This window comes from Procambarus clarkii, chromosome 5 (assembly GCF_040958095.1).
Source record: "Procambarus clarkii isolate CNS0578487 chromosome 5, FALCON_Pclarkii_2.0, whole genome shotgun sequence".
Classification (NCBI taxonomy): Eukaryota; Metazoa; Arthropoda; class Malacostraca; order Decapoda; family Cambaridae; genus Procambarus; species Procambarus clarkii.
Window position 1 is genome coordinate 18,188,209 of NC_091154.1, and position 144,179 is coordinate 18,332,387.

At 47.1% G+C, this 144,179-nt stretch overlaps 1 protein-coding gene across 4 annotated transcripts; it reads left to right on the forward strand.

Moving 5' to 3' along the window:
* Positions 1–9,398: 9,398 nt before the first annotated feature.
* Positions 9,399–108,827, forward strand: LOC123763967 (zinc finger protein 271). 4 transcript variants are annotated; one of them, XR_011231215.1, is made up of 3 exons: positions 9,399–9,987; positions 67,248–67,457; positions 108,228–108,827. XR_011231215.1 is itself a non-coding variant. In XM_069339837.1 (3 exons), the coding sequence occupies exon 3, from the start codon at positions 69,529–69,531 to the stop codon at positions 70,591–70,593; it is 1,065 nt and encodes a 354-aa protein (XP_069195938.1). In that variant the 5' UTR covers positions 9,399–9,987; positions 67,248–67,457; positions 69,283–69,528; the 3' UTR covers positions 70,594–70,968. The 4 variants fall into 4 exon arrangements, 2 of the variants coding, with proteins under 2 accessions (XP_069195938.1, XP_045607306.1); XR_006773507.2 differs by having other exon boundaries at positions 67,248–67,351; XM_069339837.1 differs by lacking the exon at positions 108,228–108,827 and adding an exon at positions 69,283–70,968.
* The last annotated feature ends 35,352 nt before the right edge of the window (positions 108,828–144,179 follow it).

The window sequence follows — 144,179 nt, forward strand, 5'->3', positions numbered from 1 at the left end:
CCTACAACAGTTCCTCGCGACGACTCGGAGCGACCCGTTAGGGGCGTCCTGCCCTTCTCAACATTTAAGGTAGTTTTTGTGTTTTGTTGGCGCGCGGGACCAGTGTTTGTGTTGGCGCGTCAGACCAGTGTTTGTCTCTTTGTTGGCGCGCGCGCCCTGAAGCACGCCTGTTGGTTCAGCGTTGGTGACCAAATGCAGGTGCAGTGGTCCTAGAGGGGAAGGTGACCCTCGGTGTTATGGGGCACTGGGTTTTTCTCCAGTAGGTGGCTGTTATTTGAACCACACTCGGGAGGAGGCCTGTCCACCCCTACCCTCTCCTTCCCCATCTGCTCAGCCCTGTCCTTAAGCTCCCCACCCAGTCGACGTGAGGTATGCTGTTGGGCGACTTCTGTTATGCCGTTATTTATTATTTACGTTCTTTATATGTCCTTCCTTACAGTCTGACTGTTAGTCAGGGTGTGTTTCCTCACGCTACAATATTTACTGTAATTTTACCTTTGCTTTCGCCCCTAGCTTTAATTTTCATGGATTTGTAATTTCATAAGTTCCTTAATTTATTAATGAATTTAATGGTGGCAAGCTGCCTGTTTCTTTTGCAGGCTTTTCATTCAGGTCTGTTTTAACTTTTGCTTATTGCCTATAAGTTATTAGGTAAAGTCAGCTAGGTTAGGCTAGCTGCCGAGTCACAGGCCTCTGGCCACCAGCTTTAAGTTTAATGGACTAGTTTTTCCATAAGTTCCCTTAACTTATTCCCGAATTTATTGCAGTGTCAAGCTCCCTGTTTCTTTTGCAGGTTGTACATTTAGTTTTATTTAACTTTAGCTTATTGCCTTTAAGTTATTAGGGAAAGTCAGCTAGGTTAGGCTAGCTGCTGTGTCACAGGCCTCTGGCCCCTAGCTTTGTTTTCATGGACCTGTTTTCCCACAAGTTTCCTTAATTTACTACTGAAATTTATGCAGTGTTAAGCTGCATGTTTCTTTAGCTGGATTTAAATTTAGGTTTGTTTTAACTTCTGGTCATTGCCTTTAAGTTAGTAGGTAAAGTTAGCTAGGTTAGGCAAGCTGCTGTGTCACAGGCCTCTGGCCCCTAGCTTTGTTTTTGTGGACTTGTTTTCCCACAAGTTTCCTTAATTTACTACTGAAATTTATGCAGTGTTAAGCTGCATGTTTCTTTAGCTGGATTTAAATTTAGGTTTGTTTTAACTTCTGGTCATTGCCTTTAAGTTAGTAGGTAAAGTTAGCTAGGTTAGGCTAGCTGCAGTGTCACAGGCCTCTGGCCCCTAGCTTCGTTTTCTGGATTTGTTTCCATAAGTTTCCTCATTTTATTATTGAATTTTATGCAGTGTCAAGCTGCGTGTTTCTTTAGCTGGTTTTACATTTAGGTTGTTTTAACTTTTGGTCATTGCCTATAAGTTATTAGGTAAAGTCAGCTAGGTTATGCTAGCTGCTGTGTCTCAGGCCTCCGGCCTCTAGCTTTAAATTTTCTTGGACTTGTGTTTTCCATAAGTTTCCTTAATTTATTATTGAATTTAATGCAGTGTCAAGCTGCATGTTTTCTTTCGCAGGTTTTACACTTAGGTTTGTGTAACTTTGCTTGCCTATAAGTTATTAGGTAAAGTCGGCTAGGTTAGGCTAGCTGCAGTGTCTCAGGCCTCTGGCTCCTAGCTTTGTTTCATGGACTTGTTTTCCATAACTTTCCTTTATTAATGAATTTTATGCAGTGTCAAGCTGCATGTTTTCTTTAGCTGGTTTTACATTTGTTTGTTTAACTTTTGCTATTGCCTTTAAGTTATTATGTAAAGTCAGCTAGGTTATGCTAGCTGCTGTGTTCACAGGCCTCTGGCCTCTAGCTTTAAGTTTTTATGGACTTGTTTTCCATAAGTTTCCTTAATTTATTAATGAATTTTATGCAGTGTCAAGCTGCTAGTTTCTTTGCTGGTTTTACATTCGTTTGTTTAACCTCTGCTTTGCCTTTAAGTTATTACGTAAAGTCAGCTAGGATGTGATAGTTGTCGGGATCGGGCCCCTTGCCTCTTGCTTTAAGTTTCTTCTGGCCCTGCATTTATGTTTAGTTTCCTCAGCAAATGTCCTGCATTTTACATTGCCCTTGCTGCATGTTTTTACTTTACTGGTTTACAATTGTTTAACTTATGCTTCACCTTTAAGTAAAGTCAGCTAGGTTGTCCTAGATGCTGTCTTCGGGCCTCATGCCTCTCCCTTTAAGTTTATCTCGGACTCGTATTGATTAGTTCCATCAGCAATTTATTACTAATTATGCATTGCCTAAGTGCAAGTCATTTTACTTACTGTTTTACCTTTATACTTGTTTCCTTGACTTTGTCAAAGTTATTAAGTACTGACGCTAGACAGTACCAGTTTCGTTTACCAGTACCAGTAAACGTTTTTACAGTCGTTTTGTCTGCCCGGTGTAGCCCAGAAGAATCTGCAGCCTCCCGGCTGCTGGCTTATCCAGACATGTGGCCTCCCAGGACGCTGGTTATCAGACGTATTGTCTGCTCGGTGTAGCCCGGAATATACTGCGGCCTCCCAGGCCGCTGGTTATCAGACGTATTGTCTGCTCAGTGTAGCCCGGAAGATACTGCTGCTTCCCAGGCCGCTGGTTTATTCAGACGTTTAGTCTGCCCAACGTAGCCAGGAAGGTTGACAGCCGCTGCCGTCTTAGCTGACTGCGTTCAGGGGCTGCTCCCCAGCCGACGTCCTTCCTGCGATGAGTTAAGCCGACGTCCTTCCTGCGATGAGTTAAGCCGACGTCCTTCCTGCGATGAGTTAAGCCGACGTCCTTCCTGCGATGAGTTAAGCTGACGTCCTTCCTGTGATGAGTTAAGCCGACGTCCTCCCTGCGATGAGTTAAGCCGACGTCCTTCCTGCGATGAGTTAAGCCGACGATGTTCTACAGGTATTATATTTATATTGGTCATATAAATACACGGCCTTTCTGGCCGCGGGTTTATCCAGACGTGTTGTCTGCCGGTGTAGCCCGGAATCTACTGCGGCCCCCCAGGCCGCTGGTTTCTCCAGACGTTTTGTCTGCCCAATGTAGCCACGAAGGTTGTCATAGCCGCTGCCGTCTTCGCTGTCTGCGCTCGGGGGTTCATGTCCAGCCGACGTTCTTCCTGTGGTGAGTTAAGCTGGCGATGTTATTCAGGTATCTTATTTACATTGGCCATATAAATATGTGGTCTTTCAGGCCGCTGGTTTATCCAGACGTGTTGTCTGCCTGGTAGCCCGGAAGTCACAGTGGGCCCCCCCCCCAGGCCGCTGGTTTATCCAGACGTTTCATCTGCCGGTGTAGCCCGGAACGTTTCCACAGCCACCGACTGTGGAAACTTACAAGTGTTAATCCCGTTTCTCTAACGAATTATAGTCCAGCTTTATTTTGAGCATACTTTGTTTTGCAATTTATAATTATTTGTTATAATTGTATTAATTGTAATTATGTTATAATAGCACAGTTTGCCTAGTTTCCTCAGTAGTTACAGTACTTTCGTTTGGCTCTTGCAGTTATTCACGTCGCTTATTTGGTTATATTTATGTTATGCATCTCCTCCGTTCCCTTAATGTAATATGGCTATATATCCACGCCGTTTGTATACCCTTATTTTGTACTTGCAGATACCACGTGCCATGCCTTGCCCTATTCATAATTATGTTCTACATCTCGGCACTAACATGCCTCCTGTTTCAGGTTACCTCGGACTTTCTTTCCCAATCAGCCTCCTTAATTTACTCCGACAGTTGATGCGTTGCTCATGTCGCATGTTTATTTTTGCGTTGCTGTGTCCAGTATGCTGCCCACTTTTACCCTGCCTTACGTCATCAAGTAAAGACAGCCAGGATGTGCTATTTGCAGAGTTACCAAGTAATTTATTAAGTAAAGTCAGACAGGCAGTGCTAGTTGCGGAGTTACTAAGTAAATTATTAAGTAAAGTCAGCCAGGATGTGCTATTTGTAGAGTTCCTAAGAATTATTAAGTCAGACAGGATGTGCTATTTGCAGTATTCGCGGGCCCTTATTTTAGCTTCACGTCTCCTGGCCCTGCATTTTTGCCTAGTTTCATCGGTAGTTACAGTAGTTTATGCTTAGCTTTGCAGTTTAGTTTCCTCAGTGGTTACAGTATTTACGCTTGGCTCTTGCAGTTTATTCACGTTACTTATCAGGTTATATTTGTTATGCTTTCCCTCCGTTCTCTTAATGTAAAAATGGTTATATATGCACGCCGATTGTATACCCTTATTTTGTACCTGCAGACTTCACGTGCCATGACTTGCCCTATTCAGGTGACCTGGACAGGGGGGTGGCCCCCACGTTGCCTGGGGCACGGTACACTCCAGCAGATGGCGGCGTCGAAGCGTCGTCGGGAACGTCGTATATTTAACGATATCCCGTTCTTTGCCTTCCTAAGACAATGTAAATTAAGATTTTATACGCTTATATGGAAGGTTTCTTATTTTGTACTGGCAGACATCTCGCGACATGCCTTGCCCTTCCTCTTAATTACGTTCTACATTTCAGCACTAACATGCCTCCTGCTTTCAGATTACCACGGATTCCTTTTCCCAAACAGCCTACCTTAATTTACTCCGACAGTTGATGCTTTGCTCATGTCGCATGTTTATTTTTGCGTTGCTGTGTTCAGTATGTTTGTTCATTTTCCTTGCCTTACGTCATTACGTAAGTAAATTATTAAGTAAAATCAGCCAGGATGTGCTATTTGCAGAGTTACTAAGTAAATTATTAAGTCAGCCAGGATGTGCTATTTGCAGAGTTACTAATTAATAATTACTAGTCTTTCACTGGGCTACCTTTATGCTTCTCCCCTTCCTGTCTAGGTATGTTTAGGTATGGCTAGCGGTGCGCGAGCCGCGGCTTATCGGTTCCTCCTACGTCTGCGTGTCAATTTTGTTATTGTTGGACTCGCAATTTGATTTGTATTTATTACGGAAAAAAATTTTCTCCCGCAATTTACTCTTTGTTTAAGTTTCACGTTCAATTTGTTATTAAGGGACTATCAATTAGGATTTGTATTAATCTATTGCTTTGCCTCTGTGCCTTTAAGTTATTTTCAGCTAAGGTACGCTAGTTGCAGTGCATTCGGGTGGCCCCCCCCCCCCCCACAAAAAAAATTTTCTTTTTCTCCTCCGGTTATTTCGTCCTATTACACTCGTTTCCCTCATTATATATTCTATTCTGAATTTTGTGCATTATATCTGACCACCCATTCTTCATCGTATCGACAGTACATTAAGTTTCATTTGGATGCTACCGAGAAGTTTAGCATGGCCTCGCGCACGGTGTCATGCAAAAAAAAAAAAAAAAAAAAAAAAAAAAAAAAAAAAAAAAAAAAAAAAAAAAAAAAACTGGCCATTCGGCCTTCCTTTCGGCAAGCTCAAGCCAGTCAGTTAGCATGACGTCGGCCAGCTTGTGGTTGGCCAGCGCAGCCAGCATGCTGTTGGCCATAGGTCGCTAACGTTCTTTGGCCATCCGGCCTTCTGGGCTATTTTACTCTTCTTGTTCCTTCGCCATTGTTGTTTCCTACTACGTAATAGTATTCTATTTAATTTTACCTCGTCTATTCATTAGGTTAGGGGCCCCCTTACCTCCAACCGCTATTCCTTCCACTGCGCTCTGCCTGCTTGGCGCTTAATGCCGGTTTCTTCTGTTCCCTTTATTCGCAGCCACGACAAGCCGGAACCCCCCCCCCCCCTTCACACCCTACTGCGGCGAGGAAGAGAACGCGAGCCGGATATTCCTCTGATCACCATAAACGCACGCAGCGGTGCCGGGATGCAGCCGCCCAGGACCTACGTTAATACTATTATCTTCTCTTTATTTGCTGGGCTATATGGCAGTATTAATATTACTCCGTACCGTTACTGTCATTCCAGTATTATTTTATTAAAATATAAATTGTTACTATGGTTTGGCGTTGTTTTCTTAATTTCTTCCATTCTGCGGCACTTGCCGTCATCTGTTATTTACGATATTACATTGTATTCTTCATTGTACGATTATTTACGACATTGTATTCTTATTATTATCCTTATTACAGTTACTGAATGGCAGCTCCCTGCCGTCGATTTCACTTTGCTCCTGTTCTAAAGATGTTGCCGAAGTTCACGGCGTACTAGCTGCGGCTCGCAGACGCTCATTGACAACACAAGACTACACTCAGCGGCCACTCAAGGCAGACTCCTTGGCTTCTACCCAGCCCAATCACCCGTCTGGAGGCAGAGATGGGATAGAGACCAAGGGTAATGTTCCCCGCTCACATTCTACATCCGATTAGGACACAAGCATGTTATAGATTTGGCTTTAAGAATTGGTTCTTATTCCATTTTATTGTTTATGTATATGTTGCTTAGTTGTTATACCCTTTCTTGGTATATGTATTGTTTATATTCAAGATTTATAGTGTTTCGTCTTACCCTGTTATAGTTGCTTTGTGCCTCCTTGCTGTTCTCCGGTTTTCTCCCACCTTTGCTCTTAGCAAAGGTACTTCCCCCTTCCGTTTGCTGGAAGATTCTTAGATTTGTTAGCCCCCCTTCATTGCTACAGTATAATTATTCAGATGCTCTTTATTCATCCAGGATTGTTAATTAAGGTTTCTCTTAATTCCTGCTGCCGGGCTCCCTCCCCCATTTTTCGCCTCCGTATTGATTCAGCTAGGGTTTCCCTCCCGTCTGTGCTCTTGCCTGTCACGATAACACTGCACGCCGCTTCTGCCCACCCTTACTGCCTTATATCTTTCAGCCCGGGGGAGGTGAGCTACGCGACAAAAAATCGACGCACGCTCCGACTGGACCAGGTATCGCTTACATGGTCAGGAATCAACACTCTTCGGATCCTACAAGCACAGATCCTACAAGCGCTCCTGTCACCAGGCGAGATTTCTCCAGGATCCTACGCGCTGCCCTCTCGGCGCTAGGCTTGACTTCAGATGACTACGCTCCGCACCCAGCTGTCTCGGGACGGGCTCGCCACATCAGAAATAATGGCAAACGGCAGGCGGAAGAGTAGTGCTCACATCCTACGTCAGACGGGACGTTGTTGCTCTGCTACATTGAGTGCCTCACGCGGCCAGCTGGCACTCGCCCTTCGGGGGGGGGTCCGGCTGCTGGCCTGCGGTGGGGGTGCAGCGCCGGTCCCCAAGTGTCCCGCTGTCCGCAGCTAATACTTTGCCCAGTCTAGGTGCTAGTAAGCCCTACTTGTAGTCACACCCCCTTCTCCTTATCCATTAGGTCTTTTACGGCCTCTTGGCCGGGTACATTACGTGTTATGTGGTCTCTCACTTATTAGTTATTCTTTGTGTCCTGCCTGTTATATCCTAGTGTTATATAATTACTACACATTTGCACTCGGCCTTAATTCTAGTACCAGTTAACCTTTAGGTTTCTGCAGAATTAGTTTCCATGTCACTATAGGCTAAGGTCTCATACTTACTACGGGTGTACCTTTTAAGTTAAATCTAGTCCTTGGAATTGTTACTGTTAATTCTTACTTTATATATTTACTTTATATTTACTTTATATATTTTAATATAAACGTTATATATTCCTTAAATTATATTTGAAACTTTGTATATTTACATGTTCAATATTAAGTTTTATATAATATCAACTTTGTTAAGCCTATAATATAAACCGTGTTTAATATAAACTTTATATAATTACTTACTTTATGTGAACTTTATATATTTACATGTTCTGCAGAATTTAATCTTCAATAAACTTTAACGCCCCATACTGCCAGTATCTTTCTCCCCCTGGCCAGAAAATGGTCACTGCTTGCAACACAAGCGGGGATGTTTCTGGCGGGGGAGAAAGAAACAATTGCGCAGCGCGTCCCGCGGCGTTGCGCGGGCAGTTTGGGGCCGCATAAATACGGGCGCACAACGGGGCTCCGCCTCACTCCGCCTGCCCTCGCCGCTGCCCTCGCAAAACCCCACCCTCCCTCCCTTTTGCAAGCGGCTGCTTTTGTACCTCCGTCATGCTTTGCACAGTTGTCCCGATTGTCTCCCCACTGCATGTGGGAAGGGGGGTGCAGCGCCGGTCCCCAAGTGTCCCGCTGTCCGCAGCTAATACTTTGCCCAGTCTAGGTGCTAGTAAGCCCTACTTGTAGTCACACCCCCTTCTCCTTATCCATTAGGTCTTTTACGGCCTCTTGGCCGGGTACATTACGTGTTATGTGGTCTCTCACTTATTAGTTATTCTTTGTGTCCTGCCTGTTATATCCTAGTGTTATATAATTACTACACATTTGCACTCGGCCTTAATTCTAGTACCAGTTAACCTTTAGGTTTCTGCAGAATTAGTTTCCATGTCACTATAGGCTAAGGTCTCATACTTACTACGGGTGTACCTTTTAAGTTAAATCTAGTCCTTGGAATTGTTACTGTTAATTCTTACTTTATATATTTACTTTATATTTACTTTATATATTTTAATATAAACGTTATATATTCCTTAAATTATATTTGAAACTTTGTATATTTACATGTTCAATATTAAGTTTTATATAATATCAACTTTGTTAAGCCTATAATATAAACCGTGTTTAATATAAACTTTATATAATTACTTACTTTATGTGAACTTTATATATTTACATGTTCTGCAGAATTTAATCTTCAATAAACTTTAACGCCCCATACTGCCAGTATCTTTCTCCCCCTGGCCAGAAAATACATTGTTTACATCATGTGCTGTAAAATATCTGCAGTTCAGATCATTAAAGTGATGATTGTCATAGATAGTGGATAAGAGGTTTAGTTCAGGGTCTGTTAGTGCTTTTTTGGAGTCTGAAGCCATATTGACAAGAGCTAAGCATATTGAGTTTGGCTAGATAAGAGTAAAGCTGTTTACAGATTAGTTTGTCAAATATTTTTAACAAGTATGGCAGAATTGATATAGGTCTGAAGTTGTTAACATCAGTGGGATCACCACATTTGTGGACAGGGGTTACTCTCGCTTTTTCTTAGAATATCTGTTTTTTTTAGCAGAATCTTTTTTTTTTAGCAAAAAGCAGAAAGCTTTTTTTTTAGAATATTCGAAAAGATACGTGAATTCAGAGAACACTCTATAACAAATGTTCAAGAGATATGTAAATATTTTATTAAAAATGATCTGCTGCCAGAAGTCTTTGCCAAATATCCCCAGTTTTATAACTGTAGGTAGTAACAAGTGATTCATTAATTGTAACCTATCCATCGCTGCCCACTGAATGGGGGCGGTGTGCATGAGAAACATATCAATTGCAACACTAGCCCTCCACATATGTCAGTTGCTTAAATTAGAAAGTGTACATGTGGTCGGTCTCGAGCGGAAGCCAACCAAAAAAGTAAGCCAAATCTAACCTTCTCACAGAACTCCAAACGACCGCTCTGGCCAAACATAGAAAACGAGCCACTGACTCCGGAGACCAGCGGCAACAATCAGCTGACGCCATCAACACATCCTCCAGCCCTCGGCGCCACACACGTCTAGTCCACCTACAAAACACGCCAAGTTCTGGCCTCATTTCTGACATAAGCTTCATATAAGGCGGAAACAACAGCAGCAGCAACATTAAGGACCTGTCACATTACTTAGCGTGACGCGTCGCCCAACACTTCTCGTGTAGTTTTGTCGAGGAGGAAACCTTTACACAAACTGCTCTTGATTTACCTGAGACTCGTGGCCTCGACGAGGACAGGAAGCCGGCGGCTTGTTGAAAGTTCCCTCCCAATTGTCCTGATGGTCTTTAAATATCATAAAGAAGATGAAGAAGGAAGACCCAACTTACAGATGCGTCACATTCCAATATGGTTTGGAGTGTGATTAAGAGCAGTGTGATGAGTCAGTGGTCGTGGGGCAGCGTAGGAGTGACGACCTTCACTACAGGTCGTGAGCAACACTGATGCAACATCAAAGGCAACACCATATAGTTGAGTGCCAATGTGAGGAAGCACACAGGGAGAGAGATGTTGCAGGTAACTCACCTTATGTCTTCATAAATTATTGATGGATTAGGTTTGCAACAGTCAGGAAGCCAGTTAGGGGTATCTAGACATCCCTAGATCTACTGATCTTGCCCAGGATGCAACCCACAACAGTTGTGTAACTCCCATGTAGTTCAGTTGGGTTCATTCTTGATTGCATCGGGAATCCCAGGTTTGATTCCTTGCCTTGACAAAAATTGTTGGGCATGTTTCGTTGCATCTAATGCCTCTGTTCATCCAACATTACATAGGTGCCCCGGGAATTAGTCAACTGTTGTGGGGTTTGTATCCTGAGAAGGGGCAGTAGTTCGTCCCTAGGAGGCCCTTGGTATAATCGTAATGTATGTATATACACAGGCTGCCTGTCTCCGACTAAACAAATTAGTTATTTACTGCTAGTTGAACTGGCGCATCAGGTGACAGGAAAGGTTGGCCAAACGGTTCTGTCACTCCCTGGGAATTGAACCCAGAACCTTTCAATTGTGATACAACTGCATTTACAACTTGCCTTCAAGCATGGGAGGGTTATCAAGGCTATAGTTCAGGATTAAAGTATACTTTCAATGTACAGTGGCACCTCGACTTATGATTGCTCCTACTTACGATAATTTCAAGTTACGATGTAAATTTGATAGAAAAATGCGACTCGACATCCGATGGTGTCGTCGACTTCCGATATTTGTTGGTACACGTTCAGGTTGACCGAGCGCGTGGTTCCCGGTCACGCGGTCCGACCTGCCTCAGTTTACTACAGCTGCCCGCTTAGTGACGATCGCGCCTATAAGAAATTCCGCGTTTGTGGTGATTTTTTGCATTTTGAACATTAACCCTTACACTGCTCAGGGGTCCTTGGGACATTTACACCCCTGTGCGCAAGAAAAAAAAAAATTCAAAAAATTTTTTTCGTCTTCTAAACATGTTAATTTGTGTCCCCTGAGCACGGAAAAAATAAAAAAAAAATCGTAGGTGACATATTTTGGGCGCAATTGACCGAGGAAGTCTGGCAAAAAGTGGGCGTTGACAGAGCGGTCGTCAGACCCGGTCAGCGTCACCCGCGCTGACAGGTGGGAGTTGCCACAAAGATATTATTACCTAATTGTTTCAATGTCTCCGATTGATTTTTTCTTAGTTTTTTTGTAGTAATATTATTCAATAGTGTGTATTGTAATATATTTATATAATAAAAGTGGTTAATAATCGCTATACACAAAAGTATGATGTGCATATTAGTGATTCAATTATTATGTTTATAAAACTATAAACAAATAGTTTTGCTGCTATTACACTCTATACACAGGTTATATATAAGTATTGGCATGTTTTGGTCACCATAACGAACCACTAAGTTGGTATTGAGAGTCGAAAAGCAACGAGGAGTTACCGCCACACACCAGCCAGCCACTCGCTGCCACTCCCTCAACACACGCACTAAACTTTCTCCCCCAACAATACCAGTTATGGTGTTATTACACTATATACAGACGTTATATATAAGTATGTGTATATTTTGTTCACCACAACTGTACAGCTAAGCTGATATAGTTAGTTCAGGCACTAAGAGTCGTCGCTATACACAGATGGCGGCTGGCGGCTCCCTCACTCTTTCAAGGTCACACGCACTAAACTTTCTCCCCCAACAATACCTTTTGCAGTATTATTACCCAATATACACATATTATATATAAATATCTACATGTTTTATGCACCGTAACTGTACACCTAAGCTTGTAGTGCGCCCAAAGAGCATAGTGGCCACCCTCTAAACAGCTAGACAAATCGTGCAGACGACGTCACCTCCGTCACCATATGGCTCCTCCCAGCATAATCCTTTTGCTGTTATTACACTAATACACACATTATATATAAGTATTACATTTGTGTTCACCATAGAGAACCACTGACCTGGTATGGTGAATGCAAACAATAACAGGTGGCCACACAGTCAGTAAACGATGCTGTCTCCCTCCGTCTCTCAGCATCACTCCTCCCACAGCGCTAATTATTACACCAATCCTGCTATTATCACAACCCTGGTTATTTATATCACAGTCATGGGTCATCTGTAATATTGTCATCGCTAAATAATAACAATTATATATTTATTTTGACATTTTTCGGCGATGCTGTGGTCACAAGCTGAACATCAATGCTGTTCGCTCATGCTGTGTGCGCCGGCCTTGGTTGCTCCAACAGTACTGTGCCTCTCACACCTGAGAATATTGCCCACAATTTTTTTTTAAAATGTCATCTGTTTACAAGAGCCCTGAGGAAGCTACTGTGAGCCCCGTGTAGCCGCGGGCCATTTGAATCAGGCCTGGCACCCTATGGCGTATATATACGCCATGCGCACCGTGGGACATGTTACTCAGGGCGTATATATACGCCATGCGCAGTTTAAGGGTTAAAGTAATTATTATATATCACCCCATGAGTCCCAGGAAAGTCAGTGGTAAGACTCAACATATGAAAACCCATTTAAGGATGACCATAGAGCAGAAACAAGGGTACAGAATGTCTGTTCCTCAACAATTAAGAAAATGTGTGCAGCATGGGAAGAATTGCAAACCTTTGCTGAAAGACTCGCCCAAATCAAGCTGCAGTAGGCCGTTGCCTTAACCTATTCAATGACACTGTGATGCATCATTACAGACAAATGTTAAAACGAAGGGAATAACAAATGTCTCTTGACAAATTTGTAGTGAGACAAACAAGCACTTAACCACAACCAGGTCCTAGTGGTATGCAGGCAAAACGTGCCAGGGAGTGCACACCAGAAAGGTCCTCACTGCCTGATGTTATAATGGAAGGGGACTCCTCTTCCAAACAGTAACAACTCTCCTTCTTCCCCCTTCATCACCATTTTCCATACGCCATCAAGAGCCCTCCATAAAGGTAAGATCAACTTAGGTACTGTATTGTAGTTAGAAAAAACATTGTATTTAGTATAAAATGTATTTGTATGTTAATATTTTGGAGGGTGAGGAACGGATTAATTCAATTCCCCTTATTTCTTATGGGAAAAATTGCTTCGACTTACGATATTTTGAGTTACGATCCGTCTCTGGGAATGGATTAGCATCGTAAGTCGAGGCCCCATTGTATATATACACAAAGAAGCTGTGTATACCTAAGTGTATTTATCCTATTGAATTCTTTGTTTACTCAGGGTTCATATATATAAATATTCAGTAACAGCTGCATAAGTCACCCCAGTAGTAGGGGCAGCAGTTCATTAACTCTTAAGAGTCTTAAGGTTAGGGTTCAAGATAATGATTATGGTTAAGCTGCATTATAAACCAACGTTATTGAACTTGACCCTTATGTTTAACTGTGCATTTCGGGTTAGGTTAAATTAGGTTAACCCCTGGGATGCTCATGTTATTATAGCCTGCAACATGCCCAGGCACAAGAAATAAAAAAAATCAATTTTATTTTGTTTTATAAAAGTGTTCTTTTGTGTTCCTAAACCATGGGGAAAATTAAAAAAAAAATCGTAGGTGACATATTTTGGCCGCAATAGGTGGAGGAAGTCTGGCAAAATTGAGGCGATGACAGAGTAATCGTCGGAGGCAGTCTGTTTCGCCCGAGCTGTCAGGTGGGAGTTTACCACAAAGATGATATTACCTATTTATTTCAGTTTCTGATTTTTTTTTAGTTTTTTGGCAGTAATATTATTCAATGGTGTGTAGTGTGATATATTTATATAATAAAATGTATGAATCATCGCAATACTAAAAATTATGGTGTGCATATTAGTAATTACCTAAGTGTAGTTACAGGATGAGAGCTACGCTCGTGGTGTCCCGTCATCCCAACACTCTTTGTCATATAATGCTTTGAAACTACTGATGGTCTTGGCCTCCACCACCTTCTCACCTAACTTGTTCCAACCGTCTACCACTCTGTTTGCAAAAGTGAATTTTCTTATATTTCTTTGGCATCTGTGTTTCGTTAGTTTAAATATATGACCTCTTGTTCTTGAAGTTCCAGGTCTCGGGAAATCTTCCCTATCAATTTTACCAATTCCTGTTACTATTTTGTACGTAGTGATCATATCACCTCTTTTCCTTCTGTCTTCTAGTTTTGGCATATTTAATGCCTCTAACCTCTCCTCGTAGCTCTTGTCCTTCAGTTCTGGGGGCCACTTAGTGGCATGTCGTTGCACCTTTTCCAGTTTGTTGATGTGCTTCTTAAGATATGGGCACCGTACAACCGCTGCATATTCCAGCTTTGGTCTAACAAAAGTTGTGAACAATTTCTTTAGTATTTCTCCATCCATATATATATATAAAAGCAATTCTGAAGTTAGAAAGTGTAGCATAGGCTCCTCGCACAATATTCTTAATGTGGTCCTCAGGTGACAGTTTTCTATCTAGAACCTCCCCTAGATCCCTTTCTTTGTCAGAATTCTTTAACCACCGTGCTGCACCAAGTTTATTGTGAAATTCCCCCTGTGCGCATGAAATAGTGTTCCAAAAAAAATCTTTTTTCTTCGTAAAATAATAAAATAATAAATTCCCTTCCCAGAACATGTCTATGTAGAAATAAATACCAAATTCCACTTACTTTGGCTGTAGGGACGTGGACAAGGTGCGATGACGTCATCAGGACCTGGTCGCCCGTGCGTGAATCGCCCAGACACGGTCGCCCGTGCGTGAATCGCCCAGACACGGTCGCCCGTGCGTGAATCGCCCAGACACGGTCGCCAGTGCGTGAATCGCCCAGACACGGTCGCCCGTGCGTGAATCGCCCAGACACGGTCGCCCGTGCGTGAATCGCCCAGACACGGTCGCCCGTGCGTGAATCGCCCAGACACGGTCGCCCGTGCGTGAATCGCCCAGACACGGTCGCCCGTGCGTGAATCGCCCAGACACGGTCGCCCGTGCGTGAATCGCCCAGACACGGTCGCCCGTGCGTGAATCGCCCAGACACGGTCGCCCGTGCGTGAATCGCCCAGACACGGTCGCCCGTGCGTGAATCGCCCAGACACGGTCGCCCGTGCGTGAATCGCCCAGACACGGTCGCCCGTGCGTGAATCGCCCAGACACGGTCGCCCGTGCGTGAATCGCCCAGACACGGTCGCCCGTGCGTGAATCGCCCAGACACGGTCGCCCGTGCGTGAATCGCCCAGACACGGTCGCCCGTGCGTGAATCGCCCAGACACGGTCGCCCGTGCGTGAATCGCCCAGACACGGTCGCCCGTGCGTGAATCGCCCAGACACGGTCGCCCGTGCGTGAATCGCCCAGACACGGTCGCCCGTGCGTGAATCGCCCAGACACGGTCGCCCGTGCGTGAATCGCCCAGACACGGTCGCCCGTGCGTGAATCGCCCAGACACGGTCGCCCGTGCGTGAATCGCCCAGACACGGTCGCCCGTGCGTGAATCGCCCAGACACGGTCGCCCGTGCGTGAATCGCCCAGACACGGTCGCGCGGGCCATTCAAGCACTGGGTGTTGCCACAAGTATATTTTCAATTATTTGTTTTATGTATTTCCAATGCGGTTTTATTTGTTTTTTTATCGTATATGATGCATATTTGTGTCCTTTACAATATGTATACAGTAGAACATTCATAATGTTCCATGGAACTGTGATACATGTCAATAATGTATCCACTATAAATGTTTATTGTGGTTCACACACTATTTACACAGTAACACACTGTATTACACACTCAGTACTTTGGAAGTGAGTAATAATCAAAGAAGTAGCCCATGGTACACAGTGCGACTTCACTCCCAGTGCACCAGGTACAGATAAATTTTCGCTTCCTGTTTCTTCATTCTGTGTGCTTGCAAATAACGCACTCACGTACACCCTTGGTTTTAGTACTTGTAGGCTGTATGTAGCCAAGCTTGTAAAGCATAAGGTAGTATTGAAAAGATTATAGGAAAGGATCAATTTGTAAGGTAGTCTTGAAAAGATCGCTTTGTATGGTCCCACACAGGAAGAGATTCAGCTTACCTCAAAGAGTGTCTGTCAGTTAGGAAGAGATTCAGGTATTCTTGAAAATATCTATGGGAAACACCACCATGGAAGCCGCTAGCACTGTTCATCTATGCTATTTGTATCAGATGCATCATCACTGAACGCAGAAAACGATTCATCTACAGTATGTATCATCTAAATAAATTGTAGATAGCATAGGTGCTTGCACCCATAGGTGCAAGGGTGACGCTCAGAGCTACAACTGGATACGCTTGCTGTATCGTCCTCATAGGTGCTGTATCACTTGCATCCGACCTTTGTGTTAGGTCCTTATTGCGCCTAGCTTCATCAATATTATGACCCTTATGTTCTTCAAACAATAAGGTTTTAATTTCACTGACAGTGTGTTATCTTTCAACACCGCGTCAGACAGGTGTTTGGGAGCCAGAGGCGTGTGCGCCATCCATGGTTGTTCATTCAATACTAACCCAGCCAGCAGGGTTAGGGAATTCCCTAGGGCATTCTGGGAATTTTTTCCAAGATGGTTGCCTCTGACTGGCGGTCCTATGAGTCCATTTCGTACACAACCAACGTCGTACACATTTAGAATTGGTACCGAAAAATCAGAGTTTTCTCGGTTGGCGCAGTTTCCCGCCGACCGAGAATACTCGGTTGGCACAGTTAAGTGGTTAAAAGGTTTCAAGTCAATTAGCCAATTTTTTGCAATTTGGTGCTTGTTTCACCACCATCTCGCATGCAGTAAACAGTTTCATACTGTATGCACACACATTTTGTATCAAGGCTATTTCAGCTTTACCAAATGGTTTTGCATTTTATGCTTCCTATTTGTTCACTACTAGCATATAATTTCAGCTTTGAAACTGAACCTTGATGCAGGTAGTTGCTTACAGTGTTTTATTTAGGTACTTTACTTGAATTTACCAGAAGGCCACCATCTCTCTAGTGGCTTTAACCCTTTAACTGCGTGGCCTATAAATATGACATCCCCCCAGTGCGCAGGAAATGAAACCTTGGGAAAAAATGAATTTTTCTTAGGAAAGTGTCAAAAACCCCTCCCTGTATATGGGTATAGCAACGCAAGTTCGAAATTGTACTTACTTTGGCTGCTATGGGGTCCGAAAGGTGGGCTGTGACGTCATAATTCACCGTGCGCCAGAGCAGTATGCACCTGGGGCCGGTGGGGCGCCCGGGGCGGGGCGCGCGAGTTGCCACGAATATATTTTTGCACATTTTTTGCGCACAGTTCCAAATACATTTTATTTGTTTTTACATGCTAATCCTATGTATAATGAACACGAACACTATATTATGGCAGTAAAACATCCGTACTGTCCGAAGACACTGTGTTACGTGCAAGACACTTGTGGACACATATGTTATCTTGAGGTTATCTTGAGATGATTTCGGGGCTTTTTAGTGTCCCCGCGGCCTGGTCCTCGACCAGGCCTCCACCCCCAGGAAGCAGCCCGTGACAGCTGACTAACACCCAGGTACCTATTTACTGCTAGGTAACAGGGGCATAGGGTGAAAGAAACTTTGCCCATTGTTTCTCACCGGCGCCTGGGATCGAACCCAGGACCACAGGATCACAAGTCCAGTGTGCTGTCCGCTCGGCCGACCGGCTCCCACATGTTGTGGGAGCAATACATGGTAAATATGTTGCACATATTTACCATGTATCATGCTAATTTATGTATATATACAATCTATTTACAGACTATACACTGTCACACACTATATACATTCACCATCAACACACTGAGAACACCGCGAGTGTGAGCAGCCACACCCAGCCAGCCCTCCCTCACTCCAACATCTTACTCGCCAACATTGCTCCTCCCACCATACTGTTATTGTATTTATTTCACAATTTACACATGTTATATATATACCTATCTACATGTTTTATTTACCAGAACTATGCAAGTAAGCCGGTATTGTGTCCAAACAGTACAGTGGCCACCATACACTGCATGACAAATCACACAGCAGACAGCAGACGACGCCACGATTACGACGTCACCTCCCTCACCAAAATAGCTCTTCACAACATACTCCTGGTGCTGTTATTACACTATTCCACACACGCTGTATATACCCATGTACATGTGTGTTCCCCATAGCGAACCACGAAGCTAGTATGGTGAGCAAAACAAGAGTTACTGCCACACAGTGAGGCTACCTCTATTCTCTCCCTTCCTCCCTCCCTCACCAAAATTCCTCCTTCCTACGCACAACACTCATTATAACCACAATCCTGGTCACTAATGCCTGTAAATGAATAATTGACCACAAGTTTATTTTGAAAAGGAACCTAAAAAGTCCTTTGAAGGTTCCTACATGGATGAAATAATGCTGTGGTGCTGTGGCTAGCGCTGTGAACATCGTGAACAGCATTGAATCACTGATATTTGAATATTGTACCCAGTCATTATCACACTCGGGCTCTTCTATAATACTATCATGGCTAAAAAAATCAGATTATATATATATTTTGACAATATTAGGCGATGCTGTGGTCACACGCTGAACAGCAGTGCTGTGCGCTCATGCTGCGAGCGCCAGCCTTTGTTGCTCACTCACTACTGAGGCTCTGGCACCCGGCAATGTGGACCATGATTTTTTTTAAAGATCGTGTCTGTTTACAAGAGCCCTGAGGAAGCTCATGTGAACCCCATGTAGCCGCGGGAGTTTTGAATGGAACGTGAAAAATAGACACACCCGGAGGCGCGTTGCGCACCTGAAGCCTGGGCCTGCAGGCGCGTTGCGCAGTTAAAGGGTTAACAAGGACAGGAAGCCGGTGGCTTGTCGTAGGTCCCTACATTTGTCCTGTACTGTAATGAGAGCAGTTGTCAAAAGTGCTTTTGTCAAACTAATTTTTAACTTTTAATGTTAATACAAAATTTTTAGGTGAAACAAAATCATCAACCATGGCAACCTTGAAAGTAATACTGTGCTGTTTTCGAATTATTTCCAAGTAATCTTTGGTGTTGTTTTCTGTGGGGAGCCCCTACAGCTTCCTGGAGCTATCCAGGCTGATATGCATATCCTTAGACTTTGGCATCCTTCAGTGTGGATGGAGTTTTAGGCCTACCAGAGACCACGAGCCAGAACCTGGCCCCCCTCCCTCCCTCAGAGCGGCACGAGGAGCAATGGCCTTTAGAAATGCACATGTATTTTGGAGCATTCTACATGTGCCATTGACTGGGCCAGGCACCCAGAAAAGTAAGCACCTCAAAACAAACCCCTATTCTGATTAAAATGAAGAAAATAGACACACGAGTGGACAGAACTCCCCAATGAAAACAAGCATGATGTCACACGAGCCGCACCGCATGTCTGCGCAGCTCCCCCTCCCCGGGAGGGGGAAGGGGGAGCCCCAGACCCACCCCGCCGGCAATTCAACCATCAGTTCTTCGGCTGATGTGATTGTGGCTCGGTCGGGTTGCTCCAGCTCCAGATTGAAACCTGAACCCGACCAATGCCAATACTTAAAATAACTCTTGAGTGCCTGAGCCTAACCTAACTTAATCTAACTTTGTCCAAGGTGCTGTCTCTGCCTTACCAGTTACCTAATGTTCTCTCATTCATATAATTTCCTAAGTAATCAGTCAAGTCTCCATGCACTTATGCAAGCATCTACCTCAGTATCATTGTAAAATTTTACTCTTAAATCTAATCTTACCCTATTCTTTTTAAATTTTAAATTTAATTGCCCTGAATTATGTCATTTATTGAAATTAATTATTGATCTCATTTTGTTATCTTAATTAAGTTCATACTAATTATAGGTTAAAAACTAAGTTAACTATAATTAATTATCTTTAAGATTATTTTACTTACAATCATCATTTGTCAAATTTTGTATATATTCATCTTGACAGTCTCTACTGATTTTCAGGGGGGAGCCCTGTCGGCTCCCAGGAGCTTATCCCAGGCTGATATGCTAATGTCAGACTTTGGCATCAGTCATGTGTATGGAGTTCTTAGGCCTACTGGGGACCACAGCCTGAACCTGGCCCCCTCAGAGAGGCAAGGGAAGCAATGGTCCTATAGAAGCCCCCGTGTGGTTGGAAGCATTCTATGTCTGCCATCGACCGGAACAGCTACCCAGAAAGGTAAGCGCCTCAAAACAAACCCCTATTCTGGTTAAAATTGCTACCAGAAGCCGAACTAGTGGATAGAACTCCCCAACAGAAAAACAAGCAAACTAGTGTGACGTCACACGTCGCCGCGCCGCTGTCTGCGCAGCTTCCCCCTCCCCGGGAGGGGGGAGGGGGAGCCCCAGACCCTCCACGCCGGCTACCCACACCTCAGTTCTTGAGGCTGATGCTATAGGCGATGGTCGTGTGCTCTGGCTCCGGTGTCGCTACTACACTGTGCTTTACGTGTGGTGTTTGATTTTGTGGGTGCGAGAGCCAGGAGTTATCTTCAGTACTCGGGCTGCATGCGCCTAGGGCTGCCTTCCCTAGGTGCCCTGTAAGTACTGCCCTTGGGGCTTGGGGCCACCTTCCACAGGCTCCTTGGGGTTTACCTCTGCTGGTTCGTTTTACCTTTTTGGTTTTTTGGCCACTTGTTGTGCTTTTGGGTGTTCTGTTCTCCCTTGTTCCCGGCAGGTAAGAGGCAGTTTGCACTGGTAGGGGCGCAGGGTGCTGCACAGCTTGTATTCCCGACATAGCGGCCGGCTCTGTTCCTTGGGGTTCGCTGTCCTCTTGCGGGGTTTTGTGTTTTTCTTTTTGTTTTTGCCTGGTATGGGGTTCTGCCCTCTTGTTCCACTAGTTTTTGCCCTTCCACGGTTCTCCTCGGTGGCACCCCCTGCTAGGTCCCCGTGAGTGTACACGTCCCTAGGGTACAGCTATAGAAGTTCGCTTGGTAGTTTTGGGTGCCGGTTAGCAGCGCCCTGCCTGGGACTACCTGAGCTTGAGTCCTCTTAACCCTTACACTGCTCAGGGGTCATATGGACATTTACACCCCTGTGCGCAAGAAAAAAAAAAAAATTCAAAAATTTTTTTTCGTCTTCTAAACATGTTAATTTGTGTCCCCTGAGCACGGAAAAAATAAAAAAAAAATCGTAGGTGACATATTTTGGGCGCAATTGACCGAGGAAGTCTGGCAAAAAGTGGGCGTTGACAGAGCGGTCGTCAGACCCGGTCAGCGTCACCCGCGTTGACAGATGGGAGTTGCCACAAAGATATTATTACCTAATTGTTTCAATGTCTCCGATTGATTTTTTCTTAGTTTTTTTGCAGTAATATTATTCAATAGTGTGTATTGTAATATATTTATATAATAAAAGTGGTTAATAATCGCTATACTCAAAAGTATGATGTGCATATTAGTGATTCAATTATTATGTTTATAAAACAATAAACAAATAGTTTTGCTGCTATTACACTCTATACACAGGTTATGTATAAGTATTGGCATGTTTTGGTCACCATAACGAACCACTAAGTTGGTATTGAGAGTCGAAAAGCAACGAAGAGTTACCGCCACACACCAGCCAGCCACTCGCTGCCACTCCCTCAACACACGCACTAAACTTTCTCCCCCAACAATACCAGTTGTGGTGTTATTACACTATATACAGACGTTATATATAAGTATGTGTATATTTTGTTCACCACAACTGTACAGCTAAGCTGATATAGTTAGTTCAGGCACTAAGAGTCGTCGCTATACACAGATGGCGGCTGGCGGCTCCCTCACTCTTTCAAGGTCACACGCACTAAACTTTCTCCCCCAACAATCCCTTTTGCAGTGTTATTACCCTATATACACATATTATATATAAATATCTACATGTTTTATGCACCGTAACTGTACACCTAAGCTTGTAGAGCGCCCAAAGAGCATAGTGGCCACCCTCTAAACAGCTAGAGAAATCGTGCAGACGATGTCACCTCCGTCACCCATATGGCTCCTCCCAGCATAATCCTTTTGCTGTTATTACACTAATACACACATTATATATAAGTATCTACATTTGTGTTCACCATAGAGAACCACTGACCTGGTATGGTGAACTGCAAACAATAACAGGTGGCCACACAGTCAGTAAACAATGCTGTCTCCCTCCGTCTCTCAGCATCACTCCTCACACAGCGCTAATTATTACAACAATCCTGCTATTATCACAACCCTGGTTATTTATATCACAGTCATTGGTCATCTGTAATATTGTCATCGCTAAATAATAACAATTATATATTTATTTTGACATTTTTCGGCGATGCTGTGGTCACAAGCTGAACATCAATGCTGTTCGCTCATGCTGCGTGCGCCAGCCTTGGTTGCTCCAACAGTACTGTGCCTCTCACACCTGAGAATATTGCCCACGATTTTTTTTTAAAATGGCATCTGTTTACAAGAGCCCTGAGGAAGCTACTGTGAACCCCGTGTAGCCGCGGGCCATTTGAATCAGGCCTGGCACCCTATGGCGTATATATACGCCATGCGCACCATGGGACATGTTTCTCAGGGCGTATATATACGCCATGCGCAGTTTAAGGGTTAAAGTAAACGCTCAGGACCCTGGGAATCCCCTAGGGGGCGTGTGGGTCCGATGGATGTGACCCCGGAGTCCCCACTCACTGTGTACGAGTTTGAGGGTTGCTCGGTCCCCTTGTCTCAGAGTGACCCTCATTGTTTTTGCCTCTGCCACGCTGCCTGTTGGGTCGGTGATACTTTCGACCCTGAGTCCTGTGAGTGTTGCTGCTTGCTTGGGACTCAATTTACCCAATCCTCTGAGTCTATTCGGGTACAGGCGGTGCGTGCGTTGCAGTCTAGGTTTCGTCTGTTGCAACGCACTCGGTTGCTCACCCAGATGCTCCGGGGCTGCCCCGCTTTGCTTTTCGAGACCCGGACTTGGGGGTGGGGGTCGCTTCGATCCTGGTTCAGTCCGCACCTCCTCGTCCTTCCCCTTCTGTTCATTCTGGTCCCCCCCCCTGCTTCCGGCCCCGAAGCGTCTGAGGGTTTCGGGGTCGGAGCAGGGGTTACTTGATCTCGAGACTCGGGCAGCTTCCGGGGGTGCCCCTTCCGGGGGGGCGGCAAAGGCATTCGAGTCTTGTCTCCCGGCCGAAGCTTTTGGGTCTGACCAGTGGGCCCCCTTTCTTCCGGCTTCTACGGCTGCTCCGTCCTTGTCTTGGTGGGGTCGGGGCTTGGGGAGAGGACTCGGCCCCGGGTCCTGCAGTGAAGGACCTCGAGGCTGGGGAGGGGCTGACTTGGGGGCCTTGGGCCCCCGCTGGACCCCGCCTGGGTTTTTCTTCCCTCTGAGCGGGGCTTATTGTTACAAGGAGTGGGGTTTTCTTTTCCCCCCTCTGCGTACGAGTTGGATTTGGTCTCGGCCCCTCCCCGGGTTCGGTTCCGTGTTCCCCGGGTACGTCGGTTCCGTCTTTCTGGAGGTTTTCGGCTTATCGCATCCAACCTGGTGTGGTGCGGGTGGCCTTTGCAGCTTATCTCCTGCGTGACCCTGATTATGCCTCGGAAATGGATCCATCCGAGTTCAGGTTTGGGACTTCGTTCCCTTTCTGGCTCCGTTACGAGGTTCCCGAGTCTTCCTGGCTAGCAGACTGCCCCTTGTTTGTTCTGGATTCCTGGCATTCCTTCTGTCGTTCCCGCACGCTGGAGTGGCGGGAAGCTTCCACGGTGCTTCAGGTTTTCCTGGGGGGCGATCTTTAGTACCTGAATGAGTGCTTGTTTGCCCCTGCCCTTCCCCGTGATGTGGGCGTTATTCAGCTCCATGTGCAGGTTCCCACTCTTTCGGCGGTGCTCATTGCGGAGGACTTACGCGCCCGGGGCCTTTTGGCTTCAGCCTTGCGGTTCTTTTCCCTCCTGGAGCTGTCCTCGGATTGGCTCGTGGAGCATGTGAGGACGCTTGGGTCCGTCCTGGGGTCCGGCGCCTTGTCCTCGGCAGCGCGTTCGTCGGCTGCCTTGTTGAAGCTTTTCACGCCGATTTTGCGGGATGCGGTTTCCCTGTTTTATGTTTCCCGTCTTGCGTGTTGGCAGACGGTGCTGGGTTCCTCCGTGGAATCTGCTTGGGCTCTGGCTCTTAGGCGTTCTTCACCTTTTTGTCCTCTTCTGTTTGAGGAGTCGGCTGTGGCGCAGTTTATTCAGGCTGTGTCTGTGGCTTGTTGTCTGATGTCGGACTTGTTGGTTTTCCGGGGGTCCCGGGGTGGGTCTTCCCGGAAGGGCCGTGCCAGGGCTCAGGGTTCCTGTTGTCAGGGTAGGCCTCTGGTGTCAGGTTCGGGGTTGGCTCCTCCTGCGGACCCTCCCTCGTCTGGTCGGCGCGGTGTTCGCGCTGTGCGGGGTTCTGGGTCTCGTAAGGGTCGCCGGCCCTTTCGCAGTTTGACCCCTTGACGGGGCGATGGGGGGGCGGCTTGCACTGTTCGCCCGCACCAGGTCCCACGATTCGTGAGCCTTTCGGGTCGTGTCTCGCGGCCTGCGGTGGCGTTGGGTGGCCCCTCCCCCCTTTGGGGGGTCGGGGCTGGCAGGGCAGGTTTCTTCCCCTGCGCTCTGTCGAGTCGTCTTGAAGTGGGTACGCTTGGGCGTCGTCGAAACGACGTCGTCCCTCAGATGGGTTTCCCGTCTGTTTCCGGTTCCGAAACGGGACTGTGCGGACCTGCGGTTCATTCTGGACTTGTCCCGTCTGAACCCCTGGGTTCATTGCCCCTCCTTTCGGATGACTACGCTGTCTCAGGTTCGGCTCCTCTTAGAGCCGGGAGCTTGGATGGTGTCCCTGGACCTCCGGGACGCTTATTGGCATGTCCCGATTCATCCACGGTTCAGGGATTGGCTCGGTTTTGTTGTGGGGCGTCTGAGTTACCGCTTTCGTTGTCTCCCGTTCGGGTTGAACCTAGCACCTCGTGTGTTCACGCGCCTTACACGGGTTGTGGTGGCTCGTTTGCGTCTCCTAGGTGTTCGGGTGTTGGCCTACCTCGACGACTGGCTGGTTTGGGCTCCCAGCCAGTCAGCTTGCTTGCTAGCCAGGGATTTGGTTCTTTCCCAGCTCGCCGAGTTCGGGTTCTTGGTGAACTGGAGGAAGTCCCATCTGGTTCCCTCTCAGGTTCGGACTTGGCTGGGTCTCGTTTGGGACTCTCGAACCGCCTCCTTGTCTCTCCCTCCGGAGTCTCTCCTGCGGCTGCGGTCCCGCCTTCATCTCTTTCTGGAGGGTCCTTGGGTCACCCGGCGGTTGCTCGAGGGGCTGTGCGGGAGCTTGAACTTCGCGATGGTGGTTTACCCGCTGGGTCGGATTTGGCTTCGACGGCTGTTCTGGTTCCTTCGGGGTTCCCCCTTCCGCCTCTCTCGCGATCGCAGAGTTCGATCCCCAGAGGCCTTGCATCGGTTGCTGTGTCACCGGCTTCCTCTTCGGGTTTTTCGGATTTCAGTGCCTTGGCGCCTACCCGAGCCCTCGCTCGATGTGTACACGGATGCGTCGTCTCTCGGCTGGGGTTTTGTGACCAGTGCTCACCAGGCCGGCCGGGGGCGTTGGGATCCGTCCTTCCGTCGAGCTCACAGCACGGTGCGGGAGTTCGCGGCAGTGTGGTTTGCTCTGGGGAGGATTCGGGTGGCCCGCGGATCGACGATTCGGCTCCATTCAGACTGCTCTCCAGTGGTTCATTGCCTGAACCGCGGGGGTTTGATGCGGTCCTTGTCTCTTTGGGGTTGGTCGCTTCGGGTGACTCGTCTGCTGAATTCTCGGGGTTTGGCTCTCCTGGCGGTTCACGTACGAGGCCGTGTCCAACGTCTTGGCCGATGCCCTGTCTCGCTTCGTTCCCCTCTCCACGGAGTGGACGGTCGACGACGAGTCCTTCCGTTGGCTTTCCCAGACGTTCAGGGTGCCCCGAAGTGGACCTCTTCGCGTCGGCGTGGTCGCGGCGTCTTCCCGTTTATGCGGCGCCCTTGCCCGATCGCGAAGACCGTCGGGGTCGATGCCTTTCGGCTAGACTGGTCGAGGTGGGGGTTCCTGTACCTCTTTCCCCCGGTTCGGCTGTTGCTCCAGGTCCTGACTCGCTTAGAGACTTACCAGGGAAGAGTTGTCCTTCTGGCCCCTTGGTGGCCGGCCCAGCCTTGGTTTCAGGCGCTGGTTGCTCGGTGTCCGAACCCGAGGGTTTTCCCGCGGCTCCGCCTCTTTCAGCAGATCGGGCCGGTACGTTACGTGGCTGGTTCGATCTTCTCCTCGAGTCTTCGCGTATGGTTTTTTTGAACTCGAGTCTATCATCATCTCTATGGTGATCAAGTGGCCTCCTTGTTGGTGTCCCACCTGAGGGCTTCTTCTCGGCGGCAGTATGAAGTTTCCTGGCGGTCCTTCCGTTTCTTTTTGCGTCTTCGTCGTGTTAGTTCCTTGTCTGTTCGGGTGGTCTTGTCCTTCCTCTCGTGGTTGTTTCAGGACTGTCATCTTATGCCTAACACTGTTCCCTCGTATTGTGCGGCGCTGGCGGAGCCGCTTCAGCTTGCTTTCGGTATCGATGTTACGTCTGCGCCGTTTCGCAAGCTGTCTCGTGCGTTGTTTCACCTCCGGCCTGCTCATGCGTCGCCTGAGCCGTCCTGTTCTTTGGACAGAGTGCTCGCTTTCCTTTCGTCTCCTCGTTTCGTTGTGGGCCATTCGGTCCAGGATTGTTTTTCCAAGGCACTTTTCTTGTTGGCTTTGGCCTCTGGGGATCGGGTAGGGGAGCTTCATGCTCTCCTCCGGCGCAGGGGTTTCTGCTCTTTTGGTCGTGATGATTATTTTGTTCGTTTGCAGCCGTCTCCTTCTTTTCTGGCGAAGAATGAGACTGCTGCGTTCCGGAGGGGTCCATGGGTGGTTGATGCTTGGTTGGTCAGGCAGGGGGTGCATCATGTTTTGTGTCCGGTTGCGGCGCTTCGCAGTTATTTGCGCGCCACGGCTTCTGTATCCGCGGACGCGCTGTGGGTTGATCCGGTTTCCCTTCTTCCCTGTTCGCGGGTTCGGGTCTCCCAGGTCGTCCGCAGGGTTTTTAAGTCCAGCCAGCCTGCGGTCTATCCCCGTGCTTATGACGTTCGTAAGTTCGCGGCTCTTGCTGCCGTCTTTGGGAATATGTCTTGGTCTGATATTCGGGCTCGGGGATTTTGGCGGTCGAACAGGGTCCTGGCTGCTCGTTACCTTGTGAATGTCCCTGGGCCTCGTCGGGCCTGTGTTGCTTTGGGTCGGCGGTTGCAGCCAGTTGTCTCGGCTTCGAGTTGAGGAGTGAGTGACGACCGCCTCCCGGGTAAGTCCCTCTTTTTCCGTCTGTGGGTAGTTAGCTCCGGGGAACCGACGGGGGACCTCCCAGAAAACCAGCAGTTGAATGTAATGAAACGCCATTTTCTGGGTGAGTCCCGGAGGCTCCCCGGCATCCCTCCCTCCCTCCGGTCGGCGGTTTTTAGCGTTTTTGACATCCAGCCTCAAGAACTGAGGTGTGGGTAGCCGGCGTGGGGGGTCTGGGGCTACCCCTTCCCCCTCCCGGGGAGGGGGGAGCTGCGCAGACAGCGGCGCAGCGGTGTGTTATGTCACACTAGTTTGCTTGTTTTCGGTTGGGGAGTTCTATCCACTAGTTCGACTTTTGGTAGCAATTTTAACCAGAATAGTTTTTGTTTTGGGGCGCTTACCTTTCTGGGTGCCTGTTCCAGTCGATGGCAGATATAGAATGCTTCCAACCTCACGGGGGCTTCTATAGGCCATTGCTCCTTTTACCTCTCTGAGGGGGCCTGGTTCTGGCTGTGGTCCCCGGGAGGCCTAAGAACTCCATACACATGACTGATGCCAAAGTCTGACATTAGCATATCAGCCTGGGATAGCTCCGGGGAGCCTCTGGGACTCACCCAGAATGTAATGGGTGAGTCCATTACATTCTGGACGTTTCAGCGTTTCATTACATTCAAGCCAGCGTTTCATTACATTCAACGCTGGTTTTTTTGTGTACCTATGTTTATTGTTGTGTTTTGCTATAATTAATTTCTATTTACAGCAAATTTAGTATTTAACCCTTTAACTGCGCAACGCGCCTGCAGGCCCAGGCTTCAGGTGCGCAACGCGCCTCCAGGTGTTTTTATTTTTCACGTTCCATTTTAAACTCCCGCGGCTACATGGGGTTCACATCAGCTTCTTCAGGGCTCTTGTAAACAGACGTCATCTTTAAAAAAAATCATGGTCCACATTGCCGGGTGCCAGAGCCTCAGTAGTGAGTGAGCAACAAAGGCTGGCGCTCGCAGCATGAGCGCACAGCACTGCTGTTCAGCGTGTGACCACAGCATCGCCTAATATTGTCAAAATATATATATAATCTGTTTTATTTAGCCATGATAGTATTACAGAAGAGCCCGAGTGTGATAATGACTGGGTACAATGTTCAAATATCAGTGATTCAATGCTGTTCACGATGTTCACAGCGCTAGCCACAGCACCACAGCATTATTTCATCCATGTAGGAACCTTCAAACAACTTTTTAGGTTCCTTTTCAAAATAAACTTAGTGGTCAATTATTCATTTACAGGTATTAGTGACCAGGATTGTGGTTATAATGAGCGTTGTGCGTAGGAAGTTGGAAGTTTGGTGAGGGAGGGAGGAAGGGAGAGAATAGAGGTAGCCTCACTGTGTGGCAGTAACTCTTGTTTTGCTCACCATACTAGCTTCGTGGTTTGCTATGGGGAACACACATGTACATGGGTATATACAGTGAGTGTGGAATAGTGTAATAACAGCACCAGGAGTATGTTGTGAAGAGCTATTTTGGTGAGGGAGGTGACGTCATAATCGTGGCGTCGTCTGTTGTCTGCTGTGTGATTTGTCATGCAGTGTATGGTGGCCACTGTACTGTTTGGACTACAATACCGGCTTACTTGCATAGTTCTGGTAAATAAAACATGTAGATAGGTATATATAATCATGTGTAAATTGTGTAATAAATACAATAACAGTATGGTGGGAGGAGCAATGTTGGCGAGTAAGATGTTGGAGTGAGGGAGGGCTGGCTGGGTGTGGCTGCTCACACTCGCGGTGTTCTCAGTGTGTTGATGGTGAATGTATATAGTGTGTGACAGTGTATAGTCTGTAAATAGATTGTATATATACATAAATTAGCATGATACATGGTAGATATGTGCAACATATGTGTACACAAGTGTCTTGCACGTAACACAGTGTCCTCAGACAGTACAGATGTTTTACTGCCATAATATAGTGTACGTGTTCATTATACATAGTATTAGCATATAAAAACAAATAAAATGTATTTGGAACTGTGCTGCAAAAAATGTGCAAAAATATATTCGCGGCAACTCGCAGCGCCCCGCCCCAGGTGCCCCACCGGCCCCGGGAGCATACTGCTCTGGCGCACAGGGAATTATGACGTCACGGACCACCTTTCGGACCCCATAGCAGCCAAAGTAAGTACAATTTTGAACTTGCGTTGCTATACCCATATACAGGGAGGGGTTTTTGACACTTTCCGAAGAAATAATAATTTTTTTCCAAAGGTTTCATTTCCTGCGCACTGAGATGTCATATTTATAGGCCGCGCAGTTAAAGGGTTAACTATTCCTGTAATTGCTCAGCACATTGATCATCATTATTGCAGGTATTACACAGCAAATCTTGCAAAAAACAAACTCCTAAATAGCACCTGCTTATCAGTTTACAACCGAAATGTTAGGTCACTTGGTAAACATTTTGATGATATAAATGCTCTACTCACAGCACTAGGTACTAAATTATCATTCAGTATTTTAACAGACACTTGGCTATGTAAAGACTATACCCAACTCTACAATTTAGCTGGTTATAAAGCCATTCATAACTGCAGGCCTAATAAAAAAGGAGGTGGCACAGCAATATATTACAAAGATACCTTCATCTGCAATAGTGTCATTAGTGATAGAGACGACTATTGTGAATATACCTTTGCCAAGTTCTCCAGTAAATCCCTTAAATCCTCCCTGACTATCGGTGCCATCTATAGATTTCCTAATACCAACATAGCTTCATTCTCAGACAATGTAAGGAATCTTATCATAAATAACAATCTCAACAAAAATCACATCATTCTGGGAGGTGATTTCAATATTGACCTGAGTCTTCAAAACAACCCTCAAGTTGACTATTTCCATAACAGCATGCACTCCTGTATGCTAATCCCCACAATCACCAAGCCCAACCGAGTCACTCAAACATCTGCCACTACCCTGGATCACTTATGGACTAATATGGACTAATCACTTATCACTTATGGACTAATTTGCAGTCTCCGTGGTGTAGTGGTAAGACACTCGCCTGGCGTTCAGCAAGCACTTTGTCATGGGTTCGTATCCTGGCCGGGGAGGATTTACTGGGCGCAAATCCTTGACTGTAGCTTCTGTTTAACTCAACTGTAAAATGTGTACTTGGTTGTAACAATGATTCTTCGCGGCGGGGATCGTATTCCAGGGACCTGCCCGAAACGCTACACGTAAGAGTGGGTGTACAAGAATGTAACAACTCTTGTATATATCTCAAAAAAAAAAAAAAAAAAAAAAAAAAAAAAAATAATAACAGCTCCCATTACATCTGGGGTAATCTATGACAGAACAACTGACCACTATCCTACCTTCCTCATAGCAAACATGGACACAACACCACCAGAAAGCAAGAAACTCATTCAGGCTACACAGTGAATCAGCTTTAGGCAATCTCTCTAATGCACTTAACAATATTAACTGGGAATCTGAATTTAATAATACACAGGATATAAACTCATTAACTAACCTCTTTCTCTCCAAAACTCTAAGCCTCTACAACACTCACTGTCCCCTCCTTACCAAACAAGTAACTGATAAAAGAAAAAATAACCCTTGGCTTACAAGTGGCATAATTAAATCAATCAACAAAAAACATGAATATGAAAAGAAATTTAGGATGGCCTAATTACAAAGGAAATAGTTAAGACATACTCATCAGTGCTTACCAGTATCATAAGAAAAGCTAAACTTTCATATTATGAGACTAGATTCAAAGAAACAAAAGGCAACATGAAAAGCACATGGAAAACCATCTCTAATATCCTAGGAACTAAACAACACTCCCACAACCAGATAACACTCTAAGGATGGCCTTACACCGTCATCTGATTTAGAAATGGCGAATGAATTTAATAGCTTCTTTTCATCGGTTGGTGCTAACCTTGCCAGTAAAATCCCACAGACTCAGACACATATCTCTCAGGCAGCTATCCAAACACTCTTCTCCTCTCACCAGTCAGCCCGACAGATGTTGTGTCCATCATACACTCGCCAAAAACCAAAGCTGGGAACATCGGTGAAATCCCATCCATTGTATACAAGAGCGCCTCCCACGTCCTTGCGCCACCTATAGCTCTGCTGTTCAACAAATCCCTTGAGTGTCATACCTTCCCTGATATCCTTGAAAAAGCAAGAGTATCGCCAGTTCATAAAGGAGGTAATCCGGCAGACATAAACAGTTATAGACCAATATCAAACCTACCCATACTATCAAAAATATTTGAAAAAATTGTCTACAAACAACTCTACTCCTATCTCGTAAAATTTGACATTCTTAGCCCATGTCAGTTTGGCTTCCACTCACAAAAACCAACGATGCAATTATTAGTCTCCTTGATATAATTTACTCAGCCCTTGACAAAAATGAATTTCCGACTGGACTCTTCATTGACTTGAGAAAGGCCTTTGATACTGTTAATCACAATTACCTCTTACGTAAACTCCATCATTATGGAATCCGAGGCCATACACTGAACTATATCCAATCCTATCTTAGTGATAGACACCAATGTGTAGCCATCAATAATATAACCTTTCCCACTCTACCAATAACTGTTGGAGTGCCACAGGGCAGCATTTTGGGACCTCTCCTATTTCTTATATACATCAATGATCTGCCTAATGTGTCTAACATTCTTAAACCTATTCTGTTTGCTGATGATACTACCCTCATCTACTCTAACCCCAACCCACATACACTAAATAATGTTGTTAATAATGAACTAAAAAAAAGTCCACTTATGGATGTCAACCAACAAACTAACACTTAACATAGAAAAGACCTACTACATCTTATTTGGAAGCAAATCTACAAATGCAATTCAGCTTCAGATAGACAATGTAAACATTAGCAATAAAAATGATGGAAAGTTTCTCGGCCTGTTTCTAGACAAGAGACTCAACTTCAGTACCCACATACAACACATAACTAAGAAAGTCTCTAAAACAGTTGGTATACTTTCCAAAATCAGATATTATGTTCCTAACTCTGCTCTCATCTCTCTATATTATGCACTAATCTATCCCTATCTTAATTATGGTATCTGTGCATGGGGTTCAACCACTGCAAACCACCTCAAGTCCATCATCACCTAGCAAAAATCTGCTATCAGAATAATAACAAATTCTGCTTTCAGACAACACTCAGCCCCCTTGTTTAACTCCCTAAACATGCTAAACATAATCTCACTCCACAAATTCTCTTGTGTCAACTACATTTACAAAACCCTGTTCTTAAATGCAAATCCTGCTCTGAAACTCTCCCTGGACAGATGTAATAGGACCCATTATCACCACACCAGAAATAAATATATCTTGGTATCCCCAGAGTCAAACTTAATCTGTGCAAACACTCTATGCAAATAAAGGGACCAAGTCTATGGAACTCACTCCCTATTGAATTGAAAAGCTGTCCAACTTTTGCGTCATTCAAAAACAATACTAAAAAGTACCTAATTTCATCTTCATAGTTTTTTACCTTTTGCTTTAAAATTGTACTGTATCTATTGCTACCCAATCTCCCAATCTTTATGTACCCAATCTGAACATCTTTATCATTGTGATCATTGCTGTCTTCTTATATGTGCTGTCAATCTGCTGTATGGTGTCTATTAATCTTGTTTAAATTACCAATGAAGCTGTCATTGTAATCAATCAGAGCTTTAATATACCAATGTGCTTTAATATACTTACTAATCTCTCTCATCTCATTTTTTTCTTGCAATGTATTTATCATTTTATTAATTCTGATAGAATTTACTTACTTAAAATTAACTGTTAGATTAACCCTTTAACTGCGCAACGCGCCTGCAGGCCCAGTCTTCGGGTGCGCAACGCGCCTCCGGGTGTTTTTATTTTTCACGTTCTATTCAAAACTCCCGCGGCTACATGGGGTTCACATCAGCTTCCTCAGGGCTCTTGTAAACAGACGCCATCTTAAAAAAAAATCATGGTCCACATTGCCGGGTGTCAGAGCCTCAGTAGTGAGTGAGCAACACAGGCTGGCGCTCGCAGCATGAGCGCACAGCACTGCTGTTCAGCGTGTGACCACAGCATCGCCTAATATTGTCAAAATATATATATATAATCTTTTATTTTGCCATGATAGTATTATAGAAGAGCCCGAGTGTGATAATGACTGGGTACAATGTTCAAATATCAGTGATTCAATGCTGTTTACAATGTTCACAGCGCTAGCCACAGCACCACAGCATTATTTCGTCCATCTAGGAATCTTCAAACGACTTTTTAGGTTCCTTTTCAAAATGAACTTGTGGTCAATTATTCATTTACAGGTATTAGTGACCAGGATTGTGGTTATAATGAGCGTTGTGCGTAGGAAGGAGGAATTTTGGTGAGGGAGGGAGGAAGGGAGAGAATTGAGGTAGCCTCACTGTGTGGCAGTAACTCTTGTTTTGCTCACCATACTAGATTCGTGGTTTGCTATGGGGAACACACGTGTACATGGGTATATACAGTGAGTGTGGAATAGTGTAATAACAGCACCAGGAGTATGTTGTGAGGAGCTATTTTGGTGAGGGAGGTGACGTCGTGATCGTGGCGTCGTCTGCTGTGTGATTTGTCATGCAGTGTATAGTGGCCACTGTACTGTTTGGACACCATACTGGCTTATTTGCATAGTTCTGGTAAATAAAACATGTAGATAGGTATATATACCATGTGTAAATCGTGTAATAAATACAATAACAGTATGGTGGGAGGAGCAATGTTGGCTAGTAAGATGTTGGAGGAGTGAGGGAGGGCTGGCTGGGTGTGGCTGCTCACACTCGCGGTGTTCTGAGTGTGTTGATGGTGAATATATATAGTGTGTGACAGTGTATAGTCTGTAAATAGATTGTATAAATACATAAATTAGCATTATACATGGTAAATATGTGCAACATATGTGTACACAAGGGTCATGCACGTAATACAGTGTCCTCAGACAGTACAGATGTTTTACTGCCATAATATAGTGTACGTGTTCATTATACATAGGATTAGCACGTAAAAACAAATAAAATGTATTTGGAACTGTGCGCAAAAAATGAACAAAAATATATTCGCGGCAACTCGCTTGCCCCGCCCCGGGCGCCCCACCGGCCCCGGAGCTTACTGCACGGACGAACGGGGAAATGATGACATCACGCGCCAACTTACGGACCCCATAGCAGCCAAAGTAAGTACAAGTTCGAAATTTTTTTGACATACCCATACTGGGGGAAGGGTTTTTGACACTTAAACCCTTAAATGGCGCATGGCTATATACCATTTGACACCCACAGGTGCATAAAAAAAAAAAATTCTTTTTTCTTCCTAACCTGTTAATTTGTGTTCACTGATCATGGGAAAAATAATAAAAAAATCGTAAGTGGCATATATTGCCCGCTATAGGGTGGGGAAGTCTGGCAAAAAACAGGTGCTGACTGAGCGTACGTCTCAGACGGTCTGTTGCTCCCCAGCTGTCAGGCTGGAGTTGCCATAAGGAGATACTTACCTAATTATTTCAATGTCTATGATTGATTTTTCGTAGTTTTTTTTTTTTTTGCTGTAATATTATTCAATAGTGTGTAGTGTGATATATTTATATATTAAAATGAGTGAATCATCGCTGTACTCAAAAATATGGTGTGCATATTGTTGATTCAATTATGTTCATCAAACAGTGAACAAATACTTTATTGGTTATTACACTATATACACAGGTTATATATAAGTATCTGCATGTTTTGTTCACCATAACGAACCACTAAGTTGCTATTATGAGTCAAAAAGTAACGAGGAGTGACCGCCGTGTACCAGCCAGCCACTCACTCCCTCCCTCAACACCTCACTCGCCCACATTCTCCTCCCACAATACTGTTTTTGCTTTTATGCACTATATACAGACGCTATATATAAGTATCTACATTCGTGTTCACCATAACGAACCACTAAGTTGGTATGCTGAGTGGTAGTGGCAGTGGCAACCCGCCACTGGCTGCCACTCCCTCCCTCCCTCACCTCACCTGACTTGCCACCATTCTCCTCCCACCATACTGTTTTTGCTTTTATATACAGATGTTATATATAAGTATTTATATGTTTTGTTCATCATAACTGTACATCTAAGCTTGTATGGTGAGTATAGGCACAAAGACGTAGCTACTCACACAGTCAGCTGATGGCTACCGACCTCAAGGCCAGATGCACTAATATTTCTCCTCCAACAATACTGTTTGTGGTGTTATTACGCTATATACACACATTATATATAAATACCTGTTTTATTCACCATACTTGTACAAGTAAACTGGTATGGTGCCCAAAGACCATCGTGGTCTACAGGTAGATATTTATATATAATGTGTGTATATAGCGTAATAACACCACAAATGTTGGAGGAGAAATATTAGTGCGTCTGGCCTTGAGGGCGGCAGCCATCAGCTGACTGTTTGAGGTCCTACGTCTTTGTGCCTTTACTCACCATACAAGCTTAGATGTACAGTTATGGTGAACAAAACATGTAAATACTTATATATAACGTCTGTATATAAAAGAAAAAACAGCATTGTGGGAGGAGAATGTGGGTGAGTCAGGTGACTTGAGGGAGGGCGTGAGTGGCTGGCTGGTACACGGTGGTCACTCCTCGTTACTTTTTGACTCATAATAGCAACTTAGTGGTTCGTTATGGTGAACAAAACATGCAGATACTTATATATAACCTGTGTATATAGTGTAATAACCGACAAAGTATTTGTTCACTGATTGATGAACATAATTGAATCAACAATATGTACACCATATTTATGAGTACAGCGATGATTCACTCATTTTATTATATAAATATATCAAACTACACACTATTGAATAATATTACAGCAAAAAAACTATGAAAAATCAGAGACATTGAAATAATTCGGTAATTATCTCTTTGTGGCAACTCTGGCCTGACAGCTTGCGAGCAACAGACCACCTGGGACGCACGCTGAGTCAGCGCCTATAATTTGCCAGACTTCCCCGCCCTATAGTGGGCAATATATGCCACTTACGATTTTTTTATTATTTTTCCCGTGATCAGTGAACACAAATTAACAGGTTAGAAAGAAAAAATAATTTTTTTTTTCAAAATGACATGCGCTTGTGGGGATGGCAGGATATTAAACCCCGTGCATGTTAAGGGTAAAAGGGTTAAGGACCTGCCCGAAACGCTGCGCGTACTAGTGGCTTTACAAGATTGTAAATACTGTACTATGCTTTGTATTCTCACAAACCCAATGTACCTTCTTGTATATAAATAAATAAATAAATAAATAAATAAATAAATAAATATTTTCAAGAATAGCTCAATCACTTCTTGACTGACGGATACTCTTTGAGGCTGGCTGAATTTCTTCCTGTGAGGGACCTTAAAAAGCGATCTTTTCACGACTACCTTACAAATTGATCTTTTCCTGTAATCTTTTCAAGACTACCTTAGGTTTTACAAGCTTGGCTACATACCACCTACAGGTACTAATGCCAAGGGTGTACATGAGTAAGTTATTTGCAAGCACACAGAACGAAGAAACAGGAAGTGAAAATCTATCTGTGCCTGGTGCAACGAGAGCGAAGTTACGCTGTTTACTATTTCGACTGACTACTTCGTTGATTATTACTCACTTCCGAAGTACTGAGTGTGTAATACAGTGTGTTTCTGTGTAAATAGTATGTGAAATTGTACATATTGTAATTTTAGGGAATTTTTAACATGTAATATTGCGACAATAAACATTTATTGTGGACACATTACCGACGCATGTATCACAGTTCCATGGAACATTATGAACGTTCTACTGTATACATATTGTAAAGGACACAAATATGCATCATATATGATAAAAAACTAATAAAACTGCATTGGAAATACATAGAACGAATAATTTAAAATATATTTGTAGCAACGTGGCTTGAATGGCCCGTGTGACCGTGTTTGGGCGAGTCACGCACGGGCGACGAGGCCCTGAGGATGTCACAGCGCACCTTGTCCATGGCCCCACAGCCAAAGTAAGTGGAATTTGGTATTTATTTTTACATTGACATGTTCAGGGAAGGGAATTTATCATTTTACGAAGAAAACAAATTTTTTTGGAACTCTTTATTTCATGCGCACAGGAGGAATTTCACACTAAACTCGGCGCAGCACGGTGGTTAAGCTGCTAAGGGCATTTTGTCCTGCAACACCGCCAGGCAGAAAAAAAAAATCCAATTTTTGTTTTCGTTGTATAAAGGGAAGGGACCCCCCCCCGTAAAGAGGAGCATCTGTGTTCCCTGAGCATGGGAAAAATTAAAAACAAATTTAGTTGTACAGGGGGTACCTCGGTTTACAAATTTAATCCGTTCCTGGAGACGGTTTGTAACCCAAAAATTCGTAAACCAAAACGAATTTTCCCACAAGAAATAATGGGAAATGAATTAATCCGTTCCCGACTCCCCAAAAAATTAACTTCAAAGTAAATTTTATACCTAATTCACAAAAATCTTCACTACAAAATTATATACAAGTTATTACTTACCTTTATCGACGACTCCTGTTGGCATATGGAAGACGGTGAGGAGGGGGTAAGGAGGAAGTTGGAAGGGAAGTCCCCTTCCATTATAACATCAGGCAGTGAAGACTTCTCTGGGGTGTACTCTCTGGCACGTTTTGCCTGCATACCACTAGGTCCTGGTTGTGGCTCACTGCATGATTTTCTCATTTTCTGGGAGGGAGCCCCTACGGCTCCCTGGAGCTTACCAGGCTGTTATGCTAATGTCAGACTTTGGCATCAGTCATGTGTACAGAGTTCTTATGGGCCTACCGGGGACCACGAGCCAGAACCTGGCCCCCTCAGAGAGGCAAGAGGAGCAATGGCCTATAGAAACTCCTGTGTGGTTAGAAGCATTCTATGTCTGCCATCGACTGGGTTAGGCACCCAGAAAGGTAGGCGTCTCAAAACAAACCCCTATTCTGGTGAAAATTGCAACCAAAAACCGAACGAGTGGCTAGAACTCCCCAAACAAAAACGAGCAAACTAGTATGATGTCACCCATCATCATGCCGCTGTCTGCGCAGCTCCCCCCTCCCCGGGAGGGGGAAGGGGTAGTCCCAGACCTACCACGCCGGCGATCCACACCCCAGTTCTTCGGCTGATGCTAATGGCACCGGTTGTGTGCTCCAGCTCCAGTGGTTGTTTCAGCACTGTACCTAAAGTGTGGTGTCTGTCTTCTAGGTGGTGCGTGAGCCGGGAGTGATTCTCCAGTACTCGGGCTGCATGCGCCTAGGGTTCCCTTCCCTAGGTGCCCTGTAAGTACTGCCCTTGGGGCTTGGGGCCACCTTCCACAAGTTCCTTGGGTCCTGCTTCTGCTAGGTCGTTTGCTGCTCGGTTTTCGGCCGCCCTTTGTGTGATAGGGGGTTCTGTCTCCCTTGTTCGCCTTAGGGTAAGAGGCAGTTTGCACTGGCGGGGCGCAGCATGCTGCGCAGCTTGTTTTCACCAATCATAGTGGCCGGCTCTGTTCCGCCTGGGTACGCTGTACTCTTGCGGGGTTTTCTTTTTCCTTTTGTTTGTCTACCTGATGGGGGCTCTGCCTTTGGTTCTTTCCCCCTTTGTGCCGAGTTCTCTTCCTTCTTCCGGTGGTTCCCCTTGCTAGGTCCCCGTGAGTGTACACGTCCCGGGGGTTCAGCTCTTAAAATGTTGTTTGGTAGCCATGGGCGCCGGTTAGCAGTACCCTGCCTGGGATCACCTGAGCACGAGCCCTCTTATGGTAAACGCTCGGGACCCTGGGAAACCCCTAGGGGGAGCGTGGGCCTGATAGATGTGGCCCCGGAGTCCCCCCCCCCCCCTTGCTTTGTGCAAGTTCGAGGGTTGCTCTGGCCCCTTGTCTCAGGGTGACTCACGGTTTTGGCTCCGTCTGCAGCCTGTGGGGTCGGTGACACCTTCGGCCCGTCCTGCAAGTTTTGTTGCTTGTTTGTGACTCGGTTACCCAGTCTTATGCTGACTATGTGGGTGCAGGCTGCACGGACGTTGCACATTGGGTTTCTGTAGCAACGCGCTAGTTGTTTGCTCCCCGGAAGCCCTGAGGCTGCCTCGTTTTGGTTGGTAGTCTTGTCGGGTCCCCCCCCTTCCTCCCTACATCCGGGTCTTTACCGTCTGTGGGTTCGGGGTCGGGGCAGGGCTTCCATGGTTTTGAGACTTGATTGGTCTCGGGGACTTCCCCCTTCCGGGATAGCGACGGGGGCATTCAAGCCTGTTTCCTTCAGCCGTGTTGTAAGAGTCTGCCAGTGGGCTCCCTTCCTTAGTGCTTTTCATGGCTGCCCCGGTTTTTCTTGAGGCTGGGGCTTTGGGGGGGGACAGCTCGGCTCTGGGGCCTGCTGGGTGGGTTCCCGGGGCTGACATGCGGGGGCCTCAGGCCCCGTTGGTCCCCGCCGGGGTTTTTCTACCCCTCTGGGCGGGGCTTGCGGTTTTGTGGAATGGGGTTTTTTCTTCCCCCCCCCCCCTCTCCACACGAGTATTTGGGCGTCGGCCCCTCCCCAGGCTCAGTTCCTTGTCCATTTTGCCCGTTGCTTCCGTTATGTCGGTGGGTGCTTTTCTACGTTCTTCGCCCCTTTTCCTGGGACGGGACTTCTCCGTCATGTCCCCCTCTTCTTGGGGTTCTGCATGACTTTTGGTCTTGGGTGCGACTGGGTTTTTCTGTGCCTTCGTCCTTTGTGTTTGCTTCTATGTGTTCTCGAAGGTTCGGGACGGTTTTGCTCCTTCCCGTTTTATTCGTACGTCTGTCGTCGTTCGGTGGGGCTTCCATCCGGTCCTTTCTATGGCTTGTGGGTCCTATTTCGGGCAGCTTCTGGGTTTTTGGCCTTCTCGTTCATTTGTTCATATCTCTTCTCTCCGCGCTGTGTCTTGGCACTGGTCGTTTTCCTTCCGTTGTGGTCCGGGATGCCGGATTGGGCAGCTTGTAGCCGGATTGGGCAGCTTGTAGCCGGATTGGGCTGTTTGTAGCCGGATTGGGCTGTTTGTAGCCAGATTGGGCTGCTTGTAGCCGGATTGGGCTGCTTGTAGCCGGATTGGGCTGCTTGTAGCCGGTTGGGTTGCTTGTAGCCGGTTGGGCTGCTTGTAGCCGGTTGGGCTGCTTGTAGCCGGTTGGGCTGCTTGTCGCCACCGCTTGGGCTCCGTTTCGGTTCATTGTTTTCCTTACATGGGCCGGCTAAGTTGGCTTCTGTTTCCATGAGTTGGCCTGTTTCTTCAACGAATCGCTCGGGATGCGACCCGTTGATCTACTTTTCTGCTCTGTTGTTGGATGGAGTAGGATGGACCTGTGTAGCCCAACCTGTTGGGCTACTTTTCTTTCATGTCCTGCGCATGCGCTGTGGGAGTTTGTTTTGGTTCAGGGCGATGTGCACACGTGCTGGTGTTCTGCGTCCATTTTCTCTCGGGGGCTTCGCCTCTTGCTCTTATCATTCTCCAGTCCGTGCCCAGTTGCTCTTGGGGGTGTTCTGGAGTGCCGCTGTGGGGAGGTCGCGGGGTTTTTCCCTGCGTTTCTGGGTGGGGGGAGCCTCCTTCACCGCTCCCCTCCTCTTCTCCGGCATGAGCGACTCTGGCCTGCCTTCCACGGGCGGTGCTCCCGGTTTTCTCGGCTACGGGTGCATGATTCCCTGGCTGCCTCTGGCGGCTCCGTTCTCATAGGCTTGCGTCCTGGCCCTTCAGCGCCTATGTTCTGCAGGTGAGTTGGTGCGGTCTGGCGTCTCCTTCGTCCTGACGCCGTTTTTGTTTTTGGGAGTAGGAATGGGTGTACATACGTACTTGAGAACGTAGAACATAAAAACCGAGATGCCTGCTGCAGGGCTATTGGCCCACACAAGGCGGCTCCTGCCTGTACTCATCCTGCCCCTCTCCTATGCTTGTCCAACCATGCTCAAGTTCGGGGTCCCGCCTCCACCTTGTTCCACGGTGCAACGGTGGAGGTGCCTGTTCAGTGGTACATTTTCCTGTAATTACCTAAGTGTAGTTACAGGATGAGAGCTACGCTCGTGGTGTCCCGTCTTCCCAGCACTCTTTGTCATATAACGCTTTGAAACTACTGATGGTCATGGCCTCCACCACCTTCTCATCTAACTTGTTCCAACCGTCTACCACTCTGTTTGCGAAAGTGAATTTTCTTGTATTTCTTCGGCATCTGTGTTTAGCTAGTTTAAATCTATGACCTCTTGTTCTTAAAGTTCCAAGTCTCAGGAAATCTTCCCTATCGATTTTATCAATTCCTATTACTATTTTGTGTGTAGTGATCATATCACCTCTTTTTCTTCTGTCTTCTAGTTTTGGCATATTTAATGCCTCTAACCTCTCCTTGTAGCTCTTGCCCTTCAGTTCTGGGAGCCACTTCGTAGCATGTCTTTGCACCTTTTCCAGTTTGTTGACGCGCTTCTTAACACTTTCGCGCTCTCGGCGCTCAAAAAAAAACAATACCCCAGATGCTTTCGGCACTTCGCGCGCCTACGCGGTAAGACCGAAAAGTGTACACTCTTTTGACTGTCCTGACAATAATTGAAGGCGCACGTATCTAAATTTGGTATCACTGTGTTCGCAATGAAATTGTCTATAAGAGCATACCTATAAAATGCCGCCCAAGCATAAGGAGTATCAACACCAAATAAAAAACTATGCAGATCACTCACCGAGAGCGCCAAACAGCAACAAAATGTTTCCACTCTTAATGGTTGCGAAGCCTACAGTTGTCCTACATCGCTAATTTTGGTATCTTTGGAATCGCAATAAAATTCTCTACGCGGACATATGCATATGAATGTTTAATATAGGTAATTGCCCACCCGCAAGAGTGTGTGAAGTGGAGAGTAGTTAGCCGCGAGCGCACTAGCGAAAACACAGGGGGGAAATCATGCTTGGAAAGTTTATACGTTTCCTGACCCTACTTTTCTATGTACGTATTTCTTTTTTATACCAATGTGTTCGCAATAAAATTTTCTATAAGATGAACTGTATAACATTTGTACAAAGCATGTGTAAGAGAAGCGCCAAATATAGAACCACGTCGCTCAGTATGCGTTCGCGGCAGAAACGAATGCATTGTTTTCGTTCGTTTGATGTTTGTCATGTTTATACTTGTTGAAACATTTTATAATTTGTATGACAGTGATTGCAGTAAAATTCCCTACACAGACATATACATAACACATACAAATATTTCCCACGTGTTGGATATATCAACGGCTAAAGGGAACCCACTGCCACACGCCCGCCACACCCAGAGCCACACGCTCGCCACACCCCCAAACATACTTTGTGTATTTTTTTTTTTACTCATAGAAGTTTATGTGATATAATATTCATTCTGGTACCAAAAAATTCGCAAATAAATTCTCTACAAAACAAAAGTATCCCCATCCATTTCGGTTAAAAAATGGAATTTATAGAAATATTTTTTCGATGTACAAGAAAAGTAGGCTGTTATGCGGAATCGTAAGAAAAAACGGCGACGAGTTATCTCTAATCTAAAGCGCGAAAGTGTTAAGATATGGGCACCACACAACCACTGCATATTCTAGCTTTGGCCTAACAAAAGTCGTGAACAATTTCTTTAGTATATCGTCATTTATGTATTTAAAAACAATTCTGAAGTTAGAAAGCGTGTCATAGGCTCCTCGCACAATATTCTTTATGTGGTCCTCAGGTGATAGTTTTCTATCTAGAACCACCCCTAGATCTCTTTCTTTATCAGAATTCTTTAAAGATTTCTCACATAATATATAGGGTGTGTGAGGTCTATGTTCTCCTATTCCACATTCCATAACATGGCATTTATTAACATTAAGTTCCATTTGCCAAGTGGTGCTCCAGATACTTATTTTGTCCAGGTCATCTTGAAGGGCATGACAATCATCTAAGTTTCTTATCCTTCCTATTATCTTAGCATCATCAGCAAACATGTTCATATAATTCTGTATACCAACTGGTAGATCATTTATGTAGACAATAAACATCACTGGTGCAAGAACTGAACCCTGTGGTACTCCACTTGTGACATTTCTCCAGTCTGATACATTGCCTCTGATCACTGCTCTCATTTTTCTATCAGTCAGAAAATTTTTCATCCATGTTAGAAGCTTACCTGTCACTCCTCCAATATTTTCCAGTTTCCAGAACAACCTCATATGTGGAACTATGTTGAAAGCTTTTCTGGGGGGAGCCCCGTCGGCTCCCCGGAGCTTTACCAGCTGATATGCTAATGTCAGACTTTGGCATCAGTCATGTGTATGGAGTTCTAGGGCCTACCGGGGACCACGAGCCAGAACCTGGCCCCCTCAGAGAGGCAAGGGGAGCAATGGCCTATAGAAACCCCCGTGTGGTTGGAAGCATTCTATGTCTGCCATCGACCGGGTCAAGCATCCAGAAAGGTAAGCATTCCAAAACAAACCCCTATTCTGGTGAAAATTGCTACCTAAGCCGAACTAGTGGATAGAACTCTTCAACAGAAAACAAGGAAACTAGTATGACGTCATACGTCACCGCGCCGCTGTCTGCGCAGCTCCCCCCTCCCCGGGAGGGGGAAGGGGGAGCCCCAGACCTCCCACGCCGGCTATCCACCCATCAGTTCTTCGGCTGATGCTATAGGCAATGGTTATGTGCTCCGGCACCAGTGGTTGTTTCAGCACTGTACCTAGAGTGTGGTGTCTGTTTTCTAGGTGGTGCGTGAGCCGGGAGTGATTCTCCAGTACTCGGGCTGCATGCGCCTAGGGTTCCCTTCCCTAGGTGCCCTGTAAGTACTGCCCTTGGGGCTTGGGGCCACCTTCCACAAGTTCCTTGGGTCCTGCCCCTGCTTGGCCGTTTACTGTTTGGTTTTCGGCCGCTCTTTGTGTGCTCGGGTGTTCTGTCTCCCTTGTTCGCCTTAGAGAAAGGGGCAGTGTTTGCACTGGTGGGGCGCGGGGTACTGTGCAGCTTGTCTTTACCAATCATAGCGACCGGCTCTGTTCCGCTTGGGTACGCTGTCCTCTTGCGGGGTTTTCTTTTTCTTTTGTTTATATACCTGGTGGGGGGTCTGCCTTCGTTCTTGCCCCTTGTGTCCCTTGTGTTCTGAGTATTTCTGGTGGTACCCCCTGCTAGGTCCCCGTGAGTGTACACGTCCCGGGGGTTCAGCTCTTAGAAAATTGTTTGGTAGCTTGGGTGCCGGTTAGCAGTACCCTGCCTGGGATTACCTGAGCGCGAGTCCTCTTAAAGTAAACGCTCGGGACCCTGGGAAACCCCTGGGGGCGCGCGGGTCCGATGGATGTGACCCCAGAGCCCCCCCCTCGCTTCCAGCGAGTTTGAGGGTTGCTCTCACCTTTTGTCTCTGGGTGACTCTCTGTTTTGCCTCCGTCTGCTGCCTGTGGGGTCGGTGACACCTTCGACCCGGTGTCCTGCGAGTTTGGTTGCTCGTTGTGGCTCGGTTACCCAGTTGTGCTAACAAAGCGGGTGCAGGCAGCAGGGGCGTTGCACTTGAGCCTTGGTGGTGGCAACGTTCTCGTGGTTTCCTCCCCGGGAGCCCCGGGGCTGCCCCGTTGTAGTTTGTTTTGGGACTTGGGGGTGTTCGTTGCTTCGGTTCCATCCACGCCCCCTTGTCTTTCCCCTGGTTCACCCTTCCTGCCTGCATCCGGTTCCTTACCGTCTGTAGGTTCAGGGCGGGGTGTTTGGTGGTGTTGAGACTCGGGCAGTCTCTGGGAATTCCCCTTCCGGGGTGGTGACGGGGGCATTTGGGCCTGTTCCTCCAGCCGTGTTGTATGAGTCTGCCAGTGGGCTCCCTTCCTTAGTGTTTTCACGGCTGCCCCGGTTTTCTGGTACGGCCGGGGCTTTGGGGGAACGGCTCGGCCCCGGGGCCTGTCGTGTAGGTTCCCGGGGCTGGGGAGGGGCTGACTTGGGGGGGGGCCTTGGCCCCGTTAGACCCCGTGGGGTTTTTTATCCCCCTCTAGGCGGGGCTTGTGGTTACGCGGAGTGGGGTCTTTCCTCCCCACTCGCCGTACGTGCTGTTGGACGTCAGCCCCTCCCCGGGCTCGGTTCCTTGGCCTTTGAGTCGGTTGGTTCCGTCCTGTGGGTGGATGTTTCCTTCCCCGCTTTTTTGGACGGTGTTTTTGTCATGTTTCCCCGTTCGATGGGGTTCTGCGTGACTTCTGATCTCGGGTGCGCCTGCGCCTTCGTGTGCCTTCGGGACTTGTGTTGGCTTCTGTGTTCTCGAGGGTACGGGAAGGTTTTTCGCTACTTCCCGCATTATTGGAACGTCTGTCGGCTCCTAGTACTTGTCGCCCTGTTGGGCTACTTGTCGCCCTGTTGGGCTACTTGTCGCCCTGTTGGGCTACTTGTCGCCCGGTTGGGCTACTTGTCGCCCGGTTGGGCTACTTGTCGCCCGGTTGGGCTACTTGTCGCCCGGTTGGGTTCCTTTTTTTTTTGGGCTCTTTGTTTCTTTGGCCGGTTTTCTTGTTCCTGCTTCCTCTTTTGGCTCCTTTTCTCGTGCAATAGTCCTGGCTGGCGCCTTCCCGCAGGGAGGGTGTGCGGTTCGGCCAGCGTGTTATGCGCATGCGCCGTGGAGTTTGTTTTGGTCTGGGCGGTGTTTCAGTGCTGGGGTTTTGCGCCCTTTTTTGCTACAGTGCTTCGCCTCTCGTTCTTCTCCCTGGCTGCGGTATGTGCCCCTTCGCGCCGGGGGTGTCCTGGTTCCCAGTTGTGGGGAGGACACCGCGGTTTTCCCTGTGTCATGGGTGTGGACCGCCTCCTTCGCCTCTCCCTATTCTCCTGCGGGTCCGGCAGGGTCTGGCTCTGGCGTCTTCACCTGCCGGTGCTCCCAAGTTCTTCTGGGCACGGTTGAGTCGTGTCAAGTTCGTGCCACCATTCGCCACGTGAGTTTCTGCGGTCTGGCGTCTTTTGGCCGGGCGCTGGATGTGGCGGTGTTTATATACCTGTCTTTATTTAGGTATATTTTTGTACGACTGAGACCGTTCGCACACCAGTGACTGTCCCTTTATCACCCCTTCCTGTCCCCCTCATGTGCATGTCCAACCCATGTTGGAGTCATTCAGGGGACTCTCCTTTTTTAATGTTGTGAGGTGTGGGGGTTGTAGGGTTGGTTCTGTACTCACCTGGTGAGGCTCCTGGCTGTGCTTGCAGGATTTGAGCTCTGGCTCTTGGGTCCCGCCTATCTGGTAGAACTTGCGGGATAGTACCAGTGGAGTGCAGTGGTGCTATTGGCACTTTTGGGGAACACTGTATTACCATCAGTGGTCTGTGCTTGTTACACGACCTACTTGCGAGCATAAGCCTTCTTGCTGGTTCGTCCGTGGACTTCCAGGGCGCACTGGCCTGTTTTCGTATGGCGGTTCCGGCCCGTCCTGGTTGTGGGGGTATGTGGGCCGGTGGACTGCTCCTAGCAGCTGCCTGGTGGGCCATCCTCTGGCCGGTCTGGCCTGACCTTGGGCCGGGCTTGAGGTGTAAAAGAGCTCCCAGTACCTCATCCAGCAGGTATCGAGCGGGGTTTCTCCGCCGTCGGTCGCCTGGTGCAGGTTTCTGGGCCTGCAGGGTTTTGTCGTTTCTCCGTTGGCCCTGTCTGGGGTCTGCCTGCTCCGTTCTCTGCCTTTGCAGAGGGGAGTTGCTATTTACATGTTGCATGTTGCAGTGGTGCCTGTTGCTGCTGCTGCACGTGTGCATTGGTACTGTGTTTCACGGTGGCGTGTCCTTGTTCCTGTGTCCGGTTGTGGAGTGGCACTTTGCTGCCGTTTTGTGCCTGGGGATTGCGTGGGGTTTTTGCCCCTGCCTGATTGTCCACCCCTGGTTGTTCTCCTGTTTTTTTTTTTTTTTTGTGCTTCTGCTCTTTCTTCCTGCCTCCTCTGCAGCAGGGATGTTTTGCGTGTGTTCTTAGGCGTTGGTCAGCCTGTGTCCTGTGATGTGCTTCTTTGTCTCGGTCTGTTGCAGTTATTCGTGCCCCTTGGTTCGGGTCCTGTTCTGGCGGCGACCCTTCCGCCTTCTTTGGTTTTCCTAGCTTGCCCTGCCGGTTGTTGTTGTTTTTTTTTTTTTTTGGGGGGGGTTCTTGCGATGTCTCGCGTCGGACCCGTCGTTTCTAAACTCCTGGCGGGCTTGCATGCTTCGGGGAGTTTTTCTGTTCGGCAGACGTTCCATCTCCTTGTGCCGCCTGGGTTTCGGTGGTCGTGCCCGAGATCTTCTCGCGGCTCCGCCTTTTTCCTGGGCTCGGGGGAGCCTTGTCGGGGCTGCTTATGTTCTGCCTCGTGGTCTCGCCTCTGGTTGGTGGTCGGGTGGCTTCGTGGTAGGTGTCCCACCTGCGTGCTTCTCTTGGCGGCAGTATGGGGTATTTTGGCGGTCCTTCCTTTTCCTGTCCCTTCTTAGGTGGTTCCTCTTGTTGGCTTGGTTTACTCTCGGCTTGGTTTTCTAGTGGGGGTTGGGGGCCGTCGTCTTGCCACATACTGTCGCCTCTTTTCGTGCGGCGCAGGCGGAGCCGCTTCAGCTTGCTTTCGGTCTTGGTGTTGCTTCTGCACCGTTAGTCAGCTGTCTTGTGCGTCATTTCACCTCCGGCCTGTTCGTGCGCCGCTTGCACCATCCTGGTCTCTGGTCAGCGTGCTCTGTCTTCTCCTCGGTTGGTAGTGCCCCTTCGGTTCCGGTGTGTTTTTTCGTCGGCTCTTTCCTTTGGGCCTTTGCCTCTGGGGGTCGGTTTGCTGAGTTTTCTTGCTCCTTCGGTTTTAGCGTTTTGGTTGTTTGATGGCAGCAGTCTCCATCTTTTCTGGCGCGGGGTGGGGCTGCTACATTCTGGAGGGGTCCAGGGTTTGTTGGTGCTTCGTTGGTCGGGCCGGGGGTGTGTCGTTTTTGTGTTCAGTGGCGGCCCTCCGCTGTTGTTTGCGTGCCACGGCGTTTGGGTCTGGAGCGCGTTTTGCGTTGATCCGGTTCTGTTCTTCCCGGTTCGCGGGGTGGTGGTGTCCCGGGTGGTCAGCCGTGTTCTTGCGGCTAAGCTGCCTGTGTTCTTCCCTCATGCCTGTGGCGTTCGTGGCTTCGCTGCTCTCGCTGCCGTCTGGGCGACGTGGCCTTGCAGTCTTTCGGGCATGGATTTTTGGTGTTCGTGCAGGGGCCTTGCTGCTCGTGGTTCTCGTGTTGTTCCCGGGATTTTCGGGGCTGTGGCGCCTTGGGTTGGCGTTTGCTGCCAGTTGTCTCGCCTCCTTGGGGGGTGCGTGGTGTCCGCCTCCCGGTTTTGTCCCTTTGACCTTCCTCTGTGGGTAGTTAGCTCCGGAGAGCCGACGGGGCTCCCCCCAGAAAACCAGCGTTGAATGTAATGAAACGCCATTTTCTGGGTGAGACCCGGAGGCTCCCCGGCAACCCTCCCTCCTTCCGGTCGGCGTTTTTCGCGTGTTTTGACATCCAGCCTCAGAACTGATGGGTGGATAGCCGGCGTGGGAGGTCTGGGGCTCCCCCTTCCCCCTCCCGGAGAGGGGGGAGCTGCGCAGACAGCGGCGCGGTGACGTATGACGTCATACTAGTTTCCTTGTTTTCTGTTGAAGAGTTCTATTCACTAGTTCGGCTTAGGTAGCAATTTTCACCAGAATAGGGGTTTGTTTTGGAATGCTTACCTTTCTGGATGCTTGACCCGGTCGATGGCAGACATAGAATGCTTCCAACCACACGGGGGTTTCTATAGGCCATTGCTCCCCTTGCCTCTCTGAGGGGGCCAGGTTCTGGCTCGTGGTCCCTGGTAGGCCCTAGAACTCCATACACATGACTGATGCCAAAGTCTGACATTAGCATATCAGCCGGTAAAGCTCCGGGGAGCCTCCGGGTCTCACCCAGAAAATGGTGTTTCATTACATTCAACGCTGTTTTTTTTGTGCCTTTATCATTTATTTCACAAAACTTGACATACATCTCATTCACTTCCTGCGCCTAGCAACAAATCTGTCCAATTATACTCACTAAAATTTTTTCTAAGGTTGCCATAATGTCCTCTCCTAAAGTCAAGTTTTTCAATTGCATCAACCTTCATATTTTCTTCCAGATTATAACGCATTGCATACTTTATTTCCAAAAAGACATGGTCACTTTTACCCAAGGGAGGAAGGAACTGAATGTCAAATATTTCTTCCTCCTTCCTGGTAAATATCAAATCTAGCATGGAGGGAACTTCCCCTTCCCTCATCCTCGTAGCTTGTTTAACATGTTGATACAAGAATGTTTCCAGGATGAGGTCTACAAATTTACAGGTCCAAAAATCTTCTGTTTTAGCTTCATATGCTTCCCAGTCCATGGATTTCAAGTTGAAGTCGACGACTATCAACAGTCGTGAACTATCGTTATCCGCTCTCGCTATGATCTCTCTCATTATTGTTATAAGACCCTCTCGTTTACTATCTAGCTCCTGCTTTGACCATGTGCTGCTTGGCGGTGGACTATATGCATTTATGATCATTAGTTTATCATCCTCATGGCAGATCTCTAGTGCTATTATGTCAACTTCTTGTGGATTGGCAGTCATTATTTCCTTCACCTTTAGGTGTTCTTTCACCAGCACAGCAACGCCACCGCCTTTCCTAATTTTTCTGTCCCGTCTCCAAATTGAGTAGCCCCTTGGGAATATGACCTGATTTAAAATAACATCTTCAAGTTTTGTCTCCGTGAGTGCAACAATGTCTGGTGTCTGCAGCTGTATTACATCACTTAACTCCAGTATCTTTGATCTTACTCCATCAATGTCTGTGTATGCAATCTTCAGGTACTTGTTCCCCCTATTCTTATTTTTCACTCCCCTTTTCTCTAATGATTTTGTTGGTTTGCCTTTATGTACCACTTTACTGGTCTGCCTACCCATATCACTTTGTAGAAAAAAAGAATTGATTTCTTCTTCATTCCTGCTCTCATTTAAACGTTTTGCCTCGGCGAGGTTCAGTTTCAGCTTCTCTCTATCTTCTTTTGAAAGATCTCGTCTTAACGACCACACTTTCCCATCCTCATCACTTTGTAATTTTCTAGCATTCCTTAGTACTTCTTCCATCTGTTTGGCACTATTTAGGGTGATCCTCAAAGGTCGATCTTTCCCTTTTACATATTTGTCTATTCTCCTGTAGTCGCACATATTCTCTATGGTTGTAAGACCTTCTACGAGGCCAACAATTTTATCTACTACTTTTGCTTCTTCTACAGCTCTTTCTGTCCTAGATGTTATCTCCTTTTCTTTGCAGCCAAAAATGATCAGGGACTTACTCCGATCAACTGTGTTTTGCACCAACTTCGGGTTAGATGCCAATTCTTTTCTCACTTCCACCCTAATGTTTGTTTTATCTTGATTGCTGCAGTGTTTGACTTCCTTTACTGCTTCTTAAATTTTTTCCTTCTCCTTGGCCACTTATGCATAGGTGAGTTGCATATCTTTCTTGTACTGTTCTATTCCCTGTATAACTTCCTCCATCTATGCTGACAAAAGCTGTTTCTCCTGTTGAATTTCCTTACCTAACCTATTGTAGTCATTTATGTTTAAATTTACTTTAACTTCTTCCAAAGCTATTTGTAAGAGTTTATTTTCTTCTTCCATGGCTTTGCAATTTGTTTCCAACTGATTCTTATTCTTGCACAAGTCTTTCACTAAACCCTCAAGGCATACAACTTTGCTATATAAATGGTCATTACTTTCTTTCAATTTACTAATTATTTCTACATGAGAGGTCACTATAGTATCTATTTTTACCAACTTGTTGTATAGACTGGTTATATCAATGCTTTCTTCACTGAATCCAGCAAAATCAAGCTCTGTTTTGTATATCCTCTTGCTGGCGGCCATCTTGAATGTTCTTCTCTGCACTAGAAACACTAGGGCAACTTTTTCTCATCCAATTTTTCACTTCCCTTAGCACATTCCTGTTATCTCACCTATTTTTCAAAATCACTATACCTTTATGTTCTCTGGAACACCACTCACTATCCTCATCCTGTACTACGATTGTTGAAATATGCTGAAGCTCCTCTTGTCTGCCTCTTGGGAAAGAACTTGGGATAAGCTTGAACACCCTGTGTCTAGGGTGTTATGTGCTCGCCTAGTTGTGCTTGCAGGGTTGGGCTCTGGCTCTTTGGTTCCGCCTCTCACCTGTCATTCGACTGATGTGCGGATCCTGTGCCTCCTGGGCTCTCTTGTCTCTACACTTGGAGCTGTGTATGAGGTCAGCCCAGGTATGGGCTGCCTAATGTGTTCCATCGGTTGCCTGTTACACTGCACACGTTACTTCTAACGTCCCTGTGTCCCCTTGTTGTTTGCCACTCGTGTTACAGTTAATCTTTATCTACCCTGTCACTTCCCCTGGGAGTGTAATTATCTAAGTGTAGTTACAGGATCAGAGCTACACTCGTGGTGTCCCGTCTCCCCAGCACTCTTTGTCATATAATGCTTTGAAATTGGTGACATTTTGCTGCGGTTTTGATACTGCGGCTGCATGTGGGGGTATGGTTGTGGCGTTTTGTTCGGCCCTTCTGTGCTCCTTCTGGCGCCTTCCTTGTTTGGGTTTTTTGTTCCCTTGATTTTTCTGGGGCCCTCCTTTCTTGCCGGTCTTGCTGTGCCGGGCCTGGTTTTTCCATGTTCCATGGATTCTCTGTCTTAACCCCGTTGTCTTTGCCTAGTTGTGCTGGCTGGGGATGAGTTTGGTCTCTTCTCTGCACTGGACAATGGGTGTGGGCTTCCTTCCTCATGCATTCCTCTCGTCTTCCTGCTTCACTCTTGTCCCTGGCCGCTGGTGCTGGGCCGTTTCTGCTGGTCTTTTTATCATTTCCTCCTTCACACTGTTGTGTGTTTTGTTTGTGTCTTTTGGCCTTCCTGTTGCCGTGTTTGGTTTCCTGTTTTCCTGGCTTGACCTGCTTGTTGGTTTTTTCAGAGTTTTGCAATGTCCCTTCTCTGGTGTCTCACGTCGAGCCCGTGGTTTCCGATCCCCTGGCGAGCTTGCTCGCGTTGGGGAGTTTCCTGTTTGGCAGACGTTCCATCTCCTTCTTGCCGGCTTGGGCTTCCGACTCTGCTTCCTTGATGGTCGCACCCGAGATCTTCCTGCGACTCCGCCTCTTCCTAGGCTCGGATGACCCTTGGCAGGGCTGGTTACATTCTGCCTCGGGTATCTCGTGTCCGTTGGTGGTCAGGTGGCTTCGTTGTTGGTGTCCCACCTGTGTGCTTCTTGGCGGCAGTATGGGGTGTTTTGGCGGTCCTTCCTTTTCCTTCTGTCCCTTTTTCGGTGGCTGCGTTTGTTGGCATCGGCTTGGCTTTTCTGCTGGGGGTTGGGGGCCGTCGACTTGCTGCATACTGTCACCTCGTTTTATGCGGCGCTGGCAGAGCCGCTTCGGCTTGCTTTCAGACTTTCATCTGCTCAGTTCGTAAGCTGTTTCGTGCTTGTTTCACCTCCGGCCTGTTCTTGCGCCGCTTGAGCCATCCTGGTCATTGGACAGAGTGCTCTTTTCTTTCTTCTCGTTTTCTTGTGGCCCCTTCGGTTCCGGTTTGTTTTTGGATGGCTCTATTCCGGTTGGCATTGGCCTATGGGGGTCGGGTAGGTGAGCTTCATTCTCTCCTCCTGCGCAGAGGTTTTCTGCTGGTTTGATTGGGGTGATTGGTTTGGTCGTCTGCTGCCTTCTCCTTCTTTTCTGGCGAAGAATGAGACTGCTGCTTTCTGGAGGGGTACTTGGGGGTTGTTGATGCTTGGTTGGTTGGGCCAGGGGTGCGTTTTGTTTTTGTCCGATTAAGGCTCTCCAGCCTGCGGTCTAACTCCGTGCCCATGACGTCCGCAAGTTTGCGGCTCTTGCTGCCGTCTTTGGTACTGTGTCCTGGGAGGACGTTCGGGCATGGGGAATTTGGCGGTCGAACAGGGTCCTTGGCTGTTCGTTACCTTGTACACGTTCCTGGGCCCAGTTGGGCCTGTGTCGCTTTGGGTTGGCGGATGCGGCCTGTTGTTGTCTCGACTTCGGGTGAGTAGTGTGCGGCGACTGCCTCCCGGGTCTGTCCCAATTCTTTTCCTCTGTGGGTAGTTAGCTCCGTGGAGCCATAGGGGCTCCTCCCAGAAAGCCAGCGTTGAATGTAATGAAACGCCATTTTCGGGGTGAGTCCCGGAGGGTCCCCAGATTCCCTCCCTCCCTCCCTCTGGTCGGCATTTTTTCACGTGTTTTGACATCCAGTCTCAGAACTGGGGTGTGGATTGCCGGCATGGTAGGTCTGGGTCTACCCCTTCCCCCTCTCGGGGAGGGGAGAGCTGCACAGACAGGGGTACGATGATGGGTGACGTCATACTAGTTTGTTCGTTTTTGTTTGGGGAGTTCTATCCACTCGTTCGGTTTTTGGTTGCAATTTTCACCAGAATAGGGTTTGTTTTCGGACGCCTACCTTTCTGGGTGCCTAACCCGGTCGATGGCAGACAAAGAATGCTTCCAAATACACGGGGGTTTCTATAGGCCAATGCTCCTCTTGCCTCTCTGAGGGGGCCAGGTTGTGGCTCGTGGTCCCCGGTAGGCCCATGAGAACTCCGTACACATGACTGATACCAAAGTCTGACATTAGCATATCAGCCTGGTAAGCTCTGGGAAGCCTCCAGGACTCACCCAGAAAATGGCGTTTCATTACATTCATCGCTGGTTTTTTCTTGAATATTGTTTTTCCTTTATTTGTAACACTTGTTTTTAGTGAGACATCACATTGCCATTAATAAGATAATGCAACGGCCTGCTAAAGCTTTATCTGGATGATTCTTTTCAGCAAAACTTTGCAGTTCTTCCCATACTGCACACATTTTCTTAATTAATGAGGAAGCGGCATTCTCTACTGCCTCCTGCTGCTCCTCCTCCCCTGAAGATTTGTTGTACTGCCTAGCTAGTTCAACAACACGTGTACCAGTTTCATGTTTACGAATGATCATTTGTTTTTCCTCTATGGTCATTCTCACATGTGTTTTCTTGCTTTGAACCTTACCACTGGCTTTCTTGGGACCCCATGGCGAGATATATAATAACAACTTTTTATGTTCAAATAGCCAAAAAGCCGAAAGAATTGTAAATCCTTGCAGAGAATTCAGACGGGATAGTCACTAGGTGGGAGGCACTGGGAAGCTGCAACCCATTCTCCGAATTGACAGTACGATTTAATACTAAGTGTAATAAGTACACTTTCTTACTGTCATAACCAGTGCATAATTGCACTTATGGGGCTGTTACATATACCCAACCCCCTCCCCCGATTTAATTCTCCTCGTTTTCTGTTAAGACACTCAGAATTTTAGGATGAAGTTGTCAATTTCAATTTGCTGTACACAAGTTTTAAATATCAGGAATTTCTTTTTTAGGTTTATTAAACAATATAGATTTTATACAAAATTTTAAATATCCTGAGTTACTTTACAATTTATTGATATATTTTAGCTTTGTTTTATTAGTTTTATAAAACTGTAATATCAATATAGCTATAGGTTAAGTACTAATTGTAATTAAGAAGCAATAAAATTATTATCTTCAAAAACTAAGACGGTTAGGTGTGGTTGTGGTTTTCTATTCAGTTTTTCAGGTAAACTCAAATATTCACAATATATTTGACAGTACGATTTAATACTATGTGAAAATAAGTACAATTCCTAACTGCTATGAATAGTACATAATTGCACTTATTTGTCTTCTTACATTTACCACCCCATTTTTGGAGGACGGACTGGAAACTGAGGTGCGATCACCATGCCACCATGTGCTAGGTCAGCACGTGGTGGGTGACCTATCAACAAACTCGTATCCCAGGGTAGAGTTTTTTACCCGATTCAAATTTTCCATAGAAATCAGGCTCGTAACCCGAAAAGTTCATAAAGAGGGGCATTCGTAAACCGAGGTACCACTGTACTTACCAATGACATAAATGAGCCGAGAACTTGGGTGATAACATTACAGATCTTCGTCGCTCGAGCGTGGTGCGTCCCGGGAAGGTCAGGCGCGATGTTGAAGCAGCCCGAGTTGCTGCAAATTTATTTTCGCGGCATTATTTACAGTATCTATGGTGTATTTTTAAACCATTTTTCTGGGGGGAGCCCTTACGGCTCCCCAGAGCTATCCAGGCTGATGTGGATATCCCTAACTTTGGCATCAGTCCAAAGTTCTTTGATGGACTTCTTGGTCCTACCGAAGACCACGAACCAGAACCTGACCCTGTCAGAGAGGCACGAGAAACAATGGCCTGTAGAATGCACTTGTGATTTTGGAGCATTCTATATCTGCCATTGACCGGGACAAGCACCCAGAAAGGTAAGCACCACAAAGCAAACCCCTATCTTGGTTAAAAATGATGAAAATAGACCAATTAGTGGACAGAACTCGCCAATTGAAAACGAGCAAACAAGCATGATGTCACACGAGCCGCGCTGCATGTCTGCGCAATTCCCCGCTCCCCGGGAGGTGAAAGGGGTTGCCTCGGAACCCCCGCACCAGCGATCTACCCTGCAGTTCTTCATCTGATGGGATATGGCTGGGTCATTGTGGTTCCAGCTCCAGACTCTTGTTGTTCTGTTCTCTGTTTCAGTACTGCTCTTACGGTGGTGTGCGAGCTGGGAATAATATTCAAAGGTACTTGGGCTGCATGTGCTTAGTCACCTTCCTTGAGTGCCCTGTAAGTACTGCCCTATTGGCTTGGGGTTCCCTTCCACAAGTCACCTTGGGTCTACCTCTGTTGGTCTTTTGCTGCTTGGCGATTGACCGCCCCGAGTGTTTTGGGGAGGTTCATCCCTAGTTGGCCTTGGGGTAAGTGGTAGATTTTGCACTGGTAGGGGCGCAGGGGTACTGTGTAGCTAGTTTTCACCTATAATAGCGACCGGCTCTGTTCCCTCTGGGTATGCTGTCCTCTTGCGAGGTTTATCTTTTCTTTTTATTTCTGGGGGAAGCCCCTTCGGCTCCCCGGAGCTTATCCAGGCTGATATGCTAATGTCAGACTTTGGCATCAGTCATGTGTATGGAGTTCTATGGGCCTACTGGGGACCACGAGCCAGAACCTGGCCCTCTCAGAGAGGCAAGGGGAGCAATGGCCTTTAGAAACCCCCGTGTGGTTGGAAGCATTCTATGTCTGCCATCGACCGGGTCAGGAACCCAGAAAGGTAAGTGTCCCAAAACAAACCCCTATTCTGGTGAAAATTGCTATCACAAGCCGATGGGTGGATAGAACTCCCCTAAAAGAAACGAGCAAACGATCATGACGTCACACGTTGCTGGGCCGCTGTCTGCGCAGCTCCCCCCTCCCCGGGAGGGGGCAGGGGGAGCCCCAGACCTACCGCGCCGGCTATCCACCATCAGTTCTTCGGCTGATGCTAAAGGCTGAGGTCATGTGCTCCGGCTCCGGTAGTTGTTTCAGTATTGTACCTAGAGTGTGGTGACTGTCTTCTAGGTGATGCGTGAGCTGGGAGTGATTCTCCAGTACTCAGGCTGCATGTGCTTAGGGTTTCCTTCCCTAGGTGCCCTGTAAGTACTGCCCTTGGGGCTTGGGGCCACCTTCCACAAGTTCCTTGAGCTCTGCCTCTGCTAGGCCGGTTACTGCTTGGTTTTCGGCCGCCCTTTGTGTGCTCGGGTGTTCTGTCTCCCTTGTTCACCTTAGGGTAAGGGCAGTTTTGGGGCACAGGTACTGGTGGGTGCGCAGGGTGCTTCGCAGCTTGTTTTCACCAATCATGTTGGCCGGCTCTGTTCCGCCTGGGTACGCTGTCCTCTTGCGGGGTTTTCTTTTTCATTTTGTTTATCTGCCTGGTGGAGGGGGGTCTGCCTTCATTCTTGTCCCTTGTCCCCTGTGTACTGAGTATTCTTTCTTCTTCAGGTGGTTCCTTCTACTAGGTCCACATGAGTGTACATGTCCCGGGGGTTCAGTTCTTAAAATGTTGTTTGGTAGTTTTGGGCGCCGGTTAGCAGTACCCTGCCTGGGATTACCTGAGCTGAGTCCTCTTATAGTAAACACTCAGGACCCTGGGAAACCCCTGGGGGGCGCAAGGGTCCGATGGATGTGATCCCGGAGTTCCCCCTCACTTTGTGCGAGTTTGAGGGGTTACTCTGTCCCCTTGTCTCAGGGTGACTCTCTCTGTCTTTGCCTCCGTCTGCTGCCTGTGAGGTCGGTGACACCTTTGGCCTAGAGTCCTGCGAGTTTTGTTGCGACTTGGTTGCCCAGTCCTTCTAATGGCTATGCGGGTGCAGACAGCACGGCACGTCGAGCTTCGTTGGTGGCAACGCTCTCGGTTGTTTGCTCCCCGGAAGCCCCGAGACTGCCCCGTTTTGGTTGGTGTTGGGGCTTGGGTGTGTTGGTTGCTTCGGTTCCTTCCACGCCCCCTTGTCTTTCCCCTGATGTGATCTAATCTGGTCCACCCTTCCTACCTGCATCCGGCTCCTTACCGTCTGTGGGTTCAAAGTTGGGGCGGGGTCGTTGGTTTTGAGACTCGGGCGATCTTGGGGAATTCCCCTTCTGGGGTAGCGACGGGAGCATTCGAGCCTATTCCTCCAGCCATGTTGTAAGAGTCTGCCAGTGAGCTCCCTTCTTTAGTTTTTTCTTGGCTGCCCCGGTTTTTTCTTGTGAGTCTGGCCCTGAAGAGTTTAGGACTCACAAGAGTTTAGGCCCTGACAGGCCCCGGGGCCACACGGCTCGGCCCCGGGGCCTGTCGTGTCGGTTTCCGGGGCTGGGGAGGGACTGACTGGGGGGGCCTAGGGCCCTATTGGACCCCGCGGGTTTTTTTCTACCCTCTAGGCGGGGCTTGCGGTTACACTGAGTGCGGTTTTTCCTCCCCCCTCGCCATATGAGTTTTTGGGCATCGGCCCCTCCCCGGGCTCGGTTCCTTGTCCCTCGAGTCGGTTGGTTTCGTTCTGCAGGTGGGTGCTCTCCTCCATTATTCCCCCCCCATTTTCTTGGGATGGGATGTCTCCATCATGTTCCCTTCTTCTTGGGGTTCTACATGACTTTTGGTCTCGGGTACGACTGTGCCTTGTGCTTGGTTCTGCGTTCTCGAGGGTTCGGGAAGGTTTTCGCTACTTCCCGTCGATTGGAACATCTGTTGTCTTTCGATGTGGCTTCCCTCCGGTCCTTTCTAGGGCTTGTTGGTCCTTTTCTGTGCTTATTCTTGGTTTTCGGTTCTGTCTCGTTCTTTTGTGCAGAGACGCTGCTCGTTTTCTTTGCATACTCCTAGTTCGGGACGCCGGATTGGGCTACTTGTAGCCCAATTGGGTTCCCAATTGCGTTCCTTGTCTTCCTTTCGTAAGCCGGCTATGTTGTCGCTGCTTACTCCTCTTTTGACTCCTGTCCCATGTGATGGGCGGCTTTACTTCGGCTTGGGATTTACGGCTTGCTTGCCAAGGCTTGCAGCTTGGGATTTACTTCTTCTCTTTAGTGGTTCATTCAGGTCGTGTACTGTTTAGCTACTTTTCTTGTAAAGTAGTCCTAATTGGCACCTTCCCGCAGAGCGGGTTGTGAGGTTCGGACAGCGTGTCCTGCGCATGCGCCGTGGGGGTTGTTTTGGTCTGGGCGGTATGCACCAGTGCTGGTGTTTTGCATTTTTTCTTGGGTGCTTCGCCTCTCGCTCTTCTCCATTCTCCGGTCCGTGCCCCATAGCTCCTGGGGTGTTCTGGATTGCAGCTATGGGGAGGACGCCGGGGTTTTCCCTGTGTAATGGGTGTGGGGCGTCTCTTTCACCTCTACCCTACTTTCCTGCGTGTGTGGCTCTGGCCTTCCCCTTGCGGTGCTCCCGGGATCTTCTTGGCAACATTGTGTCGTAACACGTTCGCGCCTACGTTTGACAGGCGAGTTTCTGCGGTCTGGCGTCTCTTTCTGCCAGTTGCTGGATACGTTTATATTTATATAAATGTATTTACATATACAGTATGTTTATATGAAATATACATGATATATTTTTGGATACGGATACAAGACCATCAGCACATAGGTGACTGTCTCTATTTCAACCTGTCCAGTCCCACTCTTATGCATGTCCAACCCATGCTCGAGTCAATCAGGGGACCCACCTCATCCATGCTACGAGGTACGATGGTTGAGGTGCAGGTTGTGTGCTCACCTAGTTGTGCTCACCTGGTTGTGCTGGTGGGGGTTGAGCTCTGGCTCTTTGGTCCCGCCTCTCTGCCGTCGGTCGCCTGGTGTGCAGGTTCCTGGGCCTGCTGGGCTCTATCGTATCTACGTTTGGCCCTGTCTGGAGTCAGCCTCCACCATTTCTCTGCCTTCACCGAGAGAAGTAGCTACATGTTGCATGTTGCGTGTGGTGCATATTGCTGGTGCAGGTGTGCATTGGTAACGTGTACTACGGTGACATATGGTTCTTGTTCCTGTGTCAGGATGTTGTGGGGTGACATTTTGCTGCAGTTTTGTGCCTGGGGTTGCATGTTGGGGATTGCTTGTGGCACTTTTCGTGGTCTTCTCTTGTGGTCCCTCTTTCCTTTCCCGTCAGAGTGCCTGGCTTGGCCCTTCCATGTACATTGGTTCTCTGTCCTCGCCTGGTTGTCCGCCCCTGGTTGTGCTTCCTGGGGTTGAGCTTGGGTTCTTTCGTCCTGCCTCTCCCCTGTCGCTTCCCTGACATCTGGGTTTTGTCATGTCTGCACTTGCAGCTGTGTGTGGGGTCGGCTCCCCAACTTCCCTTCCTCGTGCATTCCAATTGTTTACTGCTCTGCTGCTGGAATGTTTTCTTCTTGTGTTCATTTGGCTTTTTGGGTGCTCCTTCCGCATGTGTCGCATGGTGCGTGTGCACTTGCGTGCATTGGTCTGTCTTCATTGCTCATACCCCTTGATTCGGGTACTGGTCTGGTGGCAACCCTTTGCACCTTCTTCAGTTTGGTTTGTTGGGACAGGACCTGCGACTTTGTGATTGGTTCGTTCCCTTTTGTTCCTGTTTTGCTGCATGCCTTCTTCATTCCTCATCTTCTTGCTTCACTCTTGTCCCTGGCCGCTGGGGCTGTTCTTCTGGTCTTTATCGTTCTCTGCTACTCACTGTTGTGTGTTTTGTTTGTGCCTTATGGCCTTCCTGTTGCCAGGTTTGGGTTCCTGTTTTCCTGGCTTGCCCTGCCTGTTGGCATTTTCAAGGTCTCGCGATGTTCCTTCTCTGGAATCTTGCGTCGGACCTGTAGTTTCCGATCTCCTGGCGAGCTAGCTTGCATTGGGGAGTTTTTCTGTTCGGCAGACGTTCCATCTCCTTACTTGCTGGCTTGGGTTTCCGGCTCTGCTTCCTCGGTGGTCGTGCCCGAGATATTCTCGCGGCTCTGCCTTTTCCTAGGCTCGGGTGAACTTTGACGGGACTGGTTACGTTCTGCCTCCAATCTCTCACCTTCAGTTCATGGTCAGGTGACTTCTGTGTTGGTGTCCCACCTGCGTGCTTCTTCTTGGCGGTGGTATGGGGTATTTTGGCGGTCCTTCCTTTTCCTTCTGTCCCTTCTTAGGTAGCTGCTCTGTTGGCGTCGACTTGGCTTTTCTGGGGGGGGGGGGTTCAGGGCCGTCATCTTTCCACATACTGTTGCCTCGTTTCGTGCGGCGCTGGCGGAGCCGCTTCGGCTTGCTTTCGGTCTTGGTATTACATCTGCGCCGTTCGTAAGCTGTCTCATGCATTGTTTCACCTCTGGCCTACTCATGCGCCGCTTGAGCTGTCCTGGTCTCTGTACAGCGTGCTTTTTCTTCTCCTCGATTGTTTGTGACCCCTTCAGTTTGGGTTAGTTTCTTGAAAGCTCTTTTCCTGTTGGCATTTGCCTTTTGGGGTTGGGTCGCTGAGCTTCTTGCTCTCCTCCGGCGCAGGGGTTTCTGCTCCTTCGGTTGTGGCGATTGGTTTGTTCGGCTGCAGCCGTCTCCCTCTTTTCTGGCATGGGATGAGGCTGCTGCTTTCCGGAGAAGTCCTTGGTTTGTTGGTGCTTGATTGATCGGGCCGGGGGTGCATCGTGTTTTGTGTTCGGTTGCAGCCCTCCGCTGTTATTTGCGTGCCATGGCTTCTTTGTCCGGGACGCGCTTAGTGCTGATCCGGTTCCGTTCTTCCCTGTTAGTGTGTGAAGGTCTTTTGAGTTGGGGAGTGTGTGGCGACCGCCTCCTGGGTACATCCCTCTTTTTTCCTCTGTGGGTAGTTAGCTCCGGGGAGCCGAAGCGGCTCCCCCAAGAAAACCAGTGTTGAATGTAATGAAACACCATTTTCTGGGTGAGACCCGGAGGCTCCCTGGCATCCCTCCCTCCCCCCAGTCGGCGGTTTTTCGCATTTTTGACATCCAGCCTTAGAACTGATGGTGGATAGCCGGCGCGGTAGGTCTGGGGCTCCCCCTTACCCCTCCTGGGGAGGGGGGAGCTGCGTAGACAGCGGCGCAGCGACATGTGATGTCATGATTTACTCGTTTCTTTTAGGGGAGTTCTATCTACCAGTTTGGCTTGTAGAAGCAATTTTCACCAGAATAGGGGGTTTGTTTTGAGACGCTTACCTTTCTGGGTGCCTGACCCGGTCGATGGCAGACAGAATGCTTCCAACCACATGGGGGTTTCTATAGGCCATTTCTCCCCTTGCCTCTCTGAGGAGACCAGGTTCTGGCTCGTGGTCCCCGGTAGGCCCATAGAACTCCATACCAATGGAGACTGATGCCAAAGTCTGATATTAGCATATCAGCCTGGATAAGTTCCGGGGTGCCTTCGGGTCTCACCCAGAAAATGGCATTTCATTACATTCAACGCTAGTTTTTTTGCCTGGTGGGGGGTTCTGCTTTGGTGTTCCTCCCCCTTTATACTATGGTTGTTGTATTTGGTGGTACTCCCTGCTTCGCCCTCGTGAGTGGACACGTCCCGGGGGTTCAGCATTAGCAGTGTTGATTGGTAGCTTGGGCGCCGGTTAGCAGTACCCTGCCTGGGATTACTCTTAGCAGATCCAGTCTAGGGGCTCTGGGTAACCCTTGGGGGCACTCGGGTCCAATGGATGTGGCCCCTGAGTCCCCTCTCGCTTGTTGCGAGTTTGAGGCTTGCTCTGTCACCTTGTCTCAGGGCAACACTCATTGTTTTTGCCTTCATCATGCTGCCTGTTGGCCCGGAGTCCTGCGAACTTTGTTGCTTTCTTGTGACTCGGTTCACCCATTCTGCTTTTGACATTTCGGGTGCAGGCGGCTCGTGTGCTGCAGGATAGGTTTAGGTTGCAGCGCGCTAGGTTGTTTGTTTCCCCAGATGCCCCGAGGCTGCCCCATTTTGTTTATAGGGAACCATACTTGGGGGTGTTGGTTACTTCGGCCTTGGTTCCGCATGCACTCCCTCCTTCTTCCCCTGCTGTGGCTCATTCGGGTCTTACCCCGCCTGCTTCCGACTCCGAAGTGTTTGAGAGCTTCGGGGCCGGGGCAGGGTTCAGAGGTTTGTGAGACTCGGCCAGTTTTGGGGGTTACTCCTTCTGGGGTGGCGTCGGAGGCATTCGAGTCTGTTCCTCCAGCCATAGCTCCGGGGTCTGACCAGTGGGCCCATTCTCTTGCTGCTATTTTGGTCGCCGCAGCTTTTTCTTGTGTGGCCGGGGCTTGGGAGGACGACTTGCCCCAGGGGCCTGACATGGAGGTTCCCGGGATTGGAGAAGGGCTGGCTTGGAGGCCTTGGGGCCCCGTTGGACCCCGCCTGGGTTTTCCAACCCTCTGGGTGGGACTTTAGATTACAAGGAGTGGGGTTTTCATTCCCCCCTCTGAGTACAGTGGAACCCCGGGTTACGAGCACCCTTGTTTACGAGTTTTTCGGGTTACGAGCCCGATTTGGTCGGAAAATTTGCATCGGGTAATGAGTTTGTTGATACGTGTACAGGCCGACATAGCGCGTGGAGGCACGGGGATCACACCTCAGTTTACCAGTACTTCGCGCCCAGTGACTATCCCGCCTCAATTCTTCTCAAGGATTTAAAGTTCTTTGTTGGATATTTGGCCATTTGAGCATAAAAGTTGTTATATATCTCACAATGGGTCCCAAGAAAGCCAGTGGTAAGGTTCAAGGCAAGAAATCGCATGTGAGGATGACAATAGATGAAAAACAAGAGATCATTCGTAAGCAAGAAAATGGTACTCGTATTGTTGAACTAGCTAGGCAGTACAACAAATCTTCAAGGGAGGAAGAGGAATCAGTAGAGAATGTCCCTTCCTCATTAATTAAGAAAATGTGTGCAGTATGGGAAAGACTGCAAAGTTTTGCTGAAAAGAATCACCCAGACAAAGCTGTAGTAGGCCATTGCATTGATCTTTTTAATGACAATGTGATGCCTCACTACAGACAAGTGTTGTAAAGAAGGAAAAAAACAATCTTCAATGGAATGTTTCCTTGTGAGAAAAGTGAGAAAATCAAGCAGTGAGCCACAACCAGGACCTAGTGGTTTGCAGGCAAAACGTGCCAGAGAGTGCACTCCAGAGAAATCTTCATTGCTTGATGTTATAATGGAAGGGGACTTCCCTTCCAAACAGTAACACCTCTCCTCCGCCCTCCTCACCATCTTCCATACGCCAACAGCAGTCATCAGCAAGGGTAAGTAATAACTTGAACATACTTTTGTAGTGTAGATTTGGGTGAATTAGGTATAAAATATAGTTTGAAGTGAGGTTTTTGGGTAGTCAGGAACGGATTAATTCATTTCCCATTATTTCTTATGGGAAAATCAGCTTTGGTTTACAAATTTTCAGGTTACGAGCTGTCTCCAGGAATGGATTAAACTCATAAACCGAGGTACCCCTGTACGATTTAGTTTGGGCGTCGGCCCCTCCCCGGGTTCGGTTCTCTGTCCCTTCGGGTCCATCGGTTCTGTCCTTCCTGTGGGTGTTTTTACCACTTTCTCACCCTTCTTTTCTAGGACATGTATTCCTCTATGTCATGTCGTAATCGGGTTCTCATCGTCTCGGGATCCTGCATGGCCATTGGTCGTGGATGCCATTGGGCCCATGTGAGCCTCAGTGCTTTTGTGCTTGCGTATCAATGGTCTCGAAGGTTTGGGAAGATCTTGGTTTCTTCCAATATTATTGGAACGTCTGTCATCTGCCGGTGAGGCTTACCTCCAGTCCTTTCTAGGATCCATTGATCCTCTTCCTTACTACTTATCGTTTTTTGATATTATATCTCCTTATTTGATCATTACTTCTTATCTCTGAACTCTGTCTCGACATTACTAATCTTCTTTTAATACACCTTGTAGGCACCCTCCCCGAGGATTGGGTGTTGCAGCTCGGTCTTCAGGTGCACACTGAGGGTGTTTGTTTTGGTTTATGTGCGGTGTAAACATGTGTTGGTGACCGGCGTCCTTTATCGCAGGTTCTCCGCTGCTCTCGCTCGTCTTCTCTCCAGTCATAGCCCCCCTGGATACTGGGGAAGTTCTGGATTTTATATATGGTGAGAACACTTTGTTCTTTCTCTGCTTTTATGGGTGTGGGGTGGCTTGGAGTGGCGCCGACTCCACCTTTACACTACACCTCATCTTCTACGGTTCACGCATCTCTGGACATGATCCACTAACGTTGCTCCCGGAATATTACACGGCTCAGCTGTGTTGTTACACAATAGTGTGTACGCGTGGTGTGGTGTGGGGACACTGTTAGGTGTGGTGACACTGTTAGCCAGGTGCTGGTTCTTGGTTTTTGGATGAGTGTTGGGTGATGTTTGTGGCGTGTTGATTGGCCACTTTGCGTGCATCTTAACGTGGCCTTCCTATGTGCTTAAATCAATGCTCCTCAGCCCAAGGCTAAGGCCTGTGTGTGGGGAAGGGTTCCATGGAACATCAGAAGGACACTCATTCCTTGACTCATTCTTTGCTTATAGACACTCCTTCCTTGGCCATCGTTAAGTGCCTGGCTGCACTCTATGTATACATTGGAGTGTGTGTGTATTTTTACTTGATCGTGTACATTCTATTTTCATTGCATTTCCTACCTCTATGCTACACATTGTTGTGTGCCTTGGTATGTGCTTATTGGCTATACTAGTGTTGGTGCTAAGTTGGACTGTGTACATGTTCAGTTCCCTGCGATTGGACAGCCCCGCTCTTTAGTTGTAGAACTGACTTCTTTCATCTTCTTGTGTGTCCCTACCAGCTTCTGTGTTGCAATGTCTGCTGGTGGCTGTAGGTTCCAATCATCCGCTTCTGCTCCCTACTATTCCTCTTTGTTGGGACAGGGGGAGCTAGGATTATGGCCCTGGCTACGGCTTATTCCATATGTTCCTTTGCCGGATAGTACATTTTTGCCATGGTGCGGTACACGTCCTGGGTAGTTCTCTCATCTGTTCCTCTGCTTCGCATGCGTTGTTTTGCCTTGCTAGAGCTGGTTGCACTGCTCCTGCGGGTTGCGGTGTCGCTGTTTTTCGCTTCGTGTCTCACGTATTGGCTCGTAGTGCTCGCTTACTCGTTGGCTTCTGCCTAGGCCCTGGCTCTTTGGTTATCATCACTATTTTGTCCTTGCTGTTTGCAGAGTCTACAGTTTGGCTCTTTCGGCAAGCTGCTGCTTCTCGTTGTCATCCGTTATAGGCCTTGTTGGTCCTTTCAGGGTCCTGGTGGAGGGGGAGGTTCCTCCCAGATGGGGCAGATCTGCTCGCCCAGGTTAGTTCTTTCCGGGCTCGCCGGGTTTGGGTTCCTGGTTCCCTGGTGGATGTTCCTTCTGACTCCTTGCCAGCCTTGGTTTCGGTCGCTGCTTGCTCAGTGTCAGAACCCAGTGGTTTTAACCTAGCTCCGCCTCCTCTAATGATCGGTCTCCAGTCCATATCGGGGCTGATTTGGTCTTCTCGAGTCTTCCAGTCTGGTAATTTTGACTAGTCTCTCACCATCTTTGGTGATCGGGTGGCGGTATGGGGTTTTGCTGGCGGTCCTTACCTTTTTTTTGTCTCTTCAATAGGTATCCTGCGGTTTTTGTCGACGTGGTCTTGTCCTTCTCTCGTGAGGGTTTGGGACTGCTGTCTTGACACATACTGTCATCTTGTCTCGTGCGGCACTGGCGGAGCCGTAGCGGCTCCGCCAGTTTGCTTTCTCTTTTGATATTCCTTCTGCCCCATTGTGTGGGCTGTCTCGGGCGTTGTTGGCCTGTGCCGTCCTGGTTTTTGGATGGTGTGCTCTCATTTCTGTCTTCGCCTCGGTTTGTTGTAGTCCCTTCGGTTCAATTTTGTTTTTCCGAAGCTCTGTCTTGTTTGTTTGCGGCTGCCTCGTTCTTTTCTGGCGAGGTATGAGTCTGCTGCTTTCCAGAGAGGTCCTTGGATCACCTCCAGAAAGGTTCCCTCCAACCAATGCTTGGTTGGTCAGGCTGGGGGTGCATCCTATGTTGTGTACGGATGCGGCCTTTCGCCGTTATTTGCAGCGCCACACCTTCTGTGTCCGGGGACACGCTTTGGGTTGATCCGGTTTCCCTTCTTCTCTGTTCACGGGTACGGGTCTCTGAGGTCATCCACAGGGTTATTAAGTTATTTATTAAGTCTTGTCTTTCTTTTGGAGGTTCCATCTTCACTGCTGTGTCTTCTATAGTCCAAGGGAATTTGCTTCAGTACCTCCTACAGAATGCAGACTTTTTTTTTTTTTTTCCATGCTGGACCCTGCCTCTCTTGAGTATCAGTTTGTCTCTGCTTACTGGTTGCAGCATGAGGTCTTGGGTTCATCCTGGCTAGCTGACGACCCTTTCTTTTCCTTAGGGGCTTGGCAGGGGGGTCCTTTTGGATCAAATTGCTTGAATTGTGGTAGGTGAAATTCATCTTTCATCTATTTCCAAGCGAGGCTTTGTTGTCTTCGCTCATGAGCTTTCTGAGCTGTCTAGCATTCTGCTACTTTGTCAGATTGAGATTCGATACATCAAAATATAAGTTTCAATGGTAGTTTAATATCTGGAGGTATTTTCTAGCTCATTAAACGAACATTATTATTATATGTATTTATATGTGGTATTGCCAAAGTAATCAGACTCACACTTAAAAGAACTGTGGCTGAAAGCCTTATAGCAAAGGAATGAATCTTAGTTAATGTACATGTCAAATGTCCAATCCTTTTAGCTTATTAACAGTCAGGCATAATATAGGTATTTTAGCAGAAAGGTTTTGAAGATAAGTTTTCATCACTCATCTTTTCCATTACAGCTCATCATTACGCAGCAAGAAGAACACCTGATGTGCCAATAACCAGTGTTGAAAGCTCCTGTGACAAAAATGGAATTCATCATGTAGTGTCATCACTGAACGTGGTAAGGCGTACATCATTGTAAAGTGTATTGTGTGCACCATGTCAACGTTTGACAATTTCGAGCTCGCCAATATACAGTACCAAGTCTTGCAGGCACGCCCTCAGTAGTAAGTGTACATGTGTGTTCAAATCTTAACACTCGTTTTAGTAAAGATCAACCCACACATCAGATGCACTTAGTATTTAGTATGAACACCCTGCTGCCATGAAAGGAAGTGCAGCATCAGCAACTAGTGTGCTGTAGCTCATCCTTCCATCAAGGGAAGTGCAGCATCAGCAACTAGTGTGCTGTAGCTCATCCTTCCATCAAAGGAAGTGCAGCATCAGCAACTAGTGTGGTGTAGCTCACCCTTCCATCAAGGGAAGTGCAGCATCAGCAACTAGTGTGGTGTAGCTCACCCTTCCATCAAGGGAAGTGCAGCATCAGCAACTAGTGTGGTGTAGCTCACCCTGCCATCAAGGGAAGTGCAGCATCAGCAACTAGTGTGGTGTAGCTCACCCTTCCATCAAGGGAAGTGCAGCATCAGCAGCTAGTGTGGTGTAGCTCACCCTGCCATCAAGGGAAGTGCAGCATTAGCAGCTAGTGTGGTGTAGCTCACCCTGCCATCAAGGGAAGTGCAGCATCAGCAGCTAGTGTGCTGTAGCTCACCCTGCCATCAAGGGAAGTGTAGCATCAGCAGCTAGTGTGGTGTAGCTCACCCTGCCATCAAGGGAAGTGCAGCATCAGCAGCTAGTGTGCTGTAGCTCACCCTGCCATCAAGGGAAGTGTAGCATCAGCAGCTAGTGTGCTGTAGGTCACCCTGCCATCAAGGGAAGTGTAGCATCAGCAGCTAGTGTGCTGTAGCTCACCCTGCCATCAAGGGAAGTGCAGCATCAGCAGCTAGTGTGGTGTAGCTCACCCTGCCATCAAGGGAAGTGCAGCATCAGCAGCTAGTGTGGTGTAGCTCACCCTGCCATCAAGGGAAGTGCAGCATCAGCAGCTAGTGTGCTGTAGCTCACCCTGCCATCAAGGGAAGTGTAGCATCAGCAGCTAGTGTGCTGTAGCTCACCCTGCCATCAAGGGAAGTGCAGCATCAGCAGCTAGTGTGCTGTAGCTCACCCTGCCATCAAGGGAAGTGTAGCATCAGCAGCTAGTGTGGTGTAGCTCACCCTGCCATCAAGGGAAGTGCAGCATCAGCAGCTAGTGTGCTGTAGCTCACCCTGCCATCAAGGGAAGTGTAGCATCAGCAGCTAGTGTGGTGTAGCTCACCCTGCCATCAAGGGAAGTGCAGCATCAGCAGCTAGTGTGCTGTAGCTCACCCTGCCATCAAGGGAAGTGCAGCATCAGCAGCTAGTGTGCTGTAGCTCACCCTGCCATCAAGGGAAGTGTAGCATCAGCAGCTAGTGTGCTGTAGCTCACCCTGCCATCAAGGGAAGTGAAGTATTATATGGACATTCACACTCACTCTTGCTGATTGTTCATATTTGATTATTTCATGTTCAATGTAAGACATAGATATTTGATTGATATTGTTGAGAATGTTGGACATTTTTAACTTAAGCTCTTGTATAATAATCTGTACATACTATGACACAGTGAAAACTCAGCATATTTTATTTGATATTTGAGGGTAAAAATTGTCTTTAAAATACATTACAGATGAGCTTATAAAAATTCTCTCAAAAAGAGACTTGTTCACTATCCACAACATGTTGATGGAGTTGTATAGTAAAGTAATTATCAAAAGAAGGCACCAAGCCAGGGGAGACTGTAGCTGATGGAGTTGAAGTTGTACTAAGCCTTTATCTAGAAAGCTATATCTTACAGGAAATGTAGCTTATATGTTGATGTTATGCAAAAACCGTGTAATAGTTCACATATTCATGGTTCTAAGATAATTGAGAGTTAGCACAAATAATTTTTTTTATTGTTCATTATCTAATTTTTTCCAGATAAATATGGTGGAATATTTTTCATGGAAGTCAAGCTCTTCAGTATATCCTAAAAATTAACTTTGAGAAATGTATTTGATGTAAATAACCAGGCAACTTACGCGAGAACAAATGCCTAAAAGTTCATAGAGGAGAGAGTTTATATTCATAACAATGTGCCTAGTTCAATTAAAAAAGTGTATCGGTCAAAGAAATATTTGAGTTTTATCAGGATATAACACACATGTTCATATCTAACATATTGTTATGATAAACCTCAGCCTACAGTACATAATGGAAGATAATAGGGAAGATAACTTATGGAGGTCGCAGTGTCTAAAAGATTTCAGACATAAACCAAGTTTGTTAAGACAGGTGAAAGCTTATTCAGTAGAGAAACCCTATCAGTGTTCAAGGTGTCTGATGTACTTTGCATTACAATCTGATCTTGTACAACACATGATGGGTCATGCCATAGAAAAACCATATCAGTGTTCAGAGTGTCAAAGGCAATTTAATCGAAAATCACATGTAGTAGCACATATGAGAATTCATTCAGGAGAGAAACCATATCAGTGTGAAGTTTGTTTAAAAGATTTTTCATGTAAATCACTTTTAACAAAACATAAAGTAGTTCATTCAGGAAAAAAACCATTTCAGTGTCTAGTATGTCTAAAAAAATTTAGAGTAAAGTCAAATCTAACTGTACATATGACAATTCATTCAGGAGAGAAACCTTATGGGTGTTCATTATGTGAGAAAGCTTTTTCATTAAAAACACATCTAACAAGTCATATGAAATGTCATACAGAAGACAAACCATACCATTGTCCGGAGTGTCTGACTGAGTTTAAACGAAAATCAAATTTAGCAGCACACATGAAAGCTCATTCAGGAGAGAAACCACATCAGTGTCCAGTATGTGGAAAAGAATTTTCATTAAAATCCCACCTAGTAAGTCATGTGGCAGTGCATTCAGGAGACAAACCATATCAGTGCTCAGAATGTTTAAAATATTTTTCACGTAAGCCTGATTTAGTAAAGCATATGATGATTCATACTGGTGAGAAACCATATAATTGTATAGAGTGTGTGAAAACCTTTTCACGAAAATCTGATCTAGATAAACATATGAGGGTTCATACTGGAGAGAAACCCTATCAGTGCTCAGAGTGTCCAAAAAACTTTGCGCAAAAAATTCATCTGGTGCAACATGTCAGGCTTCATACAGGGGAGAAACCATATCAATGCATGGAATGTGCAAAATCCTTTTCATATAAATCAACTTTGGTAAAACATATGAAAGTTCACCCAAAAGAAACACTATATTGATGATCAGAAGTGTTGAAATATTTAAAACTAATTTAATCCAGTATTTCAATTCAGTTAATGCAAAAGGGAAAATTTAAGAGTTGGTCTATAATCTAATATCGATACTCTGTAGTAATCCATTTTAGGGTTTATGACAGAAAGTAAGCAGTGCATAGCCCTTTGCTGAGAGCATTTCCTGTACCTCATTATCTATCTACTCAATGACTTTCATTATCTAATTTCTCACTTTCATGGAATGGAGAGGCCTTAAATTATAGAAAAATGGTGAATAAAACAGTATGGTGAAAAACAGGTTGTACATATTAATAATCTTTTCTGGGGGGAGCCCCGTCGGCTCCCCGGAGCTTTACCGGCTGATATGCTAATGTCAGACTTTGGCATCTGTCATATGTATGGAGTTCTAGGGCCTACTGGGGACCACAGCCAGAACCTGGCCCCCTCAGAGAGGCAAGGGGAGCAATGGCCTATAGAAACCCCCGTGTGGTTGGAAGCATTCTACGTCTGCCATCAACCGGGTCAAGCATCCAGAAAGGTAAGCATTCCAAAACAAACCCCTATTCTGGTGAAAATTGCTACCTAAAGCCGAACTAGTGGATAGAACTCTTCAACAGAAAACGAGGAAACAAGTATGACGTCATACGTCACCGCGCCGCTGTCTGCGCAGCTCCCCCCCTCCCCGGGAGGGGGAAGGGGGAGCCCCAGACCTCCCACGCCGGCTATCCACCCATCAGTTCTTCGGCTGATGCTATTGGCAACGGTTATGTGCTCCGGCTCCAGTGGTTGTTTCAGCACTGTACCTAGAGTGTGGTGTCTGTTTTCTAGGTGATGCGTGAGCCGGGAGTGATTCTCCAGTACTCGGGCTGCATGCGCCTAGGGTTCCCTTCCCTAGGTGCCCTGTAAATACTGCCCTTGGGGCTTGGGGCCACCTTCCACAAGTTCCTTGGGTCCTGCCCCTGCTTGGCCGTTTACTGCTTGGTTTTCGGCCGCTCTTTGTGTGCTCGGGTGTTCTGTCTCCCTTGTTCGCCTTAGAGTAAGGGGCAGTTTTTGCACTGGTGGGGCGCAGGGTACTGTGCAGCTTGTCTTTACCAATCATAGCGGCCGGCTCTGTTTCGCTTGGGTTCGCTGTCCTCTTGCGGGGTTTTCTTTTTCTTTTTGTTTATCTACCTGGTGGGGGGGGGGGGGTCTGCCTTCGTTCTTGCCCCTTGTGTCCCTTGTGTTCTGAGTATTTTCTGGTGGTACCCCCTGCTAGGTCCCTGTGAGTGTACACGTCCCGGGGGTTCAGCTCTTAAAAAGTTGTTTGGTAGCTTTGGGTGCCGGTTAGCAGTACCCTGCCTGGGATTACCTGAGTGCGAGTCCTCTTATAGTAAACGCTCGGGACCCTGGGAAACCCCTGGGGACGCGCGGGTCCGATGGATGTGACCCCAGAGTCCCCCCCCTCGCTTCCAGCGAGTTTGAGGGTTGCTCTCACCCTTTGTCTCTGGGTGACTCTCTGTTTTGCCTCCGTCTGCTGCCTGTGGGGTCGGTGACACCTTCGACCCGGAGTCCTGCGAGTTTGGTTGCTCGTTGTGGCTCGGTTACCCAGTTGTGCTACCAAAGCGGGTGTGGGCAGCAGGGGCGTTGCACTTGAGCCTTGTTGGTGGCAACGTTCTCGTGGTTTCCTCCCCGGGAGCCCCGGGGCTGCCCCGTTGTAGTTCGTTTTGGGACTTGGGGGTGTTGGTTGCTTCGGTTCCATCCACACCCCCTTGTCTTTCCCCTGGATCACCCTTCCTGCCTGCATCCGGTTCCTTACCGTCTGTAGGTTCGGGGCGGGGTTTTTGATGGTGTTGAGACTCGGGCAGTCTCGGGGAATTCCCCTTCTGGGGTAGTGACGGGGGCATTTGAGCCTGTTCCTCTAGCCGTGTTGTATGAGTCTGCCAGTGGGCTCCCTTCCTTAGTGTTTTCACGGCTGCCCCGGTTTTCTGGTACGGCCGGGGCTTTGGGGGAACGGCTCGGCCCCGGGGCCTGTCGTGTAGGTTCCCGGGGCTGGGGAGGGGCTGGCTTGGGGGGCCTTGGCCCCGTTGGACCCCGTGGGGTTTTTTATCCCCCTCTAGGCGGGGCTTGTGGTTACGCGGAGTGGGGTCTTTCCTCCCCACTCGCCGTACGTACTGTTGGGCGTCGACCCCTCCCTGGGCTCGGTTCCTTGGCCTTTGAGTCGGTTGGTTCCGTCCTACGGGTGGATGTTTCCTCCCACCCTTTTTGGGACGGTGTTTTCGTCATGTTTCCCCGTTCGATGGGGTTCTGCGTGACTTCGATCTCGGGTGCGCCTGCGCCTTCGTGTGCCTTCGGGACTAGTGTTGGCTTCTGTGTTCTCGAGGGTACGGGAAGGTTTTTCGCAACTTCCCGCATTATTGGAATGTCTGCCGGCTCCTTGTCCTTGTCGCCCTGTTGAGCTACTTGTCGCCCGGTTGGGCTACTTGTCGCCCGGTTGGGCTACTTGTCGCCCGGTTGGGCTACTTGTCGCCCGGTTGGGCTATTTGTCGCCCGGTTGGGTTCGTTTTTGGGTTCTTTGCTTCTTTGGCCGGTTTTATTGTTCCTGCTTCCTCTTTTGGCTACTTTTCTTGTGCAGTAGTCCTGGCTGGCGCCTTCCCGCAGAGAGGGTGTGCGGTTCGGCCAGCGTGTTATGCGCATGCGCCGTGGAGTTTGTTTTGGTCTGGGCGGTGTTTCAGTGCTGGTGTTTTGCGCTCTTTTTGCTACAGTGCTTCGCCTCTCGTTCTTCTCCCTGGCTGCAGTATGTGCCCCTTCGCGCCGGGGGTGTCCTGGTTCCCAGTTGTGGGGAGGACACCGCAGTTTTCCCTGTGTCATGAGTGTGGACCGCCTCCTTCGCCTCTTCCTGCTCTCCTGCGGGTCCGGCAGGGTCCGGCTCTGGCGTCTTCACCTGGCGGTGCTCCCAGGTTCTTCTGGGCATGGTTGAGTCGGGTCAAGTTCGTGCCACCGTTCGCCAGGTGAGTTTCTGCGGTCTGGCGTCTTTTGGCCGGGCGCTGGATGTGGAGTTGTTTATATACCTGTCTTTATTTAGGTATATTTTTGTACGACTGAGACCGTTCGCACACCAGTGACTCCCTTTTTCAACCCTTCCTGTCCCCCTCATGTGCATATCCAACCCATGCTGGAGTCATTCAGGGGACCCTCCTTTTTTAATGTTGTGAGGTGTGGGGGTTGTAGGGTTGGTTCTGTACTCACCTGGTAAGGCTCCTGGCTGTGCTTGCAGGATTTGAGCTCTGGCTCTTGGGTCCCGCCTATCTGGTAGAACTTGCGGGATAGTACCAGTGGAGTGCAGTGGTGCTATTGGCACATTTGGGGACCACTGTATTACCATCAGAGGTCTGTGCTTGTTACACGACCTACTTGCGAGCATAAGCCTTCTTGCTGGTTCGTCCGTGGACTTCCAGGGCACACTAGCCTGTTTTCGTATGGCAGTTCCGGCCCGTCCTGGTTGTGGGGGTATGTGGGCCGGTGGACTGCTCCTAGCAGCTGCCTGGTGGGCCACCCTCTGGCCGGTCTAGCCTGGCCTTGGGCCGGGCTTGAGGTGTAAAAGAGCTCCCAGTACCTCATCCAGCGGGTATCGAGCGGGGTCTCTCCGCCGTCGGTCGCCTGGTGCGGGTTTCTGGGCTTGCAGGGTTTTGTCGTGTCTCCGTTGGCCCTGTCTGGGGGTCTGCCTGCTCCGTTCTCTGTCTTTGCAGAAGGGAGTTGCTATTTACATGTTGCATGTTGCAGTGGTGCCTGTTGCTGCTGCTGCACGTGAGCATTGGTACCGTGTTTCACAGTGGCGTGTCCTGGTTCCTGTGTCCGGTTGTGGAGTGGCACTTTGCTGCCGTTTTGTGCCTGGGGATTGCGTGGGGGTTTTTCTGTCCCTGCCTGATTGTCCACCCCTGGTTGTTATCCTGGGGTTTTTGTGCTTCTGCTCTTTCTTCCTGCCTCCTCTGCAGCAGGGGTGTTCTGCGTGTGTTAGGCATTTGTCAGCCTGTGTCCTGTGATGTGCTTCTTTGTCTCGGTCTATTGCAGTTGTTCGTACCCCTTGGTTCAGGTACTGTTCTGGCGGCGACCCTTCCGCCTTCTTTGGTTTCCTAGCTTGCACTGCCGTTTTTTTTTTTTTTTTTTTTGCGGTCTTGCGATGTCTCGCGTCGGACCCGTCGTTTCTGAACTCCTGGCGGGCTTGCATGCTTTGGGAAGTTTTTCTGTTCGGCAGACGTTCCATCTCCTTGTGCCGCCTGGGTTTCGGTGGTCATGCCCGAGATCTTCCCGCGGCTCCGCCTTTTCCTGGGCTCGGAGGGGCCTTGTCGGGGCTGATGTTCTGCCTCGCGGTCTCGCCTCCGATTGGTGGTCGGGTGGCTTCGTGGTAGGTGTCCCACCTGCGTGCTTCTCTTGGCGGCAGTATGGGGTATTTTGGCGGTCCTTCCTTTTCCTGTCCCTTCTTAGGTGGTTACTCTTGTTAGCTTGGTTTACTCTCGGCTTGGTTTTCTGGTGGGTGTTGGGGCCGTCGTCTTGCCACATACTGTCGCCTCTTTTCGTGCGGCGCGGGCGGAGCCGCTTCAGCTTGCTTTTGGTATTGGTGTTGCTTCTGCACCGTTAGTCAGCTGTCTTGTGCGTCGTTTCATCTCCGGCCTGTTCGTGCGCCGCTTGCACCATCCTGGTCTCTGGTCAGCGTGCTCTGTCTTCTCCTCGGTTGGTAGTGCCCCTTCGGTTCCGGTGTGTTTTTTCGTCGGCTCTTTCCTTTTGGCCTTTGCCTCTGGGGGTCGAGTCGCTGAGTTTTCTTGCTCCTTCGGTTTTAGCGTTTTGGTTGTTCGGCGGCAGCAGTCTCCATCTTTTCTGGCTCGAGGTGAAGCTGCTGCGTTCTGGAGGGGTCCAGGGTTTGTTGGTGCTTTGTTGGTTGGGCCGGGGGTGTCGTTTTGTGTTCAGTGGCGGCCCTCCGCTGTTGTTTGCATGCCACGGCGTTTGGGTCCTGAGCGCATTTTGCGTTGATCCGGTTCTGTTCTTCCCGCTTCGCGGGTGATAGTGTCCCGGGTGGTCAGCCGTGTTCTTGCGGCTAAGGTGCCTGTGTTCTTCCCTCATGCCTGTGGCGTTCGTGGCTTCGCTGCTCTCGCTGCTGTCTGGGCGACGTGGCCTTGTGGTCTTTCGGGCATGGATTTTTGGTGTTCGTGCAGGGGCCTTGCTGCTCGTTGTTCTCGTGTTGTTCCCAGGACTTTTCGGGGCTGTGGCGCCTTGGGTTGGCGTTTGCTGCCGGTTGTCTCGCCTCGTTGGGGGGTGCGTGGTGTCCGCCTCCCGGTTCTGTCCCTTTGACCTTCCTCTGTGGGTAGTTAGCTCCGGGGAGCCGACGGGGCTCCCCCCAGAAAACCAGCGTTGAATGTAATGGAACGCCATTTTCTGGGTGAGACCCGGAGGCTACCCGGCAACCCTCCCTCCCTCCGGTCGGCGGTTTTTCGCGTGTTTTGACATCCAGCCTCAGAACTGATGGGTGGATAGCCGGCGTGGGAGGTCTGGGGCTCCCCCTTCCCCCTCCCGGGGAGGGGGAGCTGCGCAGACAGCGGCGCGGTGACGTATGACGTCATACTAGTTTCCTTGTTTTCTGTTGAAGAGTTCTATCCACTAGTTCGGCTTTAGGTAGCAATTTTCACTAGAATAGGGGTTTGTTTTGGAATGCTTACCTTTCTGGATGCTTGACCCGGTCGATGGCAGACATAGAATGCTTCCAACCACACGGGGGTTTCTACAGGCCATTGCTCCCCTTGCCTCTCTGAGGGGGCCAGGTTCTGGCCGTGGTCCCCGGTAGGCCCTAGAACTCCATACATATGACTGATGCCAAAGTCTGACATTAGCATATCAGCCGGTAAAGCTCCGGGGAGCCTCCGGGTCTCACCCAGAAAATGGCGTTTCATTACATTCAACGCTGGTTTTTTAATTCATTGTGTCAGGGGACAGGAAGCCCCGAGTGTGTTCATACATATTAGGCTTTTATCGACGTCCCCCCCCCCAAGCCAAATTAGTGACCCTGCCCAGGATGCAACCCCACAACAAGCTGACTAACTCTTGAGTACCTACTCACTGCTAGGTGAACAGAGCCATTAGGTGAAAGGAAATGTGCCCAACCATTTCTGTCCCGCCCAAGATTCGAACCCAGAATTCTCAATTGTGCATCGAGAATAAACCCCCCCCATGTACTACCGGGGCCCCATATTAATAAATTAAAATATTGCGTCCATTCATTCAATAATTCTCACTATATAGCATTTATATACAGTATATACACAGGCTTAAATATAGGAAAGACCTGGGGTAAATATTGGTTCGGTAATAGGATTGTTGATTTGTGGAACCAATTACTGCGTAACATAATAGAAGTAGGGTCCCCTTGATGTTTCAAGTGTAGGTTGGACATATATATATGAATGAGAGTAGCTGGATATAAATCGAAGCTGCCTCGTATGGGCTAATAGGCATTCTGCAGTCTGCAGGTCACTGTGTGTGCTGCCTGCAGGTCACAGTGTGTGCTGCCTGCAGGTCACAGTGTGTGCTGCCTGCAGGTCACAGTGTGTGCTGCCTGCAGGTCACAGTGTGTGCTGCCTGCAGGTCACTGTGTGCGCTGCCTGCAGGTCACTGTGTGCGCTGCCTGCAGGTCACTGTGTGTGCTGCCTGCAGGTCACTGTGTGTGCTGCCTGCAGGTCACTGTGTGTTGCCTGCAGGTCACAGTGTGTTGCCTGCAGATCACTGTGTGTTGCCTGCAGGTCACAGTGTGTGTTGCCTGCAGATCACTGTGTGTGCTGCCTGCAGGTCACTGTGTGTTGCCTGCAGGTCACAGTGTGTTGCCTGCAGATCACTGTGTGTTGCCTGCAGGTCACAGTGTGTTGCCTGCAGATCACTGTGTGTGCTGCCTGCAGGTCACTGTGTGTGTTGCCTGCAGGTCACTGTGTGTGCTGTCTGAAGGTCACAGTGTGTGTGTTGCCTGCAGGTCACTGTGTGTGTTGCCTGCAGGTCACTGTGTGTGCTGTCTGAAGGTCACAGTGTGTGTGTTGCCTGCAGGTCACTGTGTGCGCTGCCTGCAGGTCAAGTGTGTGCTGCCTGCAGGTCAAGTGTGTGCTGCCTGCAGGTCACAGTGTGTGTTGCCTGCAGGTCACTGTGTGCTGCCTGCAGGTCACTGTGTGTGCTGCCTGCAGGTCACTGTGTGTGCTGCCTGCAGGTCACAGTGTGTGCTGCCTGAAGGTCACAGTGTGTGCTGCCTGAAGGTCACTGTGTGTGCTGCCTGCAGGTCACAGTGTGTGCTGCCTGAAGGTCACAGTGTGTGCTGCCTGCAGGTCACTGTGTGCTGCCTGCAGGTCACTGTGTGTGCTGCCTGCAGGTCACTGTGTGTGCTGCCTGCAGGTCACAGTGTGTGTTGCCTGAAGGTCACTGTGTGTGCTGCCTGCAGGTCACTGTGTGTGTGCTGCCTGCAGGTCACAATGTGTGTTGCCTGCGGGTCACTGTGTGTGTTGCCTGAAGGTCACAGTGTGTGTTGCCTGCGGGTCACTGTGTGTGTTGCCTGAAGGTCACAGTGTGTGTTGCCTGCAGGTCACAGTGTGTGCTGTGTGTGTGCAAATGCTGATAACACTGCAGAGATACACAAAAGTTGAGACTTGATATGGAGGCGACATCATGTATGCAAAAGGCTCTATCCAATGTAAAAAAAAAACATGCCTGGGTTTTATAACTGATATCAACACGAGCGTGACAGGTTTTGAAAGAGAAATTTACAATATCCCCATGTACTCAGCCCCGGGTCCAGACTCAAGGAATTCAATAGTTATAAAGAAATGCAAAGTGCCAGTAGCACAGGCACTCAGTATAGTGTGGAGGAAGAGCTTGGACACGGAGATACCAGATGTGCTTAAAACAGCAGACATAGCCCCTCTACACAAGGGAGGGAGCAAAGCATTGGCAAAATTTTTTAGACCAGTTGCACTAACGTCCCACATAATAAAAGTATTTGAGAGAGTGATCAGGAGTCTGGTCACTAGTTTCATGGAAACTAAATACCTCCTCAATCCAGGCCAACATGGATTTAGAGCAGGAAGATCATGTCTCTCACAACTACTTGACCATTACAACAAAATCACTGAGGCAATAGAAGAAAAACATAATGCAGATGTGGTATACACAGACTTCGCAAAGGCATTTGATAAATGTGACCATGGAGTTATAGCACACAAAATGAGGTCAATAGGAATAACTGGTAAAGTAGGATGCTGGATACTCGGTTTTCTGTTGAACAGAACACAGAGTAACAGTCAACCATATAAAATCGAGTCCAAGTGCAGTTAAAAGCTCAGTACAGTGGTACCTCGGAACACGAGTGTCCCTGTATGCGAGTTTTTCAGAATACGAGTAGGATTTCCTCGGAAAAAGTGTCTCGGAAGGCGAGGGTTACCTCAGAACACGAGTTTGTTGATATGTGTACAGGCCAACTAGCGCATAGTGGCACGGTGATCGGGCCCCAGTTTACCAGTGTCTCGCGCCCAGTGACTATCCCGCCTGAATTCTTCACAAGGATTTACAGTTTTTTGTCGTTTTTTTGGCCATTTGAGCATAAAAGTTGTCATTATATATCTCGCCAGGGGTCTCAAGAAAGCCATTGATAAGGTTCAACCTAAGAAAATAGCTGTGAGTAGAGGCAGTACAGGATGTCCCTTCTTGATTAAGAAAATGTGTGATGTATGGGAAGAACTGCAAAGTCTTGTTGAAAAAACTCACCCAGATAAAGCTGTAGCAGGCCGTTGCATTCACCTTTTAAATGACAATGTGATGTCTTACTACAGACAAGTGTTAAAATGTAGGAAAAAACAAGTTTCTTTAGACAGATTCTTAGTAAGACAAGCAAGTCCTAGTGGTATGCAGGCAAAATGTGCCAGAGTGTGCATACCAGTGAAGTCCTCACTGCCTGATGTTATAATGGAAGGGGACTCCCAAACAGTAACACCTCTCCTCCTCCCTCCTCCTCATCATCTTCCATACACCAACAGCAGTCCTCAGCAAGGGTAAGTAATAACTTGAACATAGTTTTGTAGGTTTATTTGTATGAATTAGGTATAAAATTTAGTTTGATGTGAGGTTTTTGGGGTAGTCAGGAACGGATTAATTCATTTCCCATTATTTCTTATGGGGAAATTAGCTTCGGAATACGAGTTTTCGGAATACGAGCCGTCTCCAGGAACGAATTAAACTCTTAAACTGAGGTACCCCTGTACCTCAAGGTACAGTCCTTGCACCACTGCTTTTCCTTATTCACATATCAGATATAGACTCAAATACAAGGCACAGCTTCATAATATCCTTTGCAGATGACCCAAAAATCAGCATGAAAATTACCTCTGCTGAAGACATTGAAAACCTACAGATATTAAAAATCGAGTCCAAGCGCAGTTAAAAGCTCAGTACCTCAAGGTACAGTCCTTGCACCGCTGCTTTTCCTTATTCTCATATCAGATATTGACTCAAACACAAGGCACAGCTTCATATCATCCTTTGCAGATGACACAAAAATCAGCATGAAAGTTACCTCTGCTGAAGACGTTGAAAACCTACAAGCAGATATTAATAAAGTTTTTGACTGGGCAGCAGAAAATAACATATTTAACAGCGATAAATTCCAGGTACTCAGATACGGTAAAAATGAGAACCTTAAACATAATACAGGGTACAAAACAGTCAAATTTGCCCATAGTATGAAAGCAACGTGTAAAGGATTTGGCAATATTGATGTATGATGACCTAACGTTTAGGGAGAATGACCAAGCAAATATTGCGGCAGCCAGAAAAATGATAGGATGGATTACGAGAACTTTCAAATCCAGGAATCCCATCACAATGATTGTATTATTCAAATCACTTGTGCTATCCCATCTTGAGTACTGCTCAGTACAGTACAACCTCGATTCAACGTACTATATGGGACCAACCCCAGTTCGTTGGAGCGTTGGGTTCGTTGCAAGAGGTGACCTTCAGGAGGCGTTTGTGTCAGTGTCTTTTTTTTCTTGTACACAATAAAAATGCATTATCATATTACATACTCTACCTATATATTACTTCTCTACTAAAAAATACTGTAATTCATAAATTTACCTTATTGTTGAAGTTATGTCCATCTTGAAGTTTCGTGAAGTTGTGAATGCTCTACATTAAATACGTGCTGTAGTGCATTATGCCGTTAGCACTGTGTTGATTAAAAGTAGTTTTGCTGTATGTTGAGTACTACAATACAGTTTATGAAAACTATTGTACACTAAAATTACTGCAACTTTAATTTTAACACTGTGTACACTTGAATTTAACACTTGTTCTAACTGTTCACGCTGCACACGATGTTTTTAGATGTTTGCATCAGCTTTGCTGGTGCTCGCTGCTGTTGTGGGTTCAGCTGCTTCTGAGCTGGTGCTGGCTGCTGTTGTACCAGTGCTGGGTACAACTGTGCTTGTGCTGGGTACGGCTGTTGTACCAGTGCTGGGTACAACTGTGCTCGTGCTGGGTACGGCTGTTCTCATGCTGGGTACAGCTGTTATCGTGCTGGGTACGGCTGTTCTCGTGCTGGGTACGGCTGTTCTCGTGCTGGGTACGGCTGTTCTCTTGCTGGGTACGGCTGTTCTCTTGCTGGGTACGGCTGTTCTCGTGCTGGGTACGGCTGTTCTCGTGCTGGGTACGGCTGTTCTCGTGTTGGGTATGGCTGTTCTCGTGCTGGTTGATTTTCTGCTACTAGTTCATGCAAAATACTGCTTCATTTTTGGCATTAATAAGGCACTATTAGTAAGCCCCCCGAGACATTTTGTTTTATAACCAAAGAGCTGTAGTAAAAAAATGGTCAATTCCACGATTATTCTTCCACCGGCGGATAAATATTGTACGTCAATTGCAGACAAAGCTAAGGGCACTGGGTGCATACTGTACGAACGCAGACTAAGTCTATACGTACACCCTTCAGTAGGCTGGTGTTTAAGCCTGATCCAGTAACATAAATTTCCCCTAACAATTCGATTTACATCAAATTATATATTTTTGGGTTATTTATTTAGTTTAGCAACATTATTACGATAATAAGAGCTATAAAAAATACTTATTTTGGAACTGATTTATTAATTTTATTATTTCAAAGCTGTAGGTCACTGAACTGTGGCGACGAAATCGAACAAAACACTGCCTGGTGTTGTGTTCGATTTCCAGTAACATATATTTCTCTCAAATATTCAATTTACATCAAATTATATGTTTATAGACACAATAAAGCATCTAAATTATTGGGATCGTCTCAAAGCTATCCAAATGTACTCGCTAGAAAGACGATGGGAGAGATATCAAATAATATACACGTGGAAAATACTGGAGGGCAGCAGGTCTCAAATCTGCACAGTAAAGTAACAACATACTGGAGTGAACGATATGGAAGAAAATGCAGAATAGAACCAGTGAAGAGCAGGGGTGCCATAGGCACAATTAGAGAGAACTGTATAAACATCAGAGGTCCTCAGTTGTTCAACATCCTCCCACGGAACAACCGTGGACATCTTCAAGAGGAAACTGGATAGTTTCCTCCAAGGAGTGCCGAATCAACCGGGCTGTGGTGGGTATGTGGGCCGCTGCAAGCGGCCCACAGGCCACTAGGACAAATTTGGTCCTAGTGGACCAAACTCGCAAATACAGCGTGGCCTCAGGCCGGGCTTGGGGATTAGAAGAACTCCCAGAACCCTATCAAGCAGGTATCCAGCAGGTATGCATGGGCTAGTGCTGACAAAAGATAGAGCATGGAAATGGATGAATTATCAATGTTGCAAGAGGGGCAGCCAGGTTGATGTTTCCTTGATGTGAGATGGTGCTGTAGTGTTTGGGGACTCAAAATTTTATACGCTGTTATCTAAATTGTTAATTTTCTTCTTCGGTGAATGAGTTTACAGTCCCTGAAGCTTGTGTGGTGTTTTTACTACAGTGTGTGTGTGATAGTAACACCTCGGCTTACAAATGCCCCTATTTATGAACTTTTCGGATTACGAGTCCAATTTCTTTGTAAAATTTGAATTGGGTTATGAGCTCTGCCTCGAGTAACGTAGTTTGTTGATACGTGTATGGGTGACCTAGCGCATGGATTCCTGGTGGTATGGTCACCCGTGCTTCAGTTTACCAGTGCCTCCCGTTTAGTGACGATGGCGCTTGATTTCTTTGCAAAGAATTTCATTGTTTTTCAGGTTTTTCTGAGGGGAACCCCCTTCAGTTCCCCAGAGCTATCCAGGCTGATATGTATATTCCTAAACTTTGGCATCAGTGAGTGTGAATGGAGTTCTAGGCCTACCGGGGACCACAAGCTAGAACCTGGCCCCCCTCAGAGACACGAGGAACAATGGCCTATAGAATTGTACATGGGATTTGGAGCATTCTATATCTCCCATCGACCAGGACAGGCACCCAGAAAGGTAAGCGTCTCAAAACAAACTCCAATTCTGGTGAAAACGACTAAGATAGACAAACGAGTGGACAGAACTCCCCCAAATGAAAATGAGCAAACTAGCATGATGTCACACGAGCTGTGCGACATGTCTGCACAGCTCCCCCCCCTTCCCGGGAGGGGGAAGGGTAGTTTTTGCACTGGTAGGGGTACGGGGATACTGCGCAGCTAGTTTTCATCAATAACAGCTGCCAGCTCTGTTCCTCCTGGGTACATTGTCCTCTTGCGAGTTTTTTTTCCCTTTTTGCTTGGTGGGGGGTGTGACTTTGTGTGTGTCTTTCCCCAGTTATATTAAGGTTGACATTTTGTTTTTTGTATGGTATCCCCCTGCTTCGCCTCCGTGAGTGGACACGTACCAGGAGTTCAGCTTTAGCAGTTTATTTGGTAACATTGGGCACTGGTTAGCAGTACCCTGCCTGGGCTTACCCTTAGCAATACCAGTCTACGAGCCCTGGGAAACCCCGCAGGGGTACACGGGGTTCAATGGATGTGACCCCTGGGTCCCCTCTCCACCTTGTGCGAGTTTGAGGGTTGCTCTGTCCCCCTTATCTCACGGCAACTCTCATAGTTTTTGTGTCCGTCATGCTGCCTGTTGGGTCGGTGACACCTTCGACCCGGAGTCCTGTGAGCATTGTTGCTTGTTTGTGACTCAATTCATCCAATCTCCTGATGACATTATTCAAGTGCAGGCAGCTCGCGCGTTACAGGCTAGGTTTAGGTTGCTGCAACGTGCTAGGTTGGTTGCTCCCTGGGATGCCCCGAGGCTGCCCTGCTTTGCTTATAGGGACCCAGACTTTGGGATGTTGCTCACGTCGACCTTGGTTCAGTCTGCACCCCAATGTTCTTCACCTGTTGTGGTTCATTCTGTCCTCCTTTCCCCCCTGCTTCCGGCTCCTAAGCATCTGAGGGCTTCGGGGTCGGGGCAAGGTTTAGAGGGTCCTGAGACTCTGGCGGTTTCGGGGGTTTCCCCCTCCGGGGTGGCGACAGAGGCATTCGAGTCAATTCCTCCAGCCGTAGCACTGGGGTCTGACCAGTGGGCCCCTTCTTTTCCTGCTTTTCCGGCTGTCTTCTTGTAAGGCCGGGGCTTTGGAGGATGACTTGCCCCTAGGACCTGATGTGAAGGTTCCCGGGGTTGGGGAGAGACTGACTTCGGAGCCCTTGTGCCCCATTGGACCCTGCCTAGGTTTTCCACCCTCTGAGCTGGGCTTTCTGTTACAAAGGGTGGGCATTTTCCTTCCTCCCTCTGCGTACGAGTTTGTTTGGGCATCGGCCTCTCCCCAGGTTCGGTTCTGTGTCTCTTCAGAACCGTCAGTTCTGTACTTCCTGTGGGTAATTTTAGCCTTTTTCTTAACCTTCTTATCTGGGATATGTATTCTTCTACATCATGTCACAATCATGTATGTATTCTTCTACATCATGTCACAATCATGTATGTATTCTTCTACATCATGTCATAATCATGTTCAAATCGTATTGGGATCCTGCATGACCATTGATCACGGATGCCAATGGGCCCATATGAGCCTCCATGATTTTTTGGTTGTTTATCAAGGTTCTTGAAGGTTCGAGAAGATCTTCGATACTTGTAATATTATTGGAAGCTCTGTAGACTTCCAGTGAGGCTTCCCTCCAGTCCTTTATCGGACTCGTTTGTCCTCTTCCATACTACTTGTCATCTTTCGATTCTATATCTCATTATTTTGTAATCGCATCGTCTCTCCGTACTGTCTTGACATTACTAATAATCATTAAATAAACCTTGTTGGCACCCTGTCCGAAAGACGGGTGGTGCAGTTCGGACCTCTGGCGCATGAGCCGAGGGTGATCGTTTTGTTTATTGGCGGTGTAAACATGTGTTGGTGTTCCGCGTCCTTTATCGCTGGTTATACGCCGCTCTCGCTCATCTTATCTCTCCAGTCATAGCCCCCTAGATACTGGGGGTGTTTTGGATTTTATATGCAGTACAACCTCGATTCAACGCACTATATGGGACCAACCCAAGTGCATTGGAGCGTTGGATTCGTTGCAAGTAGTGACCTTCAAGAGGCATTTGTGTCAATGTCTTTTTCTGTGGGGAGCCCCTACGGCTCCCTGGAGCTTATTGGGCTAATGTATGTTATATTAGACCGGGACATTAGCTAAGGAGTTCAGACCTACCAGGGACCAGCGCCAGAACCTGCCCCCTTCAGAGAGGTTTCAGGGAGCAATGGCCCTGGAAAACCCCTTGTGGTTGGGGTTTTCCTTATCTGCCATCAACCGGAGTTAGGCACCCAGACAGGTCGGCATAACAAAACAAACCCCACATGGTAAAAAACTAAAACAACAACAAAATGAACAGAGGGGTAGAAACTCCCTACAATCCCAAGAAAACAAGGAAACAAGCAAACATCACACTTTACTGCCGCGCCGATCGTCCGCGCAGCCCTCCCCATCCCGAGAGGGAAAGGAGGGAGCCCCGGACCGCACCGCGCCGGCTGTCTAGCATCAGTTCTTAAGCTAATGTCAACTGGGATAGACGCTTCTCTGGCCTCAGTTTCCTAGGCGGTGTTTGCCTTGTGTGGTGTTCACTGCCGTGTGTTGTGTTGTGCGGGGGCCAGGTGTTCCTCATCAGTACCAGGGCTGCATGCGCTTAGGGGCTTCCTTCCCTAAGCACCATGTGAGTACTGTCCCTGCGTGACAGGGTTATCTTCCCTGGGTCATTCAGGAACCATTTCCGTAGAGGTTCTTGCTGTTCGGCATTTGCCCCGCCCTTGGGGCCAGCTAATGCTTGGGGCCCTTGTTTGGCCCTGGGTAGGGACTGGTATTGTGCTGGTTAGGTCGTCAAGGTGTTGCGCGACCTGCCACCTAAGCGGCGACCGGTTCCTGTTGCCTCTGGGGATGGTGTACTTTTGCGGGGTTTTTCTTTTGTTTTTATTTTCATTTGCCTGTTGGGGGTCTGCCTAGTGTGGCTATAGTTCCACTGGTAGTGTTTGGTAGCCCTCTGCTAGGCCCCCATGATTGTACACGTCGCAGGGGTTTTCAGTGTTGTCCTCTACCCCCTTGTTATTTTTGGGTTTCTTAACCGGTTAGCAACACCTTGCCCGGGCTTCCCGTAGTTGTTACCCTACGGGCCCTGGAAACCCCTGTCGGGGCTCGGTGGACCATTGAATGTGTCTTCCGGGTTCCAACCCATCTTGTATGGGATTGTTGGTTGCTGTGCCCTTGTCTCCGGGTGACAGTCGCCACGTTTACCTCCGTCATGTTGCCTGTTGGATCACTGACACCTTGACCCGGAGTCTTGCCAAATATTCTCTGCTTGTTCTCCAGTACTCTCCTGATGTTATTACTGTTCAGAGTACAGGCGGCATCCATGTTGCAAGCTAGGTTAGGTTGCTGCAACACGCTAGGTTGGTTTCCCACTCTGATGCCCCCGGGGCTGCACCATTTTGGTTAGGTGCTGTTCGCCCCTTTCCCTCCCTGTTCCCGGCTCCGGATCGTTTGCGGGTTTCGGGGTCGGGGTGGGGTTTAGTTGGGGCCGAGACTCGGGGGGCTGCCCCGTTAGGGTTGGGGACGGAGGTTTTCCAGCCTGTTCCTCCTGCCAAGGCTTCTGGGTCTTACCAGCGGCCCTTTCTTGCTGCCTTTACCATGGACTTTTCCTTTTCTTTAAGGGGGCAGGGCTTGGAGGATGGCTCTGCCCCAGGGCCTCTGTTGCAGGTTCCCGGGGCTGTAAGGGATGCCTGCTAGCAGTTCTGGGGCGGTTTGCCCTTGCCAAAGTTTTCTGCTTCTGGGCGGAGTTTTTCGCTTTTCTAGTCTGCTTGCTTCCCACTTTTGCTGGCGTGTTTTCGTATTTTTTGTGTCAGTCACAGCCCTCTGTTCTGGTGGCCATTTTCTTCAGCTGGTTTCCCGATGTGGCCACCAGGGCAGTGTTGCAGTTTGTTTACATTCGCCTGGGTGTGCGAGCGAGGGTCTTGGGTGAGTTTTTTCACCCTTTTTAGGGGTTTTATTCTCCTGTTGTCGTTTCTTTGCTTCTCTGGTGTTTTCTGCCTGTTTTCTGTTCCTCTGGGAACGTTTAAGTGTTGATTTTACACCGGGTTTTCCGTTTTGTCTGTTTTGGGTCTGGGCTCTGTCCCTGTCTGTTATGCTTGCTCCACACCTTGTCCCTCGGTTTTCGGTCTGTTTTGACCGTTTCCCTGGGGGTTCTGTCTGCGGGCTGTGCTTTGCCTTTCTGTGGTGTATCTCTGCCGGCAAATGTGGTGGTTTGGGCTCCCCCTGGTTCGATTCCGGGTTCCTTTGGGTTCTTTGGTTTCGTTCCGGAGGTTTCTTCCTCTTGGGCCCCCTTTGTGGGTTCAGGGGGTTTTGTTTCCTCATGTGTGACCTGGTTCTGCCTTCTGGGGTTCCGGGGTCTTCCTGGCTTGCAAATTGATCTTTTTGGGTCTTGGCACGTGTTGTGGTCATGATGGGACTTTGTGGTTTTGTTGTTGAGGTGGGCCTTTTGATGCAGTTTTGTGCCTTCTTTGCCTGGCCGGCGTGGTGCTCTCTGCCCACTGGTCGGCAGCTTGTAATTTTCTTTTCACGTGCATGTGTGTGTGTACACATGTATATGTGTACACTGTGTGTGTGTGTGCACATGTGTATGTGCATACGCACGTGTGTAATTACCGAAGTGTAGTTACAGGATGAGAGCTAAGCTCGTGGTGTCACGTCTTCCCAGCACTCTGTCATATAACGCTTTGAAACTACTGACGGTCTTGGCCTCCACCACCTTCTCACCTAACTTGTTCCAACTGTCTTCCACTCTGTTTGCAAAAGTGAATTTTCTTATATTTCTTCGGCATCTGTGCTTAGCTAGTTTAAATCTATGACCTTTTGTTCTTAAAGTTCCAGGTCTCGGGAAATCTTCCCTATCGATTTCATCAATTCCTATTACTATTTTGTATGTAGTGATCATATCACCTCTTTTACTTCTGTCTTCTAGCTTTGGCATATTTAATGCCTCTAACCTCTCTTCGTAGCTCTTGCCCTTCAGTATATTATTCTAATATATAAACTGCCAGATACAATGGTTGAGGAATTCACAGAGCAGATGCACAAAATAGAGAACATACTTGATAACCTAGCAAACCCAGCTCCAGATATTATCTTCCTCAGAGATTTCAATTTACCGAGTCTAAGATGGAGAATGGCAAACACAAATATCATTGCAGGGAATGACCCAGGAAATAACCAACCACAGGTCAGAGAACTTTTGAGATTCTGTGACAAATTCCCGCTCAATCAACAGATTACAGAACCAACTAGGAACGAAAACACACTAGACTTGTTATTCACAAACAATGATGAACTAATCAGGGACATTACAATCTCAGATACTTCATACTCAGACCATAAGCTCATTGAAGTGCGAACTAACATAAATAACAGTAGTAGGTCTAAGAGACCCAACAAGCGAGACAGAATATTCAATCAATTCAATTTCAACAATAAAAGGATTGACTGGGAAAAAATAAATGTAGACCTTGCAACGATTCAATGGGAGACGGTCTTAAGCGACAAAACTCCCCCACAGGGAATAGCTCAACTGACAGCTGAAGCTTACAAGGTCTGCTTGAAGCACGTACCTGTGAGGAGGGGCAGAAAGAGGACCACTCTAGAAAGAGAACGCAGACGACTATACAGGAGAAGGAAAAAAATAATGGAAATGCTTCGGCAGACACAACTATCACAAGCAAGGAAAACAAGCCTAAGCAGGGAGATCGAAGAAATAGAACAAACGTTGTAGCGATCATATGAGTCTGAGGGAATGGAATTGGAACAGAAAGCTATACAAGAGATGAGGAAAAATCCGAAATTTTTTTTCACATACGCAAAATCAAAATCCAAAACCTCGACCAGTATTAGACCGTTAATTACAAATGAAGGTACGTACACAGAGGACAACAAAGAGATTAGTGAAATTCTAAGAAGCCAGTATGTTTAGCACACCAATAAACAACATGAAAGTTGATGACCCAGACAGCTTCTTTATGAATGACATTCAAGCTGCAAATAATATAACGGATATTACCACAAACTTGGAAGACTTTGAAAGAGAAATTGACAATATGCCTATGCACTCAGCTCCTGGGCCTGACTCATGGAATTCAATATTCATAAAGAAATGTAAAGTACCAGTAGCGAGAGCACTCAGTGTAATATGGAGAAAGAGCCTGGATACAGGGGAGATACCAGCAGCACTTAAATCTGCAGATATATCTCTGTTGCACAAGGGGAGGAGTAAAGCCTTAGCAAAAAATTATAGGCCAGTTGCACTAACATCACACATAATAAAAGTGTTTGAAAGAGTGATTAGAAATCAAATTTCTAGTTTTATGGAAAACAATGAATTGCACAATCCAGGACAACATGGATTAAGAGCGGGAAGATCCTGTCTGTCACAGTTACTCAACCACTATGACAAAATCACAGAAGCCCTAGAAGAAAAGCAAAATGCAGATGTTGTATACACAGACTTTGCAAAGGCGTTCGACAAATGTGACCATGGGGTGATAGCTCACAAAATGAGGTCAATGGGAATACTGTACTGGAAAAGTAGGACGCTGGATACTGAATTTCCTGTCGAACAGAACACAGAGAGTAACAGTCAATCGGATAAAATCGAGTCCAAGCGATGTTAAAAGCTCTGTACCTCAAGGTACAGTCCTTGCACCACTACTGTTCCTTATTCTCATATCTGATATAGACAAAAATTCATGTCACAGCTTCGTGTCGTCCTTTGCAGATGACACAAAAATCAGCATGAAAATTACCTCTGCTGAAGACATTGAAAAACTACAAGCAGATGTCAACAAAGTTTTCAATTGGGCAGTAGAAAATAACATGATGTTTAACAGTGATAAATTTCAGGTACTCGGGTACGGCAAAAATGAGGATCTGAAACATAATGCAGGGTACAAAACACAATCGAATCTTCCCATAGTAGAAAAACAGCATGTCAAGGATTTGGGAATAATGATGTCCGACGCTCTAATGTTTAGGGAGCATAACCAAGCAAATATCGCGTCAGCCAGAAAAATGATCGGATGAATTACGAGAACTTTCAAATCCAGGGATCCCATCACAATGGTTGCACTCTTCAAGTCACATGTGTTGTCCCATCTCGAGTACTGCTCAGTACTCACTTCCCCCTTCAGAGCAGGAGAGATTGCTGAAATAGAGGGAATACAGAGAACATATACGGCACGCATAGACGAGATAAAACACCTAAATTATTGGGATCGTCTCAAAGCTCTACAAATGTACTCTCTAGAAAGGAGACAAGAGAGATAAAAAATAATATACACATGGATAATACTGGAGCCTCAGGTCCCAAATCTACACAATAAAATAACAACGTACTGGAGTGAACGATATGGAAGAAAATGCAAGATTGAACCAGTGAAAAGCAGAGGTGCCATAGGCACTATCAGAGAGCACTGTATAAACATCAGAGGTCCGCGGTTGTTCAACGTCCTCCCAGCGACTATAAGAAATATTGCCGGAACAACCGTGGACATCTTCAAGAGAAAACTGGATGGTTTTCTAAGAGAAATTCCGGATCAGCCGGGCTGTGGTGGGTATGTGGCCCTGCGGGCCGCTCCAAGCAACAGCCTGGTGGACCAGACTCTCACAAGTCGAGCCTGGCCTCGGGCCGGGCTTGGGGAGTAGAAGAACTCCCAGAACCCCATCAACCAGGTATGCTTCTTAAGATATGGGCACCACACAACCGCTGCATATTCTAGCTTTGGCCTGATAAGTCGTGAACAATTTCTTTAGTATATCGCCATCCATGTATTTAAAAGCAACTCTGAAGTTAGAAAGCGTGGCATAGGCTCCTTGCACAATATTCTTTATGTGGTCCTCAGGTGATAGTTTTCTATCTAGAACCACCCCTAGATCTCTTTCCTTATCAGAATTCTTTAACCCTTAAACCGCGCAAATTATATATATATGATATCAGTGACAAAACCGAAACCGCGCACATCATATATATACAAGCATACCTCAGAATACGAGTTTAATCCGTTCCTGGAGACGCCTCGCATTCCGAAAACTCGCATTCCGACGTTCATTTCCCCATAAGAAATAAAGGGAAATGAATTAATCCGTTCCTGACTACCCCAAAAACCCCACATCAAACTAAATTTTTATACCTAATTTACCTAATTCATCTAAATAAACCTACAAAACTATGTTCCAGTTATTACTTACCTTGCTGTCGAGTGCTGTAGGCGTATGGAAGATGGTGAGGAGGGGGGAGGAGGAGAGGAGTTACTGTTTGGAAGGGGAGTAACACCTTGTAACACTATGGATACCACTTCTCTTTCTAAATTTTTCAAACCAGCCCCTGCTTGCCTTAAACTCTTTCTTATCTGCATCACTCGTTGCAGGGGTATTCTTTAGAAGGTCTTCGTGCAACACCCTGGCTTTCTCACAAATAATGGCCTCCGAAACACTATCACCCCTCAACTCCTTGTCGTGTATCCAAATTAATAACAACTTTTCCACTTCTTCAAGTATTTGTGGTCTTTGTGCCGTTAATGTTCTTACTCCTTTTGCCACTTTAGCACCCATAATCTTATTTTTCTTCTTAAGTATAGTGCATATTGTTGATGTGGCTTTGTTGTACTGCCTACAAAGTTCAACAACACGTGTACCGTTCTCATGCTTCCGAATGATCTCTTGTTTCTCCTCTATTGTCATCCTCACATGAGCTTTCTGGCCTTTATCCTTACCACTGGCTTTCTTGGGACCCATGGTGAGATATATAATAACAAATTGTATAGACAAATCACCAAAAATCCAACAAAACACTGAAAATCCGCGAGAAGAATTTATGTGGGGGTAGTCACTGAGCGCGAGACAATGGTAAACTGAGGGGCAGCGGGGCAGAGGGGCGACGATCGCCGAACCACCACGCGCTAGGTCGGCCTGTACGCGTATCAACAAACTCGCATCCCGAAGTAACCCTCGCCTTCCGAGACAAATTTTTGGAGTAAATACTGCTCGCCTTCCGAAAACCTCGCATACAGGGACAATCGCATTCCGAGGTACCACTGTATATGATTTCGTGTCTAGCGCTATAATTTAAATGCCCCGCCTGGGATAGGGGCAGCTATAGTACAGCCACGACCAATAGTTGCCAGATGCCACCTAGAAAAAAAATCCAGGCCAACATTCTTGGGTGTTAGAGCGTCAGTATTGAGCAAGCCACCAAGGCTGGTGCACGCAGCACGAGCTCACAGCACCGCTGTTCAGCTTGTGACCACAGCATCGCCTACAAATACCATAATATAAATGATACTGCTATTATTTAGCAGTGATAGTATTACTGAAGCCCCCTGACTGTGATAAAACTGGCCAAGGTTCTGATAATAGCAGGATTGTGGTAATATTTAGCACTGTGCTCCATGGAGGGAGGAGTAAGGCTGTGGGAGGGAGGGTTGTGGCTTCGTCTTCTGACTGTGTGTGGCCACCATTTATTGACTGCACTCACCATACCAGCTTAGTGCTTCGCTATGGTGAACACAAATGTAGATACTTATATATAACGTTTGTATGGTGTGAGATAACAGTGAGAGGAGAAGATTGGGAGCCGCCATTTTGGAGAGGGAGGAGCGTCGTCTGCACGATTTGGCATGGTGTTTACTGATGGCCGCAATGGTCTTTGGGCACCATACCAGCTTATTTGTACAGGTATGGTGAATAAAACAGGTAGATACTAATATATAATATGTGTATATAGCATAATAACACCACAGACAGTATTGTTGGGGGAGAAATATTAGTGCGTCTGGCCTTGAGGGCGGCCGCCGATCAGCCGACTGTGTGAGTAGCTACGTCTTTGTGCCTTTACTCACCATACAAGCTTAGATGTACAGTTATGGTGAACAAAACATGTAAATACGTATATATAACGTCTGTGTATAGTGAATAAATACAAAAACAGTATTGTGGGAGGTGAATGAGGGTGAGTAAGTGAGGTGGTGTTGAGGGAGGGAGTGGCAGTGAGTGGCTCACTGGTGTTTGGCGGTCACTCCTCGTTGCTTTTTGACTCACAAGACCAACTTAGTAGTTCGTTATGGTGTATAAAACATGCAGATACTTATATATAACCTGTGTATATAGTGTAACAACAGCAAACCTATTTGTTTATTTTATGAACATAATAATTGAATCACTAATATGCACACCATAATTTTGAGTACAGCGATGGTTCACACATTTTATAATATAAATATACCACAATTCACTGTATGGAATAATATTACTGCAAAAAAACTAAGAAAAAATCAATCAGAGACATTGAAATAATTAGGTAATAATATATTTGTGGCAACTGCTGTCTGACAGCTCGGGCGGAGTAGACCTCGTCTGGCGAAGGCTCTGCCAACGCCCCTTTTTTGCCACACTTCCCTACCCAATTGCGGCTTAAATATGCCACCTACGATTTTTTTGTTTTTTTTTCCCATGATCAGGGAACAAAAATGAACACTTCTATAAGACGAAAGAATTTTTTGGATTTTTTTTTTTGTTGCGCCTGTGGGTGTGAATTTCATTTGAGCCCCTAGCTGTTCTTTAACCCTCTTTATGTGAGGGTTAAAGATTTCTCACATAATATATAGGTTGTATGAGATCTTATGTTCTCCTATTCCACATTCCATAACATGGCATTTATTAACATGAATCACCTTGTGTGTGTGTATTTATATATATATATATATATATATATATATATATATATATATATATATATATATATATATATATATATATATATATATATATATATAATGTCGTACCTAGTAGCCAGAATGCACTTCTCAGCCTACTATGCAAGGCCCGATTTGCCTAATAAGCCAAGTTTTCCTGAATTAATATATTTTCTCAATTTTTTCATTTGAAATGATAATGCTACCCATTTCATTATGTTTGAGGTCAATTTTATTTTACTTGAGTTAAAATTAACGTAGATATATGACCGAACCTAACCAACCCTACCTAACCTAACCTATCTTTATAGGTTAGGTTAGGTTAGGTAGCAGAAAAAGTTAGGTTAGGTTAGGTAGGTTAGGTAGTCGAAAAACAATTAATTCATGAAAACTTGGCTTATTAGGCAAATCGGGCCTTGAATAGTAGGCATAGAAGTGCGTTCTGGCTGTTAGGTACGACATATATATATATATATATATATATATATATATATATATATATATATATATATATATATATATATATATATATATATATATATTATATATATATATATTATATATATATATATTATATATATATATATATATATACAGTACAACCTCGATTCAACGTACCCCGATTCAACGAATCTCCGGCTAGTTCGTACACTTTTCAGGCCAGATTTACTCATCCAGTTTGATGAACAATGGTTGGCCGAAGCGGGGGATGTTCGGATTTGCTTACGATGTCCAGACAAGAGTTCACAGACTGGTGGAAAACTTTCCCATTCTATCACAGATTACAATTAATAATTCTCTCATATGACAAGTTGAATCACACAAGTGGACCACACAAGTGGACCACACAAGTGGACCACACAAGTGGACCACACATGTGGACCACAAGTGGTCCACAAGCTTACGATGTCCAGAGTTCACAGAGTGGTGGAAAACTTTCTCATTCTATCACAGATTACAATTAATAATTCCTTCATAAGACAAGTTGGATCACATGTGGACCACACAACAAGTGAACCATATGAACCAAACACCAGCCAGAATGGTCCACATAACGAGTAAAGCATATTAGCCAAACACCAGCCAGAGTGATCCACACAAGTGAACAACTGAGTTTCCATGATTTTCGTTCACTGATTTGGAGCACACGTATCTTTGTACATTAATTTAAAGGATGAAGCGTGATTACCTAGGTACATGTGGTAAAATCTTCTAATAGACATTGTCTGTGATGAAACAAGATGAGTGAGGGTGGACAGATAAGAGAATACTGTACTGTAAACCTCACTGTCACTCACTTTCGTCTGTGTTGTCATAGTTCAGTGACCCATGACTTTTGAAAGTTTCATATTAATAAATAATTTCTAAAACCAGTGTTTTAATAGCTTTTTACTATCCTAATTAAACTAAACTAAATAAAACCGAAAATATACTGTAATATGATAGACATCTGCTACTTGAGAAATTACTGTATGTTATTGGAACAACTCCAGCGTGAGTGAGTGGACGGGTCTAATCCTTGTACACACAGCATCATGCGTGTTTCATCTCTCCCTCTCTCCCTTGCTCTCTCCATCCCTCCCTTGCTCTCTCCATCCCTCCCTTGCTCTCTCCATCCCTCCCTCTCTCCCTCCCTCTCCAGCCCTCCCTCCCTCCCTCTCCATCTCTCCCTCCCTCTCCATCCCCCTCTCTCAATCCCTCCCTACCTCCCTCCCTCCCTTTCTCCATCCATCCCATTTCTCCCTCCATCCATCCAAAATTTAACACTTTCGCGCTCTCCGCGAAGGTCACTCAGCCAACCGTAAGTGCTCAGAGCGTTTTACCGCGTAAGCGTAAAAACAAAAATGTGTATACTCTTTTTACTCTCATGACCTTAGTTCTCGAGCTACGTATTTCATTTTGGTACCAACGTGTTCGCAATAAAATTCTCTAGAAGAACATCAGTAAAAAAAGTCACGAAACGTATAGGGATACCAGCACCAAATAAATAACTACGAAGATGACACGCCGTGAGCGCCCAACAGCAACAAAATGTTTTTACTCTTGGGATTGTTATCACCTCCACACTTGTTCTACAGCGTTAATTTTGGTATCAATGGACTCGCAATGAAATTCCCAACACGGTGATATGAATATAAGCGTAGAATAATGATGCGGCCCGCCCGCAAGAGTGTGGGAAGTGGTGAAATTGTTACCCGGTATCGGTGACGGGACGACGCACGGCGCTTTGAAAGTTTATACTTATTTCACTCTCATGACATTAATTTTCTATGTACGTCATTCATTTTTGGGTCAATGTGTTCGCAATAGAATGTTCTATGAGCCCATAGGTAAAAAAGATCAACAAAGCGTAAGATAGAATAGCGCCAAATATAAAACAACGCTGGAACATATCAGTAGGCGTCAAATACACACGAAATGTTTTTACTTTTGTTATGTTTGTCAAGTTTATACTTGTTGCACACAGTTATTTTTTATTGTACATTGATCGGAATAAAATTCCCTAAACAGACATATGCATATAATACATGATATGGGGGAAGCATTACCAGTATAAACGGCTAAAGTCACCCACCTGCAACCCGTTTGGGACATAATACCATTTGATCGAAGTGGTCCACACCTTTCATGAACTTATTGTACCATGCAGCCTAGTGGTGAGAAAGAGAGCTTCATGGCGCGCAGTTTGAAACAAACCCAAAGTAAATCGGATAAAAATTGAATTTTATACAAATATTTTAAAAGAGGACATAACTTTATGTCCACTATGCGTTAGCGTTAGACGAAACAGGACTCACCGGTGAGTCCGGTTAGCGCGAAAGTGTTAAGAAACAAATCAAGTTAAAACAAAGTTAACTGGGTCAATGAGTTAGGGTTATCAGCGAGCCGGTCCCTTCACCACCACCGACACACCTTCCCCACCCCCCACCCCCCACCCCTACAGCCCATACACACACACACACACACACACTGCTCAACTCAACCTCCATTGCTCCCTCCATCCCTCCTTCTCTCCCTCAAATCATCCATCCTTCCATCCCTCCATCCTTCCATCCATCTCCATCCTCTCCCTCCCAGCCTCTGCCTGCCTCCCTCCCAGCCTTCCTCCCTGGCTCCCTCCCTGGCTCCCTCCCTGGCTCCCTCCCTGGCTCCCTCCCAGCCTCTGCCTGCCTGCCTCCCTCCCTCCCTGCCTGCCTACATTTCAGCCTCTCTACCCCTGCCTGCCTGCCCATCCACCCACTAGTCAGCAATCACTGACACAATGAGTACATTTGGAGCCAACATGGTGCACAGATGTTCCTTGATTGTGCAGATATGTCCAACAAAGTCACGGAATGAACACTCCAGCCTCTTGACAAATCGAAATATAGTGTTAAAATTAAAGTTGCCGTAATTTTAGTGTACAATAGTTTTCATAAACTTCTTTGTAGTACTGAACATACAGCAGAACTACTCAACACAGTGTTAACAGCATAATACACTACAGTATGTATTTACTGTACAGCATTCACAACTCCATGAGACTCAAGATGGACATAACTTCAAAAATAAGGTAAATAACAAATGTAACTCAGCATTTGTTAGTAGAGTAATAATATATAGGTAGAGTATATAATATGATAATGCATTTTTATTGTCTACAAGAAAAAAAAGACACATGCAAACGCCTCCTGAAGGTCACCTCTTGCAACGAATCCAATGCTCCAACGAACTGGGGTCGGTCCCATATAGCACGTTGAATCGAGGTTGTACTGTATTATATATATATTATATATATATTATATATTATATATATATTATATATATATTATATATATAATATATATATATATAATATATATATATATATAATATATATATATATATATATATATATATATATATATATATATATATATATATAATATATTATTAAATATGACCGAAAAAGTAAGATTAATAATTCTAACACGAATTTTCTCAATCTTTCGTACATTTCTTTTCACTGTTGGAGGTAAATCAAAAATCAATTCTCCAAAATTCATTTTTATATCTAGTCTGACGCGACACGAGCGCGTTTCGTAAAACTAATTACATTTTCAAAGACTTTAGTTCACAAATACACAACTGAATAGAACTTACGCATCTCCGGTTTTATATCTACATTTGAGTGAGGTGGAAGGGGTGATGTGGCATTAACACAAGACAGAACAAGAGGTGGCATTAATAGGGTATTAATTTCATCAACACAAGACAGAACAAGAGGTGGTATTAATAGGGTATTAATTTCATCAACACAAGACAGAACACGAAACAATGGGTATTGAATAGAAGTGTTTGTAGAAAGCCTATTGGTCCATATTTCTTGATGCTTCTATATTGGAGCGGAGTCTAGAGGTGGGTAGAATATAGTTGTGCAATAATTGGCTGTTGATTGCTGGTGTTGACTTCTTGATGTGTAGTGCCTCGCAAACGTCAAGCTGCCTGCTATCGCTGTATCTATCGATGATTTCTGTGTTGTTTACTAGGATTTCTCTGGCTATGGTTTGGTTGTGGGAAGAGATTATATGTTCCTTAATGGAGCCCTGTTGCTTATGCATCGTTAAACGCCTAGAAAGAGATGTTGTTGTCTTGCCTATATACTGGGTTTTTTGGAGCTTACAGTCCCCAAGAGGGCATTTAAAGGCATAGACGACGTTAGTCTCTTTTAAAGCGTTCTGTTTTGTGTCTGGAGAGTTTCTCATGAGTAGGTTGGCCGTTTTTCTGGTTTTATAGTAAATCGTCAGTTGTATCCTCTGATTTTTGTCTGTAGGGATAAGGTTTCTATTAACAATATCTTTCAGGACCCTTTCCTCCGTTTTATGAGCTGTGGAAAAGAAGTTCCTGTAAAATAGTCTAATAGGGGATATAGGTGTTGTGTTAGTTGTCTCTTCAGAGGTTGCATGGCTTTTCACTTTCCTTCTTATGATGTCTTCGACGAAACCATTGGAGAAGCCGTTATTGACTAGGACCTGCCTTACCCTGCAGAGTTCTTCGTCGACTTGCTTCCATTCTGAGCTGTGACTGAGAGCACGGTCGACATATGCGTTAACAACACTCCTCTTGTACCTGTCTGGGCAGTCGCTGTTGGCATTTAGGCACATTCCTATGTTCGTTTCCTTAGTGTAGACTGCAGTGTGGAAACCTCCGCCCTTTTCCATGACTGTTACATCTAGAAAGGGCAGCTTCCCATCCTTTTCCATCTCGCAAGTGAAACGCAGCACTGAACTCTGCTCAAATGCCTCCTTCAGCTCCTGCAGATGTCTGACATCAGGTACCTGTGTAAAAATGTCGTCAACATACCTGCAGTATATGGCCGGTTTCAAGTTCATGTCGACTAAGACTTTTTGCTCGATGGTACCCATGTAGAAGTTTGCAAACAGGACACCTAGGGGAGAACCCATGGCGACCCCATCTACTTGCTTATACATGTGCCCATCCGGGCTCAAGAAGGGTGCCTCTTTAGTACAAGCTTGGAGTAGTTTCCTCAGAATATTTTCTGGTATGTCAAGAGGAGTACAGGCTGGATCACGATACACTCTGTCGGCTATCATTCCGATTGTCTCGTCCACAGGTACGTTGGTAAACAGCGATTCTACGTCCAACGAGGCTCTTATCCCTGTGGCCCGTGTGCCCCGCAGTAAGTCAACAAATTCCTTTGGAGACTTCAGGCTGAAGGCGCAAGGAACATAAGGGGTCAGCAGGCCGTTGAGTCACTTCGCCAGTCTGTACGTGGGTGTGGGTATCTGGCTAATGATTGGCCTAATGACAGTCATGGAAAAGGGCGGAGGTTTCCACACTGCAATCTACACTAAGGAAACAAACATAGGAATGTGCCTAAATGCCAACAGCGACTGCCCAGACAGGTACAAGAGGAGTGTTGTTAACGCATATGTCGACCGTGCTCTCAGCCACAGCTCAGAATGGAAGCAAGTCGACGAAGAACTCTGCAGGGTAAGGCAGGTCCTAGTCAATAACGGCTTCTCCAATGGTTTCGTCGAAGACATCATAAGAAGGAAAGTGAAAAGCCATGCAACCTCTGAAGAGACAACTAACACAACACCTATACCCCCTATTAGACTATTTTACAGGAACTTCTTTTCGACAGCTCATAAAACGGAGGAAAGGGTCCTGAAAGATATTGTTAATAGAAACCTTATCCCTACAGACAAAAATCAGAGGATACAACTGACGATTTACTATAAAACCAGAAAAACGGCCAGCCTACTCATGAGAAACTCTCCAGACACAAAACAGAACGCTTTAAAAGAGACTAACGTCGTCTATGCCTTCAAATGCCCTCTTGGGGACTGTAAGCTCCAAAAAATCCAGTATATAGGCAAGACAACAACATCTCTTTCTAGGCGTTTAACGATGCATAAGCAACAGGGCTCCATTAAGGAATATATAATCTCTTCCCACAACCAGACCATCACCAGAGAAGTCTTAACAAAAAACACGGAAATCATCGATAGATACAGCGATAGCAGGCGGCTTGATATCTGCGAGGCACTACACATTAAGAAGTCAACACCAGCAATCAACAGCCAATTAATGCACAACTATATTCTACCCACTTCAAGACTCCGCACTAATATAGAAGCATCAAGAAATATGGGCCAATAGGCCCTTTGCAGTTACTTCCATTCTTCCCTTTAACTTACAAAATATTATACCCATTGTTTCGTGTTCTGTCTTGTGTTGAAAGTTCGTTTTCACCTCATCCAAAACTGTTGTAACATATCACCTCACCCAAATGCAGGTATAAAATCGAAGCTGTTTGAACTCTGTTCAGTTATAGTTGTGTGTGTGTAAACTAAAGTCTTTGAAAATGTAATAAGTTTTACGAAACGCGTTCAAGTGTCGCGTCAGACTAGAAATAAAAATGAATTTTGGAGAATTGATTTTTCAGTTACCATCAACAGTGAAAAGAAATATAAGAAACATAGAGAAAATTCGTGTTAGAATTATTAATCTTACTTTTTCGGTCATATTTAATAATATATGTCTACAGGAAAGACTGCTACCAAAATACATATTATATTTATATTAGTGTGGGATATTTGGGCTTGATTCTGATTAATTAATAATTAATGTAGTAAAAATTAAATTACGAAGGACCACCCGCTTTTAAAGTAAAGAGGGAAACTGAGAATTTCAGATCATTGGATAATTTCTAGAGGAAACCAGTGACTATGGATATAACTAGAAAGCATGATCATAATAATAATTAATGGGCTGTATTATTAAAGAAACAAACCTCAAACACCTACATTGGGGGGTTATTGCTGGAGGTAAGTACGTCCAGGAATTAGTGTGGTTCGTTCACTAATTCAAATAATAATAATCTAATCCTATAAGGTAATGGTGAAACTAATATCATTCACATAAAGAGGAATATAAAATATGAGCATAATAATGAGTTACAGTAAATCACACATTAATCTCAAAACATTCTGCATAAATTAAATTGCAATGGAATAGTAAAAGGAAATAAATCTTAGCTTGACGAAGATTCCTTTAGAAACCATTGAAATTCTCTTGTTCTCCAGACTCGGTACATAGACGAGTGATACGGGTTAACATGGAGAAGGCAGCGTGAGGAATTCTTCTCTCGGGCTGCAAGATAAATAATTTTCAGTAGCAACTGATTTAACTATTAAATTTATATTCAAGAATATTGAAATTTACAGGTGACAAATTTTAATCACCTGTTATTAGGTGTTATCGCGCTTCTTAACGAACAATCACCCTGCTATTATCAATCTTATACCTGATGCATCAAATAAAAGAATACTTAGCTGTGGGCACTGTATAAGTATTAAGATTGCCGTATTTCGCATCCCAGGCTCCGGTGAACCTATCCTGGATAGTGATGCGCTTCAGCTGGCTGATCACGTGTCGTCAGGAACCAAGTCAAAGGGCTCCTTATTTAACATCAGCACTAGTTGAAGATATTATCTGCAAGGTTGTTCACGCCTCACAGTGGCGGCTTTCATCTGTGGATGGATAACACCTGCCCTATTTGCTGGGCAATGGAGTATTCTTATGAGTACGGTAAGCGCGGCTTTGCTTCCTTTCGGTTTTGCACGTGTCCGCGTACTGAGGAGGATGGCGTCCCTCCAACCCACGCCGAGTCGACGTTCATGAAACAAATTATTGTCTCGAACATTAATATTTCTCGCATTTGCGCTTGAAACGTTAAAGACTGGACGGGTTTATTATTTAGAGGAACAAAATATTATTATTTACCAATCTAAGAATAGTAAATATATAAGGGAGAGGAATTAATGTCTCCCCATGGCATTCATTGATGACGTTAACTCTATCGCGAGGTAGACGCTATGATTCTAACGCTCTATTCGGCTTTTAGTTAGAGGACAATTCGTCTGCAATCAGTTATCATACAGAATGCTTTAATTATGGAGAATCGTATTTAATTCTCACACAAATTGGATATAATGTGTTTACTGTAAGGAAATCTGACGCAATACTGATGTCAGGTGACGTGAGAATTCTAGCCTAATGCACAGATGAATTATTAGTACATGAGAATTCTACGAGTTGTTAATTTTACTTACTACAATATTTAGTATGGTTAGTAATAAGTAATAAGAATACAACAATGTTGTATTCGGTGTTGGAAATATCCAACAATTAGTATACGTATGTGTATGAATGTGTATGTGGAAGCTGATCAGTTACATTTCGTCTTTGTAAATGCACATTAATGACACATTAAAAGACACATCGAACACTTTATGTAGCATACATAAATCTATGTATCTATGTATTTATGTATGTAGCTGAGCCTAGCTTTTTAAAAGCACTACAATCACCTTCTGTGGTTGATTGTTCAATAAATCCCTGAACTGTATGTTTGACAAATCTCTCACCCTGTCCATGGAGGACAGAAGAAAATGTATGGTTAGCATTGTAAATGTGTGGCCATGTCTGTGGTAGAAAATAATAATAATTAAAAAAAATGCGTAGTGTGGTTTAGGCTTATCGGGAGTGAGCTGGTCCCTCCTCCACCCCCAGCCCCCTTACATCCCATCTCAAAGGTTCAACACCCATTCCTCCCTGCCTGTCATCCAGTTTACCTGCCTGCCTGCTAGTCTACCTGCCTGCCTGCCTGCTAGTCTACCTGCCTGCCTGCCTGCTAGTCTACCTGCCTGCCTGCCTGCTAGTCTACCTGCCTGCCTGCCTGCCTGCTAGTCTACCTGCCTGCCTGCCTGCTAGTCTACCTGCCTGCCTGCCTGCCTGCTAGTCTACCTGCCTGCCTGCCTGCTAGTCTACCTGCCTGCCTGCCTGCTAGTCTACCTGCCTGCCTGCCTGCTAGTCTACCTGCCTGCCTGCTAGTCTGCCTGCCTGCTAGTCTACCTGCCTGCCTGCTAGTCTACCTGCCTGCCTGCAAGTCTACCTGCCTGCCTGCAAGTCTACCTGCCTGCCTGCCTGCCATCCAGCCTGCCTGCCTTCCATTCAGCCTGCCTGCCAGTCTGCCTGCCTGCCATTCAGCCTGCCTGCCTGCCAGTCTGCCTGCCTGCCTGCCATTCAGCCTGCCTGCCTTCCATTCAGCCTGCCTGCCTTCCATTCAGCCTGCCTGCCTGCCATTCAGCCTGCCTGCCTTTCATTCAGCCTGCCTGCCTTTCATTCAGCCTGCCTGCCTTCCATTCAGCCTGCCTGCCATTCAGCCTGCCTGCCAGTCTGCCTGCCATTCAGCCTGCCTGCCTGCCTGCCAGTCTGCCTGCCTGTCTGTCTGCCAGTCTGCCTGCCTGCCTCCATCTCTGCCTGCCAGCCAGCCTCCATCTTTGCCAACCTCCCCAAAAATATATATGATGTACTGAATTTAACAAACAAATCTGACTACTGTAACGAATGAAGTGTGGTTTAGGCTTATCAGGAGTGAGCTGGTCCCTCCCCCACCATCGATACACCTCCCCCACCCCCCTACATCCCATCTCAAAGGTCACGGTTCACCTCAACACCCATATTCCTCCCTGCCTGTCATTCTGCCTGCCAGCCATCCTGCCAGCCATCCTGCCTGCCTGCCAGCCATCCTGCCTGCCTGCCAGCCATCCTGCCTGCCTGCCAGCCATCCTGCCTGCCTGCCAGCCATCCTGCCTGCCAGCCAGCCATCCTGCCTGCCTGCCAGCCAGCCAGCCATCCTGCTTGCCTGCCAGCCATCCTGCCTGCCTGCCAGCCATCCTGCCTGCCTGCCAGCCATCCTGCCTGCCTGCCAGCCATCCTGCCTGCCTGCCAGCCATCCTGCCTGCCTGCCAGCCATCCTGCCTGCCTGCCAGCCATCCTGCCTGCCAGCCAGCCATCCTGCTTGCCTGCCAGCCATCCTGCCTGCCTGCCAGCCATCCTGCCTGCCTGCCTGCCTGCCAGCCATCCTGCCTGCCTGCCAGCCATCCTGCCTGCCTGCCAGCCATCCTGCCTGCCAGCCAGCCATCCTGCCTGCCAGCCAGCCATCCTGCCTGCCAGCCAGCCATCCTGCCTGCCTGCCTGCCAGCCATCCTGCCTGCCTGCCTACCTGCCATCCAGCCTGCCTGCCTGCCATCTAGCCTACCTGCCTGCCTGCCATCCAGCCTGCCTGCCTGCCATCCAGCCTGCCTGCCAGCCATCCAACCTGCCTTTCCCTCCATCCCTAATTCTCCTATCCTTCCTCACTACTTCCCTCCCTTCCTGCCTACCTCCTAGTATCTCTCCCTACCTCCCCCTCCCTCCCTTTCTCACTAATTCTCCCCCTCTCTCATTCTGCCTCCCATCTAAGCTTCCCCATCCATCCACCCACCAGTCAGCCATCACTGACGCCATACGTGCATTTGGAGCCGACATGGTGCACAGATGTTTCTCGATTGTGCAAATATGTAAAACAAAATCGCAGAATGAACACTCTAGCCTCGTGACAATTCAAAATAATAGGAATAATAGGCCATAAATCTGTGAAGTCACAGGGCACTCTAGAGTGGTGGCGCCTGACAAGGTCAGTGGGCAAAGTGGACCATCTCCCACCCACCACCACGGGCCGGTGCAACGTTTGGCGGACCGCTTCCTACCCGAACTTTGTTCGTGTAGCATGACTTCCCAATCGGGAAACGAAGTTTTGGATAACTAAAGTTCAGAAACCAAGTGGAGCCCTGTATAAGAATATTTCAACACATTTGCTAGCTATTCACACTTCAGCCTTTAAATTAATATATAAAGATACGTGTGCCACAAATCAGTGAACGAAAATCATTGAAACTCAGTTGTTTACTAGTGTGGACCACTCTGGCTGGTGTTTGGTTAATATGCGTCACTTGTTTTGTGAACCATTCTGGCTGGTGTTTAGTTCATATGGTTCACTTGTGTGGTCCACTTGTGTGATCCAACTTGTCTTATGAAGGAATTATTAATTGTAATCTGTGATAGAATGAGACAGTTTTCCACCACTCTGTGAACTCTGTCCCAACATCGTAAGCTTGTGGACCACTTGTGCGGTCCACTTGTGTGATCGAACTTGTCATATGAGCAAATCATTAATTGTAATCTGTGGATAGAATGAGAAAGTTTTCCACCAGTCTGTGAACTCTGTCTTGACATCATAAGCAAATCCGAACATCTCCCGCTTCATCGAACCGGGTGAGTAAATCCGGCCTGAAAAGTGTGCGAACTAGCTGGCGATTCAGTTAAATCGGGGTTGTACTGTATGGGGAAAACACCTAGTTATTTTCTCTGCTTACGGGTGTGGGGTGGCTGGGAGTGATGCCGCCTCCACCTCTACACTACACCTTATTTTCTCCTCCTGTCCACGCAACTCTGGACATAATCCACTAACGATGCTCAAGGAATATTACACGGCTCAACTGTGTCGTGGCATGATAGTGTCTACACTCTAAAGGCTGAGATTATACGGTCTGGCAACACTGTCAGCCAGGCACTGGTTCTTGATTTTTGGATGAGTTGGTTATTGTTGTAGTGTGTTGCTTGGCCACTTTGCATGCATCTTAACGTGATCTTACCATGTCCGTATATCTTGTTTGTTACACTGTGGGGCACAGCCCCGAATTTCGGTGCCTTTTGTTTAGTCTTTCAGCGACTGAATCTTTTTCTTGACTCTGGATACTCATTCATTGACATCTGGACACTCATTCATTGCCTGTCGTTCAGTTGTGGGGGAAAATTTAGATCTATAATGAAATTATAGTACAGTACAACCTCGATTCAATGTATTATATGGGACCAACCTCAGTGCGTTGGAGCATTGGATTCGTTGGAAGAGGTGACCTTCAGGAGGCATTTGCGTCAGTCTTTTTTTTTTTTCTTGTACACAATAAAAATGCATTATCATATTACATACTCTACCTGTATATTACTACTCTACTAAAAAAAATATCTGTATTACATTTATTATTTACCTTATTGTTGGAGTTATGTCCATCTTGAAGTTTTGTAGAGTTGTGAATGCTGTACAATAAATACGTACTGTACTGTATTATGCTGTTAGCACTGTGTTGGTTAAGTAGTTCTACTGTGTGTTGAGAACTACAATACAGATTATGAAAACTATTGTACACTAAAATTTCTGTACTGCAACCTTAATTTGAACACTAACACTATGTACTTAAATTTAACACTTATTCTAACTGTACACTCCACACACGATGTTCTTAGATGTTTGCATCAGCTTTGCTGTTGCTCGCTGCAGCTGTGCTTGCTTCAGCTGGCTTCTGGGCTGGTGCTGGCTGCTGTTGTACCAGTGCTGGGTATGGCTGTTCTTGTGCTGGGTACGGTTGTGCTTGTGCTGGGTACGGCTGTGCTCGTGCTGGGTACAGCTGTGCTCGTGCTGGTATGGCTGTTCTCGTGCTGGTTGATTTTCTCTTACTAGTTTTTGCAAAATATTGCTTCATTTTTGGCATTAATAAGGCACTATTAGTAAGCCCCTGATATATTTTGTTGTATAACAATACAGCTGTATTAAAAAAATGGTAAATTCCACCATTATTCTTCCACCGGCGGATAAATAAGTCAATCACAGACAAAACTAAGGGCACTGGGTGCCTACTGTATGAACGCAGACGAGGTCTATACACCCTACAGTAGGCTGGTGTTTAAGCCAGTGTTGTGTGGACACGGATTAGACCCGTCCACTTGCGCTGGAGTTGTGCCACCAATAACATGAATAATTTCTCAAATAGCAGATATCTATCAGATTACAGTATATTTTTGGTTTTATTTAGTTTAGTTTAATTAGGATAATAAAGAGTTATTAAAACACCAGTTTTAGAAATGATTTATTAATCTGAAACGTTCAAAGTCATGGGTCACTGAACTATGACGACACAGACAAAAGTGAGTGAAACCTCACTGTAAAGTGAGGTTTACTGTAGAGTATTCCCATATCTGTCCACCCTCACTCATCTTGTTTCATCACAGAAAATGTATATAAGAAGATTTCAACACATTAACTAGCTATTCAATGTTTCAGCCTTTAAATTAATTTACAAAGATACGTGTGACACAAATCAGTGAACGAAAATCATTGAAACTCGGTCGTTCACTTGTGTGAACCACTCTGGCTGGTGTTTGGTTAGTATGCGTCACTTGTTGTGTGAACCATTCTGGCTGGTGTTTGGTTCATATGGTTTACTTGTTGTGTGGTCCACTTGTGTGATCCAACTTGTCTTATGAAGGAATTATTAATTGTAATATGTGATAGAATGAGACAGTTTTCCACCACTCTGTGAATTCTGTCCCAACATCGTAAGCTTGTGGACCACTTGTGGGTCTACTTGTGTGGCCCACTTGTGTGGCCCACTTGTGTGGTCCACTTGTGTGGTCCACTTGTGTGATCCAACTTTTCATATGAAGTAATTATTAACTGTAACCTGTGATAGTTTTCCACCAGTCTGTGAACTCTGTCTCGACATCGTAAGCAAATCCGAACATCCTCCGCTTCGGCGAACCAGGTGAGTAAATCTGGCCTGAAAAGTGTGCGAACTAGCCAGAGATTCGTTGAATCGGGGTATGTTGAATCGAGGGTGTACTGTAATTGTTTCGAAGGACCAATATTAATATTAATGAATAAGAGAACCAGTGGCTTATGGATCTCCAATAATGTATTAATAAATGTAATTAATAATATTAAGTGAAATGGACTGTAATATTAATAATAATTCATAATATTAATAATAATTCATAACTAAATCCATACACCCTACAACTTGGGGGTTAATTAATATGAAGTTAATGCACTTCAATAATAATAAGTTACTACACTTCTGTTAATAAAATATAGAGATGATAATTCACATCTATTAATGAATTCATATATATATATAAATAATAATTTGACTCAATAATAAAGAATGACTATCTACAATATAAGACTGGAAACATTTTATCTGTTTCAGAGGAACATAGATAGCGTCCAGCCTCTACAACACGTTGAAAACCAGCTCTGAGATAGCAATCTGTGGAACATGTGATTATGGAAATCAGTAACACGTCTCTCTCTAGTCTTACCACACGCTGGAAAGTAAAACTTCTATAATTTCCACTTCAATTTGGTACAGTATTCACGCATTTAACTGCAAGATCTAAAATAATTGGAGGAATGAAAGCTGCACTCATGTGGGTGTTTTAGATCGCCTGCAGCATCACGACAGGGCACCTACATTAATGTATAAAATCGGGCCTAATTGAATACTAATGAGTTAAAATGCTTTGTCGAATGTGGTGCCCATAAGCTGCGCCCTCGATCTGAAGTCCCAGGAAGTACGGATGCTTGCAGAATCGAAAGATATTTGTCGGGCCGCTTCAGTACAACTTGCTGTTAGCTGGTTAATGTGGTGAGGGTCCCTTCTCCTTCCTCTCGGGAGGCGCATACGCAATACTGTAACTCTCAAAGCTGGGATCTTGAGTATAAATCATAATATTCATTTAACTGTATATTATAAAATAAAGTAAATCTATTATTAATTGATTATCTTTAATAAAGAAAGGTAAATGAAGCTGGATTCTATTTGATCCAATAATAAGTGGAAATTATTTCCTGTGGTTAGCTGGCAGACGCAACACTGCCATGTTATTAGGGAGAATTCAGGCGATACTACGCCTTAACTAACCTCCTCCCTATTCGGCCCGTTGTTGCCGTGAGGGGGATTGGTAGCGGCTGCTGGAGTGTGATGCTCCATGGGGCAGTTCTCTGTTCTTTTGTGACCTTATGCTCCTGTCCTCACAAATTCTGCTGGATGACTTTTCCTTTTCCTTATGTTTCGTTTTCCTCCCCCCCCCCCTCTTCTCCTTTCTCAATGTAACTTCCCGCCGACCTTTTGCCTGTTTTGGTTATTCTTTTGGCCTTCTTTTTTTTTGGCGCCCTGGTGTTTGAGGAGGATCTTGCACCCGTAGAATTGTAGTACCCAATGTCTCGAGCGAGAGGACCCTTTTTATTGTCAATCCTCCTTTCATCACTGAACCCGATCTTGACGGACTGATGGTTCTTAAGGTGGTGTTTGTGGGGCATATACTCACGACACACCCCTATGGGGCCCCAGCAAGATCGGCAACATGTCTCTTGTTGGGTGTCCTGCCTCTAATTGTGGTTCCATGGTGGGTGTGGGGGCACATTTGTGAATGAAAGTTTGACCTCTTGTTTTATGTCTCATTCTGCTCCTCTTATACCTTCTCAGGCTCATGGGTGTCATTGCTGCTGCTCCTCAGATGCAGCCACCTGCTTAGCCGCCTTATCTTGGCTTGGCGAGACCCCTGTTCGGGTCTCCAAGAACGCTCAGTTGAATGCCAGTGTTGGCACTATTCTCCTCCCACCCCATGTTGCACCCGGTGTTAGGAATCTACAGGATTGCCACAACGATATTCGGCATATCCTCGAAGCCCAGGGCCATTCTGTCCTCCAGGTTGACATGTTTACTCATCCCCCTCGTGGTCGTTGCTGTCAGCCCCTTCGGGTTGAGAAGGTTACATTTGATGGTAGGACCCTTCCGCCCTCTGTCACTCTTGCTGGTGCCAGGTGCTCTGGCCAGAAGTACATTCCCTCTCCTCGGCTCTGTAATAAGTGCTGAAGGTTTGGGCATGGTGCCCTCTGGTGCTCCAGTGCTGTCTCTCTGTCCTTTGTGTAGGGACGATGGTCAATCTTAAGTCAGAGTGCACTTCTCCCCCGGGCTCACTGTTTCAATTGAGGTGAGGCCCACCCTGCCTTCTCCCCCGGGCTCACTGTTTCAATTGAGGTGAGGCCCACCCTGCCTTCTCCCGCGCGTGTGCACATTACAAACTTGAGGCAGCCGTCCTCACCTTGAAGCACCAGGAACGTTTGTCTTTTAACTGAGGCGAGGCACCAGGTTCGCCGTTTCCCCCCTTTCGCTGGTGTCTCATGCTCGTGTGTTGCGCTCTTCCTCTCCTCGTTATTCCCACCTTCTTCAGTCTCACAACCGTTTCCAGGTCTTAGACCAAGACGTGCCCCAACGCCACCGCCTCTGTTCCTTTAAGTTCTGTCCCGAAGGGTCCTCCTCATGGTTCTCTGTTCTCTGGGGTTCCCCTTCTTTCTACCCAGTCAGTCTTGTCTCCTGTGTCTTCTTCCTTATCTCCCTCTGATCCTCCTTCCCATCCATCTCCTCCATCTCTTGGCTCTCCACCTGTCTGTGCGGGCTGATGTCCATCGCTCTCCCAGCGGCCATAGTGTTGTTTGCTCTTGTTCTGCTTCTCCTGTTGAGAAGCTTGAATCTGTTGCCCAGAACATTGTTGCTGGGACGCCTGTCTCCTTGAGTCAAAGGCGAAAGCCTGGCTCGTCTCCTTCCTCCTCCCTGGCGGGTAAGAAGGCTTCGCTTTCTTCCTCGGCCCCTACTTCTGACACTCTCACTCCATCCCCTCCCGTTTCGCTGGTTGCGCCCCCTATTCCTGCTATGGGGGGTTTCTTTGGCCCCTGCTTCCCTCTCGATTGCTGTTCTTGCTGAGGTGCACTCCCTGGTTTCTGCCTTTTCTCCTGCTGCTGTCCTTGACCCTCGGTTGTCTCCCCCTCCTCCTCCGAACCCTGCTCGTTCACCTCTGGTTGGTCCTACCACTCCCTTCCCTCCATCCTTACTCAGTTTACCCATGCCCCCTAACCCTAACTTCGCACTTCATTAACGTGCTGTTTTCCTTTTACACCTTTGTTTCTTCATTGTCCTCTGTTGCTGTCCTTTCTCTGCTTGTCGATGTCTAATCTTCAATGGAATATTCGCAGATATTACGCCAGTTTCCTTGAACTCCAACTTCTGATTTCGCGGTTTTCGCCCCTTTGTGTCTGTCTCCAGGAGCCGTTGCTTGGTTCTCGTCCTGGTTGCTTTCGTGGCTATTCCTTTTTCTCCCCTCCCTCCTGGCTTTTGCTGGGGGCCTGTTCCTCTTCTGCTCTCTTGATTCGTTCTGATGTTTCCTTCGTCCCCCTTACTTTTTCCGTTGCCTCTCCATTGTTCTGCTGCACATGTCTTTGTGTGTAAATGGTACATGGTTTGTTCCATTTATCTCCCCCCAAATGTCCCCCTTTCTCTTCCCGATCTTAAACACCTACTGGACTCCTTGTCGGAGCCTGTGCTCCTTCTGGGTGATTTTAATTGTCGACATACCCGCTGGGGTGATGTTCTGACAAACACCCAGGGTCGCCTTCTCGAACCATTCATCCTCTCTTCTTCCCTGTCTCTTCTGAATTCTTGTGAGCCCACTCATTTTGACTCTCGGACTTGCACCCTATCCTGTCTTGATCTTTCTCTCTGCGCGTCGTCTCTTTACTTGGATTTCACGTGGCGAGTTCTGGATGACCTCCATGTCAATGACCATTTCCCCCATGTTACCTTTTTCTCTTTTCACCCTCCCCTCTCCTTTCCTAGGTGGTAGTTTGCTAAGACAGACTGGAACCTATTTACTCTCCGTGCTGCTCTCTCTGACGTCTCCCTTCTCTCTCTCCCTCAAGCCCTCCTCCTTTTTCATGACACTGTCTTCGACGCTGCCCTATGCACTATTCCTTGCTCTTCCTCTCGGGGACCACGGAAGTGCGTTCCCAGATGGAATGTGGACTGTGCTCTGGCTGTCTGCTGTAAGCGTGTAACCTGGAAGAGAGACCGCCGCTGGCAAACGGCTGATTTTTTTTTTTGTTTCGGAAGGCGAGTGCAGTGGCTCGTAGGGCCATTCGTACAGCTAAGCGTGAGTGTTGGAAGTCTTATGTTTCCACCATTACGTCCGAAACTCTTCTGCCGCAGATCTGGAAGCGTGTCCACAAGATAGTGGGTAAGTTCGTTCCCGATGTCTTGCCGGTCCTTCACCTCCATGGTACTCTTGTGGCGGACCCGTTGCTGGTTGCGACCGAACTGGGTTCCCACTTTTCTTCTGTTATCTCTGGTTCTCATCTTCCTCAATCTTTCCTTCATAAACCTGTCCTTGAATCTCGTCCTTTAGATTTCTGCACTCATCTCTAACTTCCCTATAACGATCCCTTCTCTCTCACCGATCTTCGGTCTGCCCTGGCCCTCTGCGGTTCTACGGAGGAGGGCTCCAGTGGCATTTATTATGAGATGCTTTGCCATCTGTATAATCGGGTCTGGGAGTCGTTGTCAGTCCCTGAGAACTGGCGCGATGCCATTGTCCTCCCTGTTCAGAAACCAGGGTCTCTGGGGACATCCCCTAAGGACTTTCGCCCTATTGCCCTCACGAGTTGTATCTGCAAACTCTTTGAACGTATGGTTAACGTTCGTCTGATTTGGTTCTTAGAACACTATCACCACCTCTCCCCGTCTCAATTTGGTTTTCACAAGTGCCGCAGCACATCAAATGTCCTGGTGAACTTGGAGGTCTATATTCGTACTGCTTTTGCTGCGAAGACCTCCGTTGTTCCCGTCCTTTTTGACCTGGAAAAGGCTTACGACACCACCTGGAGATATCATATTCTGTCCCAACTTCATTCTTTTGGCCTTTGTGGTCATCTCCCTCTCTTTCTCCAAAGCTTCCTCTCTCGTCATTCCTTTCGAGTGAGGCTTGGTACCACTCTCTCTGCCCCTTTTCGGCAATATGATGGTGTACCACAGGGTAGTGTTCTGAGCACTACTCTTTTTCTAGTTGCCCTCAATGGTCTTCTTTCCTCCCTTCCTTCTGGCATCTTCTCCACTCTTTATGTTGACAATCTTACCTTTTGTTGTCAGGATGATGAAATGCCTCTACTTCATTGACGGCTTCAACTTGCAATTGATGCCGTGTCATCTTGGGCCATCAGTCATGGCTTCCGGTTCTCAACATCTAAGACTTGTGCTATGACTTTTACTCGGACTTATGTCGTTCTTCATCTCTCTGTCACTCTATGGTCATCCCCTTGAGTACAAGGATTCTGCTAAGATTTTGGGGTTAATCTTTGACACTCATCTGTCTGGGTCACCCCATATCTCTTACCTCAGAGTTGAATGCTCCAAGGATTTTGCTCCCCTTAAGATATTGTCCCATACTTCTTGGGGAATGGATAGGCGCGCACTCCTCGCTTTACATTCCTCTCTCGTTCTGTCTAAATTCAATTATGGTTGCCCTGCTTACTCATGTGCTTCTTCTATTTTTCGCCGTCTTGATGCTTTGCACCATACTGGGTTGTGCCTCAGCTCTGGTGCCTTTCATTCGACTCCCGCCTTCAGCTTGTATGTTGACACTGGCTTCCTATCTTTCCAGGACCGTCGTGATTGCTACTGTCTTCGCTATTTTGTGCGGTCCTTGCAACATCCTTTCTCTCGCCCCTGTTGTGCTTTAACTTTTACCCCTCCTGTGATTCCTGTTCCTCTTCACCACCTTCCTCTTTCTGTACAGTTATCTCACTTGCAGGATTTTCTTTCATTTCGTATTTCTAATATTTCTCCTAGTGTTGTTCCTTCCTTGCCCCCGTGGAGAGTCCCCTTCCGAAGTTTTGTACATCCTTGACTCCGCATCACTAAAGCTTTTACCCCACCTACGGTTCTGAAACGACTTTTCCTTGAGCACTTTTCTTCACATTCCTACTCTGTTTCCATCTTCACCATGGGTCTAAGTCTGCGAACGGTGTAGGCTACTCTGTTGTTTTTCCTGACCACACTTACACGTGTCGCCTACCTTCGGAGACTAGCATCTTCACAGCTGAACTTTGTGCTATTCTCTATGCCTTTCGTCTCCTGCTTTCTCGTTGTCAATCTTCCTTTGTGGTTGTCATTGGCTCTCGTAGTGCCCTCATGGCTCTCGGGTCCTTTAATCTGGTCCATCCAGTGGTTGTCAAGATTCAGCATTGGTTGTTTCTTATTTCCAGTAAATTTAAGTCAGTTGAGTTTTTGCTGGGTTCCCAGCCATGTTGGTGTCTTTCAATGAGTGTGTGGACGCTGCCGCTAGGGAAGCTTTCTGCTCTTGTCCCATCTCACATAAAGGTATTCCTTATTCCGACTTTTACCCAGTTATTCATTCCTCCATCCTTACCCGTTGGCAGGATTGTTGGTCTTGTGTTACTTGTAACAAACTGTGTAGTGGGTTCTCGTGGCCTTCCTCCTACCACCGTAACCGGCGGTGGGAAACACTCAAGCATGGTTGCGTGTTGGCCATTCACACTTAACTCAGTCACTTAATGGAACGCCGCCCTGCCCATTATTGTCCAAATTGCATTGTCCCTCTTACAGTCGTGCACATCCTTGTTGAATGTCCTAACTTCCAGGACAAGCGTGTGTCTTGCTTTCCGACCGTCCGTCGCGGTCGTTTGTCCCTCGATAGAATTCTTGGCGAGTCTAATACAGTACTTTTGATATTGTTCGCCTTATGTGTTTCTGTTCTTGTATTAGCATCCTTGGTGATATTTAGTGTCCTCTGATTATTCCGCACATTTGATGGTGCTACATACCCTTCCCAGTTTGGTGCCTTCTTTTGATAATTACTTACACCTTAACTAAATGAATTTAATTTCACTACTCTACTGGTTAGTAGTGTTAGTAAATTATAATGCCTAGTACAAGAATTGCTTCTTAAAGTACTAGGTGTTAATAATTAAGTGTTGGAAATTTCCAACATCAGTGCCTGGCTGCATCCTTATATATATACATTGGAGTCTTTCTGTATACGTAGTTGATCATGTACATTATGTTACCAATTGCTACCTAGGTCTTCTTAGTTCAACATATTGCTTATACTCTCTTGTCCCTAGCTACCAGTGCTTGGACCATATTTAAGGTTTTTTCATTGCATATATCCATATTTCCAACCTCTGTACTGCACATTGTTGTGTATCTTCATATGTGCATATTGGCTATACTGATTTTGGTGCTAGGTTGCCCTATGTACATTTTCAGTTCCCTGATATTGGACTGCCCCAGTGTTCAGTTATAGAACAGAGTTCTTTCATCTTCTCCTTGTATGTCACTGCCAGATTCTGTGTTGCAATGTCTGCAGGTGGATGTAGATTTCCAATCAACCACTCCTGTCCCTACAGTTCCCTTTTGTTGGGACAGGAGGAGCTAGGATTACGGCCCTGGCTACAGTCTTTTCTTTGTGTTCCTTTTCCAGAAAGTACATTTTTGTTTTAGTGCGGTACATGTCCTGAGTAGTTCTCCTCATATATTACTCGGCGACGCGTGCGTCGTTCTGTCTTGCTGGAACTGATTGTGCTGCTCCTGCAGGTTACAGGGTCGCTGTTTTTTGCTTCGTGTTTCGGCTCATTTTCCTCATTAGCCTCTGACTGGGCACTGACTCTTTTAAGTTTTCATCGCCACTTTGTCCTTGCTGTTTGTGGAGTCCGCAATTCGGCAGTTTCTGCAAGCGGCTTTTTCTCATCGTCATCCGTTATCGGACTTGTTGGTCCTTTAGGGGGTCCAGGGGAGGGGGGTTCCTCCTGGACGGGGCATTTCTGCTCGCCGGGGTTGGTTCTTTCCCAGCTCGCCGGGTTTGGGTTCTTGGTTCCCTGGCGGACGTTCCTTCTGGTTCCTTGCCAGTCTTGGTTTCAAGCGCTGCTTGCTCAGTGTCCGCACCCAGGGGTTTTCCCACAGCTCCGCCTCTTTCAAATTATCAGTCTGGTCCATCAAGGGGCTGGTTTGGTCTTCTTCTCGAGTCTTGAAGTCTGGTATTTCTGTCTCTCCATGTTTTTGGGGATCAGGTGGCTTCGTTTATGGTGTCCCACCTGCGTGCTTTGTTTTGGCAGCAGTATGGGGCTTTGCTGGCAGTCCTTCCTTTCTTTTGTCTCTTCATAGGTATCCTGCGGTTTTTGTTGACATGGTCTTATCCTTCTCTCATAGAGGTTTGGGTCCGTCATCTTGACATATACTGTCGCCTCGTATCATGCGGCGTTAGCGGAGCTGCTGCAGCTTGCTTTCAATCTTGATGTTACTTCTATACCATTTCGGAAACTGTCTCGCGTTGTTTCACCTCTGGCCTGCTCATGCGCCGTCTGAGCCGTCCTGGTCTATGGACAGAGTGCTCTCATTTCTGTCTTCGCTTCAGTTTGTTGTGGCCCCTTCGGTTAGGGATTCGGTTAAGGATTGTTTTTCCAAACAATCCAAAGATCTTTTCTTGTTGGCATTGACCTCTGGGGGTCAGGTTGGGGAGCTTCATACTCTTATCCGGCGCGGGGGTTTCTGCCGCTTTTGGTCATGGTGATAGGCTTGCTTGTTTGCAGCCGTCTCCTTTTCTGGCGAAGAATGAGACTGCTGCTTTCCGGAGGGGTCTTTGGGTTGTTGATGCTTGGTTCGTCAGGCTGGGCGTGCATCATGTGTTGTGTCCGATTGCGGCTTTCCGTCGTTATTTGTGTGACATTGCCTCTGTGGCTGAAGACACGCTTTGGGTTGATACGGTTTCCCTTATACAGTGGTACCTCGGTTTAAGAGTTTAATCCGTTCCTGGAGACAGCTTGTATTCCGAAGACTCGTAATACGAAGCTAATTTCCCCATAAGAAATAATGGGAAATGAATTAATCCGTTCCTGACTACCCAAAAACCTCACTTCAAACTAAATTTTATACCTAATTTATCTAAATAAGCCTACAAAACTATGTTCAAGTTATTACTTACCCTTGCTGATGAATGCTGTTTGTTACGGCCCTATTGGGTCGCAACTGGGGTTCTTCTCTGATGTTATTAGAGTTTGGGTATCCGGCCCCAAGTTAGTAGTGGCTTTCAAGGGGTGTGTTCCGTAACGCAAGTAAATTAAAGGGGAAGGGATAAAAATGCACTAATTTAAATATATATATTAACCTCCACCATAAATATCTCAGTCACTCGCTGGGTCTATAACTACACTTATGTACAATCACTTGTCTTCCTCCGAAGACTCAGGATGTTTCACGGTGCTCACGATGAGTAGCCCTGGTTCTCTTCTTTGTGGCCCACGATGAATCCTTCGATTCTCTAGGCGAATCTACCCTGGCCACAGGCCAGCCAAATCACAGTCCCACTGGGTGCACCATCGTGGAGGCCTTCAACCACAAATCCAGCCTGTAGCTGGCAGGTTCCAATCAGCTCCGCTGCGTAGGCCACTCCACGACCGATACTAGGGTTGCGAGCCCTAGGCAGGAGCCTCGTGTGATTCCACAGATCACTCTCCTCACCACAGTGTTTCTGGAGCTGACCCACAGATGGCGTGGTCGTCACAGCTCTGTGACACGACGCTGGGCTCGGGTCCGTAACACTGTTGGAGTATGGAAGATGGTGAGGAGGGTGGAGGAGGAGAGGTGTTACTGTTTGGAAGGGGAGCCCCCTTCCATTATAACATCAGGCAGTGAGGACCTCTCTGGGGTGCAATCCCTGGCACGTTTTGCCTGCATGCCACTAGGACTTGCTTGTCTTACTAAGAATCTGTCTAAAGACACTTGTTTTTCCCTACATTTTAACACTTCTCTGTAGTAAGACATCACATTGTCATTTAAAAGGTCAATGCAACAGCCTGCTACAGCTTTATCTGGGTGAGTTTTTTCAACAAAACTTTGCAGTTCTTCCCATACTTCACACATTTTCTTAATGAAGAAGGGATATCCTCTATTGCTTCTACTCACAGCTATTTTCTTAGGTTGAACCTTACCATGGCTTTCTTGAGACCCATGGCGAGATATATAATAACAACTTTTATGCTCCAATGGCCAAAAAATGACAAAAAACTGTAAATCCTTGTGAAGAATTCAGGCGGGATAGTCACTGGGCATGAGGCACTGGTAAACTGAGGCTGTGCTACCACTCGCTTGTCGGCCTGTACGCATATCAACACCCTCGTCTTCCGAGGCAAAATTTGCTGGCAGGATTTCGAGGCAGGATTTGCTCGGAAAATTTGCCTCGGAAGGCGAGGGGCCTTTCGAGGCAAATTTTCCGAGCAAATCCTGCTCGTATTCCGAAATACTCATATACAGGGACACTTGTATTCTGAGGTACAGTGTGTCCTCACTTGAACGAACTATATGGGGTGAAGCCAATTCGTTCCAGTGCGGAATTCGTTCCATCCGTCCGGCCCCAACAACGTTCTTAATTTTTTTTTTTTTTTTTGTTACATATGCCAGGACACATTTGCATTAGGAAACATTGCACTTGACTCATGAAGGGAGTCCTTGCTAGTGCTGGTCCTGTAGGCCTACTGTGAAACCGTACCAAAAACTTTTGAATTTTGGTCTGTTTCTTCGTTGCGTGCTGCTTCATTATAATATCTTTCATGCCGTTAATAATCTGAGATGGGGAAATCACCATCCCCTTCACCACCCACACCATCCCCCTACACCATCCCCCACACCACCTACACCCCCCCATACTATCCCCCACACCACCCATACCATCCCCCACACACCCCACACCATCCCCCTACACCATCCCCCCACACCATCCCCCCACACCATCCCCCACACCCCACACCCCCTCATACTATCCCCCACACCACCCATACCATCCCCCACACCACCCACACCATCCTCACCATCCACACCATCCTCCACACCACCCACACCATCCTCACCACCCACACCATCCCCCACACCATCCTCACCATCCACACCATCCCCCACACCACCCACACCATCCTCACCATCCCCCACACCACCCACACCATCCTCACCACCACACACACACACACACACACACACACACACACACACACACACACACACACACACACACACACACACACACCATCCATGGGGTGTATTGAAGCAGCAGGCTTGGAAATATCTCATTCAACTCGCCCGACAAAAAAAGATAAAAGAAAAAAAAAGAGGCTAGCTGACTTCCTAACCGCCTAATACATCCCCTCACCACTGATACACACGCCCATTTATTATGCATTCTTCATTTTGAATAAGGAATATTATGATAGAGCAATGTGTTACAAGCCACTGAAATGGTAAAATTTTATATCTTAATTTTGTGAAACGCATCAAGTATAGTATCGAGGCAAACATGTGGCTTGGAGTCAGCAGTTCATAATTGCTGGGTTGACAGGTCTCCTCTCACACATCCAAGAACCCCCACCCCCCACCCCGCAATGACTCGAGGAGTGACACACTGGTACCCGGCCACGCACACCACCAGCACACAATGCCAAGTCAGCTGTTGTTTTCTACAGGAAACAATAAAACATGTTAATGATTAATAATGTATATTAATACACAACAATTAACATATTTTGGCATAAATATTTTACGGCTAAGATTGAAATTTTTAATACAGAATGGATGAGAGGTTTGGCAGCCATGCGTGGTCAGCCACCGTCCTCCCCTCTGCCACTCTTACTAACGTGACCACCCTACACTCCCTACATCACCACTACCCCCTCCCTCACCACCACCACTGCCTCCCTCACCACCACCACCACTGCCTCCCTCACCACCACCACTGCCTCCCTCACCACCACCACTGCTTCCCTCACCACCACCACTGCCTCCCTCACCACCACCACTGCCTCCCTCACCACCACCACTGCCTCCCTCACCACCACCACTGCCTCCCTCACCACCACCACTGCCTTCCTCACCACCACCACTGCCTCCCTCACCACCACCACTGCCTCCCTCACCACCACCACTGCCTCCCTCACCACCACCACTGCCTCCCTCACCACCAGCACCTCCCTCACCACCACTGCCTCCCTCACCACTACCTCCCTCACCATCACCGCCTCCCTCACCACCACCACTGCCTCCCTCACCACCACCACTGCCTCCCTCACCACCACCACTGCCTCCCTCACCACCAGCACCTCCCTCACCACCACTGCCTCCCTCACCACCACCACTGCCTCCCTCACCACCACCACTGCCTCACCACCACCACTGCCTCTCTCACTACCACCACTGCCTCCCTCACCACCACCACCATCACTCCCTCACCACCACCACCATCACTCCCTCACCACCACCACTCCCTCACCACCACCCCCAATGCCTCCCTCACCACCACCACTGCCTCCCTCACCACCACCACTGCCTCCCTCACCACCACCACTGCCTCCCTCACCACCACCACTGCCTCCCTCACCACCACCACTGCCTCCCTCACCACCACCACTGCCTCCCTCACCACCACCACTGCCTCCCTCACCACCACCACTGCCTCCCTCACCACCACCACTGCCTCCCTCACCACCACCACTGCCTCCCTCACCACCACCACTGCCTCCCTCACCACCACCACTGCCTCCCTCACCACCACCACTGCCTCCCTCACCACCACCACTGCCTCCCTCACCACCACCACTGCCTCCCTCACCACCACCACTGCCTCCCTCACCACCACCACTGCCTCCCTCACCACCACCACTGCCTCCCTCACCACCACCACTGCCTCCCTCACCACCACCACTGCCTCCCTCACCACCACCACTGCCTCCCTCACCACCACCACTGCCTCCCTCACCACCACCACTGCCTCCCTCACCACCACCACTGCCTCCCTCACCACCACCACTGCCTCCCTCACCACCACCACTGCCTCCCTCACCACCACCACTGCCTCCCTCACCACCACCACTGCCTCACCACCACCACTGCCTCTCTCACTACCACCACTGCCTCCCTCACCACCACCACCATCACTCCCTCACCACCACCACCATCACTCCCTCACCACCACCACCATCACTCCCTCACCACCACCACTCCCTCACCACCACCCCCAATGCCTCCCTCACCACCACCACTGCCTCCCTCACCACCACCACTGCCTCCCTCACCACCACCACTGCCTCCCTCACCACCACCACTGCCTCCCTCACCGGCCACCACTGCCTCCCTCACCGGCCACCACTGCCTCCCTCACCACCACCACTGCCTCCCTCACCACCACCACTCCCTCCCTCACCACCACTGCCTCCCTCACCACCACTGCCTCCCTCACCACCACCACTGCCTCCCTCACCACCACCACTGCCTCCCTCACCACCACCACTGCCTCCCTCACCACCACCACTGCCTCCCTCACCACCACCACTGCCTCCCCCACCACCACCACTGCCTCCCTCACCACCACCACTGCCTCCCTCACCACCACCACTGCCTCCCTCACCACCACCACTGCCTCCCTCACCACCACCACTGCCTCCCTCACCGGCCACCACTGCCTCCCTCACCACCACCACTGCCTCCCTCACCACCACCACCATCACTCCCTCACCACCACCACCATCACTCCCTCACCACCACCACTCCCTCACCACCACCCCCAATGCCTCCCTCACCACCACCACTGCCTCCCTCACCACCACCACTGCCTCCCTCACCACCACCTCCCTCACCACCACCACTGCCTCCCTCACCACCACCACTGCCTCCCTCACCACCACCACTGCCTCCCTCACCACCACCACTGCCTCCCTCACCACCACCACTGCCTCCCTCACCACCACTCCCTCCCTCCCTCACCACCGGGAAAGCAAAATATAATACTGTACAACTGTTTACACTTTGGTGAATCATAGTTGATGACAGTGGTTGTCATCAACTATGACAGCTCGGTCTCGGTGATCGCTTGGACGAACATTCCTCGCTTAATTGAACAATTGTATGTTCCACTGAACATTTGGTACCAAATTCAATTTGTTTGGCTCTTCCAGGAATTCGATAGAGCGGGGTTCGTTAGATTGAGGAAGCACTGTACCACTGTACTCTGTTCTTGGGTTCAGGTCTCTCAGGTCGGCTGCAGGGTTATTAGGTCTAGCCAGCCTGCGGTCTATCCCCGTGCCCATGACCCATCATGGGCACATCTAGGGCTCGTCATGGGCACATCTAGGGCCCGTCATGGGCACGTCTAGGGCCCGTCATGGGCACGTCTAGGGCCCGTCATGGGCACGTCTAGGGCCCGTCATGGGCACGTCTAGGGCCCGTCATGGGCACGTCTAGGGCCCGTCATGGGCACGTCTAGGGCCCGTCATGGGCACGTCTAGGGCCCGTCATGGGCACGTCTAGGGCCCGTCGTGGGCACGTCTAGGGCCCGTCGTGGGCACGTCTAGGGCCCGTCGTGGGCACGTCTAGGGCCCGTCGTGGGCACGTCTAGGGCCCGTCGTGGGCACGTCTAGGGCCCGTCGTGGGCACGTCTAGGGCCCGTCGTGGGCACGTCTAGGGCCCGTCGTGGGCACGTCTAGGGCCCGTCGTGGGCACGTCTAGGGCCCGTCGTGGGCACGTCTAGGGCCCGTCGTGGGCACGTCTAGGGCCCGTCGTGGGCACGTCTAGGGCCCGTCGTGGGCACGTCTAGGGCCCGTCGTGGGCACGTATAGGGCCCGTCGTGGGCACGTCTAGGGCTCGTCGTGGGCACGTCTAGGGCTCGTCGTGGGCACGTCTAGGGCTCGTCGTGGGCACGTCTAGGGCTCGTCGTGGGCACGTCTAGGGCTCGTCGTGGGCACGTCTAGGGCCCATCATGAGCACGTCATGGGGCTCGTCTAGGCCCAGGAACATGAATGTTCCTGGGCCTAGTTGGGCCTGTGTCGCCTTCGGTCAGCGATTGCAGTCTGTTGTCTCGACTTCGGGTTGAGATGCGAGCACCGGCTGCCTCCCGGGTAAATCCCGCTGTTTTCGTCTTTGGTGACGTAGCCCCGGAAAGCCAAAGGGGCTTCCCTCTAAAAACCAGCGTTGAATGTAATGAAACGTCATTTTCTGGGCGAGTCCTGGCAACCCTCCCTACCTCCAGTCAGCGGTTTTTCACGTGCTTTTGACATCCACCCTGAGAACTGCAGGGTGAATCTCCAGTGCGGAGGTTTAGGGCTTCCCTTCCCCCTCCCAAGGAGGGGGGAGCTGCGCAGCTCGTGCAATGTCATGCTCGTTTTCATTTGGGGAGTTCTGTCCACTCGTTTGTCTATTTTAGTAGTTTTCACCAGAATAGGAGTTTTGAGGTGCTTACCTTTCTGGGTGCCTGTCCCAGTCGATGGCAGATATAGAATGCTCAAAATCCCATGTGCAATTCTATAGGCCATTGCTCCTCGTGCCTCTCTGAAGGGGCCAGGTTCTGGCTTGTGGTCCCTGGTAGGCCTAGAACTCCTTTCAAACTGATTCCAAAGTTTTGGGATATACATATCAGCCTGGGTAGCTCCAGGGAGCCTCCAGGACTCACCCAGAAAATAGCGTTTCATTACATTCAATGCTGGCCTTTTGGGTAGAACATAACAGTAATTATTATATATCACACCATGGGTCCCAAGAAAATCAGTGGTAAGGTTTAACCTAAGAAAACACATGTGAGGATGACCATAGAGCAAAAACAAGAGATCATTCCTAAACAAGAAAATGGTACATGAGTTGTTGAAGTAGCTTGGCAGTACAACAAAACTATGTCAATGATATGCATGTAATTGCTAAGAAAAAGGACATTGTGAGTGCTAAATTGGCAAAAAGCATATCAACAATCACGAAACTAAAAATACAAACACTTGAGGATGTTGAAAAAATTTTAATTTGGATACACAACAAGGCATTAGTAGGTTATAGCTTTTTAGAGGCCATCATTTGTGAAAAAGCACGGCTATTGCTTGAAGACCTTCTAAAGAAAACCCCTGGAACAAGTGATGCAGATTTAAATGAGTTTAAGGCGAGCAGGGGATGGTTTGAGAAATTTAGAAAAAGAAGTGGCATTGATAGTGTTGTGAGTTGGTGGAGGAACACAGCGAAAAACTGATCACCAAAGAAATTCTAGCCCTTCGCAAGAATCAGCATCAAGAGGCAGATGAGGAAATTTCTTCTGGGGAGGAGGAGGCGGCGGCAGCAGTACAGAATGTCCCTTCCTCAACAAATAAGAAGTGGTGTAGACTATGGGAAAAAATGCGAACATTTGTTGAAACGACTCACCTAGAGCAAGCTGTAGTAGGCCGTTGCCTTAACCTTTTTAATGACACTGTGATGCCTCACTACAGACAAGTGTTACAGCATAGTCTCTATGGAAAGGTTTTTAGTTTCAAAAAACAAGCAGTTAGCCACAACCAGCCAGGTCCTAGTGGTATGCAGGCAAAACGTAGGAGAGAGTGTACCCCCAGAGAGATCATCACTTCCTGATGCAGGCGATGAGTCACAATAACGTAGATGAAGTATGTTGACCAGACCACACACTAGAAGGTGAAGAGACGACGACATTTCGGTCCGTCTTGGACCATTCTCAAGTCGATTGTGATGAGGAAGTAGATGCAGGCAATAAATAGGTTAGAGAGAGGTGGGGAGCAAAGTGTAGTAGAGGGGATAGTAGTAGGAATAAAAACTGCAGAGGGCCTATTGGCCCATACGAGGCAGCTCCTATTATAACCACCGAATGAGAAGGAAATAGTAATAGGAATAAGAAGAGGATAGTAAGGGAATGTAAAGAAAACAATGAACAGAAAAAAGAGAGAAGAGAGAAAGAAATGGAAAGAGAAAGAAAGAAAATGGAATGGTAAGCTTATGTTAGGTCATGTTTGTTAGAAAGATTAGAGCATTTAAGTATATACTCTGAAAGGGAAGAGTCCACAGCAACAAAACCAGGACTCAAGTTCATGTTGGGTACATTGTGTATTAGAGCCGATTCAACAAGACGGCGTCTGTGTAGAGTAGAGGCAGGAAAGATTATTTTGGAGGCAGACCAATCAATAGGATGATTGGAATCCCTCACATGACAGAAGAGAGCATTGTTAGTGTCTGCAGACTTAACACTTCTCTTGTGTTCTTAAAGTCTGTCATTCAGTGTACGGCCAGTTTCGCCAAAGTATTGGAGAGGACAAGACGAACAGGAGATAGAGTAGACACCAGCAGCATTAGAAGCAGGAGGAGCAGTGTGAACTAGATTGCTACATCACTTCCTGATGTTATAATGGAAGGGAGACTCCCCTTCCAAACACTAACACCTCCCCCCCTCCCCATCCTCACTGTCTTCCATATGCCAACAAGTCATCAGTAAAGATAAGCTATAACCTGTACATACTATAGTACAAAATATTTGTGTGTATTATATATGAATTGTATTTTTAAGTTAATATTTTTGGGAGTGTGGAATGGATTAATTCAGTTTACACTATTTCTTATGGGAAAATTCTTTTCGGGTTGCGAATTTTCGGCTTTCAAACCGTCTCTGGGAATGGATTAAATTCGTAAACGGGGGCCACGGTATAGGCATTATTATTGGTGTTGTCTATTCATAATACATTTATTTTTATAAATCACTACATCAAAGTTAATGGGTGTTCCCCATATGTGTGTTCTTTTTCACTATTTCAGCAGGGTTTACTGTAGAGTAAACCCCTGTTACAGCATCAGTGTTGGGGACAGCAAACGTCACTTAACACTGACAATAATGCCAGTATAGGACAGTATAGCTGTTCTGGACAAAATATCGTAACAGTGAACACCCACATGTCGATGATGAGTCACAATAATGTGGCTGAAGAAATGGTGACCAAACCACACTAGAAGATGAAGAGACGACTACATTTCGGTCTGTCCTGGACCATTATCAGTTTGATTATTGTTATCACAATTGACTTGATAATGGTCCAGGATGGACCAAAATGTTGTGTTCCTCTTCATCTTCTAGTGTGTGGGTTGGTCCACAACACCCACATCAGAAGCATAACTAACAACATGGTCACCATAATACCTGCTAGTAATTGTGAGGAAGGATGTGTGTGTGTGTGTGAAAGGGACATAAAATTAAACGCATAGCTTTACATACATAAGATGTGTGTTCCATGTAGACAGAACAACAATTAATGTTTTTATATTTGATAAAGATCATATAGACAAAATGTTATCTACAAAGAAAATTTACACCAGGTATGTCATTACATATATGGATGTGTGATGTTATAGGAGCAATACAAGATGTAAGTAAACATTCAACTTTGTGCGAGTGTGCATGTATATTTACTGTTTGTGCCTGCAGAGTTGAGCTATTAGCTCTTGGACCCCGCCTTTCTAACCAATCTATTTTTACTCTTACAGTGTTTATTACATACATTTCTCTCTAACACATGCGCGCACACATCCTCAGGAAGCATCCTGTAGCATCTGTCTAACTCCCAGGTAACTATTTACTATTAGGTGAACAGAGACATCAGGGTGAAAGAAACTGTGCTCATTTGTTTCTGCCTCAGCTGGGAATCGAACCCTGGCCTAGCGAATCGGGTGTGATTCGAATCGAATCATGTATGTCTATGTGTGTGTGTAATTACCTAAGTGTAGTTACAGGATGAGAGCTACGCTTGTGGTGTCCCGTCTTCCCAGCACTCTTTGTCATATAACTCTTTGAAATTACTGACGGTTTTGGTCTCCACCACCTTCTCGCCTAACTTGTTCCAACCGTCTACCACTCTGTTTGCGAAAGTGAATTTTCTCATATTTCTCCGGCAGCTTTGTTTCGTTAGTTTAAATCTATGACCTCTTGTTCTTGAAGTTCAAGGCCTCAGGAATTCTTCCCTATTAATTTTATCGATTCCTGTTACTATTTTGTACGTAGTGATCATATCACCTCTTTCTTCTATCTTCTAGTTTGGCATATTTAATGCCTCTAACCATGTATGTGTGTGTGGATTCATCGGTTGTAGATAAATGTAATTATTGCTTTGAATGTTGTTACTGTATATTTAACATTGTGTAAATTGGTGGTTGTGTAATTTACATAGTGTGTAAATAAACACGTAATGGGATTTTTACAATGTGTCAATATAATGTTTAACATTAAAATAAATGAAATATGGTTAAACTTTGTTTAATTTAAAAAACTGTTTCTTATTTCATGCCCAGTTATTTGCACTGTGTTTTGACAAGTTATTCTGTAAGTAAGACTTGTAGCAGAGCACTAATTTGAGAGCTCATTGCTGTGCCTAATTTGTAATCATCAAGTCAAGCACCAAAGCAACAGTAATTGTAGTGTTTCATAGATTGGAGAGGTCATTGCATGGTAGAGGATGGTCAGTGTTAATGGAATTATTACCTTCTGTGGTCAAGGTTTTGTTGGCATTAACCTAGGTAAACAGCAAGGTGTTGTGTAAACTAGCTACTGTATTTAAATTGAATAAAAATTGAGTGTCTTATGGTTTAAATTGCCAATACAGGTACTGTATGTAGTACCCACTGATCAGTTTGAATAACAACAAGGTTGATATCTAGCATGTCTATGAGTAGCACTGACTTACATAAGGGCCACTACCACAAGTGGCCTTGACGAGGACAGAAAGGTGGCGGCTTGTCAAAGGTCCCCCCATTTGCCTTGATCTTTTCCAGGTGGATTTTCAAATTAAATTTTGGTGGAATACCGCAGGTAATCAAGCACATGGGACTGGATTCGTGCTGTGTGTTTTGAATGTGTAGCCAGCAGCTTCTTGTAGTAGTAATATGGCACCAACTCTTTGTGCACAGTACTGTAAATATCTTGCGTGTTTTCCTACAGTAAGCAGAAAGAGACCAATAAGGTGTGACAGAGACAGAATTAGACTGATAGGTCATTCTCCCAATATGACGGGTCACAAACAACATTACTAACATCAACAATAACACCAATATAGAAGCTCTGTATGAAACGTGTTTTTGTTTTGTTTTTCTGGGGGAGCCCCTTCGGCTACCAGGAGCTTACTAGGCTGATATGCTAATGTCAGACTTTGGCATCAGTCATGTGTATGGAGTTCTGTGGGCCTACCGGGGACCACGAACCAGAACCTGGCCCCTTTAGAGAGGCATGGGGAGCAATGGCCAATAGAAACCCCTGTGTTATTGGAAGCATTCTATGTCTGCCATCGACCGGGTCAGGCACCCAGAAAGGTAAGCATCCCAAAACAAACCCCTATTCTGGTGAAATTATTGCTACCAAAAGCTGAACAAGTGGATAGAACTCCTCTAAAAGAAACAAGCTAACGATCATGACGTCACACGTAGCCACGACGCTGTCTGCGCAGCTCCACCCCTCCCTCCCTGGTTGGGAAAAGGGGGAGCCCCAGACCCCTCACGCCAGCTATTCACCCATCAGTTCTAAGGCTGATGCTAGAGGCTGTGGTCGTGTGCTCTGGTTCCGGTGGTTGTTTCAGCACTGTACCTAGTGTGTGGTGACTGTCTTCTAGATGGTGCATGAGCCAGGAGTGATTCTCCAGTACTTGGGCTGCATGCGCCTAGGATTTCTTTACCTAGGAGCCCTGTAAGTACTGCCCTTGGGGCTTGGGGTTACCTTCCACAAGTTCCTTGGGTCCTGCCCCTGCTAGGCCATTTACTGCTTGGTTTTCGGCCGCCCTTTGTGTGCTAGGGTGTTCTGTTTGCCTTGGGGTAGGGGGCAGTTTGCACTGGTAGGGGCGCAGGGTACCGCGCAGCTTGTTTTCACCAATCATAGCAGCCGGCTCTGTTCCGCCTGGGTGCACTGCCCTCTTGTGGGATTTTCTTTTTCTGCCTGGTGGGGAGGTCTGCCTTGGTTCTTGCCCCCTGTGTACTGACTATTCTTCCTTCTTCCGGTGGTTCCCCCTGCTAGGTCCCCGTGAGTGTACACGTCCCGGGGGGTTCAGTTCTTAGAAAGTTGTTTGGTATTTGTGGGTGCCGGTTAGAAGTACCCTGCCTGGGATTACCTGGGTGTGAGTCCCTGTTGGTAAATGCTCAGGATCCTGGGAAACCCCGAGGGGGCGTGTGGGTCCGATGGATGTGTCCCCGGAGTTCCCCCCTCGCTTTGTGCGGGTTCGAGGGTTGCTCTATCCCCTTGTCTCAGGGTGACTCTCGCTGTTTTGCCTCCGTCTGCTGCCTGTGGAGTCGGTGGCACCTTCGGCTTGGAGCCCTGCGAGTGTTGTTGCTTGTTTGTGGCTCGATTACCCAGTCTTATGTTGACTATGTGGGTGCAGGCAGCACGGGCGTTGCAAGTTGGGTTTCGGTGATGCAACACGCTAGGTCGTTTGCTCCCCAGGAGCCCCGGGGCCACCCTGTTTTGGTTGGTGTGACAGGGCTTGGGGGTGTTGGATGATTACGTTTTGCTCCTTTCGCATCCCCTTGTCTTTTCCCTGTTATGGTAACCCCCTCTCCCTTTCCCTCCCTGCATCCGGATCCTTACCGTTTGTGAGTTCAGGGCCGGGGCGGGACTTCGCTGGTCTTGAGACTCGGGGATTTCCCCCTTCTGGGGTAGCGACGGAGACATTTGAGCCTGTTCCTCCAGCCGTGTTGTATGAGTCTGCCAGTGGGCTCCCTTCTTTAGTACTTGTCCAGTTGCCCGGGCTTTTCTTGTGAGGCTGGGGCTTTGGGGGAATGGCTCGGCCCCAGGACCTGCCTAGTGGGTTCCCGGGGCTGGTGAGGGGCTGACGTTTGGACCCCGCCGGGGTTTTTCTACCCTCTTAGTGGGGCTTGTGATTAAGAGGAGTGTGGGGTTTTCTTCCCCCTCTCCATATATGTTTTTGGGAGTTGGCCCCTTGTCCCTTGGATCCGTCGGGTCTGTCCTGTCGGTGGGTCCGTTTCTCCACCCTTCTTGGGACGGGCCTTCACAGTCCTGTTCCCCTCTTCTCGGGGATCTTGACTTTTGGTCTCGGGTGCGACTTTGCCTTCCGTGCCTTCGTGCTTCATGCTTGCTTCTTTATGTTCTAGAAGGATCGGGAAGGTTTTGATTCTTCCCATAGTCTTGGAACGTCTGTCGTCTTCCACTCCTTTCTGTGGCTTGTTGGTGCTTCTTCAAGCTTCTCGATTTTCGGTCCTGTTTCGTTCTTTCGTGTTTGTCTCTTCTCTCCATGCACTGTCCTGCGCCACACAGGGAGAGCTCCTTGTAGCCAGATTGGGCTCCTTGTAGCCCTGTTGGGTGCTTGTAGCCCAAATGGGAAGCTGTGCTATGTTTCTTATTGCTCCTTCCTGCTCTTTTTGACTATGGTTGGCGGCTGGCCTGTGTACTCTCATATGGGATTCGGTCATTTACAACACTATTTTGTCTATTTTTCTAGTCACATTCATGGTTTCTTCTTCAGCTCGTGACTTCTGGCGACCCACATCTGGCATCACTGCTGCGCATGCGCCATGGTTGTTTGTTTTGATATGGGCGGTGTGCACGTGTGCTGGGGTTTTGCATACCTTTAATCTCAGGTGCTTCGCCTCTCGCTCTTCTCCCTTCTCCAGTCCATGCCCCATAGCTCCTGGGGACATTCTGGATTGCTGCAATGGGGAGGATGTTTGGTTTTCCCTGCGTATGGGTGTGGGGCTCATCCTTCACCTCTGCCCTACTCTTCTCCTGCATGCTCTGCCTTCTTCGACTGGCAGTACTCCCGGCATCATCTTGGCTACATTGTGTTGTGACACGTTTGTGCCTACGTTCTGCAGGTGATTTTATGCGATTTGGCATCTCTTTTGACCAGGCGCTGGTTCGTGGTTTTGGGATACGTATGTAAGTACATCAAAACACAGGTGACTGCAGCAGACCTCTTGGGCCATACGAGGCGGCTCCTAATTATACCCATCCAGTCCCCCACTTATGCATGTCCAGCCCATGCTTGAGTCCAGGTGGGCCTTACCTCCACCAGTTTACGAGGTACAATGGTGGGGTATATGTTCCTGTCTGGATGTTTTGAGGTGACATTTGCTGCTGTTTTCATGATGTGGATGCGTGTTGGGGATTGGTTGTGGATTTTTGTTTGGTCCTGCTGTACTTCTTGGGGCCTTTCTTGTTCATCTGGGCTCATAGTTGCACTGGGGGTCATGGCCCCGTTCTTCGTAGTCTTATCTGGGTCACACTTTCCTTCCACGTCTTGCAGTGCCTGGCTTAGCCCTTCCATATACATTGGATTCTCTGTACGGTACTTACCTAGTTGTCCTTGCCTAGTTGTGTTTGCGGGAGTTAAGCTCTGGCTTTTTGGTCCTGCTTCTCCCCTATCATTCGCTCAAGTGCAGGTTCCTGGGCCTGCTGGGCTCTATCATATCTGCGCTTGAAGCTGTGTGTGGTGTCATCCACCACCACATCGCTTCCTCGTGCGTTCCACTTGTCTACTACTCTGACACTGCAATACTTCTTTCCCATGTCTCTTTGGTTCGTTTGGGCTCTCATTCCACTGGTGTCCCCTGGTGTGTGTGCCTCTGGGGTCCCGTAGTCGGTCTTTCTCTGCCTTATCCCTTCCTTTGGAAATATTAAATGTGTGGTCATATCCTCGTAGCTTGTACTCCTTGTTTTGGGTACTGGTCTGGCATGGCGTACCTTTGTACCTTTTTTCCTTTTCGTCTTGTGTTGAGACATGTCACACATCTGTGTGGGCGTGGCTTGTTGGGACATGCCCAATGGCTCTGTGTGTTGTTGGCCGTGTTCCTTTCATTCCCATTTTGTTACTTGCCTTCTTTGTTCCTCATCTTCCTTCTACGCTCTTGTCCCGGGCCGTTGGTGCTGGGGCTTTTCTTCTGGTCTTTTCTTGTGTTTTTCCGTTTTCTCATTTTATCCTACACATGGTTGTGTGTTTTGTTTGTACCTTTTGGCTCTCCTATTGCCAGGTTTGGGTTCTTGGTTTCCTGGCTTACCTGGCCTGTTAGCATTTTCTGTATGGCGGACGTTCCATCTCCTCCTTTGCCGACTTGGGTTTCCGACTCTGCTGGCTCCGTGGTCACACCCGAGATCTTCCTGCGGCTCCACCTCTTCCTAGGCTCGATTGGCCCATAGCAGGGCCGGTTCGGTTCTGCCTCGAGTCTTTCACCTTATGTTGGTGGTCGGGTGGCTTCATTGATGGTGTCCCACCTGCATGCTTCTTCTTGGTGGCAATGTAGGGCTTTTGGCGGTCCCCTCCTTTTCCTTCTGTCCCTTCTTTGGTTGCTGCGTTTGTTGGTGTGGTCTTGTCCTTCTCTCGTGGAGGTTTGGGGCCGTCATCTTGCCCCCATACTGTCACCTCGTATCGTGCGGAGCTGCTTCAGCTTGCTTTCGGTGTTGTTGTTACTTCTGCACCGTTTCACAAGCTGTCTAGTACATTGTTTCACCACCGGCCTGCTGTTGCACCGTCTGAGCTGTCCAGGTCATTGGAAAGAGTGCTCTTTTCTTCTCCTCGGTTTGTTGTGGCCCCTTCGGTTCAGGATTGTTCTCCAAGGCTCCTTTTCTGTTGGCATTGGCCTCTGGGGGTCGGGTTGGGGAGCTTCATGCTCTCCTCAGGTGCATGGGTTTCTGCTCTTTCGGTCTTCATGTTGATTTTGTTCGTCTGCAGCCGTTTCCTTCTTTTCTGGCAGAGAATGAGACTGCTGCTTTCCGGAGGGGTCCCTGGGTTGTTAAAGCTTGGTTGATTGGGCCGGGGGTGCATCCATGTTTTGTGTCAGGTGGCGGCTCTTCGCCGTTTTTGTGCACCATGGCTTCTGTGTCCGGGACGCGCTGTGGGTTGATCTGTTGTCCCTTCTTCCCTGTTCGCGGGTGTGGGTCTCCCAGGTCGTCCGCAGAGTTCTTCAGGCTAACCAGCCTGCAGTCTATCCCCATGCCCATGACATTTGTAAGTTCACTGCTCTTGCTGCCGTCTTTGGCACCATGTCCTGGGCTGACATTCGGGCATGGGGCCTTTGGCGGTTGAACAGGGTCCTGGCTGCTCATTACCTTGTGCACGTCCTGGGGCTTCGTCGGGCCTGTGTCGTTTTGGGTCGGTGGTTGCAGCCAGTTGTCTCAACTTCGCGTTGTGGAGTGAGCAACGACTGCCTCCTGGGTAGGTCCCTAAGTTTTTCCTCTGTTGGTAGTTAGCTCCGGGGAGCCGAAGGGGCTCCCCCAAGGAAACCAGTGTTGAATGTAATGAAATGCGATTTTCTGGGTGAGACCCGGAGACTCCCCAACATCCCTTCCCCCGTTTTGTTTTTTTCGTGTGTTTTGACATTCAGCCTCAGAACTGGCGGGTGGATAGCCAGCATGAGGGGTCTGGGGCTCCCCCTTCCCCGGGAGGGATAAGAGGGAGCTGCGCAGACAGCGGCGCGGCGACATGTGACGTCATGGTCGTTTCCTCGTTCATTTTAGGGGAGTTCTATCCACTTGTTCGGCTTTTGGTAGCAATAATTTCACCAGAATAGGGGTTTATTTTGGGATGCTTACCTTTCTGGGTGCCTGACCCAGTCGATGGCAGACATAGAATGCTTCCAACCACACGCGGGTTTCTATAGGCTATTGCTCCCCTTGCCTCTCTGAGGGGGCCAGGTTCTGGCTTGTGGTCCCCGGTAGGCCCACAGAACTCCATACACATGACTGATGCCAAAGTTTGACATTAACATATCAGCCTAGTAAGCTCCGGGGAGCCTCCAGGTCTCGTCTAGAAAAATGGCATTTAATTACATTCAACCCTGTTTTTTTTTTTTTTTTGCAGGGATAATTCTGCGTGGGCCATAAGCCTCTGGCTGGCCTATTAAGTGTTGCTTGTTTTTGTTTTACTTGGGCGGAATATGAGTATTTATGACTCGTATGGTCACTTCAGTAAGATATTGCCCCATGTCTTTAACAACAACTTCTGCTCTGTTGAATCTTAAGTTGAAATCTTAATGGGTTTATAACTATGCACTTTGTTAGATAATGTTCCAGTGGTCTATTGGGCATTTCTCCACAGTGGTGACATTTCCTCTCATCTTCTGGAACCTGTAAGCCCATTCACAAGGGTATCCAAGCCTTATGGGGGCATATCATTCTAAATCGTTATAAATTAAAAGTTGTTCAATTTGCTTATAAATTTTTTTATGAAATGGTTATAGAAAGGGCTGTAACTGGTCCAAGTTTCACCATCACACCCTAAACAGAAAAGGAGAAAAAAAATACACAACGTATTATGCAACGAATGTTCAACATTCTCAAATAATCTCAGGGAACACATGTGTCAACTAAAATGTCTACTATGTGCTGTAGAAGCACAAACTCTTGTAATAATTGTAATATGTATGTGCAATATATTTATATTTAATTTTTTTTTTGTTTTTTTCATTTTTTTTTCTTTTTTTTTTTGGGCCAATATTTTTTTCTCGTTTGTTATCAAGGGATTTGCATGAAACTTGCACACCTTGCTCAATGGATGCCTATCTGCAAGGGTGCCAATTATGAACGAAATCTGTCGAAGTCAAGCTCAGCTACAGGTGGCCGAACTTGGATCTTTATTTTACTCTGGAAAGTAATTTACACCTTCAAATTACTTCAGAGCTTTCATTTATTAATCAATTTACATGCAAATTACACCTTATATGTAGCGTTTGTGCTTCTACAGAATCTAGTAGGCATTTTAGTCCAAAGTCTATTTGTTGATTTTATAAAAATTTATAAATATCATATATTGCATATTTTTTTAGAAGGGTAACTTTGAAAAATTATATTATTGCACTAAACACTTTTTTGATAAAACTGATCACTAGAATCCTTTATTATGTGCTTAATTTAATATTTGAGTGTTATAGAAATGATTTTAGTTGACACATGTGTTCCCTGAAACTATTTGAAAATTCGTTGCATAATTCGTTGTTTATTTTTTTTCTCCTTTTCTGTTTAGGGTGTGATGATGAAACTTGGACCAGCTGCAGCCCTTTCTATAACCATTTCATAAAAAAATTTATAAGCAAATTGAACCACTTTTAATTTTACATTGATATGCCCCCTTAAGCGATATAAGTGTACTTCTGTTGTTCTACTGCTCCCTTTCATCAAAATGAGTGGTTCATAGTTGGTTGAATTCTTGTACCAACCCGTATATCCTGATGTTGCAACTGCTGTGTTGTGGTCACTGTACATCTTTTGCATTGCAATATATCTAATTACTTTCTTAACCCTCAATCTGCAAGGGGTCCAAATGGCTTTAACACCCACAGGTGAAACAAAAAAAAAATAAAAAAAAATCTTTCGTCTTATAAAAGTGTTCATTTTTGTTCCCTGATCACGGAAAAAATAACAAAAAAATCGTAGGTGGCATATTTTAGCCGCAATAGGGTAGGGAAGTGTGGCAAAAAAGGGACGTTGACAGAGCCTTCGCCAGACGAGGTCTACTCCACCCGAGCTGTCAGGCGGCAGTTGCCACAAATATATTATTACCTAATTATTTCAATGTCTCTGATTGATATTTTTTTTTTTTTTTTTTTTTTTTTTTTTTTTTTTTTTTTTTTTTTTTTGCAGTAATACTATTCAATAGTGGGAATTGTGATATATTTATATAATAAAATGTGTGAACCATTGCTGTACTCAAAATTATGGTGTACATATTAGTGATTCCATTATCTTCATAAAACAATAAACAAATAGTTTTGCTGTCATTACACTATATACACAGATTATAAATAAGTATCTGCATGTTTTGCTCACCATAACGAACCACTAAGTTGGCAATGTAAGTCAAAATGCAACGAGGAGTGACCGCCACACACCAGCCAGTCACTTGCTGCCACTCCCTCCCTCAACAACACCTCACTTGCCCTCATTCTCCTCCCACAATGCTGTTTTTGCATTTATTCACTATACACAGACATTATATATAAGTATTTACATGTTTTGTTCACGATAACTGTACATCTAAGCTTGTATGGTGAGTAAAGGCACAAAGACATGGTTACACAGTCAGCTGGTGGCGGCCGCCCTCAAGGCCAGACGCACTAATATTTCTCCTGCAACAATACTGTTTGTGGTGTTATTACGCTATATACACATATTATATATAAGTATCTACCTGTTTTATTCACCATACCTGTACAAATAAACTGGTATGGTGCCAAAAGACCATAGTGGCCACCAGTAAACAACATGACAAGCCATGCAGACGACGCACCTCCCTCACCAAAATGGCAGCTCCAAACCTACTCTTATTTCTGTTATTATACTCTATACACACATTATATATAAGTATATACATTTGTGTTCACCATAGTGAACCACTGAGGTGGTATGGTGAGTGCAGTCAATAAAAGGTGGCCACACACACTCAGAAGACGACGCCACAACCCTCCCTCCCACAGCCTTACTCCTCCCTCCATGGAGCACAGCGCTATATATCACCACAGTCCTGCTATTATCAGAATCCTGGTCAGTTTTATCACATTCAGGGGTCTTCTGTAATACTATCATCACTAAATAATAGCATGAACATATATATTATGGCATTTGTAGGCGATGCTGTGGTCAAAGGCTGAACAGCGGTGCTGTGAGCTCATGCTGCGTGCATCAGCCTTGGTGGCTCGCTGAGTACTGAAGCTCTCACACCCAGGAATGTTGGCCTGGATTTTTTTTTCTAGGTGGCATCTGGCAACTATTGGTCGTGGCTGCACTATAGCTGCCCCTATCCCAGACGGGGCTTTTAAATTATAGCGCTAGACACGAAATCATATACAGGGGTACCTCGGTTTAAGAGTTTAAGCCGTTCCTGGAGACGGCTCTTATTCCGAAAACTCATATTCCGAAGCTAATTTCCCCATAAGAAATAATGGGAAATGAATTAATCCGTTTCTGACTACCCCAAAAACCTCACATCAAACTAAATTTTTATACCTAATTCATCTAAATAAACCTACAAAACTATGTTCAAGTTATTACTTACCCTTGCTGAGGACTGCTGTTGGTGTATGGAAGATGGTGAGGAGGAGGGAGGAGAAGAGGTGTTACTGTTTGGAAGGGGAGTCCCCTTCCATTATAACATCAGGCAGTGAGGACTTCACTAGTGTGCACTCTCTGGCACGTTTTGCCTGTATACCACTAGGACTTGCTTGTCTTACTAAGAATCTGTCTAAAGACACTTGTTTTTCACTACATTTTAACACTTGTTTGTAGTGAGACATCACATTGTCATTTAAAAGGTCAATGCAACGGCCTGCTACAGCTTTATCTGGGTGAGTTTTTTCAACAAAACTTTGGAGTTCTTCCCATACTTCACACATTTTCTTAATCAAGAAGGGACATCCTCTACTGCTTCTACTCACAGCTATTTTCTTAGGTTGAACCTTATGCGAGATATATAATAACAACTTTTATTCTCAAATGGCCAAAAAAACGACAAAAAATGTAAATCCTTGTGAAGAATTCAGGAGGGATAGTCACTGGGCGCAAGACACTGGTAAACTGAAGCGTGATCGCCGTGCCACCATGCGCTAGTAGGCCTGTACGTGTATCAACAAACTCCTGTTCCGAGGCAACCCTCGCCTTCCGAGGCAAATTTTTCGAGCAAATCCTGCTCGTATTCCGAAAAACTCGTATACAGGGTCACTCGTATTCCGAGGTACCACTGTATATATGACTTATGCGTTTTCGGTTTTGTCACCGAAATCATATACAGTATATATGATTTGTGCGGCTTAAGGGTTAATCTGTGATAGACTCTGTCGTATGTAAATGTCTACATTTCATCTCTTAGTTGCAAGTTTTGCAGCTTTGTCTGCACATGACTAGGTACCCAGTTGATAAGTACCCGACGACCTCGACGTTTCAGTGTTTGCATTAATGATGTGACATTTGTGATCAGACGGACGTTATCAAGTGTGTTGCAAGGTTTCGATAGCAGTTCTCGAATCGGTATGTATGATAACATGTTGTCGATGTTCAGCAAGAGCATGTTCCAAAGCCTATTGAATGGCTAGCAGATCTGTAAAGTTGAACACCTGTTTTAGTCTCTCCAACTACAGGTATTTACAAAGTTTCCTGCCCTAACTGCAGCTCCGGTTTCTTGTCCCTGCTGGTCTATTGATCCATCTGTGAAGCTGTCAGATGCCAAGTTTGCTTCTATATGCATCTGTACAATATTATGTAGCAGATGAGGATAGTCTGGTTCTTTCTGGGGGAAGCCCCGTCGGCTCCCCGGAGCTATCCAGGCTGAATGGATATGTATAACTTTCTGGCATCAGTCAAAATGCTAGGAGTTCTTGCCTACCGGGGACCACGAGCCAGAACCTGGCCCCCTCAGAGATGCACGAGGAGCAATGGCTTATAGAAACCCCCTTGTGATTGGGAGCATTCTATGTCTGCCATCGACTGGGACAGGCACCCAGAAAGGTAGGCACCCCAAAACAAACCCCTATTCTGGTGAAAATATTGCTACCGAAAGCCGAACGAGTGGACAGAACTCCCCAAACAAAATTATCAAACTAGCATGACGTCATCACGTCGCCGCGCCACCGTCTGCGCAACCCCCCCCCCCCTCCCCGAGAGGGGGAAGGGGGAGCCCCAGACCCTCCACGGCGGTGATCCAACTGGCAGTTCTTGGCTGATGGTATTACTGGCTGGTCAAGTGCCTCTGGCTCCGGTTTTTGGTTCAGTTCCGTGCCTTGTGGTGTGGACTGTCTCTACCGGTAGGGTGTGAGCCAGGAGTAAGATTCCACGGTACTTGGGCTGCATGTGCCTAGGGCTATCTTCCCTAGGTGCCCTGTAAGTACTGCCCTTGGGGCTTGGGGGCCACCTTCCACAAGTCACCTTGGGTTCTACCTCCGCTGTGTCCTTTACTGCTCGGTACTGGGCCGCCCTTGGAGTCGGCTGGGGTTTTGTTGCCCTGGTTTGTCTCTGGGTAGGTGGTAGTTTTCGTCACTGGTAGGGGCGCGGGGTACTGCACAGCTAGTTTTCACCATTAACAGCGGCCGGCTCTGTTCCGCCTGGGTACGTTGTCCTCTTGCAGGGTTTTTCTTTTTTTATTTTTGCCTGGTGGGGGGTCTGCTTTTACTATGGTCCCCCTTTTCCTGTTCTAGGTGAATTTCTTTCGAATTCTTCTGTTGGCGGTACTCCCCGCTTGGCCCCCGTGAGTGGACACGTCCTGGGGGTTCAGCTTTAGCAGTTTGGATTTATATCTGGGGGTGTCACTTTGTTCTTCCTCTGTACTGCTTTGTCTTTTGCAGGGCGCGCACCTCTGGCCGTCTTTCTCCTTCAACCTCGCATTTTATTCAGGTAAGGGTACATCCTGTGCCTACTGCCTCGAGTATGCATGGCTTTCGGGCATACGTTTAGCACTGCTCCTGGTGTGTTACTTGGCTCGCCTGTGTTGTGGCACGGTCGTGTGTCTGCTCTGCAGGTGAGGTTGCCTTGTCTGGCGCTTCTGTCGGCCTAGTGCTGGTTCTCACTTTTGGTGGGGTGCTTGCGGGGGTTGAGCTCTGGCTCTTGGGCCCCATCTCTCCTGTCAGTTGATGGTTGCGCAGTTTCCTGAGCCTTCTGGGCTCTGTCTTCTTGTTTGCTCCTGTGGGTGGCGTCTGCCTCCTCCACATGGCGTTTTGGTGCTTTTGGCTTCCTTTCCCTCTGCCATTAATCAGATTCTTTTTAGTGTCTGTGGCTCCTTTGGGTGCTCACTACCTCCTGTGTCCCCTTGTGCGTACCTGCATACGGACATAAGTACAGTGGCCCTGCGGAGGGCCTCTTGGCCCGTGCGAGGCAGCTACTACATTAAATTAAATTTTGCTCCGAGGGGCGAGTTTATTGGGCAGCGCCACTCATCTTGTGAGTGGACACACCTCCATAGGAGCATGTACAACACTCCCCAATAGGATGGAAACCCGCTAGGTTGTTCATCCTGTCACTTGTACCCAGACACAGCTGGGACTTGCTTAACTGTCTCAAGTGAACAGCTCCTCAAACAAGATTAACATACATTCCCACTCACTTACATGTCCAACGCGCCCTTGCACCAATAGTGGGGCCCCACCACCACGTTACGTGGTACTTGGTTCCGCACATCACTGGGCCTTGTTACCATGCCGGTCTTTCCTGATTCTGAGCTTATCCCTTTTATGCCCATTGTTTCGTGCCCACAATGTGCCGCACGGGTGGCATGTGCCACTATCCCAGTTTCTATTGTTTCGTGGAGATTGGTCAATAAACACAAACACTAAGGAACTACTTCTCTTCTGTTGCATATACAGTAGTTGTGGGTGACCGTTGGCGGGCAATGGTGCGGGTTGGGTGCACTGAGTGTCGGTACGGTGTCTCGAATGTGTATTCTAGACCACACTTGCCGGTAGACTAGTTATTATTCGCTACTCTGCTGGTTATATGCTTGGGCGCCGCTTCAGTTCCCCACAGGTTGGCAGGACTTTTTGTTGGACGTACGGAATGGTTTGAGTTCCGTCGTTGGTACTTTGTAGAGCTTTGCTTCTCTAGTTAGGCTCATGCATTTGGAGCGTGTATCTTCTTGGGATACTCTACTCCCTCCGCCACCCTTGTTCACTGTTCCATCCTTGTTTACTCTTCCCCGCTTGGCGGGATTGCGTCGATGGCTCCTGACTGGGGTGTGTGGTGTGGTATTTGGTCACCTTGCATGTGTCTTTAGTGCCTTTTGTCCATCTGTTGTCCTGTGGGGCTCTGCCCCGCATTTCGGTGCTTTTGTTTTCGTTGTAGACCCCTGGGTCTTTTCCCTGTCTGGACACTTTCCTTGCCTATCTTCGGTGCCTGACTGCACCCTCACATAGCCGAGGGAGAAATCATCTCGAGAACCTCAAGATAACCCTGCTGTCCGTAAGGTCCCTCAGGTATGTACGTGCTCCTCTACACATTTTGTGGTTGGTCGTGTGCATTACTTCCCGGCCGCTCCTTGGGCCTTATTCGTGGTTTTCCTTACCTAATTCAGTTTTTCCTCCCCATGCTACACTTTTTTGTGTATGAGTCAGTGCCTCTTGATTATCCTGTTTGGTTCTCTGGTGGACCTCTGTCCATGTTCCACGTCCTGCTTTTGGACTTCTCCGGTGTTCCGTTGTGGTACCGAGTTCCTGTGATTTCTGTGTGGTTTTCTGCAGGCTTCGGGTTGCACTGTCTGTGGGGGGAGGGGTGTGGACTTTTCGGTCTGCCGCTCCTGCCTTCCTGGTTCCTTTTCTTGGAACCGAGTTTGCTGGGTTCCGGTCCTGGTGTCGGTTTTTCTTTGTTCCTTTTCCGGACCGGGTGTGTTTGTTTTCCTGCAGTTCTCGTCCTCGGTAGTTCTCCTCTTGGATGCCTCGGGGATGCGTGTATCATTCTTCCCTGCTGGAGCTGGTTCTGTTGCTCCTTTGGGTTGCGGGGTCGCTGTTTTTAGATTCGCGTTTTGCACTTTCGATCGTGGTGTGCGTTTCTCATCGTTTGTGTCGGCACAGGTGGGTTTGTTATTGGTCCCCCACCTGCATGTTTCGTCTAGGGGGCGGTGTTTGGTTTTCCTATCACTGCGAAGGGTCCTTCGGTCTTTGATAGGGTTGGTTTGTCTTCCCTTCGGGGTTGTTCTGGGACCATTGTCTGGGATTGTCCTGTCACCTCATGTTGGGTGGTGCTTGCGGCGCCGCTCCTGCTTACGTTCAGTGTTGCGATTCCTTCAGCTCCATTCCACTTGCTGTCCTGGGCGTTGTTCCCCTCTGGCCTGCTGTTGAGTTTTGGGGCCGTCCTGGTCGTTGGCCTGGGTGGTCTTTTTCTTCTCGTTTTGGTCTTTGTTTTCTCTCTGGTTTTGGTTGGTCAGTTAGGACGTGTGGTATCCGCCTCCCGGTTCCTTCCCTGTTTTACTTATCTTTTGGTAGGTAGCTCCGGGGAGCTGATGGGGCTTCCCCCCAGAAAACCAGCGTTGAATGTAATGAAACGCCATTTTCTGGGTGAGTCCCGGAGGCTCCCCAGCATCCCTCCCTTCCTCCGGTCGGTGGCGTTTTCGCGTATTTTGACATCCAGCCTAAGAACTGCCAGTTGGATCGCCGCCGTGGAGGGTCTGGGGCTCCCCCTTCCCCCTCTCGGGGGGGGGGGGGGTTGCGCAGACGGTGGCGACGTGATGACGTCATGCTAGTTTGATAATTTTGTTTGGAGAGTTCTGTCCACTCGTTCGGCTTTCGGTAGCAATATTTTCACCAGAATAGGGGTTTGTTTTGGGGTGCCTACCTTTCTGGGTGCCTGTCCCAGTCGATGGCAGACATAGAATGCTCCCAATCACAAGGGGGTTTCTATAGGCCATTGCTCCTCGTGCATCTCTGAGGGGGCCAGGTTCTGGCTCGTGGTCCCCGGTAGGCAAGAACTCCTAGCACTTTGACTGATGCCAGAATGTTATACATATCCATTCAGCCTGGATAGCTCCGGGGAGCCTCTGGGACTCACCCAGAAAATGGCGTTTCATTACATTCAACGCTGGTTTTTTCCCTTCAAGAGCCATAATCTTAGTCTGCTGGCAAAGATTCCCAAGGGGATTGCATAAGAAAGTCTGTATGTATTTCGTTGACACCCCTCTCAAGGACTGTATTGGTGATTATCACACAATGGGTCCACCTGTTGCTATTGGAGGCATTTCTTTCCCGAGTTAGTACTCCAGTGATTATAACTTTAGGTGAACTGATTCTAGGACTAGTCAATATTTTGGTCAGCATGCACACAGCAATCCCTTTTACCCTAATTTCAATCGACTTTAGCTTGGTTTCTAGTCTTGGGTTCAGTATTTTAGTCCATCTGGGAGCTCCTGTTATGACTCGCATTGCATCATTTTGAATAACCTTAACGTTTGCCCACAGACCAGGAGAAAGAGTGAGTAAGGCAGATGCTGCATAATCAACTAGGAAACGAACAGTGTGTATTTAAAACATTCTTAACATTTTGTGTCTCGCTCCTAGACAGGGTCCTGTTATTGCTCTCATTATATTTAGTCGTGATTTTGCTTTCTCCTTCAGATATTGAATTTGCTTGTTGAATATATTAATTAGAATCAATATATTGATTCTAATACAGGGGTACCTCAGTTTAAGAGTTTAATCCGTTGCAGGCGATGAGTCACAATAACGTGGCTGAAGTATGATGACCAGACCACACACTAGAAATTGAAGAGACGACGACGTTTCGGTCCGTCCTGGACCATTCTCAAGTCGATTGTGAGAATGGTCCAGTCGACTTAAATGGTCACAATCAACTTGAGAATGGTCCAGGACGGACCGAAACGTCGTCGTCTCTTCAATTTCTAGTGTGTGGTCTGGTCATGTTAATCCGTTCCTGGAGACGGCTCGTATTCTGAAGCTAATTTCCCCATAAGAAATAATGGGAAATGAATTAATCCGTTCCTGACTACCCCAAAAACCCCAAATCAAATTAAATTTTTATACCTAATTCATCTAAATAAACCTACAAAACTATGTTCAAGCTATTACTTACCTTGCTGTTGAATGCTGTAGGCGTATGAAAGATGGTGAGGAGGGGGGAGGAGGAGAGGAGTTACTGTTTGGAAGGGGAGTCCCCTTCCATTATCACATCAGGCAGTGAGGACTTCACTGGTGAGCACACTGGCACATTTTGCCTGTATACCACTAGGACTTGTTTGTCTTACAAATAATCTGTTTAAAGACACTTGTTTTTCCCTACATTTTAACACTTGTCTGAAGTAAGACATCACATTGTCATTTAAAAGGTCAATGCAACGGCCTGCTACAGCTTTATCTGGGCGAGTTTTTTCAACAGAACCTTGCAGTTCTTCCCATACTTCACACATTTTCTTAATCAAGAAGGGACATCCTCTACTGCCTCTACTCACAGCTATTTTCTTAGGTTGAACCTTATCAATTGCTTTCTTGAGACCCATGGCGAGATATATAATAACTTTTATGCTCAAATGGCCAAAAAAACGACATAAAACTGTAAATCCTTGTGAAGAATTCAGGCGGGATAGTCACTAGGCGAGAGACAATGGTAAACTGAGGGGCAGAGGGGCGACGATCGCCGTACCACCACGCGCTAGGTCAGCCTGAACGCGTATCAACAAACTCGCGTTCCGAGGTAACCCTCGCCTTCCAAGACACATTTTCCGAGGAAATCCGGCTGGTATTGCGAAAAACTCGCATACAGGGACACTCGTGTTCCGAGGTACCACTGTATTTTAGAATCAACATATTGATTCTAATATTTTAGAATCTAACCACACTCCGAGATATTGATAATGTAATCAACTGAAAGTTAATTAATGTCTTGAATGTGTAGGTGCCTTTCTGGAGTGTCGCCACCAAGTCTCATAGCTTTAGACTTCTGTGCAGATATTTTTAGCCGTAAAATGCTGCATTCAAATGTTACTTTATTTAACACCCTTTGTGCTTTATTTAGAAGTGAAGGACCTGTAATGACTAATGCTATATCATCAGCATAGCTTAGAAATT

Coding starts and splice junctions, on each gene's coding strand:
- LOC123763967 (XM_069339837.1), top strand. CDS start 69,529: ATGATAAACCTCAGCCTACAGTACATAATGGAAGATAATAGGGAAGAT.